This window comes from Oryctolagus cuniculus, chromosome 6 (genome assembly GCF_051225735.1).
Source record: "Oryctolagus cuniculus isolate XC-2025 breed Fujian yellow rabbit chromosome 6, ASM5122573v1, whole genome shotgun sequence".
Taxonomy (NCBI): domain Eukaryota; kingdom Metazoa; phylum Chordata; class Mammalia; order Lagomorpha; family Leporidae; genus Oryctolagus; species Oryctolagus cuniculus.
In genome coordinates this window covers 167,687,747-167,820,214 of record NC_142872.1, presented here as the reverse complement: position 1 = coordinate 167,820,214, position 132,468 = coordinate 167,687,747, and the positions used below count along the sequence as shown (strand labels likewise).

At 64.5% G+C, this 132,468-nt stretch overlaps 8 protein-coding genes, 2 long non-coding RNA genes and 1 pseudogene across 34 annotated transcripts in view; 4 read left to right on the top strand and 7 right to left on the bottom strand.

Moving 5' to 3' along the window:
* Nucleotides 1-2,606, bottom strand: part of RHPN1 (rhophilin Rho GTPase binding protein 1) — a 7,537-nt gene extending 4,931 nt beyond the window's left edge. For 5 of the 14 annotated variants that reach the window (XR_016236049.1, XR_016236050.1, XR_016236051.1 and 2 more), the window contains exon 1: nucleotides 2,417-2,606. Coding sequence is in view for 8 of the 14 variants with exons in the window: in XM_051841834.3 (XP_051697794.1) it covers nucleotides 2,417-2,497 (81 nt within the window). In the remaining 6 variants the exon portion in view is untranslated. The remainder of the gene's footprint in view (nucleotides 1-2,416) is intronic. The other 9 variants (XM_089335814.1, XM_089335816.1, XM_089335813.1 and 6 more) reach the window with 5 other exon arrangements.
* A 9,057-nt stretch (nucleotides 2,607-11,663) lies between these two features.
* On the bottom strand, nucleotides 11,664-34,709 carry LOC127489887 (uncharacterized). Its single transcript, XM_089336228.1, has 12 exons — nucleotides 34,428-34,709; nucleotides 34,240-34,281; nucleotides 34,040-34,144; nucleotides 31,846-31,921; nucleotides 30,243-30,290; nucleotides 27,359-28,168; nucleotides 24,462-24,557; nucleotides 23,254-24,007; nucleotides 17,293-17,846; nucleotides 17,035-17,197; nucleotides 16,026-16,132; nucleotides 11,664-13,977 (listed from the first exon to the last, which is right to left on the bottom strand). The coding sequence occupies exons 1-12, from the start codon at nucleotides 34,707-34,709 to the stop codon at nucleotides 12,986-12,988; spliced, it is 4,029 nt and encodes a 1,342-aa protein (XP_089192354.1). The 3' UTR covers nucleotides 11,664-12,985.
* On the bottom strand, nucleotides 28,983-36,191 carry LOC127489888 (zinc finger protein 41 homolog). 3 transcript variants are annotated; one of them, XM_051841840.3, is made up of 4 exons: nucleotides 36,061-36,191; nucleotides 34,240-35,411; nucleotides 31,846-31,921; nucleotides 28,983-30,290 (listed from the first exon to the last, which is right to left on the bottom strand). In XM_051841840.3, the coding sequence occupies exon 2, from the start codon at nucleotides 35,339-35,341 to the stop codon at nucleotides 34,748-34,750; it is 594 nt and encodes a 197-aa protein (XP_051697800.1). In that variant the 5' UTR covers nucleotides 35,342-35,411; nucleotides 36,061-36,191; the 3' UTR covers nucleotides 28,983-30,290; nucleotides 31,846-31,921; nucleotides 34,240-34,747. The 3 variants fall into 3 exon arrangements, with proteins under 3 accessions (XP_051697800.1, XP_051697799.1, XP_089191938.1); XM_051841839.3 differs by having other exon boundaries at nucleotides 35,835-36,140; XM_089335812.1 differs by lacking the exon at nucleotides 28,983-30,290 and adding an exon at nucleotides 30,486-30,710.
* A 9,284-nt stretch (nucleotides 36,192-45,475) lies between these two features.
* GPIHBP1 (glycosylphosphatidylinositol anchored high density lipoprotein binding protein 1) lies at nucleotides 45,476-47,075 on the bottom strand. 3 transcript variants are annotated; one of them, XM_051841827.2, is made up of 4 exons: nucleotides 46,838-47,075; nucleotides 46,381-46,500; nucleotides 45,923-46,039; nucleotides 45,476-45,845 (listed from the first exon to the last, which is right to left on the bottom strand). In XM_051841827.2, exons 1-4 carry the CDS (start codon nucleotides 46,887-46,889, stop codon nucleotides 45,583-45,585), a joined length of 552 nt encoding a protein of 183 aa, XP_051697787.1. In that variant the 5' UTR covers nucleotides 46,890-47,075; the 3' UTR covers nucleotides 45,476-45,582. The 3 variants fall into 3 exon arrangements, with proteins under 3 accessions (XP_051697787.1, XP_069932011.1, XP_089191937.1); XM_070075910.1 differs by having other exon boundaries at nucleotides 45,923-46,112; nucleotides 46,838-47,034; XM_089335811.1 differs by lacking the exon at nucleotides 45,923-46,039 and having other exon boundaries at nucleotides 46,838-47,059.
* An 18,168-nt stretch (nucleotides 47,076-65,243) lies between these two features.
* Nucleotides 65,244-68,934, top strand: LY6H (lymphocyte antigen 6 family member H). Of its 4 annotated transcripts, none has more exons than XM_051831034.3 (4): nucleotides 65,244-65,578; nucleotides 66,003-66,130; nucleotides 66,634-66,753; nucleotides 68,416-68,934. In XM_051831034.3, exons 2-4 carry the CDS (start codon nucleotides 66,064-66,066, stop codon nucleotides 68,649-68,651), a joined length of 423 nt encoding a protein of 140 aa, XP_051686994.2. In that variant the 5' UTR covers nucleotides 65,244-65,578; nucleotides 66,003-66,063; the 3' UTR covers nucleotides 68,652-68,934. The 4 variants fall into 4 exon arrangements, with proteins under 4 accessions (XP_051686994.2, XP_051686993.2, XP_089191936.1 ...); XM_051831033.3 differs by having other exon boundaries at nucleotides 65,394-65,528; XM_089335810.1 differs by lacking the exon at nucleotides 68,416-68,934 and adding an exon at nucleotides 68,152-68,249 and having other exon boundaries at nucleotides 65,394-65,528.
* A 14,956-nt stretch (nucleotides 68,935-83,890) lies between these two features.
* LOC127486799 (CYFIP-related Rac1 interactor B pseudogene) lies at nucleotides 83,891-84,758 on the top strand (annotated as a pseudogene).
* A 1,576-nt stretch (nucleotides 84,759-86,334) lies between these two features.
* On the top strand, nucleotides 86,335-92,039 carry LOC149126368 (uncharacterized). Its single transcript, XR_016234970.1, has 3 exons — nucleotides 86,335-86,921; nucleotides 89,257-89,412; nucleotides 91,727-92,039. It is a non-coding gene; the product is annotated as an uncharacterized LOC149126368 (long non-coding RNA).
* Nucleotides 92,040-92,440: 401 nt separating this feature from the next.
* Nucleotides 92,441-96,408, bottom strand: LY6L (lymphocyte antigen 6 family member L). Its single transcript, XM_051831026.3, has 5 exons — nucleotides 96,131-96,408; nucleotides 95,941-96,044; nucleotides 95,737-95,853; nucleotides 94,189-94,718; nucleotides 92,441-93,894 (listed from the first exon to the last, which is right to left on the bottom strand). Exons 2-4 carry the CDS (start codon nucleotides 96,026-96,028, stop codon nucleotides 94,351-94,353), a joined length of 573 nt encoding a protein of 190 aa, XP_051686986.1. The 5' UTR covers nucleotides 96,029-96,044; nucleotides 96,131-96,408; the 3' UTR covers nucleotides 92,441-93,894; nucleotides 94,189-94,350.
* A 15,284-nt stretch (nucleotides 96,409-111,692) lies between these two features.
* LOC103347227 (endogenous retrovirus group K member 6 Gag polyprotein) lies at nucleotides 111,693-114,798 on the bottom strand. Of its 3 annotated transcripts, none has more exons than XM_070075908.2 (2): nucleotides 113,128-114,798; nucleotides 111,693-112,345 (listed from the first exon to the last, which is right to left on the bottom strand). In XM_070075908.2, exons 1-2 carry the CDS (start codon nucleotides 114,543-114,545, stop codon nucleotides 111,838-111,840), a joined length of 1,926 nt encoding a protein of 641 aa, XP_069932009.1. In that variant the 5' UTR covers nucleotides 114,546-114,798; the 3' UTR covers nucleotides 111,693-111,837. The 3 variants fall into 3 exon arrangements, with proteins under 3 accessions (XP_069932009.1, XP_008251932.2, XP_051686983.1); XM_008253710.5 differs by having other exon boundaries at nucleotides 111,693-112,136; XM_051831023.3 differs by having other exon boundaries at nucleotides 111,693-112,136; nucleotides 113,607-114,798.
* Nucleotides 114,799-124,446: 9,648 nt separating this feature from the next.
* Nucleotides 124,447-127,315, bottom strand: LOC127486794 (uncharacterized). 3 transcript variants are annotated; one of them, XR_007913388.3, is made up of 4 exons: nucleotides 127,183-127,315; nucleotides 126,605-126,786; nucleotides 126,076-126,191; nucleotides 124,447-125,289 (listed from the first exon to the last, which is right to left on the bottom strand). It is a non-coding gene; the product is annotated as an uncharacterized LOC127486794 (long non-coding RNA). The 3 variants fall into 3 exon arrangements; XR_016236620.1 differs by having other exon boundaries at nucleotides 125,156-125,289; nucleotides 126,605-126,702; nucleotides 127,183-127,296; XR_016236619.1 differs by lacking the exon at nucleotides 126,076-126,191 and having other exon boundaries at nucleotides 126,605-126,702; nucleotides 127,183-127,296.
* Nucleotides 127,316-127,351: 36 nt separating this feature from the next.
* On the top strand, nucleotides 127,352-131,925 carry LY6S (lymphocyte antigen 6 family member S). Its single transcript, XM_051831022.3, has 4 exons — nucleotides 127,352-127,467; nucleotides 127,684-127,750; nucleotides 130,674-130,790; nucleotides 131,368-131,925. Exons 2-4 carry the CDS (start codon nucleotides 127,699-127,701, stop codon nucleotides 131,577-131,579), a joined length of 381 nt encoding a protein of 126 aa, XP_051686982.1. The 5' UTR covers nucleotides 127,352-127,467; nucleotides 127,684-127,698; the 3' UTR covers nucleotides 131,580-131,925.
* Nucleotides 131,926-132,468: the final 543 nt, after the last annotated feature.

The window sequence follows — 132,468 nt, the reverse complement described above, 5'->3', positions numbered from 1 at the left end:
CCAGGCACCTGGCCAGGTCTGGCTCTAGGGCAGTGCCCTCAGGGCCTGCAGGCGGCAGGTGCACAGCCCTGAGCTGGCCGTGAGCCCGGGCCAGCCCTGAAGGCACTCGGGCCCCTCCTGCGCTTCCTCCCAGCACTGCTGGGCGCCCGAGGTGGCGGAGCCTCACCTGAGCCAGCCAGGGTCTCCCCAGCCAGGTCACCAGCCAGCCCACGGCTGGCCTTGTACGGGGAGACGTGGGCTCACGGCTGGTTCAGGCCAGTTCAGACCCCCGGGCTCGGCCCCTCCCTGCAGGACCTCCCAGGGGCCCCACGGAAGCTCCTGTGCCGCCACCACCTCGGACCATGGCCCGAGCCGACCTCCAGGGCCAGCTCAAGAGGCGTGTCAGTCAGGGAAGGCTTCCCGGAGGAGGGCGCTGGGCTGGGCTGTGAAGGGCAGGGGCCTCCAGTCACCCTCTGGTCCCAGAGCAGACCTACCCGGGCAGACAGCGTGGACAAGGCCATGCCCAGCGCCCGCCCGCGCAGAAGGGGGCAGCCTGTCCTCGGGCGGGGCCGCCCCGGGGAGAGGGGCCGTCACAGCCAAGGCTATTGGCCCCAGCCCAGCGGTCCTGCTGCAGTTCCTGTGGGTTCCAGGGGCTCGGGCCACCAGCCCCGCCGAGACGGGCGCTGGGCATGGCCCCGGCCACAGGGCTGCCCTCCTGGGCGCGGCGGCCACTGTCCCTCCCCTCCCTGCAGGCACCAACCGGCCTGAGTGGCCCCTGCAGGAGCGGGGGCCCCTGACACCACAGTGCCCGTCCCTGCCCTGCACTGGGAGAGGACAGATGGACCATGGTCCCCGGGTGTCCCCACAGGGGTGTGTGTGTGTGGACAACACGGACACAAACACGCCACACCCCTGCTGCTCGGCCCAGGCCCAGCCCCAGCGCAGGGACCGCCGGGCAGCCGGCAGGAAAGTGTGGGCGGAGGTCAGGCAGCACCAGCCCCAGCCCCCACCCCAGCCCGGTCGGCTCTGGCCAGAGCCCTGCCCCCGCAGGCCCCGGCCCTGAGGCCCGCCCAAGGCAGAGGGAGCCTGGGGCGGTGGAAACCCTCTCTCTGCCACCACGCGGGAGGGGACAGGGCATGGGTGTGGCCACGGGGGTCCCGGGGGTGCAGTGGCTGTGGGATCCCCCACAGGGCGGGTGTCTCGGGTTCCTGAGTTCCTCCAGGCAGGTCCCACTCTCGCAGCCTGGCCTAGCTGGGCCACGTCTGGAGTTTCTCAGTTTAAACATTTATTTATTTATTTGAAAGTGTGGAGAGAGAGAGAGAGAGGTCCTCCGTCCACCGGCTTACTCCCTAAATGCCCCCACAGCAGGGGCTGGGCCAGGCTGGAGCGAGGTGCCTGGGAGTCCACAGCCGGGTCTCCCACGTGGGTGCAGGAGCCAGGCACTGGGCCGTCTGCTGCTGCCCAGGGGCATCAGCAGGGGCGAGGCCAGGAGCAGAGCCGCGTAACCCGCTGTGCCCCAGTGCCTGTCCCCGACCCAAGAATCTGTGTGCCCAGGGAGCGCTGGCGTGCAGTCAGGCGGAGGAACCTTGGACTGACCTGCTGGTGACTGCAGACCCCCCGGGGGCCACAGCCCATCGCCCCGGTCTGCGGGGACTGCCTGGGCTGAGCCACCTCACCCAGGGCCCCCGGCCGGCCTGCCCGCCCGGTCATCCCAGGGTGTGGTCAGGACGCAGCGGCCAGCGAAGCCACTGCAGACGGCTCCTGCCCCGTGTCCAGGCTGGCAACCAGCACGGGGCACGGCCAGCGCTCCCCCTGCCGGCCACCCGCAGCCGTGGCGGCCGCCGAGCGGAGACGCACCTGTGGCGCACAGGGACTGGGCCCTCGGGGGCTCTGGTCAGCACCGCCTGGCCACTTGCGTGCCTGCAGCCCAAGCCCCGGCTGACGCCCTCCCAGAAGACCGGAGCCCCAGACAAGGAAGCTGACCGGAGCCAGCCCAGGGGCCCGGCACAGCCCGACGTCCTGGGACTGCGCGCGACCGAGAGCCCCCGGGCCGGGGCGGCGTCTCCCGGGGCCGCGCGGCAAGCAAGCAGCGGACGCTGTCCCAGGCGGCCTCAACAGGTCTCCGCCCCAGCACACACACCGGCGTCCGGGCTACGGGCTTGGGAGGGTCGGCGAGGAGGCGCGGGGACCAACAGCCCAGCTGCGGTGACCCCACGGGACACCCAGCTCCGGGGGGGGGGGGGGCAGGGCGCGGCTCAACGCCCGGGGAGCGGGTCGGGCCGGGTCACAGGCCTGAGCCCACACCTGCCCGAGGGCTGTGGCTCCCAACAGGGAGGCCGCCGGGCCTCAGCTTCCCGCAGCGCCAAGGCCAGGACCGAGAGACCTACCCGGGGGGGAAAGGGTGGGTCCGGGACCCCCACCCAGTCCCCAAGCCCACCTGGCCGCCGCTGCCGGCCGCCTGCAGCCGGCCGATGTCTTCGCCGGCGCCAGGGCCTTCCGGCTTCTCCTCCAGGATCATCGCCGCTCCCGGGAGCCGGTCCCGCTTTCGGAGACCCGCACCCGGCCGCAGCCACACGCGCCGCGGACAGAGCTCTCCCCGGGAGCGGGCGGCTCCGGCGTGCGAAACTTGCCTTTGCCCAATCGGTGGCGGCCGCCGCTTGACGGACGGCAATACCGACCAACCAGAGAACAAAAGAGGCGGGCTCCCGGAGGCCAGCCCCCATCCCGCTCGGCCCGCGGAGTCCCGGGGAACTCGGTTACCCTGGCAACCGCGGACAATGCGCAGGCGCCGCGGGACAGGGAAACCCCGCGTCGCGGTGGGCGCGGAGGTCGGGTCCCGGCCGCTGGCGCCTGTGCGGGACGTCTCGCCGTTGCCCCGGCAACGGGACCCTCTAGGGGACGGTGAGCGGTGGGGACTTAAAACGGTTTTGTCGGCGGACAATGCCTGCTTTCTTTAGGGCGCGCCGCGCGCAGTGAGGCTTCCAGAACCTTCCATAGCCGCCCCTGCGCGCCCGGGCCTCTGATCGCTGGGGCCTGCGGGTCCCGCTCGGGTCCTGCGGGGGCGCTCGGGGGCGCGGTGCGGGCGGCCAGACCCGGCCGAGCGGGCAGGCCCCGACCATGGCCCGCCCGCGTCCGAGCCCCGCGGGCTCGCAGGCCTCCCGCACGGCTCTCTCCTCACGCCCCCTGGCCAGGGCGCATCCTTCCCCGGTGGCCTTGGGGGCCCCTTGCACCCTCCGCCTGACTCGCACCGGCCGCGAGGGACCCTCGGCCAGCGCCCCATGCCGCCTGTGGTCCAGGCGCCGCCGCCTTTGTGCGGGGCTTCCACGCGGGTCGTCTCGGCCCTCTGTGCCCGCGCGGAGACCCCAGCGCTCTCAGCAGCCCTCAGGGTCGCCCGTGTGCCCAGGAGGCCTGGGCAGTGCCTGGGAGATGTGACGGGGGTGACCAGGTTGGGCCGGGGGGCGCGCTGGCAGCTGGCCGCTGGCCCCTGGGCCGGCAGGACCCCCGGGTTTCAAGCATCTGCGGATTCCTTTGGATGAGCCCCGCCACCATGGCTGACCCTAGGCTGACCCCTGGACGCGGGGACACGACCGGGCCAGAGTGTGTGGCCCGAGGGGCGCTCCTGGGCGGCTGGGGCAGCCTGTAGGGGGGGACCGTGTGGCCCAGCAGGTGGACAGGGCGACCTGCGGTCTGAGCGCGCTGGGAGGAGACTCCAACGGCGGGTAGGAGGCGCGGGCCGCGCGCCTGAAAAGTGCTGGCCGATCGGGCCGCGCCAGCCCCCTGCCCCTGCACTGACCTGGGCCCTGGGGGCTTCAGGTAGCCAGGTCTGTCCCTCGGCCACCAGGGCTGCTGCCCGGGACGCGCGCATTCCAGATCCCGCTTTGGGTGCAGCTTCCTGCTGGGAGGTGCGTGGGCGGCAGCCGAGCGTGGCCGGCGGTGTTGCACCCACGTGGGAGAGCCGGCTGGTGGCGCCCAGCCCCTGGCTGTTGTGGGCATCTGGGGCGTGAAGGTCAGTTGGGAGATTCTCTGTCGCTCTGCCTTCCACATAATAAATAAATCCGTAAGAGGAAGAAGGCAAGCAACACCCCCGGGGCAGGAGGGGCAGCTGCGGGGTGGGCAGTCCTGTGAACCCCGCTAGGCTGCCGCTGGGGGGCTGGGGCTGCTGCTGGGCCGTGCACGGGACCCCGCGATGCCAGTGCACTCGCCGCTGGCTTCTTAGCAAACCACCACCCACAAGTCCCAGTGAAACTGCTCGGGATCCGGAGCCCTCTCCCAGTAGGGGCTGAGTTAACAGGCACTTAAGTCGCCTAAAAGGGAAGTGGAGAGAGGAGCTGAGCGAGGGCTTCAGTGGGAAGCCTGTGCCTGTGCCTGTGCCTGTGCCTGTGCCGTGGGGCACCACAGGAGGTTTAGCCCCGGGGTTCCGAAGCTTCTGGGCTGGGGGAGCCACTCCCCTCAATGCGGCGTCCCACAGCGGCGCTGGTCCCTGTCTCGGCCGCTCCACTTCTGATCCAGCTCCCTGCTCGTGGCCTGGGAAGGCAGTGGAGGATGGCCCAAGTCCTTGGAACCCTGCACCCAGGAGCCTGGCCCAGCCCCCAGCTGTTGCGGCCATTTGGGGAGTGAACCAGCAGATGGAAGACCTCTCTCTCTCTTCCTCTGCTTCTCCCTCTCTGTAGCTCACCTCTCAAATACATAAATAAATACATTAAAAAAGTAGGGGCCAGCGTTGTGCTGTGGCCGGTAAAGCCGCCACCTGCAACACCACACCCCATATGAGAGCTGCCCGGGGCCCAGCCGCTCCACTTGCGATCCAGCTCCCTACGAAAGCTCGATGGAGGCAGCGGAAGACGCCACACACGGGAGACTTGGGCGGAGTTCTGGGCTCCTGGCTTCGGATCAGCTCAGCCCTGGCCTTGCTGCCATTTGGGGAGTGAACCGTGGAAGACCTCTGTCTCTACCTCTGCCTTTCAAACGAGTAAATAAATAAAGGATTGCACCGCGTGTGACAGACGAGGAGTTAGTGCCCTGAATGGAAGGGCGTCTAGAATGGATTTTGAAGCGAAGCTAAGTAGGAAAAACGGGCACCGGCGGCCAGCAGCCCAGGCCCAGCCAGGAGAGCAGACGCCACCAGCACTTCCGAGGCCGGAATGTGGGGGCCCCGAGCTGGCCGGGCGGCAAAACGCGGGGTCCACACTGCACCACCGCTGCTGCCAGAGGCCCGGGCTTGCCCCTCCTCCCTCCCCCAAGTGCCCCGGGGCCAGGCCTCCAGCCTCCCTGTGGAGGAACTGCTGGCTACCCGGCCCTGGTGGAGACGGTAGCCCAGGGCAACAGCCACTTGTACTGGAAAGGAGCAGCCCACAAAACCGAAAATGCAGGTGGCCGACAGACACGCAGGAGCATGCGTGAACACACGTGAACGCGCACGTAAACTGCACACACATGGACACTGCGTGCAGACACACTGGTGTACACGCGTGTACACACAGGCACGCGTGCACGCACACCCGCACACGTGTGCACCCACGCAGTGCATGCACGTGTGTGCACTCTCCCGCACTGCCAGGCCCCCAGGAAGCCTTGCTAAGTCAGCAGCCGGCCTGACATTGGGAGGCCGCCTCCTGGAGGCCAGGCCCCTGCTACTATTCATTTATTTACTGAGAGGCAGGCAGACGGCCCGTGGGCGGCTCACTCCCTAAGTGGCCGCGATGTCAGGGCTGGGCCAGGAGCTGGGACTCCACCCCCACCCCCACCCCCCACCCCGTCTCCCGGGTGGCGGCCGTGATTGAAGCTGGAGCCAGGGTTCCCGCCCAGGGAGCCCCCGTGGGATGCCCGCTCCACCGGCCCCACCGTTAAGTACTTTTTAAAAAATTTGTGGTTGCCTTGAGGAAGAGAGAGGGAGCGAATGAGGCCGCCCCGTCTCTGGGCCGGGCGCGGAATTCGATCCAGGTATCCCAGCAGGGAGCAGGAACGCGTTCCCAGGTCCCGGTCGGGGGCGGGGGTCGCGGGGGTCTCGGCCTGCACACAGGAGCCTCGGGAAGCCGGCGGCAGGGAAATGGCAGGGCACAGGGCGAGGCACCCCCGCGCTCGCGCTCCGGCCTCCGGGACCCGCCTGGGTCTCTGTGCGGGACAGGGCCCCCGCAGCCTGCGCAGGCTCTCGGACGGCACTGCGCAAGCGCGGGTCTGGGGGCGCGGCCGCCTCCCAGCTGGGCGCAGCCGGGCCCCCAGTCGAGCCCCCAGCCCCAGAGGAATCGCCCGGCGCCGCGCCTCGCCCGCGCCGCTCCCCCACCTGCGGCACGGGATGGCCCAGGAGGGCCAGTGCCGAGCCCAGCACAGCCAGGACGGGTCGCTTTCCCGGCCTCCCTTCCCGGGGGCGCCGGGAACTCGGGCGTGGGCTGTCGGGGTCGAGCTGCGGTCAGAGCGCGGCCCGGAGTCGCCCCGTTGGCTTGCAGGTGCACTTCCGTAGTGGGAGGGGCCTGCAGGCAGAGCCCTCACCTGGCGCTGCCGGGGTGCCTGCGTGCAGGTGGAGCCCGCCCACCGCGAGCTGACGGGCCAGCTGCCCTCCTGCGCGCGTCCTCGAGGGTGTGTGGGGCGGCACCCAGGGACCCGGGGCCGGAGTCAGCGGAGGCGATGCTTGTCACACGGCCCACAGGTGACAACCATCCAGCCCCTTCAGCAAAGCGCGCACGTGGCTGCCCCCCTCCCAGCCACACGCGGTCCCAGAGGAGGGACAGGCGTGGGTATTATCGGAGGAAAAGTTGAGAAACACTGGGGTGGGTGTTTGGCCTGGAGGTGCAACTGCCCGGGTCCCACCTGGGCCCACCTGGGCTTCATTCCTGGCCCAGCTTCTGCTAACGCAGTCCCTGGAGGCAGTTAGTGGCTCAGGTGACTGGGTTCCTGTCACCCCCGTGGGAGGCCTGGACAAGGCTAGAAAGGGCTACTGAGGACACAGCTCCCAGCGGCACCACTGGAACCGTCCTGAGGAGGGGTGGGCGTGTGGCCCGGCGGGTGCCAGCAGAGGGCCTGGCCTGTGGGTGGTCCCGTGGGACTGCCTGCGCTGTCCGTGAGGGAGGTGGGCGGGACCCCACAGCCTGGCTGCTGGCCGGCGCAGGAGCCCCAGGCCCAGTTCCCCCTTCCCCTTTCCTGTTGGAAGCCTTGTGGCTGTGCCTTCGTGACCAATAAACAGAGAGGCGATAAGCAACTCCCACATTCCAGACGGGCCTGCGTGGCCTGCGTGAAGCCGACTGGTAGGGGTCTTTCGGCACGCGGCCCCTTCTGCTCTGCAGAACTGCTGTTCCTACCCCAGCTTTGTTCTCCACTATAAACATCTGTGCCTGACTGCTAATAAGCAGACACGCTCATCAGCCCGGTCTCCAGTGTCTCCAGTCGAGACGCCGGCTCTTCCAGCCGACGGCTGAGGGCCTCACACAAAGACCCCCCTGGCCTCGAACCCCCAACCCCGCTGCCGATGCTTCCTGCTGCATCCTGGGAGGCAGCAGGCGAGGGCGCTCGTGCTTGGCCCCTCCCACAGGCGACACCCAAAGGGAGTTGCAGGCTCCTGGCTTCAGTCTGGCCACTGCTGGCCATTGTGGGCACTCGGGGAGTGAACCAGCGATCGGAGCCCTGTGTGTCTGTCGCTCTGGTTTTCAAGTAGGTGGAAGTAAACAAACATCTGGAGGAAGCCACGGGGAGACAGAGAAAGTTCAAGGCCCCTTGGCAAGGCAAGACTGGACCTTCCAGGACCCTCGGGGAAGAGGAGGGGCAGCTCGCTGGGACGGGCGGTGGGTGGGGCAGAGCGAGCTTGCAGCTGGCCGGGCGGCCTGGCGCGGGCGTCTCTCTGGTCCCTGGGTCCATCCCGAGAGCAGCGCCGTGGCAAGGAGGCTGGGGCTGGCGCGTGGGCAGCCAGCAGTGGCTGGGCGCCGTCACTGCGGGAAGCTCGCTCCGGGGCACAGCCTCCGCCGAGCCTGGGGGAGCTGCCAGGCTGGGATTCCCGCTGGGCTGGGGGAGGAGCAGGAGCAGGAGGAAGCCGAGCAGGTGGGGTGGTCCGCAGCGGGCAGGCGGGCGGCGGGGTTTGGGGCTGTTGGTGCAGCTCAGGGGCCGAGATCCCCCTGGACACGTTTGCTGCCCCGTCCCTGGGGCCAGCGTGTGAGATGGCTGCCGTGGTGGCCAGATGGCCAGCTGGGAGCAGCGGGCTCGGGAATCCCCGGGAGTTGGTGACTGCCTGTGGCCAGTGTGCAGAGGTCGGCAGGACCAGGTCGGTGGGGACTTTGCAGGCATGGTCTGGGCGGGGGCGGGGTCGGGGGGGGGGCTGAGAACAAGGCTGCTTGGCCCCTATGAGCTGGAGGAGCGGCCACAGGAGGGGACCCGCATCTGCATCCTGGAGGCTGGTGCGGGCCCCGGTGTGGGGGTGTGGGAGCTTGGCACACCGAGAGGAAAGGGCCAGGCAGGGAGGGAGGTGCCGAGGGGCGGCCAGCGTGGGAACAGCCGGGGACAGGCACGGCGACCCGGCGGGTGGCAGGCAGGCTGACTGGGGCCCTGCCAGCAGCACCACGCCGCCGCGGCCTGAGCCAGGTGCTTCCCTCCTGTGTCCCCACGTGCCTCTGCCTCTTTCTCTGCCCCCTACCAGCTCTCCGTGGCCCGCTGGTCTTCCGCCTAGCCCTACCTAGGAAAGTGGCGTGGGAACTGTCCTGTCCCCATGCAGGCGACCTCACTGGCCCCGCCCGTTCCTAGAGAGCCTGAGATGTCAGCACACACATGCAGACTGTGGGCCCCGTGGGGACTTCAGGGACACAGGGCCTTCGCTGTGGCTGAGCATGGTGTGGGAGTCTCCTGTCGCTGTTTCGCACGTGGACTCAACTGGCCCTGCTCTGAGTCGAGTCACCTCCCTCAGAACCACGCAGCGAGGCCACGAGGGCTGCGGGTTCTCGGTGCGGGCAGAGGCTGCCCTTTGCTGGTTTGTGAATCACGGTGGCGAGTGGGACAGGGACGCAGGCGTCAGGCTGGGGAGGAGGTGGGGACGCCCCGTGACCGATTCTGCCTTGTAGTACAGCAACCTAGTTTTTAAAAAGATGGATTTATTCATTTGAAAAGAGGGCAGCAGATAGATACGTGATCAAAAGACGACAGAGACGGATGTCCACCTCCAGGTTCACGCCCCAAACGCCCACAGCATTTCCTGGCCGGGGCCAGGAGCTGGAGCTCCACCACGAGCGGGGGCCTTGGCCCACCACCTGCGGCCTCGGCAGGGCTGAGCGCAGGCGGCAGGTGTGTGGGGGGGAACCAGGCCTGATGGCCGCGCCGGCACCTGCCCCCACCTCAGGTTTTGACGAAAGGCAGAGGGGATGCTGGGCTGTTCAGGAAGGGGCCCAGCCAGAAACCAGGGAGCCCAGGGCGGCCGGTCAGTGTCTGCACTTCCTGCCCGTGGTTCATTTTTAAAGTTTTCAATACCTGTGTTCTCTCTGGAAACACACAGACCATTTTATGAGTATTTTGTTCATATAAAGAGCCTTCCTTTCACTTTTTTAGATGTATTTGTTCAAAAGGCAGAGTGACGAAGACCTCCCACCCATCGATTCACTCCCCCAAACGCTTCCAACAGCCAGAGCTGCGCCAGCTCCACCGGGTCTCCCCGACGGGCGCCTTAGCGAGGAGCAGGCTGGGAAGTGCAGCTGGCGCTGGGGCGCGACGCGGGCTCCCTGCTCCGGCCCGGGGCCTGCTGTCCGGTTTGCACACAGAGGCTGCGGCCACCCACCGGGCGGCTCCAGTGCGTCAGCAGTGCGGCGGCGGCCGGGCCCGGCTGCGGACACCCCAGGCGTCCCGTCCTTCCCGGCGGCCTTGTTAGTGCAGCAGCAGTCCTGTCGGCCATGGCGTGGACCTGCTCTCGTGTAACTCACCTGTGACCCGCGGCACGGCAGATCCTCCAGGACGCCGCCGCCTGCCTCTCGGAGGACCCGCAGGCACGGCTGGCCCGGCGGTGGCCTCTACACGCCGGAGCCTCGTCTTGGTCCTGGTCCTGCGCTCACCGGAGCGGAAGTGAACCGCAGGTGTTGAGAGCAGGTCGGTTCCGAGAGCTGCGGTGGGACAAGAGGAAGCCCGGCTCCGGGAGTTCAGGCGGGAGCTGCCCATGTGCCACGGCCCTCGCGTGTGCTCTTGTCCTCAGTAAAGCATCTGGTCAGTAGTAACTCCTTGGCACCGACACAGCCGCCAGAGGCCGTTTCGGGGACACACGGCCGCTTTCCCTCCAGGTCACGGCGCACCCAGCCCCCGCCATGCCCAACAAAACCTGCCGGATGCAGCAGCTGTTCAACTCTGCCTGTGAAAAACGTGCTGCTGTCGACGCGAGGCTGGGCGGCGGGATCTGAGCGTCGGATGATCGGGAAGCTGTCGACGCTAGAATCAGCCCGTTTGAGCTGTGTGGTTTTCAGAAGTTCCACTCAGGGACCAAGCTTGGCCTTGGAGCAGGGAGGACGCTTAACAATAATTAGTATGCGAGAGGGACAGAAAACTCCCAACGGCTGGCTCACACCCAGACACCAGCAGCAGCCGGGGTGGGGGCCCGGGCCTGGAGCCAAGAGCCCGGCGGCCGCGTCACCATGGCGGCTTTCCAGGTCTGCACCGGCAGGAAGCTGGAGTCGGCGGCGGGGACCCAGGCGTGGGAGCCACGTGCAGCCCTGGTCACCAGCTCCCTGTAACCTGTCCCGCCGTGGCCAGCCGCGAGCTGCGTGTCGGCGTCCAGGTGGCAGTGGGTCCAGGGCCAGAACTCTGACCTCGGGAGCAGCCCCCGCCGCAGCCCATGGCTCTGCCTGTTCTTGACACTGCGCGTGCAGGGAGACACACGGCGCCGGCCCCGGCTGCCCAGCGTCCCACTGCGCGTGCCCCCGGCCCTGCCATCCCGTAGCTGTGTCCCTGCTTATGGCTGAAAATACTTTTTTTTAAAAATTATTTATTTGAAGTAATTAGAAAGGGAGAGACAGGCGGAGAAACTTCCATTCTGGTTCACTCCCCAAATGGCTGCCATGGCCAGGACTGGGCCAGGCCAAAGCCAGAGGCCAGGAGCTTCACCCAGGTCTCCCATGCAGGTGCAGGGGCCCAAGGACTTGGGCCATCCTCCGCTGCTTTCCCAGGTGTATCAGGAGGGAGCTGGATCAGAAGTGGAGCAGCCAGTGCCCACGCGGGATGCCGGCGGTGCAGATGGCATTTTAACCAGCTACGCCACAGTTCTGGCACTCAAAATACCAGCCAGCATTGTGGTGCAGTGGGTTAGGCTACGACTTCCGATGCTGACATCCCACGTGAGGGCTGGCTCCCTGCTGATGGCCGGGGAAGGCAGCAGATGATGGACTCAGTGCTTGGGCCCCTGCACCCACACGGGATGGAGCTGCTGGCTCCTGGCTGGCCCAGCCCTGGCCATTGTGGTCATCTGAGTTGTGACCTAGTGGATGGAAGATACCTTTCTCTGTCCTCCCTGAAACTGCCTTTCAAACAAATAAATAGTTAGCCTTTTGCTAAGATCAAGTGTAGGATCTGTCCTCATCAGTTTAACAGTTAAAAACCACCCCCCTGCCTGAGTAGACCACTGTTCTCAGCCACTAACCCCATGGAGGTTTGGGGGCCTGGGCTGCTGGCACCGTCGGCGTCTGTGGGTTGTGCTGCCGCGGCTGCTTATATACAAGTGTTTGAGTGCCTGCTCCCGATTTCTTTAAGATTTATGTTTATTTATTTGAAAGAGTTACAGAGAGAGGTAGAGCTGGCCGGCGGGGGAGTCTTCCATCTGCTGGGTCACTCCCCACCAGACCGCAACGGCCAGAGCTGGGCTGACCCGAAGCCAGGAGCCAGGTCTCCCATGTGGGTGCAGGGGCCCGAGGACTTGGGCCATCTTCCACTGCTTTCCCAGGCCACAGCAGAGAGCTGGCTTGGAAGAGGAGCAGCCGGGACTCGGACCGGCGCCCATGTGGGATGCTGGTGCCGCAGGCGGAGGCTTAACCCACTACACCAGTGCCGGCCCCGGGGTCTGGTTTTCAGTTTCTGCAGACGTAAGCTGAGGCTCTGGTGGGGGCTGCAGGAGCTTCCCCAGTCTGGGGAGAGCTGTGTCGGGGGGGGGCTTTCCGCTCGGTTAGTGGTCTTTGCTTTCCCTCGGTCTTCCCAGCGTTCCCTTGGCTACACTGAGGGCTGGGTGTTCCATCTGTTGCTGCTGGTGGGAATAAATTTCATTGATGTGTTCCCTTTCTGGTCTGCTCACTGCCCGGTACAGGAAAACAGCTGACACCTGTATTCCGGACCGGTGCCCTCCGACCACTGAGTGCACCCGCAGCTCTGGGCGCCGGGGGACCCGCTGGGCGCGCCCTGCAGACCAGGGCAGCAGCAAACCTGCCGTCACGCCTCTCCTTCCCGCTCCCGTGGTGCCGCCTGCTGGCGGGAGCCTCCCGCGCCTGGCCGGGCAGCCCCTGCTCCGCTCCCTGGCCTTGGGGAACTGGCTGGGACCCTCTCAGGTGTGGTGCAGGACGGCAGTGCCGCCGTCCTGAAGATTCACGCTGGGCCGGCGCCGCGGCGTAGCAGGCCAGGCCGACGCCGGGGGCGCCAGCGCCCCACAGGAGAGCCACGTGTGTCCCGGCTGCTCTTCCAATCCCGCTCTCTGCTGCTGCCTGGGAAAGCGGAACGCGGCCCGCGTCCGTGAGACTGGAGGAAGCTCCTGGCTCCTGACAGGCCCAGCTCCGGCCGTCGTGGCCGTCTGGGGAGTGAACCAGCAGATGGAGACCTTTCGCGGTCCCTCTCTCTCTGCCTCTCAAATAATCTTTAGGGAAAAAAAAAAAAAAAAAAAAAAAAGAAAAACAACTTCGTGCCTGCCAGCTCGGGGACAGGTGTGCTCAGGTCCTTCCCTGGGAAGCCTGCGGCTGCCGCCGACCCCCAGCAGGGCCACAGCCACGCTCAAGGTTCCACAGCGGCAGAAGGCCAACCACGCGGCTTCCTGCCCCCCCCCCCCCGTGCGCGCGGAGGCGGCGCGTGCGGCCCACGCGGCTCACTCTGGGCCGTGGACGCGCCGGTGCTGGATGAGGTGGAAGCTCAGGCGGAAGGCCCTCCCGCAGTCCGTGCAGCGGAAGGGCTTCTCGCCCGTGTGCAGCCTCTGGTGCCGGAAGAAGCCCGAGAGCGCCCGGAAGGCGCGGCCGCAGTGCCCGCACTCGTGGGGCTTCTCCCCGGTGTGGATCCTGCGGTGCTCGCTGAGGAAGGAGCTGCGGCTGAAGGCGCGGCCGCAGTCGCCGCACTCGTAGGGCCGCTCCCCGGTGTGCACGCGCTGGTGCTGCAGGAGGTTGGAGCTCTGGCTGAAGGCCTTGCCGCACTCCGGGCACGCGTACGGGTTCTCCCCGTGGTGCACGCGCTGGTGCCGCACCACGTTGGAGCTGTGCACGAAGGCCTTCCCGCACTCCCGACACGCGTACAGCCGCTCCCCAGTGTGGCTCCGCTGGTGCTTGGCGGCGTCCGAGCGCTGCCCGAAGGCCTTGCCGCACTCGGCACACGCGTACGGCTTCTCCCCGGTGTGCGTCCGCTGGTGGCGGATGAGGTTGAAGCTCTGGCTGAAGGCCTTGCCGCACTCCGTGCACACGTACGGCTTCTCGCCGCTGTGCACGCGCTGGTGCCGGACCACGTGCGAGCTGTGCACGAAGGCCTTGCCGCAGTCGCCGCACTCGTAGGGCTTCTCCCCGGCGTGGGCGCGCTGGTGCCTCGCCACGGCCGAGCAGCATGCGAAGCTGCGCCCACAGGCGCCGCACGCGAACGGCCGCCCTCCGGGCCCCGCCGCAGGGCCCGCGCTCAAGGGGACGTCGGAGCCGGCCGCACCACCTCCGCGGCCAGTCTGCCCCGCCGCGTTCTCACCGCCCACGGGCACCTGCGGGGCCCCTCCGGGCCTCCCTCCAGCTTCCGCATCTTCACAAAGGCCGGGGGTCTCCAGCGTGGGCGTCTCCTCTACGCTCGCAGCTGCCTGCCGGGCAGCCGGGCTGCCACGTGGGGCCTGTGCTGGAAGACACACGTGCACCGCGTCAGGAGCGGAAACGCCACGTCCCGATCGCAGGCGCAGGCAGGGGAGGGTGAGGTTGGCATCGGTGGCGAGGGCGGGGCGGCAGGCACTGCACCGGCCTGCCTCGCGGGCTCCCGGCAGGGACAGGCTGGGGACAGCCGGCCGCACTCCTTCCCTGTGAGGACCGGCCCGGGGACACAGGTTCCGGGCAAGCCCTCCTTCCGCCATCTGCCTGGAGAGCCACGGAGATGGGGAGGAGCGCGCGTGGGGCCGCGGCCTCGCCCCAGCTTCCTCCTCAGCCCGTGGGGCCCTGGGACAGCTCGCTCCACCCGCAGCCCCCAGGCTCAGAATTCACCCTGAGCGCTGGGCCGCCGCCCGGGGCTGGGGGCCGGGCAGCGGGCCAAGCGCATGTGCGGGTCCTCGTGGGCTCGGGGCAGATCCTGGCCACTGAGGAGCTTTGGGGAGGCGGCGGCACGGGGGGCTCAATGTAGCCCCCGAGCGCGTGGCGGCAAGGCTGCGGCAGGGGCCCGGGGCGGCGCTCGGATGGAGGCCCCTGCCTGTCTGCAGAGCTGCGAGGTCAGAACTCCCCCACAGGTCTGGTTACGGGGCAGGTGTCCACCAGGACCGCAGCGGCCTTCAGGTCCGCGCCCCCCCCCCCCCAGGCCCTGCATCCTGCAGCCCCTGCACGGGCTCAGGAGACCCCCACGGGCCCGAACCATAAAACACGCAGGCCAGGTGCTGGGGACCACCCTACAGTGCCAGGGCAGTGCCCTCCGCGAGTGCTCGCCCGGCCCGGATCCCACGTACCAGGGTGGACAGAAGTCCCGAAAGCAGAACCTGTGGCTGTGTGACTTCTAACCAAGAACCCGGCTGCTGCTGGGACAGAGGCCGCCATCGCACACAGAGGCCAGGAGACCCGAGGGCTGCTGCCGGGACAGAGGCCGCCATCGCACACAGAGGCCGCGAGACCCGAGGGCTGCTGCCGGGACAGAGGCCGCCATCGCACACAGAGGCCGCGAGACCCGAGGGCTGCTGCCGGGACAGAGGCCGCCATCGCACACAGAGGCCGCGAGGCCCGAGGGCTGCTGCCGGGACAGAGGCCGCCATCGCACACAGAGGCCGCCATCGCACACAGAGGCCAGGAGACCCGAGGGCTGCTGCCGGGACAGAGGCCGCCATCGCACACAGAGGCCAGGAGACCCGAGGGCTGCTGCCGGGACAGAGGCCGCCATCGCACACAGAGGCCGCCATCGCACACAGAGGCCAGGAGACCCGAGGGCTACTGCCGGGACAGAAGCCGCCATCGCACACAGGCCGCGAGACCTGAGGATCACCTCGGGCTGCCCTGCCTCCTGCGGCAGGACGACCCGCCTGCGTCAGCGCGGGCGTGGTGCCCCGCGTTCCTCTCCACGTGAGGTGCTGCCACCTGCCTGCCCCCCACGCCGAGCGCCAGCGCCTGCTGCGGTGATGTGTGGCCCGGACGCAGGCCGCATGTGCACACGACGCAGACCCCACAAGGGAGGGACAGGCACAGCCTAGGCCCCCAGAGTGGCTCTGCGATTGCGCCCCTGGGCCGCTCCCTCCTCACCGTCCCCCAGTGGGTGCTGGGAATTCGGGGAGACACAGGCGAGTCGGGGTGGGGTACAGGGGCGCCTTTTCTACTCGGCCCCCGCGGCTGACCGGCAGTCACCAGTAAGATCGGGAGAAACTTCAGACCGCATTTCTGGGCTAAGGGAGGACTCGCTGTGCAGTGATTCAGTCACAGACCGGCCCGTGGCTGTGACAGCCGGCAAACGTGGTCTTAACCTCCAGAAGGGAGGGCGCCCGAGAGGCCGGGGGGCCGGAGGGCGCCCGTCGCTCGTCAAACCCTCCTGGACAAACCGAGCCAGGTGCAGGCGCCCTGGGCGTCTCCAGCGGGCTGGGAGGGGCCGGGGAGAGTGAGGCCAGGGCCCACAGTGCAGCGAGTGCGTGAGCCGAGGCCTGGGCCGGGGCAGCCGAGCAGCGCAGCAGGCGGGGCCCCCTGCCCGGTGCCCCTCGCGCCCCTCACCTGCAGGCGCCTCCATCAGCTCTCCCTCTCCGTGGCGCCCGGGATCCAGGCCTGGCCGCCCTGCTCCTCCATCCTCCTCGCAGACCAGCGGCCGGGAACGGACGCCGCTAGGGGAAGAGATGGGAACACGGGACCCTGAGGGCAGGAGGGCCCTGCACGGGAGGGCCGAGGGAGCCGGGCCCTGCAGTGACTCCTCCTCAGCTCCGCGAGCAAGCTCCAGGCCCAGAACAGAAACAAGTACTTGCTACCAGATCCCAGAGCCGAAGCTGGTAAGGCCTCTACACGCCAGACAGCGCGAGAAACTGGCACACGCGAGAAAAACAAGTGGGCGACGGGTTTTTAAACCCCCCCTCATTTTCAGTGCAGGGTGTCCCCACCCCGCATCACAGCGCCTGCCCGAGATCCCACCCCTGCCCCCCAGGACATAGGTGAGGGCTCAAGTACCCGGGCCCCGTCACCCACCAGGGACCCAGATGGAGCACGTGGGCCCCGTCACCCACCAGGGACCCGGATGGAGCACGTGGGCCCCGTCACCCACCAGGGACCCGGATGGAGCACGTGGGCCCCGTCACCCACCAGGGACCCGGACGGAGCACGTGGGACCCCGTCACCCACCGGGAGACCCGGACGGAGCACGTGGGCCCCGTCACCCACCGGGGACCCGGACGGAGCACGTGGGCCCCGTCACCCACCGGGGACCCGGACAGAGCACGTGAGCCCTGCCACCCATCGGGAGACCCGGACGGAGCACCCGGGGCCCCGTCACTGGGAGACCCGGTGGGGTTCTGGGCCCCTGCCACCCACCGGGAGACCCGGGGCCTCGTCACCCACTGGAGACCCGGATGGGGTCTGGGCTTCTGGCTTCAGCCTGAGCCAACCCCGGCTGTTGTGGCATTGAGGGGTCTCTCTCTCTCTCTCTCTCTTTCCGATTTTCAGATAAATGAAAATGGTTTTTAGAAAATGCGATTTTTTTTCTCAGAAAGTCGATTTCTGAAAACGAGCAGCTTACGAGCAAGGCTGCGAGGGCACCGGCGCTGCGCTCGGCGGGCTCGAGTCCTGGCGCGGACGCCCGGCCCCAGCAGCCGACGCGGAGCAGACCCCGCGCGGCCGCGCCCACCCGCCCCGCACGCCCGGCCCCCGCCTCCGCCTCGCGCAGGAGACACCGCCCGGCCCTCACCTGCCGCTCGGCCGCGCCGGAAGCGCCGTCGACGTCGCCTAGCGGCTCGGGCACTTCCGGCGGCGCTCTGGGCCTCGGGAGGACCGCGACTCTGCTGCCGGTTTCCCCCTCGAGTCCGGCGTCCAGTGTGGCCCCGCGGCCCCTGCGGAGGGACGGGAGGGAGGGACGAGCGCGTGCGGGCGCGGGGCGGGCTGGGCTGGGTGTCCGCCGCCGCCTGCGGGGGCCGACGTGCGGGCTGGGTGTCCCGCGGCAGCTTGCGGGGGCCGAGGTGCGGGCGGGGCGTCCGCAGCCGCTTGCGGGGGCCGAGGTGCGGGCGGGGCGTCCGCAGCCTCCCGCGGGCCGAGGTGCGGGCGGGGCGTCCCGCAGCAGCTTGCGGGGGCCGAGGTGCGGGCGGGGTGTCCGCCGCCGCCTGCGGGGCCGAGGTGCGGGGGGGGGCGTCCCGCAGCAGCTTGCGGGGGCCGAGGTGCGGGCGGGGCGTCCCGCGGCAGCTTGCGGGGGCCGAGGTGCGGGCGGGGCGTCCCGCAGCAGCTTGCGGGGGCCGAGGTGCGGGCGGGGCGTCCGCAGCCGCTTGCGGGGGCCGAGGTGCGGGCGGGGCGTCCGCAGCCTCCCGCGGGCCGAGGTGCGGGCGGGGCGTCCCGCAGCAGCTTGCGGGGTGCCGAGGTGCGGGCGGGGCGTCCGCAGCCTCCCGCGGGCCGAGGTGCGGGCGGGGCGTGCCCTGGGCTGCTCCCTGCACGCCTGCGGGCCATTTCTGCCGTAAACCTTTTCCTGCTGCCTCCGGCGCGGGGCCGGCAGCCGGGGTGGGGTGGGGGGGATGTGTGGCCTTCCAGCTGCAGATCACGGGCTGGGGAGTTGCAACACTGGAGTCTGTTCATTTCTGACACCCGCCCGGCCCTCCCTCCTGCCGCGTTCATGGCCCGCTGAGCAGCCACGTGGCCGGTGGTTGGTGTTGGGGGGCCCCAGTCCCTGCAGGACTGCGTGGAGCCCCGGGGGATGTTCCGACGTTGGGGCTGGCCCCTTCCCTGGCTGGTGGCTGGGACAGGTGCCCGGGGCAGCTTTGGGCAGCTTTGGGCTCTGCCCAGCATCAGGACAGAGGATTGCAGCAGGTGGTGTCAGTGAGATCCAACAGGGGTTCAGCTGTGCAGACACAGGGAGCAAGGAGATGGCCCACCCGCTGGTTCACTCCCCAGATGCCGGGCCAAACCAGGAGGAGCAGCTGCCTGCGGGCCTCCCTTGTGGGTGGCGGGGGCACTGGCAGGAAGCAAGGAACCAGGACTGGGGTCAGGGACTCTCATCGGGGCTGCGGGTGTCCCAAGCAGTGACTTCAGCCGGTGTGCAATGGCACCTCAGTGCTGTGACGAGTGACCTGCAGGTCCCCTGCCTGGGTGCGGGTACCCAGGGGCGAGTTCCAGCGTCCTCGGGTTCTGTCAGCGTGGTGGGTGGTCCCGTCCAGCCTGCTTTAGGGCGAGATGGGGGGAGGCAGCCTGTCTGCTGTGGAGCCCGGCCTCAGACCCGAGCTGAGACGTGGGCTCCCCTGTCCAGCCTGGGGCTCTCCCAGCGGCTGCCGGGCCTCCAGGTGTGCCCAGCAGCTGCACACCTCCCTCTCACGGCCTCCCGGGAGGGGGGGTCTGCTCCCTGGGCATAAGGGAACGGGGTGGCGAGGGCCTGGAAGCACACCCGAGCCCCAGAGGCCGGCCAGGAACCTGGAGCTCCCCACTTCCCACCCCTTCCTGTACAGTGACCGCTCACCATGCCTGGAAAAACCCAGAGTCCGAGAACCAGTGGCCACAGCAGGGCGATGCTGAGACTGGAGAGAGAGGCCGGCCAGGGCTACAAGCCTGGAGCACCCGAGACTCACAGGGGTCCTGGGAAGCCACAAGACAAGCGCCCTGGGGCATGGGGGTGGTGGCCCGGCAGGTAACGGCCACATGGCAGAGCTGCTGGTTGGGGTCCACCTCTGCTCCTGACCCAGCTTCCTGCTAATGCGCACCCTGGGAGGCAGCCGGAGGCGGCTCAGCGGGTGGGCCCCTGCCACCCACACGGGAGACCCAGATGGAGCCCTGTCGCTCCCCGTCTTCGTGGAGGAACGACACAGGACCCTGCGTTGTTCTTTCGTCTGCTCGGCCCTTCCCGGGTTTGCTGCTGGTTCTTCCTGGGTTGGCTACCGTCCCTCCACCTCCGTGGAGGGGCGGGCCCCCTGCCACTTTCCCCACTTCCGCGGGGGAGCGGCACACCGACGGCCGGCTCTCTCGGGGGCTGCTCAGATGTTCCTCAGGTGTTCCTGGTGCATGTTGTCTCTCTCCTCCTTTATAGTCCTCTTCACCAATCCGAACTCTGCTACCCACACGCCGAGTACGCTGCTCTCCTCCAATCAGGAGCAGGTCCTGCTGTTTATTGGTTGAACTGGAGGCAGCTGTGTAGAAGCTGTTTCCTCCTCTCCCAGCGCCATATTGTGGGAGAGCAGATGCATAGAATAAGTCTTAATTTCAGTAACTTAGTCTAGTCCGAGTTGCTCCCAGTTGCTACCCACAGATCCCCCTTTCTTTTTATTTTTTGGCGTTGATACGCGCCTGTCTTCGGTGCCCCGTGGCACACACTCTGCTCTGCTCGCTAGAGTTGCCCACAGGTGCTTACAAGCCCTAGCAATCAGGCAAACCGAATCCAAGCCTTCTCATTGCCGTCTTGTGGGGAGACTTATTGGTGTTGATAACGTGCCTGTCTTCGGTGACCTGCAGCCGCCCACAGGTGCTTATCGTCTTACTAATCAGGCAGACCGAATCCAAGCTCTCTCATTGCTGTGGTGTGGGGAGGCCTTATTTTTCTCTATTTCTCTATCTCCGGGCATTCCTATTTCTCCTATTTTACTTCTATCTGCCAACATTCCTATTTCTCTCATTTTACTTCTAAACTTCTATTTCTCTTATCCCCGCGGCTTCCCGGCGCCCGCCCCGAGGCTGCTTCTCGGTGCGCAGCTCGGCTTCGCGCGCTCCGCGGTCTCCACGCCCTTCGCACCCGCACCACGGCCTTCGCGCCCACACCACGGCCTTCGTGCCAGCCCCGCATTCCCTATCTATTCACGCCCTGTGCTCTCTCTGCACGTGGCGACTTCCGCGAATCACACAGCCTAGCTCACGTTTCCGCCACCGGTATCCAGTCTAAGTTCCCCGGGCTAACCTGGCGAATTCAACCTAGCTCACGTCTGCGCCTTTCGGTTTGGCTTCCCGTCTTTTGCTCCCTGGGCTAATCTGACGGATTCCAACCTGGCGGCCCACGTCTCTGCCTCTGGTTCCAGATTTTCGCCTTTTGTTCCCCGGGCTGACTTGAAGAATCCCAAGATAGCATATGTCTCCACTTCAGCCTGCCCTCGCGGCTTCATCCTCCCTAACATATTTTTCTCTACCCGGTATGTTTCCTAACTTTTCTTCCAACAACATTCCCCTCTCATTTCTCCTGGCTTCTCCCCACAGTCCGTATCCGAGTCTAAGTTTCTTTTAGGTTTCACTTTCACTTTCAACCTGCAGTCCGTTTCTGAGTCTAAGTTTCTTCTTGCTTTCACTTTCAATCCTAGCTTTCAATCCTAACTTCTTTCCCACAGTCTGTATCCGAGTCTATGCCTAGGCTTTCAATAGCTTCTTCCGGCACCTTTTCCGTCCGGCTTTTCCCTAGGCTCTTTGCTAGTCTCTCTCTCCGGTATTTTCCCACTTCTTCCCGTTTCTTCCCTCCTAGGTTTCCTATCCGAGTCACGGCACCATTATGTCGCTCCCCCTCTTCGTGGAGGAACGACACAGGACCCTGCGCTGTTCTTTCGTCTGCTCGGCCCTCCCCGGGTTTGCTGCTGGTTCTTCCCGGGTTGGCTACTATCCCTTCCACCTCCGTGGAAGGGCGGTTCCCCCTGGCCGCTTTCCCCACTTCCGCAGGGGAGCGGCACACCGCCGGCCGGCTCTCTCGGGGGCTGCACAGGTGTTCTTCAGGTGTTCCTGGTGCATGTTGTCTCTCTCCTCCTATATAGTCCTCTTCACCAATCCCAACTCTGCTACCCACACGCCGAGTACGCTGCTCTCCTCCAATCAGGAGCAGGTCCTGCAGTTTATTGGTTGAACTGGAGGCAGCTGTGTAGAAGCTGTTTCCTCCTCTCCCAGCGCCATATTGTGGGAGAGCAGATGCATAGAATAAGTCTTAATTCCAGTAACTTAGTCTAGTCCGAGTTGCTCCCAGTTGCTCCCCACAGAGCCCCGCTTTTGCAGGCATTTGGAGAGCGAACCTATGGTCAAGAGATTTCTCTCTCTATGACCCTCGGGGAAGCCCCAGGAAGCGGATTGTAGGCAGAGGGAGCCTCAATGCACCTGCACTTTGACAAGAGATAGTTTCTTGTTTGTTTTTTATTTGTGAGGTAGAGCTACAGAGAGGGAGAGGCAGAGAGAAAGGTCTTCAATACCCGAATGGCCGCAGTGGCCCGAGCCAGGAGCCTTTTCCAGGTTTCCCACGTGGGCGCAGGACCGGAAGATACAGTTTAACACTGGTAAGAGCCAAGCATGAGGGGCGCTCCCGCTGCCCGTGGGTGGCCTCGGGCACTCTGTGTACCCTGCAGGGCTCGGGGGGCCCTGCACAGCAGAACCGTGGCCACGTCCACCTGGCTCCGCCCCTACCCCAGGATACCCCTGCCTGGCGTGGTGCAGAGGGAGGCGCCCTCCTGGTCAGGACCTGTGAGGATCTCTGCGGGCAGGCGTGGGCACGGCCGGCTGAGCCCACATCCTGACCACACTGCTGGTTCAGGGGCCGGCATCCCATATGGGCTCCTGGGATGCACCTGGGGGCCAGCAGCAGACGGCCCCAGTGCCTGGGCCCCTGCATGCCTGGGGGGTCCTGGGTGGAGTTCCCACCCCCAGATGTTACAGGGATCACAGGATCTCTCTCCCTCTCTGCTTTGCAAGTAAAAATAAACCTCAGTCTCTGAGCCTGGCTTCCACGCATCCGACAGCCATGGCTGTTCCGGGCCAGGTTGCCCCTGGCGCTCCTGGGTGGGGGGCACAGGGTCATGGCCCATGGCCAGCGTGACCGGCAGGCAGCACAAACCAGACACAGGTCAGGAAGGAGCCACAGAGCGAGTGCCCTGTGAAGCACCCGGGCTGAGGGTCTGAAGGCCCCCGCATTAGGCCATTTTGCCCCAACCTTGAACCAGGCCAGCTGCCAGGCCCCGCCCCCAAGGCGTCCAGGGGCCTCTTCAAGGTTGGTCTAGGACGTTGGGGCCACCCACAGCTGGGGTGGGGCTCGAGGCGGGGGGGGGACAGTTCCCACAGAGGCATGGTGTCTGTGTGGCTGCACCGCGCGGTGGTTACTAAGGCAGGGCAGGCAGCCATCTGACCTCGTCCTCAGGCAGAGCCTGACCCCACAGCCACAGCCCTAGCCCCGCGGCTATGTCCAGCGCGCAGCCTGGCCTCCAGTCCCCACCGGAGCAAGGCCTGCTGGGGTCTCAGGGCTGCAGGTCAGGGCTGGGGCTGTGAGGCCAGAGATCCCAGCTTCTGTCACCACCCATGTGCGAGTCAGGGGACATCCCTGGGGTCATGTGCGCCCTAGGCACAGGCGACACTGGACATGGCGGGGCACCCAGACACAGGCAGGGTGGTGGCCTGCACGTCCAGCCGGACCAGTAACCTGGCTGCCCTGGGGCCAGGCGCAGGGCTGTGGGTGTCACTGGGGAGCCTCTGGAGGGGTGGGGTCCCCGGAGCAGGACAGGGCGCTGTTACTCGCAGCCAGCTGAGCTCCTGTCTGGCGCAGGGGCTGGGAGCCACCCGGGCACCCCTTCTTCCGAAGCCCACCAGGTGTGCGGGCAAGGGGTGGGGCGCGACCCGACCGGAGGAACCGGCTGTCTGAAAAGGAGCCCCATGACCAGGGCGGAGGGCAGGCGGCACGCGGCGCCTGTGCGGGCCCCTGGCCGCCCGCCCGTCCTGGGGCCGGGGCGGCAGGCTGCGGGGGACCCGCGGGAGCCCTCCGGCCTTGCGCGGGCACAGCCGGCTCCCCTCAGGAGGACTTACTGGGGCTCGGGGCGCCGCCTACTCGCGGGAGTGGACGCGCTGGTGCTGGATGAGCTGCGAGCTCTGGCCGAAGGCCTTCCCGCAGGCGCCGCAGGCGAACGGCTTCTCGCCGGTGTGGGCCCGCAGGTGGCGGAAGAAGTGCGAGCGGCCGCGGAAGGCCTTGCCGCACTGCGCGCACTCGTACGGCTTCTCGCCGGTGTGCACGCGCTGGTGCTCGATGAGCACCGAGCTCCAGATGAAGGCCTTGCCGCACTCGGGGCAGGCGTACGGCTTCTCGCCCGTGTGCAGCCGCTGGTGGCGCACCAGGTTGGAGCTCTGGCTGAAGGCCTGGCCGCAGTCGCCGCACTTGTAGGGCTTCTCGCCGTTGTGCGTGCGCAGGTGCTGCGTGAAGTGCGAGCTGTGGCTGAAGGCGCGGCCGCACTGGCCGCACTCGTACGGCTTCTCGCCGGTGTGCACGCGGCGGTGCTGGATGAAGCCGGACCAGCCGCGGAACGCCTTGCCGCACTCGGGGCAGGCGTACGGCTTCTCGCCCGTGTGGATGCGCTCGTGCTTCTGCAGCAGCGACCTGTACCGGAAGCTCTTGCCGCAGGCCTCGCAGCGGTGCGGCTTCGCCCCGCCCTCCGCGCGCGGCCCCAGCGGCCTGCGCCACGCGCCCGCGCACCTGGGGCCGCGGGGGAGGCTCTGCAGGAGGCTCCGCAGCGCCCCTCCCCCCCGGCCAGCCGCGTCCTGGGCAGTGTGGGCGCGCGGAGAGGGCGGGGCCTGCTCGGGCTCCGGGGCTGAAAGGAGAAAGGGCAGAGGCTGACCGTGCGACCACCCTGGCCCCCGCGGGGTGGGGCGAAGCCGCCTGGGGTCTGCAGAGGGCGGGGGTGCACAGGGCTGGACGCCGAGGGAGGCGCAGTGGCCAAGGGCAGCGGTGAGCAGAGGGAGCCCCGGGCAGACATGGGAGCAGAGGGACACGCGGCCAGGCTCCAGAGGACGCCCAGGGCCGCCCCGGCCCTGGTGGCAGCCTAAGCCCCGCCTCCCACCCCGGGGTGGTACTTCCTGAGGGTCCCTAATGACCCCTGGTTGCTGGTCTTGGGGTGCAGTGCTGCCCTGGGCGAGATCCCAGCCCATGGCAGGTGGGGGTGGGGGGCCGGGGTTGCTGCTCTGTTGCGTCCAGCTGGTGGCCACGAGGCCGGGGGGGGGGGGTCCACAGGAGGGGTCTGGGCTGCGTGGGCGGGGCACGCTCACCTGGCCAGGTGTCGCTGCCGATTCTGACTGGCTCTGCACCGCAGGGGTCCAGGTCGGCCGGCTGGGAGGGCCCCTCAGGGCTGCGGTGGGGGGAGCCTGGGGGGACAGGGGTCTGTGACTCACCCCCACCGGCTGGAGGGACCTCCCTCCTCTGAACCAGCCCAGCTGCACCCCAACAGCCTAGTGTCCCCCAGAAGGGCAGGGCAGTGACTCGGCGCCGTTGCTCACGGCTTCCCTGGCCGGGGACTGACCCCTCCCCATGGTGGGCCCTCCCTTGGCCTGAGATGAGCCTGGCCTGCTCTCACACCAGTGCCCGCCGGCTGGGCAAGTCCCAGCACAGCACCCAGGACAGGAAGCGGTCACCCTGGTGTGGCAATCACTGACGGGCGGGTCTGTGCCCCGGCTCAGCCATCACCCCAAGGGCACACGATGTGGCCGCTCCCCCAGGACATACACGCCCCTCAGCATGGGGGCTCCCCTTGCTGTTAGCTCAGCCGCCCTGACCCAACTGAGGGCGGCTCCTGGCACCCAGGCCGGGCAGCGCAGATGGAGCTGGGGTGGGGTGGGGCAGCCCCGGCCACACGCTGGGCGCGGATTCTCAGACCCCAGCTCAGAGCTGCTCCGTGGCCTGTTTCAAGAACCACACAGGGGCCAGCGCTGTGGCGTAGCGGGTAAAGCCGCCGCCTGCAGTGCCGGCATCCCATGTGGGCACTGGTCCAAGTCCCGGCTGCTCCACTTCCTACCCAGCTCTCTGCTGTGGCCTGGGAAAGCAGTAGAAGATGGCCCGAGTCCTTGGGCCCCTGTATCCGGGTGGGAGACCCAGAAGAAGCTCCTGGCTCCCGGCTCCAGATCAGCACAGCTCCGGCCGTTGTGGCCGATTGGGGAGTGACCCGTCGGATGGAAGACCTCTCTCTCTCTGCCTCTCCTCTCTCTGTGTAACTCTTTCAAATAAATAAATAAATCTTAGGAAAAAAAAACCCACACAGCCCTGTGTGGGGGGTGGAGGGGCACTCTGTGGTCCCTCTGCTCATCAGCCACGTCTGTGCCCCCCATGGGGGCCCCGAGCCTAGGAAGGGACCCCAGCCCCACTCCCAAGAGCCCTGAGGGCTGGGGCGGTCAGGAGACGGGGCGGCCATGACACTTCTCCCCGCTGTGTTGCCTTGGCCGGGGCGCACCTGGGCCCTCGGGGGGGCCTCTCCCGGGGTGGGGGCAGGCACAGGAGCCCCAGCAGCTGGAGGCCCGGCCACAGCGGCCCAGCTGAACCCCGACTCCAGCTCTGGAGGGGCAAGACAGCGATGCCGCCAACACAGCCAGGAGCAGAGCCTCCCCAAACCTCGGCCACGGCCGCGACGCCGGCGGGGCGCCAGGGTCTTCTCTCAAGCCCACGAAGGCCCCACCTTGGCTGGCACACAGCACAGAGCTCGCTGTCTCTGGGAGCCTGCGGGCCCAGCAGGTGGCTCTGCCCCCAGGCGTCCCACAGCCTGCCAGTGTGGCCGCCGCGCTGGGGTCGTCATTGCTAAGGGATCTGTGGCCCCCCAGCCACTCCTGATGCGCAGGCAGCTGAGACCTGCCTGGCCTGCCCACGTGTGGCCTCTGGGAGGTCGCCCACAGCACCTGGCAATCCTCAGGGTCACCCCAGTGCCACGATGCCCTCCTCCCGTAACGGGACCAGCATCTGCCTGTGGTCCTGCTCACGAGGGGGGTGGGGACGGAGCCTGAGGAGCCCCAGACCTCTGAGAGCCAGGGATGGGTGGAGCGAGGTCCGGTCCCTCAGGCCAGCCTGGCGTGAACTCTGGGCCACCAGGGCCCGTACCCGAGAGCCTGGGTTCATTCCAGGCTCCACGCCCGACTGCAGCCTCCCGCTAACGCAGAGCCTGGGTACAGCAGGTGGCGGCTCAGGTGCCTGGGGGCCCAGGAATGAGTTCCAGCCTCCCGGCTCCAGCTGGCTCAGCCCGGCTGTCGCAGGGAGTGGGGAGTGACCCGGCGGGCGGATCTCTTGGCTTCTTTCAAACAAGTTAAAAAGAACTATGGGCGCTACTGCCCTAGCTCTAGGACAGAACCTCGGAGGTGCGCCGTTTCGGGGCCACTTTTTCTCCCACTGGCCCCCGGGGAGCCCGGCAGCACCCCTCGGCGCTCTGCCCCAGGCCCCAGCCCTCCTGGCCCGGGGTGCGAAGCCCCAGCACCCGGGAAGCTGCGCGCGTCTGAGTACCATGTCGCAGGGCTGCGCGGTGCCGGGTGCCGGGTGTCCCTGGTGACGAGAGACTGGCGACAGGGGATGGGACAGGAGGGGGCTCCTCGGTGTGTCCCAGGGATGCCATCCTGCCTGACTCGCGGAAGCTGCACACGGGGACCTGGGAAACGAACGTCGAGGTGGACGAGGGCGTCGCCGGCGCCGCCCCAGCTCCCAGGCGCGGGCAGGTGTGCCAGGGTCTCCGCAGGGGACGAGCGCGCTTCCAGCCCACGGAGAACACCGCCCGCCCCCACCGCCCGGGCCGCGACAAGAGCTCGGCCAGGCGGTCCTGGAGGCGGCGCCGGGCCTCTCCCTCGGGGCAGCGGGCGCACGCGTTACCCCCGGCACAGCTCGCGAGCGCGCGTCCACGAGGGGCCCACGCACCCCTGCCCTGGCCGGGGGGCGGCGGCGAGCGCACGCCCCTCCCCTCAGGCTCGGCCGCAGAGTCCCGCGGCTTCGCGCGCCGGGGTGCGGGGCCGCGGGCAGTGATTGCGGGGCTCAGTCCCCCACCTGCCAAGTGGGGACCTCCGCGGCTCCCGCGAGGAAGGCGTCCCGGGGACGGACACTCGAGGCCCAGGAGCCCACCCTCGCCCCAGGCTCAGCCCGCGGCCAAGCACGGCGGCACTGGACGGCCCCAGGCTCCCGGCCGCCGCCCGCGCCCACTCACCTTCGGAGCGGGAGGCGGCCACCGCGCCGGCCGGAAGTGCAGCTGCCCCGCCCCGGCGCGCGCTTCCGGGACGCTCTGGGCTCGGAAGACCGCGCGCCTCGCTGGCCGCGCACGCGCACCTGCCGCGGATGCTCGGTGCCTGCCGGCCGCGGGGCGACCCCGCGCTGCGCTCTCCGCGGTCCGTTAATGTGGAGAGATGCCGGGTGGCCGGATCAGCCGCTGTCAGGGGAAGGTGCCCGTCCAACCCGCACCGAGCGCCGCGCGCGCGGCTCTGCAGAGGTCTGCGGGTCCGCGCCCGTGGTGGTCGTGCGTTGGACCGCAGAGCCCCTCGGTCAGCCCGCAGTTCGCCGGGACACTGCGGGAGGGCTGTGCCTGCTTCCTTGCCGGACTTCCCCAGCCCGTTCTTCCGAGTAGGCGGGACCCAGGGGACGTCCGTGCCCCCGCCCCGCGGAGGGGGCGTCCGGGAGGAAGAGACCCGAGACCCGGGCCGGTCAGGGAGGGTGGCGCTGGCCGCTCGCAGCTGGAGGAAAGGCGCCGCAGAGGCGCACGCGGAGAGCCCGGCCCTGCGCTGGACTCCTGGGCCGCCTGGGGCCCTGCCGGGTTTGTGTCGGCGCACGGGGGAGCGGGTGCAGGTGCACGCTCCTGCCTGGGCGGCCCCGCTGGGAACAGAGGCTAGGCCCTGGTCAGGCCCCCTCCCTGCGCCTGGTCCTGGGACGCCAGCAGCGGGGCCCTCAGTGGGCGGAGTCCGCATGTGCGGGAGCACGCAGCCGGGGCTCCCGGGCTGGCCAGGGGTCTCAGATGTGTGCGTGCCTGCGGGTGACAATGCCGCCGTGGCGACAGGAGCAGGGCTCCAGTGCCCGCCCCTCCCCGCGCGTGCGACCCGCAAAGCTGCGGGGAAGGAGTGCTGTCCTGCAGGGGCGGGGCGATCGTGCCCGCCCAGGGCCGGGGGCTCCCGACCACACGCGTGGGCCCTGGTTTCGCAGGAGGGAAGCCGGACGCGGGACCCCTACCCCGCACGACGGCACTCTGCCGGCTTGGATCCGCTTGTTCGGGTTTTGCTTTTTAAGAAACGATCGGAGCCCTGCGCTGTGGCGTAGCGGGTGAAGCCTCCACCAGCGACACGGGCTCGAGTCCCTGCTGCTTCGCCGAGCTGACCCCCGGGGGATGTGGGGGAGCTGACCCCGGGGAGATGTGGGGGAGCTGACCCCCGGGGGATGTGGGGCGGGGTCTGTCGCTGGTGGCCTAGCAGCTCCTTCTGAAACTCGGCTTGCAGATATATCTGCCGGCCCCAACCTGGTGCGCAAGGGGCCATTGGGCCTCCCACTCTCAAAGGGACTGGTGCCCCGGCCCCCGCTGAGCGGGCGGCTTGCCTGCTCCCACAGGCGGCGACCGAAGGGCCACACTGGCAGGAATCGTCCCTTGTTGGGAGCGACTGCCCTGCAGGAAGGCTGAGTGGGCAAGGCCAGGACAGATGACGGCTCAGAGGGGGCCTCTGGGGGTCCTGGGTGCCTGGGCCAGGGAAGGGGTCCCTCTTGTTGACACAGAGCTGCTTGGTGAATACCTGCTCACGGTGCCTACAGCTCCCAGGACCCCACCGCCAGCACGGGGCTGGAACACACGCAGGTCACACACAGACGTTTACTGCACGAGCGGAGACGCGGCCCCAGCGCAGGGCTGGAACACCACGCAGATACAAGCACTGAAGGCTCCCAGCTGTGGGCGGCCGGAGGCGTTTCAGGGACAGAGAAGAGCAGGGGGACGGGATCAGACTAGGGACATTAGCCACGGCACCCAGACCACGGCCACGACACTGGCTGCTGCCAGTTGACCCCAGGGTGGGCCCCCAGGGTGCTGGGCCACTCCAGGAAGCGGTGAGCACTGGGCACAGGAGCGCCAGCCACACACCCAGGCCAGGAGCAGGTGCTACAGGCGGCCCCACGCCCGGCTCCCGCAGCCCAGGGCTCTGTCGCTCGGGGCGGGAGGGCATCTTCAATGCTGAGGCTGAGTGAGCGTTCCCCTGGACCTCGCCTGGGGGTGGCCACTGGGGTCAAGGTGAGGGTCACGTGCTCCTCCTTGGTTTGCTGGGAGGCACCCAGGAGACAGCAGCCGGGGGTGGGGCACGAGACTCACTCCCCCACCCCCGCAGCGGCCTCCCTCGGGAACCAAGGCCACGGCGCCGGCATAGTCCCATCTGCCTCTGCCCACCTCACTGTACAAAGGGGCGACCACATCTTGGAGTCCACGTGGGAAAGACATGCGGCCACGATGGGATAAAGTGCAGGTGCACCCGGCGTCCCCAACCTCTCCAGGAAGCAGTGGGTCCCCCAAGTCCCAGCTGCTGTGTGCACCGGGCCCAGCCACTGTGGAGCAGGGGCTGAGCCCCCAGAAGTCAGGTTCCTGGGAGGCGGAGCTCAGGAAATGCTGGGCCCAGGGTCCCGTGCCCTCAGGTCCCCGGGCTGGGGATGCTGGGCCCAGGGTCCCGTGCCCTCAGGTCCCCGGGCTGGGGATGCTGGGCCCAGGGTCCCGTGCCCTCAGGTCGCTGGGCTGGGGATGCTGGGCCCAGGGTCCCGTGCCCTCAGGTCCCCGGGCTGGGGATGCTGGGCCCAGGGTCCCGTGCCGTCAGGCCCCCCCGGCTGAGGTTGTGCAGTGCCAGACCAGCGGTGGGGGCGCGGCCCAGGTGGAGTCCAGGCTGTTGCTGCGAGGGTTTCCTGCAGCGAGAACCCGGCGCCGGCTGAAGGCTCCGACGTTTCTCCCGGACCCTGTGAGCTGGAGTTGGCTCCCTGCGGCCGCTGTCGCTTCCTGGGGCGCAGCAGGGGTGGCCGCTGCGCCTCCGGACCCCAGGGCCCCGTCTGGGACGGAGCTGCAGGCGCCGCGGGGGTCTCACCAGCTGGGGGGTCCTCAGGATCTGCTGACAGCCTGAAGACAGCAGGACCTGAGGGAGGCAGGGCGGGAGCTCTGGCACACAGGGGAACCACGCAGCCGCGTCCTGCGCGCTCTGCCCACACATGTGAGGCCCAGCACGAGCCCCGCGCTTCTATGGCGCCTGTGTGTAGCCTGCCCAGCACCCCGCTTGGCTGCGCTAGGTCTGAGCTTTATCTTTATAGAGATTTTATGTATTTGAGAGGCAAAGTTATGGCCAGAAAGGGAGATGGAGAGGGGTAGGAGAGGTCTTCTATCCACTGGTTCACTCCCCAGATGGCCACGATGGCTGGAGCTGGGCTGACCTGAAGCCAGGAGCTTCCTCCGGGTCTCCCACGCAGGTGCAGGGGCCCAAGGACTTGGGCCATCTTCTACTGTTTTCCCAGGCCACAGCAGAGAGCTGGATCGGAAGTGGAGCAGCCAGGACTCGAACCTGCACCCATATGGGATGTCAGCGCTGCAGGCGGCGGCTTAGCTCATTAGCCACCACACTGGCCCCTGCATTGACTCTAACTTTGGGGGACAGTTTATGTCTTTATTAAGTTTTAGGGCTTTCTACCAATGAAATACCTATGTCTCATTTATGTAATTGAAATTCCGAGGCCTGGGGCCGAGCCTTCACCTCCGCTCCTCCCATGGGCCTGGGAGCGGCAGATGGAGTTCCAGGCTCCTTGCTCAGCCCCGTGCCTCCTGGTCCCTGAACCTAAGGCAGCTCACACGGGGCCCGCCTCACTCTGAATGGCCACCTGCCTCCTGCTCACTGTCCGTCCTCTCACCGGCATCAGCCGCAATAACCCGGAAGATGGTTTACCCAATCCCTCCTGTTCACCGCGCTCTTCCTGTGGCCCTGATGCCGGTGCGCGGAGTCACCCGCAGGGGCAGGGCGAGCAGGGTATCGCCGGCTGTAACAATCTGTCACTCTAAGGGGCCGGAGCTCAGGTCTCGACGCTGGGCTCAGGGCACCAGACCGGCTGCGGGCTGGCCGGGCAGTTTGTCCACCTTCTGTTGCCGCTGAGGTGGCGTCCTGGCCGTCAGGCTGTTGGCCACTGCACGCCCGTGAATGGCCACGTGATCCTGAGGGCACCGACTCACAGCAGGAGCTCAGACACCAGCGTGGAGGGCCTGGATTCGCGTTCTGACTCCACTTCTGAGCCAGCGTCCTGCTGTGCACCGGGAGGCAGCAGGACTGGGGTCCCTGCCACCGTGTGGCTGGTGGCTCGGGCCTGGCCCAGCCCTGGCCACTGTGGGCATATGGGGAGTGAACCAGTGGATGGAGGATTTCTCTCCGCCTGTCTGTTCTTGTCTCTGCCTTTCAAATAAAACAAGAGCTAGCATCTGTGGGACCCTGGGTGTGAGCCTGCTGGGTCACCCACTCCTCGCAGCCCTGTGGAGGCCCTGCTGGCACCCCGTCCACACCAGGGACACTGAGGCACAGTGCCAAGGGGGCCAAGCGGGTGACCTGTGACAAGAGCTCCCTTTGCACTCCCCACGCCTTCCCCGGCCACCAAGGACGGCAGATGACAGCGCTGCCCGCCCTCCTGGCAGCTGGCGAGGACCGGGCCACTTACCTGCCGCCAGCCACGCTGCGGCGTCCAGGCCGGGGCTCGGTCCCCCTTCTGCAGCCGGGAGCCTGTCCCGTGAGCCCTGCGTGGAAGAGAGGTTCATGGGGCTTCTGCGGCAGCCCACACAGGAGACAGCTGCGAGCTGTGCTAGGTTACGGCTCAGGCAGCGCTGGTCCACTGGGCAGGCGCCGAGACACTCCCACGCTGGCATTAGGCTGTCCCAGCAGGCCATGCGCTGGGCTGGCTCGGCACGTTGTAACCATCAGCAGTTCTGTGACGGTGAGCACCGGGCAGGCTCTGACACAATGACCTTCTCCACCCCACCCCACCCCCAGCCTAGGTCTGCCCCCACCGCACATCCCAGCACCTCCCACCTGCAAAGTTCTCAACCAAGCGGGAACCCAGGGAAGGAACGAACCCGAGCGTCCCGGCGGGCGGCACAAACGCCTGGCTTTCTGCTTCCTCCTGCTTCCGAGTCCATCCCTCGGTGGGCAGGTGGTCTCGGGTGGGCTTATTTCCCACCCACGGGGGCCCCGGGTGGAGCTCCTGGCTTTGACCTGGCCCAGTCCTGGCTGTTGCCGCCATTTGGGAAGTGACCCAGCAGATGGAAGATCGGGATCTCTTTCTGCCTTTCGCGTAACTGTTTAAAACCGTAACAGCAGTAGCAGCAACAACAGTGCTAAGACTAAAAGAACGTTCACCCCGCCCTGAGAGTGTCCGGCAGCCTGCAGCCCGGCCAGCCTGGCCAAGCACACACCCGTGTGACCTCAGTAATGAGGGCGGGGCAGGGTGGGACAGGCACGAGCTGACCCACGGCCACCTGTGGACAGTCCTGCTGCAGGCCGGCCAGAAGCCCCAGCGTTCGTCCTGGGCTCACTCCCCGTGGGCGGGGCGTCACACTGGCAGATGCCTGTGGCTGAACGACCCCCACCAACACCCCAAGCTCCGTTTCGGGCCTGGGAGGCCCCCTGCCTGCCCAGTGCTCTGCCCGAGCAGGAGCAGCGTGGTCTGGGTTCACCTGTGGCACCAGGCGCCTCCAGGTGCGGCCTGGTACTGACCATAGCCCCGGGAGCCCGTAGCAGCACAGGGCGCAGGCGTGAGCGCCATGGGGACCCCAGGCCCACCAGATGTGGGAGGGGGCAGCTCTCTTAGAGGCCACAGAGGCTGCGGGCTTCAAGGCTCCTGTCTCACAGGATTGGGAGTTGGCTGCCCCCTAAGCCCGGGGGCCTCCAGTGTGCCAGGTGGAACACCCAACATTCCCGACAAAGACCAGCAGGACCCCAGCAAGCTGACCACAGCCAGGCCAGGCAGGCTCTCTGTGCTGGGCGGGGACACCCCGAGCTGACCACAGCCAGGCCAGGCAGGCTCTCTAGAGCGCTGGGCAGGGACACCCCGAGCTGACCACAGCCAGGCCAGGCAGGCTCTCTGTGGGGGTGGGGACACCCCGAGCTGACCACCTGGCCACGGCAGGTGACAAGCTGGGCTCTGGGGAGGCTGAACTCCCTGGAGGCTGTCATTTGCTTCTGGGACCCAGGCAAGTTTTACTGTCTAGTTGGAGGTTACTGTGTGTCCTGGGGGGAGGGAAGCAGCAGTCGCGTTCCCGATTCACCTGCACTCCCCTCTGGAAAATGGGCACAAGAGGGGCCAGGAGCCTCCCTCCAAGACTGCCGCTGGCCATGGCCGGGCTCCTGGGCTGGGGGGCCATGTGAGCTTTGCTGTGGGCCCCGGGACAGGCGGGGGCCCTGTGGGGACGGCTGTGCTGGGTGTTGTCCCCGCGGGGGAGGTGCTGCAGGGTCACAGTGTCTAGAGGCTGCGACACTCAGGATCTGTGAACCCAGTATCGCACCGCACAGGAAGCCGGCTCCTCTCGCCAGCCGGGGCGCCTCCCCGCCCCCCGGCACCGCTGCTTGATGGCCAGGCCCACCTCGGCACTTCACCCAAGCCTAAGGCCACTGTTGGCCTTTTGGGTACCAACAGTAGCCCGCAGGGGCAGCGGTTCCCTTCCCGGCTGCTTCACCTCAGGCCCTGCACCCACGTGGGAGACCTGGATAAGGTGGCTCCTGCGTCCGGCCTGGCCCAGCCCTGGGCATGGCCGCCATCTGGGAAGTACCAGCGGATGAAGCCCTCGCTCCGTCTCCTGGAGCCTGCGCTGTAACTCTTTAAACAAATCTCTAACAAAGTGAAGTCAAAGCCACCCTACCTCCAGGTGGGTGACGTCACCTTGCTTCCCTGCTACACGCCACAGCCCGCAGTCACGGGACCCCATCCAGACCACCTCGGTGGGCGGGGCCGTGGTGAGGTGCACCTGGGATTGGGCGCATGGAGGGCTGTTATGGGACCCCAATCAGACCACCTCGGTGGTGAGGTGCACCTGGGTTTGGGCACATGGAGGGCGCTCACCTGCGTGGAGGGCTGCTCTAGGGGCAGGTGCCCACTGCCCGTCTGCAGGGCAGGGGGAGGCAGGTGGAAGCTGCTAGCCGAGCCTGGGACCCCCGCACGTGGCCGGGCCACAGATCTCCCAGCAGCAGTGTCAAGGCCTTGAGGAGCCCGTGTTCCAAGTGGTCCACCCAGGAAGCCAGGCCGCCCACCTGGGATGATGGCCAGGTCTGGCACACAGCTGAGCCCGGGGACTGGCGCACGGGCCAGAGGACTGAGCTCAGGATGGTCACTAAGGCCAGCTGAACGGGGCCCCCGAAGCTGGCCCAAGAGCGGGTCCCCAGCGCCAGCCAGGCCACACGGGGTGGACACTGGAACATGCAGAGCTGAGCGTCCGGGGGCCGGGCCTTCAAAGGGAGGTGGAAGGGCTGGGTGTTCCTGGGCACCCCACGCGGTCCCGGGCGGCAGCAGCTGGGCCGAGCCTCCGGCGACATGGCACGGCGCGGAGGGCGCCCCCTGGCGGTGAGCCGGCTCAGTGCTTCTTGCGGAGGTGCGGGTGGCGTTTGCGGTGGCGGATGAGGCAGGAGCTGTAGGCGAAGGTCCGGCCGCACTCCTCGCACGCGTAGGGCCGCTCCCCGGTGTGCGTCTTCTGGTGTTTCAGGAGGTTGGAGCCGCAGTTGAAGGCGCGGCCGCACTGGCCGCACGGGAACGGCTTCTCGCCGGTGTGCACGCGCTGGTGCTTGGTGACGTCCGAGCTGTGCCGGAAGCGCTTGCCGCACTGGCCGCACGGGAACGGCTTCTCGCCGGTGTGCACGCGCTGGTGGCGCGCGTGGTCCGTCTTGTGCTTGAAGACGCGCCCGCACTCGCCGCACTCGTAGGGCTTCTTCCTCTGGAAAGGCACGAACACGGGGACGCCCTGAAAGTCATCCTGGAAGGACGCGTCGAAGGCGGCGAACAGCAGCTCCTCGTCCTCGGGGCTCAGGGGCGGCTGCGCGCGGCGCCTACGGCCCGCGGGCGCCCTGCTGGGCTGCGGCTCCGCCGCCGCGGGGGCCTTCTCCCCGATCTGGCCGGCGCCCGCCTCCTCCGGGGCCGGGGGCTTCCCTCTGCGGCCCGCAGGCCCGTCCATGGCGCCCTGGTCCCACGGCCTCTCCCGCTCAGCTCCGGACGCGTGGCTCCGGCTCCGCACCGAGCACCGTCTGCGGGGAGAAGCAGGAGCGGGAGGTTTGCGGCAGACTCCCGCGAGCCCCCGGCCCAGCCCCTCCAGCCCTGGGTGCCCCCGCCCCCGCAGCAAGGGCCCTGCGGCCTCCCCCCCAGTCCTGGGCGCCCCACTCCCGCCAGGCCCAGCCCTCGCCCTGGGCGAAGTTTCTGGATGCTTCCTCCTGCACCGTGCTCTGTGACAGCCTGGCTAAAACACCGGGGGTTGTCACCGGGGACGGGCTGCTGCAGACCCCGGCCCCCTCCCGTCTCCGTGCGCGATCGCACCCCGCGGCATCCCAACCGCCCCGCAGACTCAGTCCTGCTGGGCATCGCCGCCTCCTCCCCGCCCCCAGCCCCGGGAGCTGCGGGCGGGCGGAGCGAACCCCGCGCGCGGGGCGGCCTCACGACCCGCGGCCACTCACGCTGTCCCGACGGCCGCCTCCCCCGCACACGGCGCCTCGGGACACGACTCCCCACATCCTCCGCGCGCGGAGAAGCGAGCCCGCCGGGACCGAGCCGCCCCGGGCCGGCGGGGGTGCGCGTCAGCACCAGGCCCGCCTCACGAGCCCGGTCTCCCGGCCACGCCGCACGCCGCAGCCCGCGGGGCACGGTCCATCGCGCCGCGCGCCGCCTCGCCCTCCGCCGCACCTGTAGGAGGACGGCGCGGGACGGGGATGCGCGCTCTCCCCGCCCCGGCCCCGCAGCCCGCGGGAACGGCCCGCCCCTTCCGGCGCCGCTCTAGCAGCCAAGCCCACCCTCTCGGTGGTGGTGCCTCGGGAGAGCTCAGTCCGGATACGCTCCGCCCACCGGCCCGATCCTCCTCGCCACGCCCCTTCCGGCGACACTCTAGCAGCGGCCTCGGCTGTGTCGGTGGTGGCGAGGCTTCGCTGGCGCCTGTTGGCGAGGCTGCGGCCGCTGCGTGGGCGGCCTGCGTGGAGGGCGCTCCCCGCCACTCTTTGTCCTGAGCCCGCCCGGGGGACTGTGCCGGACGCCCTGAAAATGTAGTCGAAGCGTTCAGCCCCTTGCCACGAGTGTCCTCGGGGGCACCGCGTGACCGCGAGGGGGCTCGAGACCGAACGTCTCGCGCGTGGGCCGCGGCTCCCTGGACCTGGGGGCTGAGGGAGCCTCTCCGGCGTCTACCCGGGCCTCCCAACACCGCCGGTGCCGAGACGGCCCCGGCAGGGTGGGGTGGTCCCAGGCTGACAGCCGACTGGGGCCGCTGGGCCGGGGTGTGCCCCCCACTCGCGGACACCCGGCCCTTCGTGCACCCCAGGGACTGTGTGAGAGAAGGGGCCCAGGCCCTTGCCACGCGTCTCGAGAGGGAATTCTCGGTGCTGGCGTCTATAAATTGCATTCAGGCGCTAGGAAAGCTGCACACACACGTGAGCGGCGGAGGGGAAGTGGACAGAGAGGGCCTCTTGCTCCCCCAGGGCCCAGGTGAAGTTTGATTGACAAGTGATTGACAAGTGCACGTCGGGGCGTGGCTTCCAGGTACCTGCAGCTCCGATGTACCTGCTAGCTCCCTGCCTGATCCGCTGTGGCTCCCGCAGAGCCTTGGAGCGTGAGGGTGGCCGCCACCTGCAGGGGTCACCGCTGCCTCCCCGTGCCTGGGCCTGGCCCCTGCAGGCGGCGGGAGGCGTGGCTGTCTCTGGGCGTGGCCCTGCAGGCAGCGGGAGGCGTGGCTCTCTCTGGGCCTGGCCCCTGCAGGCGGCGGGAGGCGTGGCTGTCTCTGGGCGTGGCCCTGCAGGCGGCGGGAGGCGTGGCTGTCTCTGGGCGTGGCCCTGCAGGCGGCGGGAGGCGTGGCTCTCTCTGGGCGTGGCCCTGCAGGCAGCGGGAGGCGTGGCTATCTCGGGGCGTGGCCCTGCAGGCAGCGGGAGGCGTGGCTGTCTCTGGGCGTGGCCCCTGCAGGCGGCGGGAGGCGTGGCTGTCTCTGGGCGTGGCCCTGCAGGCGGCGGGAGGCGTGGCTCTCTCTGGGCGTGGCCCCTGCAGGCAGCCGCAGGTGCGGCTGTCTCTGCTGGCTTGGACGTGGCGCCCACAGGTGGGAGACAGCAGGCGGGTTTCCCGCTCTGGGCGACAGCAGTCCATGCGTGCGACCCCATACAGCGCGATGCTTGACGCCTCACACCGCGTTCCTCCTCCCTGGGGTCCTCCCTCGGTGCCCCCCGCCCCAGCTCTGAGATTCCCGGACAGCCTGGGAAGCCATGTGGAGAACATTCCAGGCTCCCGGCCAGGGGCTTCCCTCTGGCATGGACTGCAGCCGACTGTGAGGCTGCTGGCACCTGCTGCCCCTACTCCCCATAAGCGTCCAGTGAGCTTGCCATAGGTGACAGCCAGGGAGGTCCACCCGGTGTCCCCGGCGTGTCCTCTGCCCAAGCTGCACCAGGGGCGCACTTCACAGAGGCTGGACAGCTCACAGGGGAGGAGGGGACGTCAGGCACACTGGCAGTCTGGCACCTGTCGGTGTAGCCTCCTGTGGGAGCCCCGCGATGTGCACGTACCGCTGGGACCCTGGCCCCCTTGGCCGGTCCCCCACTGAAGGACACCTGGCCCCCACTTGGGGCTGTACCAGGAGAGCTGCTGTGAACGATGCTGTGGGGGTGTGTGGTGTCCAGGTCTGGGGGTGTGTAGTCCAGGTCTGGGGGGTGTAGTCCAGGTCTGGGTGTGTGTGTAGTGTCCAGGTCTGGGTGTGTGTAGTCCAGGTCTGGGTGTGTAGTGTCCAGGTCTGGGGGTGTGTAGTCCAGGTCTGGGTGTGTGTAGTGTCCAGGTCTGGGGGTGTGTAGTGTCCAGGTCTGGGGGTTTTTAGTGTCCAGGTCTGGGGGTGTGTAGTGTCCAGGTCTGGGGTGTGTGTAGTTCCAGGTCTGGGGTGTGTAGTCCACGTCTGGGGGGTGTGTAGTCCACGTCTGGGGTGTTTTGTAGTCTCCAGGTCTATGGGGGTGGGGCCAGGGGCGGGGGTGGGGCCAGGGGCGGGGCCGGGGGAGGCCCGTCCGCACTGGCTCTCAGTACGGGCAGGCAGTTTTTCTTAACCTACGTTACAAATCTTTTTTATTTGATAGGCAGAAACAGAGGCCGTCCATCTGCTGCTTTGCTCCCCAAATGCCCACAGCAGCCAGGACCAGATCAAGCTGAAGCCACGAGACTTGAACTCCATCAGGTCTCCCCCATGGCTGGCAGAGACCGATGTGCTTGGGCGGCTTGAGCAGGGAGCTGGGTGGGTAGAGGAGCAGGAATGGCTCCCGGCACTGCCGACTGCGATGCAGGCATCCGTCCCAAGCCTCGGCCACTTCACCAAATGCCCCCCCCCCGTCGGTGTTTCTGGCTGCAGCCCTCATGTAGGCGTGCGGTGCCGTGTCCCTGCACCATCGGGCCCCTGCACACGCAGCCTCCTGGCGAGGCGTCTCTGGCGCCGTTGCTCCCTGGGGGAGGGGCCGGCTGGGAACGCCTCTGTCCCCTGGGTCTTCTCCCAGTCTGTGCTTTGTCCCCTCACTGGTCACCAGCCAGGCGTTCCTGAGCAGCTCTCTTCCCCGGGACGGCCCCCTCGGCCCCTTCGTGGCATTTCCTGGCTGGGCTTTCCCACCCCGGTGCTCTGACGCCATCTTCCATGACATGGAGCCGCTGGTGCCTGTTCCAGAAAGTTCCCGAGCCCGGGCATGGCCGTCCCCTGCCTCGAGTGCCGCTGCCCTGTCCCCAGGTCTGAGGGCTTCTGCAAAGCCTGGGGGTGCAGGAGGGCCCCACCCAGTGGCCGAGTCCACATCCTCAGGGATTTCCTGCTGGGCTGCCGGCCCCCCAGGTCCAGAACACGGAGCAGGAAGCCACAGACACCTGCTTCCCTCGGGAGAGGCGGAAATCCCCAGGAAACCAGCTGGCCGGTCAGCCCCTGGCCTTTGTGGCCTTCCCTGGGGGACACGTGGAAGAGCAGGTGGTCCCGAGGCTGGAGGGGCGCAGCCCTCGGGTCTGGGTTGGGGGAGGGTGCCCCCCTGGAGCTGTCCAGGGTCCCAAGGAAGGTCGCAGACTAGGCAGGGTCTCTCCCCAAACCGGTCCAGGCCCAGCCCCGCCTCCAGCTGTCAGGCCACTGAGGGCCCTGGGCGAGGTGGGGACACAGTGTCCTCCCCGGGCTTGCTCCCAGCGCCAGGGCAGTGCGGACGTGGGCTGACTGTGCTGGCTTGGGAGGGGGTCACTTGGAGCTGGCTGGGTGGGAGGGACAGGGAAAGGAGCAGGTCAGGGCCAACCTAGGCCAAGCGAAACACCCGGGCGAGGTCCAAGCCGGGCCCAGGGGGTAAGGTCGCGGCCAGGTGGCCAGTGTCCACACTGCTCGGCTGGTAGGCCTCACTGCTGTCCGTCCTGGTGGACGAGGGGGGCTGTGTGCCGAGATCGTGGCGCAGGCCTGCCGGGCTCTCAGCCCTGGGTCGCACGGGTCCCTGGGTCTCACGGGTCCTGGGTCACATGGCCCTGGGTCGCACGGGCCCTAGGTCGCTCGGGTCCCTGGGTCACATGGCCCTGGGTCGCACGGGCCCCGGGTCGCACGGGTCCCTGGGTCACATGGCCCTGGGTCGCACGGGTCCCTGGGTCGCACGGGTCCCTGGGTCACATGGCCCTGGGTCGCACGGGTCCCTGGGTCACATGGCCCTGGGTCGCACGGGCCCTGGGTCGCTCGGGTCCCTGGGTCACATGCCCTGGGTCGCACGGGTCCCTGGGTCACATGGCCCTGGGTCGCACGGGCCCTGGGTCGCTCGGGTCCCTGGGTCACATGGCCCTGGGTCGCACGGGTCCCTGGGTCACATGGCCCTCAGTCGCACGGGCCCTGGGTTGCACGGGTCCCTGGGTCGCACGGGCCCCGGGTTGCACGGGTCCCTGGGTCACATGGCCCTGGGTCGCACGGGCCCTAGGTCGCTCGGGTGCCTGGGTCACATGGCCCTGGGTCGCACGGGTCCCTGGGTCACATGGCCCTGGGTCGCACGGGCCCTGGGTCGCACGGGCCCCGGGTTGCACGGGTCCCTGGGTCACATGGCCCTGGGTCGCACGGGCCCCGGGTTGCACGGGTCCCTGGGTCACATGGCCCTGGGTCGCACGGGTCCCTGGGTCACATGGCCCTGGGTCGCACGGGCCCTGGGTCGCACGGGCCCCGGGTTGCACGGGTCCCTGGGTCACATGGCCCTGGGTCGCACGGGCCCCGGGTTGCACGGGTCCCTGGGTCACATGGCCCCGGGTTGCACGGGCCCTGGGTCGCACGGGCCCCGGGTTGCACGGGTCCCTGGGTTGCACGGGTCCCTGGGTCGCACGGGCCCCGGGTTGCACGGGTCCCTGGGTCGCACGGGCCCCGGGTTGCACGGGTCCCTGGGTCACATGGCCCTGGGTCGCACGGGCCCCGGGTTGCACGGGTCCCTGGGTCACATGGCCCTGGGTCGCACGGGCCCTAGGTCGCTCGGGTGCCTGGGTCACATGGCCCCGGGTTGCACGGGTCCCTGGGTCACATGGCCCCGGGTTGCACGGGTCCCTGGGTCACATGGCCCTGGGTTGCACGGGTCCCTGGGTCCCACGGGCCCCGGGTTGCACGGGTCCCTGGGTCACATGGCCCTGGGTCGCACGGGTCCCTGGGTCACATGGCCCCGGGTTGCACGGGTCCCTGGGTCACATGGCCCTGGGTCGCACGGGCCCTAGGTCGCTCGGGTGCCTGGGTCACATGGCCCTGGGTCGCACGGGCCCCGGGTCGCACGGGTCCCTGGGTCACATGGCCCTGGGTCGCGCGGGCCCCCTCAGCTGCGGGACCAGCAGGCTCTGGAGGTTCTGGATGCCAGGCTCTGGGGCAGTGCTCGCCAGGTGTCCGGCGAAGGCTGCACCTGGATCGGCGCCAAGCAGCCGCCCCGAGGCCAGTCCGCAGCCTGGGGCCTCCCCACCCCTGCTGACCCCTGAAGCCCCTCCTGGTCCTGTTGCGCCCAGCGCACCGGGCATCTCTGCAGCCCCGCTCTGCCTGTTCCCTAGGGGCGGGGCCGCAGTGTCGGCTGGATGCGTGTGCAACACGTGCGGGGCAGTGCCCCCACTCCTGCCTGTGCCACCCTTAGCCCCAGTACCCCGCCTCCTAGCAGGCTGGGTTGGCCTGCGTGGACGGCTGCTAGGAGTACAGGGCTCCTAAGGGTCCCCGGCAGATGCCCGGAGCAGCTCCGTCCCCGGCCCCGCGGGCGCCGCCCAGATGGCCGCAGGGTCTCTCCCTGCCTCTGCCCTTTACACGAATGTCTTCATCTCGACTCGGTTCTACCTCACGACCCTGACCCCTCCGGAGCCCTCGCGTGGCCAACGTGCTCGGCGCCTTTCAGAGCGAGACGCACCACGCAGCCAGGGCCGGGACCCTCGCCACCCGCCGCACGGGGGTCTGGAAGGCCTAGGGCCGACCCTCCGGCCGCGCCACCACGACACGTGACGTGTGCGCAGGCGTGTCTCCACAGGCCCGCGGGTAAGCCGAGCCCGCACCGCCGCAGCCCCCAGACTCAGCTATGCAGGGCCCCGCCCCCGCCCCCGCCCCGCGCGGCCGCTCTGGGGAGCTCTAGGCTCTCGGGAGGACTGGCTCTCGGTGGTTCGCGGCGGGGCGGGGCCGGCGGGCGGGGCTTTTGCGGCTGCGGGCTCCGCCCCTGGAGCAGGTGCCCGGCGGGGCCTGGGGCTTGGGGCTGAGGGCGCCCCTCGGGCCAGAGCTCTGCCGCGACGCGGAGCAGGGCTGGGCTCCGCAGACTGGCGGGCCGCGCGGCGACCGGTCCCGAAGTTGCTTGCGGGTCTGACCCCACCTCTGCGTCCCTTGCCCCTGCCCCGTGTCCCCTGGGGAACAGGTGTCGTCCGAGCTGGCCAGGTCCCCGCTAAGCAAGGCTTCTGGAGCTCCTAGCCACTTCGTGGAAAAGGCCTGGACAGGGCAGTGGGGGTCTCCACTGCCCTCGCGCCAGGGCCGAGGCCGCTCCGGGGGACGCTGCTGCCCGTGACCAAGGGCGACGCCAGCGTTGTGGCCACCGGGTCCCAAGCACGCCCCCTTCCTGCTGGGCCCAGGCCCAGGTGTCCAGGGACTGGTGCAGGGTGGCCCAGCGCTGGGACCTCCTCTGGAACCCACGGATGCGCCTCCCAGGGCATGGGGACTTTGTGGCTGACCTAGGAGGTTTCCTGGGTGACCTGAGGGGACGAGGGAGCGTTGACGGCCTGCAGTGGACAAGGGGAGGGGCCGCAGCGATGGCCATGGCCAGTGCAGACGGACGTGGGGCAGAGGGAACGGCCTGCAGTGGACGAGGGGAGGGGCCGCAGGGTGGCCATGGCCAGTGCAGACGGACGTGGGGCAGAGGGAGAGCTAACGGCCTGCAGTGGATGAGGGGAGGGGCCGCAGGGTGGCCATGGCCAGTGCAGACAGACGTGGACTCCTTCCTGCTCAGCTCTGCGTCAGCCTGGGTGCGGCCCCCCGCCCAGGGCTCCTTGCTTGCTTCCTGGGGCTGACGGCAGCACTGGGCTGTCTTGACTGGGAGCCTGTGCCGGCCCCTGTCACACCCGCCTGGCCCACGCTGTGGGAGTCCAGCCCGGGCCTGGCCGGCACCCGGCCCCAGTCCCACCTCTGCCGTGCGGCCCCGAGCTCTGGCATCCTGGACCCGCAGCCCTGGGCTTGTGATCCCCTGGGCAGGCCGTGGCCCCGCTGTGAGACCCTGAGCTGCCGCCTGTCCTTGGCCAAGAGGGCCATGGTGGTGCCCACCCTGGGCAGCTCAGCGGCGTCCCTCCTCCTGCCCGGAGCTCTGGGGGCAGCTGGGGGCGCTGCTCCGAGGGCCTGGGGAGGGGTCAGCTGTGCTTCTGGCCTCCCTGGGAGAGGGTTCCGGGGACGCTGGGAGAAGAGGCTGTCACCAGGCCCCTGCTCCCTCCCTGGGTGCCCCAGCAAGGTCAGGGGTGTGTGCGGGGCAGGGCAGGGGCCTGTCCCTGAGACCTGCACAGGGCTGCCAGGCAGCGGCCGGTGGGCGGCCGTAGTGCCCCGTGTGCCCGGGCGGTGTGGTTGGTGAGGCTCCTGCTGGCCTGAGGGGCTCGTGTGGGCACAGGTGGCGCGAGGAGGGGTCCTGGGACATAGCAGCTCACATTCACGGGGCACACAGGGCGTGCTCACCACAGCCCTGCACGGAGGGACCGGGCCAACAAAGAGCTTCCAGAGGTCGGGAGCTCAGGCAGCCTGACCCTGAGCTGTGTGTGCGTGTGTACATGCGTGTGCGTGTCTGTGTGTGTGCAAGTGCATTATAGTGCACACGTGTGTATGCATGTATATGTGTGCATGTGTCTGTGTGCATGGCAGTGTGAGTGCATACTGTGTGCATCTATGCCTACACGTGTGTGTGTGTGTGAGTGTGAGTATCACAGACTGAACACTCAGCCTGGCAGTGTGTGTGCATCTATGCATGCGTGTGTGTGTGTGTGTGTGTGAGTATCACAGACTGAACACTCAGCCTGGCAGTGTGTGTGCATCTATGCATGCGTGTGTGTGTGTGTGTGAGTGTGAGTATCACAGACTGAACACTCAGCCTGGCAGTGTGTGTGCATCTATGCCTGCACGTGTGTGTGTGTGTGTGTGAGTATCACAGACTGAACACTCAGCCTGGCAGTGTGTGTGCATCTATGCATGCGTGTGTGTGTGTGAGTGTGAGTATCACAGACTGAACACTCAGCCTGGCAGTGTGTGTGCATCTATGCATGCGTGTGTGTGTGTGAGTGTGAGTATCACAGACTGAACACTCAGCCTGGCAGTGTGTGTGCATCTATGCATGCGTGTGTGTGTGTGTGTATGTGTGAGTATCACAGACTGAACACTCAGCCTGGCAGTGTGTGTGCATCTATGCATGCGTGTGTGTGTGTGTGAGTGTGAGTATCACAGACTGAACACTCAGCCTGGCAGTGTGTGTGCATCTATGCCTGCACGTGTGTGTGTGTGTGTGTGAGTATCACAGACTGAACACTCAGCCTGGCAGTGTGTGTGCATCTATGCATGCGTGTGTGTGTGTGAGTGTGAGTATCACAGACTGAACACTCAGCCTGGCAGTGTGTGTGCATCTATGCATGCGTGTGTGTGTGTGAGTGTGAGTATCACAGACTGAACACTCAGCCTGGCAGTGTGTGTGCATCTATGCATGCGTGTGTGTGTGTGTGTGTGTGAGTATCACAGACTGAACACTCAGCCTGGCAGTGTGTGTGCATCTATGCATGCGTGTGTGTGTGTGAGTGTGAGTATCACAGACTGAACACTCAGCCTGGCAGTGTGTGTGCATCTATGCATGCGTGTGTGTGTGTGTGTGTGTGAGTATCACAGACTGAACACTCAGCCTGGCAGTGTGTGTGCATCTATGCATGCGTGTGTGTGTGTGAGTGTGAGTATCACAGACTGAACACTCAGCCTGGCAGTGTATTTCCCTCCCCTGCAGGGCCACCCTGCGGCAGGCAATGCGGGGCCCCTTCCTCCCAGGCTGCCCTGCCATTCTCAGCATGCTGCCTCCTGGCACAAGGTGGCTGCTGGGCCCCAGCCATTGTTTCAGCCAGCAGGAAGGAGAAAGACCATGCCGCCTCCACAGAGGGGTCTGCCTCCAGCCCCCTCCCCAAGCTGGGCAGTGAGGCTCTTAGTAGTAAGGAAGGGAGACAGTGCACAGCGCAGGCGCCTCACTGCCCGCTGGACGGGCATCAGCAGGAAAGGCCTGTGGGACACCCAGCTGTGAGCCTTGCTCCCCACTGCTCGGCCGGGGAAACGGAGGCCCAGGCCCACCAGAGGAGACATCAGGGGCCGGGCTCCCTCCTGCCCAGGCCTCTCCTCCCTGGAGCCCCTGGGGAAGAGCAGGGGGTAACCTGGCTGCCGGCCTGGGGGAGGGTCCCCGGACCAGGACGGGGCTGCTGAGCCCCACCTCAGCTGATGCCCGGTCCCCCTCCCTTGCGGACCCCAGCCCCCTGCTGGCTGCCCCTGCAGCCTCCCAGACCACACAGCTGTGGTGGGCATCTCTCTGCCTGGGGAGCCCCTGGGGGCCGCAGCAGCGGGGAGTGGCTGACCGGCCAGGCTGGGCGGGGAGCGGAGGAAGCAGGCGCGGGCCGAGGAGCCAGTACTGTTTATTCCCACGGGGCAGCGGGGTCCGAGGGGCGGGTGGGGGCCAGGCTGGCCGCGCCGGCGGTGGGGGCCAGCACCCAGGTCCCTGTTGCTCAAAGGCTGGCGAGGAGGCTGAGCAGCAGGGCTGCGCCCACGTTTGCCAGGCTGCTCAGGGGCCCGCCGGCCCCCGCCCCCTGCGGGTGGCCGGGGCTGCTGCCGCCCGGCGGCTCCTGGGGGTGGGGGCTGTGCCAGGGCGGGACGTTGCACAGGGTGGACTGGCAGCAGGTCTTGGTCATCTGCATCCCCTCCACCGTCTTGGTGATGGGCTGGCAGGTGTCCGCGCACCACGTCGAGTAGGTGGTCAGCAGGCCCGACTCTGGGGAGGGAGGGGGAGGGGTGCTGAGGCCCGGCCCGGCTCCCCAGGGGCCTCGTGGGGGCGGGGCCGCGGCTCACCGGTGTTGCTGTGGGCGATGAGGGTGGTGCAGGAGGCCTGGCTGTGGGCGCAGCTCTGGGTGTGGCTGCAGCGCTCCTCCCTCTGCAGGGCCTGGCAGGTGTAGCACTGTAGCCGCCCTGCAGGACGGGGCTCGGGCTGAGGCCCCTGCCCGCTGAGGGGCAGTGCAGGGCCCGGGAGAAGGAGCCGGGGCTGTGCGGATCGCGGAGGGTGAACGCCCCCACGAAGAGCCCTCAGCTCCTCCCCGCCCAGGGCTGCCCTGCGGCTCTGCCCGCCTCGCCCTGCCCACCCTCTCCAGGGCCAGGAGCTCTTTCCAAATGGAACCCAGGCCTCCCCAGCCCCCGCTCCGGGCCCCCAGCCCCTTCCCCCTGAGTGAGAGGAGTGGGGTGTGCCAGGCGCCCCTCAGTCGCCGGTCACATCAGCCCCGCTGGCCAGTGCTGGGCGGGGGGGGGGACGGTACCTGTGTCCCTGCTGCCGGCGTTGGCCTGGGCCTCTTCTTCCTCTTCCTCGTCATCGTCGCTGTAGCCGTCCAGGCCCACGTCGTCGTCCTCGCCCTCGTCCTCCTGCGCCCGCGCTCTCCCTGGCCGTGCAGGGGCGCCTGTGAACCCCGGCTACCCAGGCGCAGAGGACACCGCTCGGGGCCGCGCCCCTCTGCCCCCGGGCGCCCCCCCGCCCCGGCAGGGCCTGCTCTGTCCCTGCGCAGCCGGCTTGCTGGCCTGCACGGTGGCCACCAGCCCCAGCAGGTGCTGCGGTGGGCCCTCACTTCAGCCTTGCTGTGTTACAGGGCAGGAAGCTGAGGCCGGGAGAGCCGACGGACCCCCCCGCCCCGCGCCACGACCCCCACCCATGCTGGAGAGGCTGAGCCTGAGGCTGGGGGCCGGGGGGCCCCTCTTCCTCCCCGGGCTCTGCCCCCACACCTGGCTGCCTGCACAGCAACAGGGCCAGGAGCACAGCCCCGAGCGCCTTCATCCCGTCCGAGCGAGCCGGGTCCTCGCACAGGGCTCTGGGCTTGCGCTGAGTGGGACGAAGGGCACTGCTGGGGCTTCCCACGGCCCCCACCCCTGCAGCGGCAAACAATGGTCCCGACTTGGCCCCCAGCTACAGGCGCCAGCCCGGGGACGCCGCTTCCCTCCAGTACCTCTGGGGCCGCGGGGGGAAGGAAGTGGTTGTGGTCAGCACTGGGCGTCCTGTCCACCTGGGCAGCCCCCCCCGTGCGCCTCTCACCCACTCCCTCCAGTCCCTCTGGTCTGCACTGCAGGAGCTGCTCCCAGGAAGACCCCAGGAACTCAGCGGGGGGCAGGGGCTACACCTGCGGTGCCACCTCTACACGGCCCTGGCCAGGGCCAGCTGACCCTGTGGGGGTAGGGAGGGGACGCTCCTCCTTAGCTCCGGGGGGGGGGCACTGCCCAGTCCCGGCCAGAGCCCGAGATTCGCCCAGGGGGAGAGATGGCCTCACTGATCCCAGCTGGGCCACAACGCTGGGGGCCAAACACTCGCAGGTAAATGAGAGCCCAGCCCCCCAGCTCTGTGCACCCTATCTCCTTCCAGGCCTGGCACGCATTGTCCTTCCTGGAGTCCCATCTGGCCAGGCCGAGGGTGGTGGCCCCTGGGTGGGGACGAGGCCTCACAAGGCTGGGGGAGCCGGGTCCCCAACACAGTGCAGACACCTGGCCCCCCATGCATCTCCCAGGCGGACACGGACGCTGGTCCTGAGTGTCCCCCAGGGGCCACATCAGGGCCTGGGTTTGCCCAGCCTTTGCCCTGGGCCCAGCCTCCTCCCCAGCCCAGGCTGCCCCCCACCCCCAGCCATGCCGAGCCCAGTGCCCTTGTCAGCAGTGTGGTCACCCCCGCCCCCTGCCCGCAGCCCCCGGGCTTTGGGGTCCTGGCCGTAACTGGCTCCCGTGCCTGGCTCCCTCCTGTGCCCAGTGTTAGCACCCGGCTCCCTCCCGTGCCCGGCTCCCGTGGAAGTCCCATTGCTCTTCCTGGCAGCAACAGCCTCGGGCTCAGAGCTGGGTGCTGGCCGGGCACCGGGGACACCCGCGGGCACTCGCACTCCCTCCTGCTGGGCAGGGGCTGAGAGTGGAGGTGGGTGCAGGGGCAGGGGCAGTGCTGGCATGGAGCCGATGGGGCCTCGTCTGGGCTGCGAGCCCCCTGCTCTGTCCCCTCCCGCAGGAGGGCTGGAAGGGACGGGGGCGGAGTCAGCTGTGAGACTGGAGAGGGGACGCTTGGACCCCCAGGAGAGCAGGCCACGGGGGTGGGGGTGGGGGGCCATGGCTCCCTTCCCGCGCTCCCCGCCCTCTGCAGCCGGCCCTCTGCTGACTCAGGGGCTTTGAGCCGGCTCTGGCAGGCTGCCGGGCTGGCTTCTTAGAGCAGCGTCAGACCCCCTCCCGGGAGCGGGGGGGGGGGGCAGGAAGGGGCAGGTCCATGAGGGGCCAGGCAGGTCCAAGCCCCCTTTGTCCCTGAGCACAGAAGGAGGCAGGCGTGGGCGGGGTGGGGGCGCAGGCTCTGGCTGCCCTCCCCACGGAGCCCAGGCCCCTGGGGGGGACGCACCCACACTCATGGGGGCATTCGCCCCCTCCCAGCCCCCGAATCCGCTGGGCCTAGACCCCTGCCCCACCCTGACTGCACCGCCCAGAGCCCACTTCTGAGAAAGCTCCTTTTCTGGGACCCCAGAGCCGTCCGCTGGCTGGCACCAGCTCCAGATGGCACCTCGCTCCCCGCCCCCGCCCAAGCCTGTCGGCCCCCTTGGGGAGCAGACGCCCGGGGCCCTGATGTGGCGGCGCAGCTGGCTGAGGCGTCGCTCGTCGCTCCTGACTGCAGATCCGGCCCCAGCTGCTCTGCTGCCCGCCCCCCTTCCCGCTAACGCCCCGGGAGGTGGCTGCTGCGGGCATTTGGGGTGTGAACCAGCCGATGGACAATTTCTGTCCCCCTCTCTCTGCTGCTCCGCCCTTCAAATAAACAAATCCAGAGAATCCTCAAAGAAAATGCAGCAAACAGCACTGCAGGCATGGGGGGGGGGCGGGGGACCGTACGGCGGAAAGCCCTTCTGAGGCTGGAGGCCGGGGTCAAGTTGCCGGTGATTTCGGTGTCCGGGCTGCTCTCCGGCTCTGTGTCGGCTCCTCAGAGCTCCTGGGGGCCTCCCCCTGGGGGCTCCTCACTCACTCAGGACCTGGTCAGCACTATCTCTGGATCTCAGGCCTCTCAGACCAGGGCAGGGCAGGGCAGGTGCTCATGGGGCCAGGAGAGGGCTGGGGGTCTGGGGGCACAGGGCAGGTGCTCATGGAAACCTGGAGGGAGGGGGCTGGGGGTCTGGGGGCACAGGGCAGGTGCTCATGGGGGCCAGGAGGGAGGGGGCTGGGGGTCTGGGGGCACAGGGCAGGTGCTCATGGGGGCCAGGAGGGGGCTGGGGGTCTGGGGGCATAGGGCAGGTGCTCATGGTGCCAGGAAGGAGGGGGCTGGGGGTCTGGGGGCACAGGGCAGGTGCTCATGGGGGCCAGGAGGGAGGGGTCTGGGGGTCTGGGGGCACAGGGCAGGTGCTCATGGTGCCAGGAGGGAGGGGGCTGGGGTCCTGGAGGCACAGGGCAGGTGCTCATGGGGGCCTGGAGGGAGGGGCTGGGGTCCTGGAGGCACAGGGCAGGTGCTCATGGGGGCCAGGAGGGGGCTGGGGGGCTGGGGGCATAGGGCAGGTGCTCATGGGGGCCAGGAGGGGGCTGGGGGTCTGGGGGCACAGGGCAGGTGCTCATGGGGGCCTGGAGGGAGGGGCTGGGGGTCTGGGGGCACAGGGCAGGTTCTCATGGGGCCAGGAGGGAGGGGGCTGGGGGTCTGGGGGCACAGGGCAGGTGCTCATGGGGGCCAGGAGGGAGGGGCTGGGGGTCTGGGGGCACAGGGCAGGTGCTCATGGGGCCAGGAGGGAGGGGGCTGGGGGTCTGGGGGCACAGGGCAGGTGCTCATGGGGGCCAGGAAGGAGGAGGCTGGGGGGCTGGGGACACAGGGCAGGTGCTCATGGGGGCCAGGAGGGAGGGGTCTGGGGGTCTGGGGACACAGGGCAGGTGCTCATGGGGGCCAGGAAGGAGGAGGCTGGGGGGCTGGGGACACAGCGCAGGTGCTCATGGGGGCCAGGAGGGAGGGGCTGGGGGTCTGGGGGCACAGGGCAGGTGCTCATGGGGGCCTGGAGGGAGGGGGCTGGGGGGCTGGGGGCATAGGGCAGGTGCTCATGGGGGCCAGGAGGGGGCTGGGGGTCTGGGGGCATAGGGCAGGTGCTCATGGGGGCCAGGAGGGAGGGGGCTGGGGGGCTGGGGGCACAGGGCAGGTGCTCATGGGGGCCTGGAGGGAGGGGGCTGGGGGGCTGGGGGCATAGGGCAGGTGCTCATGGTGCCAGGAAGGAGGGGGCTGGGGGTCTGGGGGCACAGGGCAGGTGCTCATGGGGGCCAGGAGGGAGGGGTCTGGGGGTCTGGGGGTATAGGGCAGGTGCTCATGGTGCCAGGAGGGAGGGGGCTGGGGTCCTGGGGGCATAGGGCAGGTGCTCATGGGGGCTAGGAGGAGGCTGGGCATCTGGGGGCACAGGGCAGGTGCTCATGGAGCCAGGAGGGAGGGGGCTGGGGTCTGGGGACACAGGGCAGGTGCTCATGGAGCCAGGAGGGTCTGGGGTCTGGGGGCACAGGGCAGGTGCTCATGGGGGCTAGGAGGAGGCTGGGCGTCTGGGGACACAGGGCAGGTGTTCATGGGAGACAGGAGGGGGCTGGGGGTCTGGGAGTGTGGGGGAGGGGTTGGGGATGCTTCGGCTGAGGGACTGTCTCTGTCCATTCCTCATAGCTGCCCCGGCTGACAGCCTGGGAGTTCTGAGGGCTTGTTCCGGAAGGGCCGAACAAGGTCCTGGGCCTTGTATGTGGGCACGAGTCCCACTCATGAGGGGGACCCCCTCACTCATCACACGAAGCCCCGTCCTAGGACCACCACCTTGCAGGTTAGGTTTCAGACCACAACAGGGAGAGACAGGTGGAAGCTGACCCCCAGAGAGGAGACCACGCCCGACCTGGCCGCCCGCGGGAGCCGGGGGTGTCTGGGAGGGCTCCCCAGGGCCAGACCTGGCCCCACCCCGACAGTCTCTCGGCAGGACCCTGCAGAGCCCACCTGGGTCCCCGCACCTGCCCCCTGATCGCCCCAACTCCATTCCCTTCAGCAGCTGGGGTGGCCTCAGCAAACGCATGGGTCTCCTGCCCACTGCCCTCTCCAGACCCCTCACACTTCCCCCTGTTCTCAAGGTGCCCCCCGTCACTCTCCACCTGCTCATGTCTGTCTACTCCAGGATGCTCTTGCTGCCCCCTGTCTCCGGCACCTGGCCAGGGCGGTCACCTTGGTCACCACACAGCCAGACGGTCACCCCTTCACTCCATCTCGATCCCGCCCTTGCCTGCTTGGTCACCGCCTTTCCCTACACCTGGCTGCCCATGGTGGGACCCCATCTGCCTGGGCACCCGGCCCACGCCCAGAGGGTTTGCTGTGTTTTGTCAACAAGGGAAGCACACGGTGGCAGCTGAGTGACTGGGTCACCGTGGCTAACGGGCGTGCAGCCCGGGTCCCCCTAGCACAACTGTGCTGGAGACACAAGCGGGGGCCGGCCCTAGCAGAAGCCACAGGGCGTCCACCAGGGACGCAGAACAGTAAGGCCCCCAGCAGGGCAGGGACATGGGCCGCCACACTCTGGACCACTTGAGGGGGCAGCGTGGGTCCTGGCAGTGAGGGGCAGCGTGGGTCCTGGCACTGAGGGGCAGCGTGGGTCCTGGCACTGAGGGGCAGCGTGGGTCCTGGCACTGAGGGGCAGCATGTGTCCTGGCAGTGAGGGGCAGCGTGGGTCCTGGCACTGAGGGGCAGCGTGGGTCCTGGCACTGAGGGGCAGCGTGGGTCCTGGCAGTGAAGGGCAGCGTGGGTCCTGGCAGTGGGGGGTAGCATGGGTCCTGGCAGTGAGGGGCAGCGTGGGTCCTGGCAGTGGGGGCAGCGTGGGTCCTGGCACTGAGGGGCAGCATGTGTCCTGGCAGTGAAGGGCAGCGTGGGTCCTGGCACTGAGGGGCAGCGTGGGTCCTGGCAGTGAAGGGCAGCGTGGGTCCTGGCACTGAGGGGGCAGCGTGGGTCCTGGCAGTGGGGGGTAGCATGGGTCCTGGCAGTGAGGGGCAGCGTGGGTCCTGGCAGTGAGGGGCAGCGTGGGTCCTGGCACTGAGGGGCAGCGTGGGTCCTGGCAGTGAGGGGCAGCGTGGGTCCTGGCAGTGGGGGCAGTGTGGGTCCTGGCAGTGAAGGGCAGCGTGGGTCCTGGCAGTGAGGGGCAGCGTGGGTCCTGGCAGTGAGGGGCAGCGTGGGTCCTGGCAGTGAGGGGCAGCGTGGGTCCTGGCAGTGAGGGGCAGTGTGGGTCCTGGCACTGAGGGGCAGCATGTGTCCTGGCAGTGAGGGGCAGCGTGGGTCCTGGCAGTGAGGGGCAGCGTGGGTCCTGGCAGTGAGGGGCAGCGTGGGTCCTGGCAGTGAGGGGCAGCGTGGGTCCTGGCAGTGAGGGGCAGCGTGGGTCCTGGCACTGAGGGGCAGCGTGGGTCCTGGCAGTGAGGGGCAGCGTGGGTCCTGGCAGTGAGGGGCAGTGTGGGTCCTGGCAGTGAGGGGCAGCGTGGGTCCTGGCACTGAGGGGCAGCGTGGGTCCTGGCAGTGAGGGGCAGCGTGGGTCCTGGCAGTGAGGGGGCAGCATGTGTCCTGGCACTGAGGGGCAGCGTGGGTCCTGGCACTGAGGGGCAGCGTGGGTCCTGGCAGTGAAGGGCAGCGTGGGTCCTGGCAGTGGGGGGTAGCATGGGTCCTGGCACTGAGGGGGCAGTGTGGGTCCTGGCAGTGAGGGGCAGCGTGGGTCCTGGCACTGAGGGGCAGCGTGGGTCCTGGCATGAGGGGCAGTGTGTGTCCTGGCACTGAGGGGCAGTGTGGGTCCTGGCACTTGAGCCCTCCCCCCGGGCCCCAGCCCCCCTTCCTCCACCTGCACAGCTTAGCGCCGCTCCCCCCCACCCCACCCCCGTCCCTACTTTGTTCACTGCCAGGCGGCCTGACCCCTGTGCTTGTGGGCCAGCGAGCTCCCTGCCCCACTCTCTGTTCCGTATCTGAGGGTCTCTTCTGGGCCAGGGCTTCAGCTGGGCTCAGGGAGGAGGGTGGGACGAGCCCGGCTTTGCTGAAGACCCTGGTCAAAGACCACCTCCCGAGGGTGGGTCACCAGCCACCCCCCCCCCCCGCCTGTCCCCAGGGCCCGGCACAGCAGGTGTGCCTGTCAGCATACAGCTGGGCCTCCTGCAAGAGGCCCTGGGCGCTCCACGCGGCGGGACCAGGGAGCGGGAGAGCCCTGGCTCAGGGCTGTCCTCAGCTCTGTGCACACACGTGGGTGCTGAACACTCGAAGTCCTGCGTATGCACTCAGACCCATCCTACCTGGGGCCAGGGCCACAGCAACCCGCGGTTCCCGAGCTCCCTGGTCCTGACCACGCGGCCAGCAAAGCCCCCGGGAGGCGCGGACATCGGAGCAACGCGTAGCTCCTCTGGACGCTCCCTGCACCCCGAGGCTCCTGTGCCCGCGGCTGGGCGGGTCCGGCCCCCTCGCGAAGCCGGGCCGGCAGAATTCAAGTCCTTGGCAGAGCGCACGCGGGAAGACCCGCGTGGGAAGCGAGGAGGGAGGCGCCCGCACCAGACGCCCAGCATCCACTGTCGGCGCAGGGACCCAGGTGCGGATGGCGGGGTGCGGGGCGGGGGGAAGCGGCCCGGACCCGCAGGACCACGGCGCGGCCGCTGCGGAGCCGTCTCCAAGGCAACGCGCCGGGGCTGCAGGGAGACCCCTGGGTGCTGCTGGGCGTGAGCACACTCGAGCGCTCCCTGGTGGGCAGCAGAGAGGCGGAGCGGGGCTCTGCGCCTGGTTCTCTGGGGAAGGGGTGGCGCCGGTGTGGAAGCGGGCTGAGGCTTGGGGCCCACGAGCCAGGGAGAGCGGAGGCGGGGCTAAGCCTGTGGGGGAAGGGAGGTCTCCCCGCCTCCTCCCGGGGACTCCCGCTGCACCGCCTTCCCCGCGGCTCCTGGAAAACAGGGAGACACGGGCTGTGCGGCCTGGGCTGGGGGCCACCTGGCAGCCTCACCTGGAGGGTCCGATTTGGAGGTAGCTGGGGCAGTGGGACCACAGGAGAGGCCGGCCCGCTGCGGCCAGGCAGACGGCCTTGGGGGTGATGAGAGACCCCAGGGCTGGGTGCTGGCTGCACACACTCACTGTGGGGCGCTGAGATTCTGCGGAGTCCACCCCCACTGTGGGCATTCACACCCCCTCTGTGGGCATCCACACCCCCTCTGTGGGCGTCCACCCCCTCTGTGGACATTCACACCCCCTTTGTGGGCGTCCACACCCTCTGTGGGCATCCACACCCTCTCTGTGGGCGTCCACCCACTCTGTGGGCATCCACACCCCCTCTGTGGGCGTCCACCCCCTCTGTGGGCATCCACATCTCCTCTGTGGGTGTCCACATCCTCTGTGGACATCCACCCCCTCTGTGGGAGTCCACCCCCTCTGTGGGCGTCCCCACCCCCTCTGTGGGTGTCCACCCCCTCTGTGGGAGTCCACCCCCTCTGTGGGTGTCCACACCCCCTCTGTGGATGTCCACCCCCTCTGTGGGCGTCCACACCACCTCTGTGGGAGTCCACCCCCTCTGTTGGCATCCACCCCCTCTGCAGGTGTCCACGCCCCCTCTGTGGGCATCCACACCCCCTCTGTGGGCATCCACCCCCTCTGTGGGCGTCCACACCCCCTCTGTGGACATCCACACCCCCTCTGTGGGCGTCCACACCCCCTCTGTGGGCGTCCACCCCCTCTGTGGGAGTCCACCCCTCTGTGGGCATCCACCCCCTCTGTGGGCATCCACACCCCCTCTGTGAGTGTCCACACCCCCTCTGTGGGCGTCCACACCCCCGCTGTGGGAGTCCACCCCCTCTGTGGGCATCTACCCCCTCTGCGGGTGTCCACACCCCCTCTGTGGGCATCCACACCCCCTCTGTGGGCATCCACCCCCTCTGTGGGGTCCACGCCCCCTCTGTGGGCATCCACACCCCCTCTGTGGGCGTCCACACCCCCTCTGTGGGCGTCCACCCCCTCTGTGGGGTCCACACCCCCTCTGTGGGGTCCACACCCCCTCTGTGGGCGTCCACACCCCCTCTGTGGGGTCCACACCCCCTCTGTGGGCATCCACCCTGCTGTGGGCATCCACACCCCCTCTGTGGGGTCCACACCCCCTCTGCGGGTATCCACACACCCTCTGTGGGGTCCACACCCCCTCTGTGGGGTTCACACCCCCTCTGTGGGCGTCCACACCCCCTCTGTGGGGTCCACACCCCCTCTGTGGGCATCCACCCTGCTGTGGGCATCCACACCCCCTCTGTGGGGTCCACACCCCCTCTGCGGGTATCCACACACCCTCTGTGGGGTCCACACCCCCTCTGTGGGCGTCCACACCCTCTGTGGTTGTCCACCCCCTCTGCGGGTATCCACACCCCCTCTGTGGAGTCCACACCCCCTCTGTGGGCGTCCACCCCCTCTGTGGAGTCCACACCCCCTCTGTGGGCGTCCACACCCCCGCTGTGGGGTCCACATCCCCTCTGCGGGGTCCACCCCCTCTGCGGGCGTCCACCCTGCTGTGGACGGGACACCCGTGCTGCCCGGGCGCAGGGTGAACAGGAGGCCTCGAGCCCGCTGGGCTTGTGTCCCCTTGCGAGGGGAGGGGCAGGCAGTGGGGGTCGGTGGCCTGGCAGAGGTGGCCTGGCAGAGGTGGCCGCAGGAGCATGGAGGGCCTGGGCTCCGGATTGGAGCGGGTGGGCGGGAGCTGTGCGGAAGGGGCTCCTGAACCCGGGAAGACAGGGCAGGCAGAGAGCGCGGGACTGAAAGGCTCTGAGCCCAGCCGGCGGCAGAGGACGGAAGCCGAGGCCCTGCCCTTGACACAGGCCCCGGCCGCTGGCCGCGATGCCGGAGCAGGGCCGACCGGAAGGCCCGTGTGGCTGAACCCCAGCAGACGGGAGCCGTGGGCACGGACGTGCTGGCCTGGAGAAAGCTGCGCTCGGACGCTGGCCCGAGAGAAGCTGGAAACCGGCCGTGAGCCCGTCACGGGGGCCGGGAGATGCTAGGGGAATCAGGACAGCTGCGCGATTCCAGAAGTGAACCGCGGGCTGCGCCGCAGACGCTGGTGAGGGTGCCCGCACCCTGTCCCGGGCCTGGTGAGGGGGCCCGCACCCCTGTCTGGGGCCTGGCGAGGGCGCCCGCACCCCTGTCTGGGGCCTGGTGAGGGTGCCCGCACCCTTGTCCGGGGCCTGGTGAGGGCACTCGCACCCCTGTCCCGGGCCTGGTGAGGGTGCCCGCACCCTGTGCTGGGCCTGGTGAGGGCACTCGCACCCCTGTCCCGGGCCTGGTGAGGGTGCCCGCACCCTTGTCCGGGGCCTGGTGAGGGCGCCCGCACCCCTGTGCTGGGCCTGGCGAGGGTGCCCACACCCCTGTGCCGGGCCTGGTGAGGGTGCCCGCACCCCTGTCTGGGGCCTGGTGAGGGCGCCCGCACCCTTGTCTAGGGCCTGGTGAGGGCGCCTGCACCCCTGTGCTGGGCCTGGCGAGGGTGCCCACACCCCTGTGCCGGGCCTGGTGAGGGCGCCCGCACCCCTGCCCCAGGCCTGGTGCCAGTCGCAGTTCCGCTTCAGCTCCAGCGTCCTGCTGACGCTCACCCCGGAGGCAGCGGACGAAGCGTCCAGCAGTGGGACCAGGTGGCCCAAGGCCCACGCGGAGCCCCCAGCCCTGGCTGCAGCTGGCTCGGCCCTGGCCATCTGGGGAGTGGCCCCGGGGGAAGGGACGCTGTCTCCCTCTCTGCCGCTCACATGAAATCATGTTCTAAAAAAGAAAAACCCAAGCAGAGGAGGAACCTTCAAGGGCGGGGGGTCGGAAGAGGCCGCGGGGGCTCGGGGGCAGCATCCGGGGTCCCTCCCAGGTCTCTGCGCTGGCGCTGGTCCCAGCGGCTTCGCCCCAGACTCAGCCCCTGTGGGGCCTCACAGGGCTGCCAGGAATTTGTCTGCTTCTTTGTGGGGGGCTGCTTCTCAGAGACCCTGAAGACCCCGCCCAAGGCTGCTCACAGCCCATTGGGCTCCTGGTGGCATGAGCCCACTGAGCCGTAAGCTGAGGCCGGGAAGGCACCAGGACCTCTCACACACTCCTCCCCTCCAGGCCAGCCCCCCTTGAGGACAGCCAGACCCCCGTGAGGACGGCCAGGTCCCAGTGAGCGTGGCCAGGCCCCCGTGAGTGTGGCCAGGCCCCTGTGAGTGTGGCCAGGCCCCCCCGAGGATGGCCAGGCCCCTGTGAGGACGGCCAGGCCCCCGTGAGGACGGCCAGGCCCCCTGAGGACATGGGTCACCCGGCGTGGGTTGCACAGAGCCAGCACTGCACGTGGCCACTTCTTGAGCCTGTGGAGGGGGCAAAGCTAACCTCAGCTCGCTCCTGGGACCCAGGCTTACGTCCCCAAGGTTCAAGGGCACAGCTCTGGGCACTGTCCCCTGGGAGTGTCCAGCACTGCCCTCGGCTCCCCGAGGCACCGAGGATGGAGCCAGGAGCAGCGGCTGGCGGCGGGGTGCTCGGGAAACAGACCCACCCTCGGGAGAGGGCTTTCCAAGCATCCACCCCCACCCCCACCCCACCCCGTGAACCTCGAAGCCCGCGTCTCACCTGTGTCCCCCCACCAGGCAGCCAGCGAGGAATCTGCTGCTCCAGGCTAGGGACGTCCATGTGCAAAGCAGCAGTTGGTCTTGGGGCGCAGCTACCCCAGTGGGTGCCCGGGGCCAATCTCCCTCCCCATGTGGTGTCTGTATCCTAGCGCTACCCTGGCTGCCGCTGCAGGTGCCCAGGTGCCCCCGATGTCGACCTGCTCTCCTCCTCCCTCTCCCCCTCCTTCCTCTCCCTACAAAATGGCCCCCTGCGGTGGAGGGAGCCTGGCACCTGCCTCTGAAGAAGCGGAACCCGGAACCGGCAGCTCTGCCTTCTGACCGACAGAAGCGGGGGCTCGGGGCCACGCCAAGGCTCGGGGCGCGAGCGGCGCAGCCGGGGTGCAGTGTGGCCCCACACGCCGAGGACCAGCTGTGCAGGGCCTGGGACCAGCAATGCAGGGACTGCTGCATGACGTGGGAACAGGCAAACACTTTTTTTTTAATTTCAAGATTTTAGTTATTTATTTGAGAGGCAGAGTTACAGAGAGGGAGAGACAGAGACAGAGACAGAGAGAGGTCTTCCAACCGCTGGTTTATTCCCCAGATGGCCACAACAGCCAGGACAGGGACAGGCCAAAGCCAGGAGCCAGGAGCTTCCTCCGGTCTTCTAGGCAGGTGCAGGGGCCCGAGGACTTGCGCCGTCTTCCGCTGCTTTCCCAGGCCATAGCAGAGAGCTGGATCAGAAGTGGAGAAGCCGGGTCTCAAACCGGCACCCATATGGGATGCACTTCAGGCCAAGGAATTAACCCGCTGTGCCACAGCGCCAGCCCCAGTAAATAAGTCTTTTTAAGAAGTGAGTTTGGGGTCTGGCGCTGTGGCATAGTGGGTAAAGCCACCACCGCCAGTACCAGAATCCCATAGGGCAATGGTTCTAGTCCTGGCTGCTCCACTTCCAATCCAGCTCTCTGCTACGGCCTGGGAAAGCAGTAGAAGATGGTCCAAGTCCTTGGGCCCCTGCACCTGCATGGGAGACCTGGAAGAAGCTCCTGGCTCCTGGCTTCGGATTGGCCCAGCTCTGGCCATTGTGGCTAACTGGGGAGTGAACCATTGGATGGAAGACCTCTCTCTCTCTCTCTCTGCCTCTGTGTAACTCTGACTTTCAAATAAATAAATAAATATTTAAAAAGCCTTATTTATTTATTTGAAAAGGAGAGTGAGGCAGAGAGAGAGAGAGAAGTCCACTTGCTGATTTGCTCCCTGATGGCCGCAGGGCCAGAGCTGGGCTGGTCGGAAGCCAGGACCTGGAGCTTCCTCTGGGTCTCCCATCTGGGTTTGGAGGACCAAGCACTCGAGGCATCCTCACCACTCTCCCAGGTGCATTAGCAGAGAGCTGGATCGGAACTGGAGCCCGTGTGGGACGCCAGCGTTTCCGATGGTGGCTTTCCCTGTCACGCCATAATGCTGGCCCCCAAACTCACGTCTTATAAAGATTTATTAATCTATTTAGTTGCAAAGTGGAGAGAGAGAGAGAGAGAGAGAGAGAGACGGAGAGCTCTCCCACCTGCTGGTTCACTCCCGAAAGGCTGCTATAGCCAGGGCTGGGCTGGGCCAAAGCCAGGGGCTGGGAGAAGCATGCTGGTCTCCCACGCGGGTGCAGGGCCCAGCACTTGGCCATCACCGGCTGCTTTCCCAGGTGCGTTAGCAGGGAGCGGGATCCGAAGTGCAGCAGCTGGGACAGGAACCAGTGCCCATGTAGCATGCGGGCATCGCAGGCAGTGGCTTAACCTGTGACGCCACAATGCCGTTCCCTACATTTTTGTTTTTATTTTGTGTATTCCAAAGTCAGAGAGACAGAGATCTCTCATCTGCAGGTTCACTCCCCAAATGCCTGCAACAGCCAGGGCTGGGCCAGGCCGAAGCTGAGAGCTGAGGACCCACTGGGCTCTCCCGTGAGGCCGGCAGGGACCCAGCCACAGGAGCCACCTCCGGAGCTGGAGTGAGAAGTGCAGCCGGGACGGGAACTCAGGCCTGCTCTCAGACCCAGCCCTGCAGTGTGGGACGGGGGTGTCTCAAGCCGTGTGTCCCCGCCGAGCCACCACCTGCCCCCGGTGGCGCTCCCGAGGCTTGGTGGGATGAGCCTGGAGAGGGAGGCGCCCGAGACCCTGTCCCTGGTCTGGCGGTGGCGCGGTGGTGAGGCAGCTGGTTCTGTGGGGTTCCCTGAGCCCCAAGCTTGGAGAGGAGGCACCACGGGGCACTTGTCAGAGCGTCCCCCGGGGGAGTGAAGCCCCTGTCCCTGGGAACAGGTGTGGGGCCAGGTTAGGCTGGGGGGATTGCTCCCGCAGAGGCTGCCCCCCGACCTGGACATTCAAGAACGTTTCCCTCTGCTAGTCATGACCATGATTATTCTCGTTTGCAAAAATCCTGATAGGGTGAAACTGACCCACGTGACTGGGGAGGCGGGCCGTGTAGCCTGGAACCAGCAAGGAATCTGTCGCCCTGGCAACCACTCACCACTCACAGACTCACTGGGGAGGGGAGGGAGACGGGGAGGGGGAGAGCCAGGTCCCCACCGAGGGCTGCCCAGGGCTGGCCAGGCCCCAGCTACCTGTGCTGTCTTCCACTCTGTAGCAAATCGCCCCAAGACCTGGGGTTTTGAAACAGTGCGATGTGTTCCCTCCTGGTATCTGTGCCGAGGCTGTGGTCTGGGGCAAAGGCGGAGACAGGCAGGCTGGCCTGGGAGCCCTGGGTGCTGAGCTGAGCTCCACAAGCCAGGACAGGGGCGGTGCGCGTGAAGGGCTCTGGGACAGGTGGAGCCGTGGGGAGGACTGGGCCCCTGAGATCTGACCTCCGCGGCGTGCCCAGGGCCACCAGAGGGCCAGCTGCGTGCAGGTGTCGGGGCTGCCCATCACATGAGCAAGACGGCAGGGGAGGAGCCTGGGTGCCCTGGCGGTGCTGGGAGGCACCACCTGCTCCCACAAGGCCAAGTGGCAGGTGGGGCAGTCTGAGGGCCCTGGGTCTGCTTTGGGCCTTGAGCCTCAACACAGAGGGCTGGGGGAGGTGGCAGGTGCGCATGGTACAGGTAGGGTTGGTCCCTATCCACACAGAGGGGGCACAGCTCTGTGCAGTCACACAGCAGCCTGGGGCACGCTGAGAGGAGGCAGAGTCAGAGGGCAAAGGTGGGGTGGAGGCGGGGCCTCAGGAGACGGACTGGGGGGGAGGGGAGGCCTGGAACCCCTCCCTGCTGGGGCCCCAGCCACCTGGCCACCTCATGTGGGTGACCGACAGCGCCCCAGACAGGCAGGCCGGCGGGCGGCCCTCCCAGACCCTCGGGTCCTCTGCTGCTGGGGGCTGGACCCCTTCCCCGTCCCCACTTCTTCCTCGCGCGCCCCCTGTGCCAGCAAGGCCCCGTCTTCCTCTCCAGAGCTCTCCTGCCAGACCTCACATCTCACAGAGAACTTCACGTCCCTCGGCTGCGGCTCCTCCCAGCCTGAGGGTCCCAGCCAGGGCCTGGGAGGCGCCCCAGGGCCCGCCACTCCCCCCATCTCCACCTCTCACTGGTGGGAACCTGCCGTCCGCTCCTCGGCCAGATCCTGGATCCTCGGACACGTCAGCCCACGGGGTCCGGATCGCACGCCCACCCCTGGTGTTCTCTGGTCACAGACCTCAAAGCCATCCTCTGCCGCACCCTTGGCCAGCCACCCATGGGAGGTGAGGGGAAGGCCGGGGATGGGAGACAGGGTTCCAGAGTGACGGCGTCTGTGCCTCGTGGCTTCCGCCATGCCAGGAACCTGTGCTCCCTGCTCTCCTGGGCAGGCACCCAGCACAGCGCTCGGACCCCGGCTGGGGTTGGGGGTTCCGGTGCCCAGGCTAAGCTGCACCTGGGGACAGCGGCCTGCCCTGTGGCAGTGCGTGTGTGAACCCTGGCTCCATGCCTTCCCAGCCAATGCGCCTGGGGAGCAGCAGAAGGCGGCCCACGTGCCGGAGCCCCTGCGCCCACGTGGGGCCCCAGATGGAGCTCCCGGCTCCTGGGTTTGGTCTGGCCCAGCCCTGGCTGTGCAGCCATCTTGCGGAGTGAACCAGATGGAAGGTCTCACACACACACACACCCGCTGCCCCAGCCGCCTTTCGAATGCATACACAGATAAACAGATAACTAAACAAAAACTTAAACATCTTCAAAGCAAGAGATGCTGGCTGGCTCGAAGTCCTCCCACGTCAGCGTGCCTGGGCTCAAGTTCCAGCTTCCTGGGCAGTGCAGGTGATGGCTCAAGCAGGCGGGGCCTGGCACCCACATGGGAGACCAGGGCTGGGCTCCAGGCTCCTGGCTGCAGCCCGGCCCCGCCCTGGCTGCTGTGGCCATGTGGAGAGTGAGCCAGCGGAGAGTCCTCGGTCTCTGTCTCTGTTTGCCTGCCTTTCAAATAAGACAAATAAATAAAACTTTAAAATCTGCTCTTAGCAACTTTGAAATAGGCATTACATTATTATTAGTGGTGCTTGCCAAGGGTTAGGGTCAGGGTTAGAGCCCTGAGTCCTGGGGCCCCCTCCCCCTCCCCCAGCCTCTCCTGTCACTGCCCTGGGCCCTGGGGCCCCCTCCCCCTCCCCCAGCCTCTCCTGTCACTGCCCTGGGCCCTGGGGCCCCCTCCCCCTCCCCAGCCTCTCCTGTGGCTGCCCTGGGCCCTGCTTAGGCCCCACAAAACCCCCAGGGGCCTGGCTGAACTTGGGGCTGCATCCTGCCCCTGGCCGGGCAGTATCTTGTCATCTGCCTACCACCTTTCCTTTACCTGCTCACCCACTGATGGGCACCCGGTGGTGGCGTGCCTGTGCCCACGCTCATGTGTGTGCACACGGTGGTGGTATGTCTGTGCCCATGCTCACGCGTGTGCACACGGCACTCGGTCACACGCGCTAACTCTGCCCTTGGTTTCCAGAACGGCTCCACTAGTGGACACGGCCACTGGCAGTGCCCGGGGTCTCTGCCCTGTACCCCAGCAGCACCCGTTGTCTCATCTTCCTAGTGGCAGCCCCTGGAACAGGTGCACGGAGACCCGTGGCTGCATCACGGCTGCACCGTCCCCGTGGCTGCACCGTGGCCGCACTGTCCCCGTGGCTGTGATGTGGCCTTGTTCCTCACGACCTGTTGACCCTTTGGACGTGTTCTGAGAAAGGTCTTTGCAGGTCTTTTGCCTACTTATTCATGAGAGGGGGAGGGCAGGGGAAGGCAGGGGAGGGAGGGAGGGGGGAGAGAGAGAGAGAGAGAGAGAGAGAGAGAGGCACACTTCAGATCCCCCATCCTGTGGTTCACCCAGGTCTCCGTCCCTGTGCCATCACTGCCGGGATCCACACTGGCCGGAAGCTGGAGTCAGGGGCCACAGCCAGCCATGAAGCCCGGGTGTCCCCGGTGGGACAGGGGCGTCTCAGCTGCCAGCTAAGTGCCCGCCCTGTGGTTTTAAAGTAGGCTCTTGGGTTTCCTGCCCCCGAGTTGTTTTCTAAGCGTTACCTGGACGGCTTGCTTTGCACTCACGTTTGGAGAAGAGCGTGTAAGCCTCGCAGCTGACTTCTCCAAGCCCCTCGAAGGCGCCGGCGCCGCGTCCTCTCGGGGTCCCGGGGAGGCCGCGCGCTCTCCGCAAGCCACCCTCTCTGCTTTTGGAAGTTCTCCCGGGTGTCCCACCTCTGCCCCTCCAGCTGCCCCTCGGTGACTTCCGCCGACTTCCTGTCCGCTAACGGAGCCTCTGTTCAGCTGCTAAGCCGAGTCTGCGCGCACAGCGGCGTTCCCAAGGTGGAGTTCACGGTACCGAAGGCGCACAGTGCTGTTTAGGTTATTCACGAAGCGTGCAGCCACACCTGTCTACTTTTAGAACATTTTCCTTGTGTAAATGGTCACCAATCACGGAAGACACAGTGTGCACAGTGTGCTGATTCCGGAGGCTGACGGCTCAGAGCGCTCCGTCTGCTGGGTCTCTAACTTAGGCCAGGGCTGGGTCAGGCTTAGCCGGAGGCCCTCTGCGGGCGGCAGGGACCCACGCACCTGCTGCCTGCCAGGAAGCTGGAGTCGGAGGCAGAACCAGGACTTGAACCCCGCACTTGGTCATGGGGTGGGGGTCCCAGCGCTAGCCCAGACGCCAGTGCCAACACGCGTGACCTCTCATCCTTGGCCCAACTTCCCGTCTGCCTTTCTCCAGCGTCGGGAACTCACACACACACACGCGTGTGCAGGTGCGGCGGCTTCTTTCACTGGGCTCGGTTCTTTCCGGGTTTCTTTGACCTCCTCACTCGAGGCCCTGTGTAACTAAGGATACGTCTGTATTTGATGCCTCCAATTTCAAAATGTTAAAGATTTAAATCCAGCGGTGTCCGTCTTATCCCGAGGCTTGTTTTCTGGGTGTTTTGCCACTTTTTATTTCGCACTCTCACTGGAGTCGCCTGGCTCACTCTGCTGGGTGCTCCGGCTGCTGCTGGCCTGGGCCCCCTCCCCACAGCCGGGTAGGGTCTGCCAGAGCTCCCCCAGTCCTCCACTGCAGCTCCCTGAGGCGAGGAGGGGGCTCAGCAACCTGCGGGGGGGGGGCGCGGGGGTCTGGGAGCCGACTCCCCCCAGCCCCAGCCCCTACCAAGGCCTCCAGGCACAGACCTCCGCCCCCTGGCCTGGGTCACTGCTACAGTCACGGTCACGCAGTACTCCTCTCCCAGGGTTCCTTGCAGGCCCCACCAGGGCGGTGCTCCGTGGCCTCTGCCTGCTCCCAGGCCCTGCACAGACTCTGCCAGGCGGGACGCCCGCACCCAGCCCCCAGCCCCACATGGCGCAGCGCTGGCCGGCACCTGCAGGCTTTGGCTCCACTGTCTCACTGCCTTGGTCGCTGGTGGACTAAGATCCTTCTCCCACAGCCTCCACAACTTTGGGAACTGTGCAGGAGCCGCGCCAGCGCCTCCTCCGCCCGCCCCCCAGGCCAGGCCTCCCGCACTCTGCAGTCCACTCCGGCCTTGGCAGTGACCGCTCCCGGGCAGTGAGGGCACAGGGCCTCCAGCACTGCTATGCCACCCCAGCACTGAGTGTCCCTGGTCACAGCCCGGGTCTCCGTGTCCCCAGTCTGTGTCCCCTGGTCCGTGTGTGTCCCTCTGGTCACTGTGTCGTCCCCCCCCCCCCCCGTCTCTGTGTCCCTGGTCTCTGTGTGTCCCCTGGGCTGGGAGCTCACCCCCCACCTCCCCGCACCACGTTTGCGGAGCGCCCGGGGCAGCAGGGCCCTCGCAGCTCAGGGAGGACCTGGTCTCAGGCCGGGCTCAGGAGGGCACGTGTCTTCTGTCTCCTGAGACCCGGGACAGCCGCGACACCGACGGGCGGGCGCGGGGACCGAGGGCGCCGCCCGGCTCGGGGTCCCGCCCTCTCGGGGGCGCGTCCCGGGCCGGCGCTGCAGGGGTGGCGGTCACAGTGGGCGCCGAGCAGAGCCTGAGCTGGAGACGAGGCTGGGGCGCGCGAGCCGGGTCTGCGGCTCCCCCGCCTCCCTCCGAGCCTTTGTGCAATTCGCCTCCTCGCGCAGTGAACGCTCTTCCAAGCGGCTCCAACGGGGCGGGGGGGGGGGGGGGGGCGGGTCTCGGCCAAAGCGAGGCGGGGGGACGCTGCCCGTGCCCGGGTGGGGGAGGAGGCGGTGGGGAAGGGCGCGGCGGGCCCGGGGCGGTGACCTGCGGCTGGGCCGCGAGCCCCGAGCGCCCCCGCCCAGGCGCTTCCCGCCGCCCACGCCCCCGCGCGGCCCCCGCCCCGGCGCCGCCCCGCCCCCCGCGCGGGGTCCGCGTCTGCGGCTGCGCCCCCGAAAGACTGCGCGCGGGTTCCGGTCCGCAGGGAGACCGAAGGGCACCGCTCCCCGCGCCGCGCCGCCGCCCGAGCCCGGAGTGCGGACACCCCAGGGATGTGAGTGCGCCCCCCGACCCCGCGCTCCGCACTCCACGCCCTGACCCGCGGTGAGCGCCCTGGCGCGCGCGCGGCGGGCCGCGGGAGGGGGCTTGGCGCTGGGTTCCCGGCCCCCCAGCCCAGGGGTGGGAGTGGGGACCTGGTGCCGCCCCTCCCCCATCGGCAGGTGCGGTCCGCGCCGCCCTCGTCCTGCCCCTCGGGTCCGGACGCACCTCCCACTCCCGATGCCCCCACAGGTGCCCGGTGCGCGCTGGGGGCCTCGGAGCTGCCACCGCCCGGCAGCTCGGGCGCCTTCTCCGCGGCGGCGGTGCGCGATGGTGGATGCCGGGGCGGGGGAGGGGCCGGGCGCGGGGCTTTGCGCGCCCCGGGCCGCCCCCAGCCTCGGATTCCGCCGGCGGGGTGCGTTCTGAGGCCGGAGAAGGGGGAGGGTCCTTGGGTTGGGCTGGTCTCCTGACCGAGGCGTTTCCCTGCCAGGCCTGCGCCCCAGAGGACCCCTGCCCGCAGCCCCCGCGCCTCCCCTAGGCCTGTCCGGAGCATGTTGCCTGCAGCCATGAGGGGCCTCGGCCTGGCGCTGCTGGCCGCGCTGCTGTGCTCGGCGCCCGGTGAGTCGGGCCGCGGGGCCAGGCAGGTGTCCGGCGCTCCGGGAGCGCGGGAGTTGGGCGCCGGGCTGCCATCTTCCGACGGTTCCGCACGCCTCGCGGACCACTGCGACCCCTTCGGACCCCGGCCGGCCCTCGCTCGCTCCGCCCCAGCTGTGCGGTTCTCCCCCAGCGCCTTTCAGAGCCAAGTCCTTCCTGGCGTGGAACCCTTCAGCCCCGGGGGTGTGCGAGGCCGGGTGGGAGCGTGCAGGAGGCAGGGCAGGTGGGAGACTCGTGTGGCCAGCTGCCTTTGCGTCCAGGGAGGGGTCGTCCTCCTCCCTGCCCTGTAGGGTAGGGAGTGTACCTGGGTCTCCCAGAAGGGGTGATCCTGCGCTACTGGCTCCTGACTCCGGAAGCCTGAGCCCCCTGGGGGAGGGGCAAGGCTGTCCTGGAGCATCTGCCACAGGTGGGGAGGGGCGGGGGTAGGGGCTGGCCGGCCTGGTCATCCTTCACCCATGCCTGCCCAGCTCAGGGCCTGTGGTGCCAGGACTGCACCCTGACCACCAACTCCAGCCATTGCACCCCGAAGCAGTGCCAGCCGTCGGACACCGTGTGCGCCAGCGTCCGCATCACGGACCCCAGCAGCAGTAAGTGGGGCCCTGGGTGGGGGGCTGGGACAGGGCACTGCCCGGCTTGTCCCTCCTTGGCTTGTCCCTTGCTTGGCCTGGCTGCTTGGTGGCCTGCCCTGTGCAGTTGAGAGAGCGTGGGTGGATGGAGAGCCTTGGCTCTGATTTTCGGGGGTCCTGGGCTGGATGGGGTCTTGAGCTGACCTGGAGGTCCTGAGCTGGCTGGGTTCCTGGGTGGGGGTTCTGGGCTTGCCAGGGGTCCTGGACTGGCTGGCAGTCCTAGGCGAGGGTCTTGAACTGGCCAGGGTTCCTGCGCACGTGTCCTGGGCTGGCATGGGTTCCTGGGTGGGGATTCTGAGCAGGCTTAGGGGTCCTGGGGGGCGGGGTCCTGGACTGACAGGGGTCCCACACTGGCAGGGGTTCTTGGGTAGGTGTCCTGGACAGGGGTCCTTGACTGGCTACACTTCTCGTGTGTGTGTCCTGGGCTGGCAGGGAGGGGGTCCTAGGTGGGGGTCCTGGACTGGCCTGGGTTTGTGGACTGGCTGGGGTTCATGGGCTGGTTGGGGTCCTGGGCTGGCAGGGGGTCTTGTGTGTGTGTCCTGGGCTGGCAGGGGGTCCTAGGTAGGGGTCCTGAGCTGGCCGGGGTCCTGGTCGGGGGTCCTGGGTTGGCCGGGGTCCGGAGCTGGGAGCCCTGGCTCAGTTGGAGGCCTCGAGTGAAGCTCCAGGTGCGGGCACCCTCCCCCAGGCAGGAAGGACCACTCCGTGAACAAGGTGTCCTGGGCTGGCAGGGGGTCCTAGGTGGGGGTCCTGAGCTGGCCGGGGTCCTAGGTGGAGGTCCTGGACTGGCAGGGGGTCCTAGGTGGGGGTCCTGAGCTGGCCGGGGTCCTGGTCAGGGGTCCTGGGCTCACCTGGGGCCTTAGTGGAGCTCCAGGTGTGGGCGCCCTCCCCCAGGCAGGAAGGACCACTCCGTGAACAAGGTGTCCTGGGCTGGCTGGGGTCCTGTGTGTGTGTCCTGGGCTGGCCAGGGTCCGGAGCTGGGGGTCCTGGGCTCACCTGGGGCCTCGAGTGGAGCTCCAGGTGCGGGCGCCCTCCCCCAGGCAGGAAGGACCACTCCGTTAACAGGGTGTCCTGGGCTGGCAGGGGGTCCTATGTGTATGTTCTGGGCTGGCCGGGGTCTGTGTGTATGTTCTGGGCTGGCCGGGGTCCTGTGTGTGTGTCCTGGGCTGGCCGGGGTCCTGTGTGTGTGTCCTGGGCTGGCCGGGGTCCTGTGTGTATGTCCTGGGCTGGCTGGGGTCCTGTGTGTGTCCTGGGCTGGCCGGGGTCCTGTGTGTGTGTCCTGGGCTGGCCGGGGTCCGGAGCTGGGGGCCCTGGCTCACCCGGGGCCTCGAGTGGAGCTGTAGCTGTGGGCGCCCTCCCCAGGCAGGCAGGACCACTCCGTGAACAAGGTGTCCTGGGCTGGCCGGGGTCCTGTGTGTGTGTCCTGGGCTGGCAGGGGGTCCTAGGTGGGGGTCCTGAGCTGGCCGGGGTCCTGTGTGTGTGTCCTGGGCTGGCTGGAGTCCTGTGTGTGTGTCCTGGGCTGGCAGGGGTCCTGGTCGGGGGTCCTGGGCTGGCCGGGGTCCTGGTCGAGGGCTCTGGCTCACCCGGGGCCTTGAGTGGAGCTGCAGCTGCGGGCGCCCTCCCCAGGCAGGCAGGACCACTCCGTGAACAAGATGTGCGCCTCCTCCTGCAGCTTCGTGAAGCGGCACTTTTTCTCAGACTACCTGATGGGCTTCATTAACTCTGGGATCTTGAAGGTCGACGTGGAGTGCTGTGAGAAGGACTTGTGCAACGCGGCCGGCGGGGCACGGCGCAGCCCCTGGGCCCTGGCCGGGGGGCTCCTCCTCAGCCTGGGGCCTGCCCTGCTCTGGGCTGGGCCCTGAGGCCCCGACGTTCCGGGCGTTCCGGGTGTCGGAGCCCATCTCCCACCTCTGTGGTCGCGGCTCTGGCCCGCCCAGGACGTGAGCCTTCTTTGTCCGTCCACAGCTGCACGTCCCAGGCAGCGGGCATCACAGTACACCCTGCGCCCCGGCAGGAGGCCCCGGGGTGAGGGCAGGGGGCTGGGACTCCTGGGTCCCTGCGGGGAGGGGAGGCCGGGCAGGCAGAGCCAAGCAGCCTGCTCCCAGGGCCTCTGCTGTGGAGAATAAAGTTTCTTCTGAGTCCTGAGACCGCGGTCTGAGCCTGCGTGGGGGTGGGCAGGGCCCTGATGGGATTGGGGGAGGGGAGGGGAGGGCCGGCAGCTGCCTGCACTTGAGGCCACGGGGTGTGGGTGCTGGGTGGGCGTGCCTGCAGCTGCCCTTTGGGTGCTGCGGAGGCTTGGGAGCCTCTGTAAGAGCAGCATGAAAGGCACACGAGACGGTCCCTGGGGGCACACACCTGTGTCACAGAGCACCCACATGCTCACCTGTGCCACAGAGCACCCACACGCTCACCTGTGTCACAGAGCACCCGCACGCTCACCTGTGTCACAGAGCACCTGCACACTCACCCGTGTCACAGAGCACCTGCACACTCACCTGTGTCACAGAGCTGCACCCGCACACTCACCTGTGTCACAGAGCACCCGCACACTCACCTGTGTCACAGAGCTGCACTCGCACACTCACCTGTGCCACAGAGCACCTGCACACTCACCTGTGTCACAGAGCACCTGCACACTCACCTGTGTCACAGAGCACCACACACTCACCTGTGTCACAGAGCACCCGCACACTCACCTGTGTCACAGAGCTGCACTCGCACACTCACCTGTGCCACAGAGCACCTGCACACTCACCTGTGTCACAGAGCACCCGCACACTCACCTGTGTCACAGAGCACCTGCACACTCACCTGTGCCCACAGAGCTCCTGCACGCTCACCTGTGTCACAGAGCACCCGCACACTCACCTGTGTCACAGAGCACCTGCACACTCACCTGTGCCCACAGAGCTCCTGCACACTCACCTGTGTCACAGAGCACCCGCACACTCACCTGTGTCACAGAGCACCCGCACACTCACCTGTGTCACAGAGCACCCACACGCTCACCTGTGCCACAGAGCTGCACTCGCACGCTCACCTGTGTCACAGAGCTGCACACTCACCTGTGTCACAGAGTACCTGCACACTCACCTGTGTCACAGAGCACCCGCACACTCACCTGTGTCACAGAGCACCTGCACACTCACCTGTGTCACAGAGCACCCGCACGCTCACCTGCTTCACAGAGCACCCGCACGCTCACCTGTGTCACAGAGCACCCGCACGCTCACCTGTGCCCACAGAGCACCCACACACTCACCTGTGTCACAGAGCACCCACACGCTCACCTGTGCCACAGAGCTGCACTCGCACACTCACCTGTGTCACAGAGCTGCACACTCACCTGTGTCACAGAGCACCTGCACGCTCACCTGTGTCACAGAGCACCTGCACGCTCACCTGTGTCACAGAGCACCTGCACACTCACCTGTGGCCACAGAGCACCCGCACGCTCACCTGTGTCACAGAGCACCCGCACGCTCACCTGCTTCACAGAGCACCCGCACGCTCACCTGTGCCACAGAGCTGCACTCGCACACTCACCTGTGTCACAGAGCTGCACACTCACCTGTGTCACAGAGCACCTGCACGCTCACCTGTGTCACAGAGCACCTGCACGCTCACCTGTGTCACAGAGCACCTGCACACTCACCTGTGGCCACAGAGCACCCGCACGCTCACCTGTGCCCACAGAGCACCCGCACGCTCACCTGTGCCCACAGAGCACCCGCACGCTCACCTGTGTCACAGAGCACCTGCACGCTCACCTGTGTCACAGAGCACCTGCACGCTCACCTGTGTCACAGAGCACCCGCACACTCACCTGTGCCACAGAGCTGCACTCGCACGCTCACCTGTGTCACAGAGCACCCGCACGCTCACCTGTGCCCACAGAGCTCCTGCACGCTCACCTGTGTCACAGAGCACCCGCACACTCACCTGTCACAGAGCACCTGCACACTCACCTGTCACAGAGCACCCGCACGCTCACCTGTGTCACAGAGCATCTGCACGCTCACCTGTCACAGAGCACCTGCACGCTCACCTGTGTCACAGAGCACCCGCACACTCACCTGTGTCACAGAGCACCCGCACACTCACCTGTGCCCACAGAGCACCCGCACACTCACCAGTGTCACAGAGCACCCGCACACTCACCTGTGCCACAGAGCACCCGCACACTCACCTGTGTCACAGAGCACCTGCACACTCACCTGTGTCACAGAGCACCTGCACGCTCACCTGTGTCACAGAGCACCCGCACACTCACCTGTGTCACAGAGCACCTGCACGCTCACCTGTGTCACAGAGCACCCGCACGCTCACCTGTTTCACAGAGCACCCGCACGCTCACCTGTGTCACAGAGCACCCGCACGCTCACCTGTGTCACAGAGCACCCATACACTCACCTGTGTCACAGAGCACCTGCACACTCACCTGTCACAGAGCACCCGCACGCTCACCTGTGTCATAGAGCACCCGCACACTCACCTGTGCCCACAGAGCACCCGCACACTCACCTGTGTCACAGAGCACCAGCACACTCACCTGTGTCACAGAGCTGCACCCGCACACTCACCTGTCACAGAGCACTTGCACGCTCACCTGTGTCACAGAGCACCCGCACACTCACCTGTGTCACAGAGCACCACACACTCACCTGTGTCACAGAGCACCCGCACACTCACCTGTGCCCACAGAGCACCCGCACACTCACCTGTGTCACAGAGCTGCACCCGCACACTCACCTGTGTCACAGAGCACCCGCACACTCACCTGTGTCACAGAGCACCTGCACACTCACCTGTGTCACAGAGCACCTGCACGCTCACCTGTGTCACAGAGCACCCGCACACTCACCTGTGTCACAGAGCACCTGCACGCTCACCTGTGTCACAGAGCACCCGCACGCTCACCTGTTTCACAGAGCACCCGCACGCTCACCTGTGTCACAGAGCACCCGCACGCTCACCTGTGTCACAGAGCACCCATACACTCACCTGTGTCACAGAGCACCTGCACACTCACCTGTCACAGAGCACCCGCACGCTCACCTGTGTCATAGAGCACCCGCACACTCACCTGTGCCCACAGAGCACCCGCACACTCACCTGTGTCACAGAGCACCTGCACACTCACCTGTGTCACAGAGCTGCACCCGCACACTCACCTGTCACAGAGCACCTGCACGCTCACCTGTGTCACAGAGCACCCGCACACTCACCTGTGTCACAGAGCTGCACCCGCACACTCACCTGTGTCACAGAGCACCCGCACACTCACCTGTGTCACAGAGCACCCATACACTCACCTGTGCCACAGAGCTGCACTCGCACGCTCACCTGTGTCACAGAGCTGCACACTCACCTGTGTCACAGAGTACCTGCACACTCACCTGTGTCACAGAGCACCTGCACACTCACCTGTGTCACAGAGCACCCGCACACTCACCTGTGTCACAGAGCTGCACCCGCACACTCACCTGTCACAGAGCATCTGCACGCTCACCTGTGTCACAGAGCACCTGCACGCTCACCTGTGTCACAGAGCACCTGCACACTCACCTGTGCCCACAGAGCACCCGCACACTCACCTGTGTCACAGAGCTGCACCCGCACACTCACCTGTGTCACAGAGTACCTGCACACTCACCTGTGTCACAGAGCTGCACCCGCACGCTCACCTGTGTCACAGAGTACCTGCACACTCACCTGTGTCACAGAGCACCCGCACACTCACCTGTGCCACAGAGCTGCACCCGCACACTCACCTGTGTCACAGAGCACCTGCACACTCACCTGTGCCCACAGAGCACCTGCACACTCACCTGTGTCACAGAGCACCCGCACGCTCACCTGTGTCACAGAGCACCCGCACACTCACCTGTGCCACAGAGCACCCGCAAACTCACCTGTGTCACAGAGCACCTGCACACTCACCTGTGTCACAGAGCACCTGCACGCTCACCTGTGTCACAGAGCACCCGCACGCTCACCTGTGTCACAGAGCACCTGCACGCTCACCTGTGTCACAGAGCACCCGCACGCTCACCTGTTTCACAGAGCACCCGCACGCTCACCTGTGTCACAGAGCACCCGCACGCTCACCTGTGTCACAGAGCACCCATACACTCACCTGTGTCACAGAGCACCTGCACACTCACCTGTCACAGAGCACCCGCACGCTCACCTGTGTCATAGAGCACCCGCACACTCACCTGTGCCCACAGAGCACCCGCACACTCACCTGTGTCACAGAGCACCAGCACACTCACCTGTGTCACAGAGCTGCACCCGCACACTCACCTGTCACAGAGCACTTGCACGCTCACCTGTGTCACAGAGCACCCGCACACTCACCTGTGTCACAGAGCACCACACACTCACCTGTGTCACAGAGCACCCGCACACTCACCTGTGCCCACAGAGCACCCGCACACTCACCTGTGTCACAGAGCTGCACCCGCACACTCACCTGTGTCACAGAGCACCCGCACACTCACCTGTGTCACAGAGCACCTGCACACTCACCTGTGTCACAGAGCACCTGCACGCTCACCTGTGTCACAGAGCACCCGCACGCTCACCTGTCACAGAGCACCTGCACGCTCACCTGTGTCACAGAGCACCCGCACGCTCACCTGTTTCACAGAGCACCCGCACGCTCACCTGTGTCACAGAGCACCCGCACGCTCACCTGTGTCACAGAGCACCCATACACTCACCTGTGTCACAGAGCACCTGCACACTCACCTGTCACAGAGCACCCGCACGCTCACCTGTGTCATAGAGCACCCGCACACTCACCTGTGCCCACAGAGCACCCGCACACTCACCTGTGTCACAGAGCACCTGAACACTCACCTGTGTCACAGAGCTGCACCCGCACACTCACCTGTCACAGAACACCTGCACGCTCACCTGTGTCACAGAGCACCCGCACACTCACCTGTGTCACAGAGCTGCACCCGCACACTCACCTGTGTCACAGAGCACCCGCACACTCACCTGTGTCACAGAGCACCCATACACTCACCTGTGCCACAGAGCTGCACTCGCACGCTCACCTGTGTCACAGAGCTGCACACTCACCTGTGTCACAGAGCACCTGCACACTCACCTGTGTCACAGAGCACCCGCACACTCACCTGTGTCACAGAGCTGCACCCGCACACTCACCTGTCACAGAGCATCTGCACGCTCACCTGTGTCACAGAGCACCTGCACGCTCACCTGTGTCACAGAGCACCTGCACACTCACCTGTGTCACAGAGCTGCACCCGCACGCTCACCTGTGTCACAGAGTACCTGCACACTCACCTGTGTCACAGAGCACCCGCACACTCACCTGTGCCACAGAGCTGCACCCGCACACTCACCTGTGTCACAGAGCACCTGCACACTCACCTGTGCCCACAGAGCACCTGCACACTCACCTGTGTCACAGAGCACCCGCACGCTCACCTGTGTCACAGAGCACCCGCACACTCACCTGTACCTGCACACTCACCTGTACCCGCACACTCACCTGTGCCCACAGAGCAGCACGCCCCACTGGTTTTGCACACAGGAGCCACAGCTGTCTCATCCTGTCACAGTCACCTGGGAGCCCCCGTTGGGCACACGGGGACAGATGTCCCTACTCCACAGTTGCTTCTGGCTTCCAGCCGGTGGCTGCGCTGCGACCTGTTGGCTAAGAGCCGCGTCAGCCCACGCAGAGCCTCGTGGCCGACTTTGCCTCTCGCCGACACCTGGGGCTGTCACACACTGAGGATGAGGGGCCGGTCCCCCAGTGTGGGTGGGCAGAAGGAGACTACTGGTGGGGGGGCTGCCTGAGGGTCCTTCCTGCTCCTGCGGAGGGTCTGTGTTTTCAGCTGTGAGTTCACAGCGCCCACCAGGGCTCTGGTGGCTCTGGGGCCCATGAGTCCCCATGTCTGGCACCATGGGGCCCTTGGCTCCGTGGCTGGGCAGCCCGGGCCACTCCTCGAGGCTGTGCCAGGCAGCAGGGAGGAACTGGGGCTGGGAAGTGAGCTCATGGAAGCGTGGGGTGGGTGCCGGCTCCCTGCTGGAGGACACAGCCAAGGCGCGTGTCCATCATGGACCCTCTGCTGTCCCTCTGCCACTGGCTGGGCGGCCCTGCACTGTGTCCCCTGCACTGAAGCCCAGCGTGTGTGCTGGGGCCCTGGGGGCTGTGGCTCCTCCCCAACGACAGAAGGAGAGGCTGGCAAAGACCCCAAGCAACCGAGGGAAGCCCCTGGAAGGTCCTGGGAGGTGAGCCACACTCTCCTCCCTCGCTGGGGCTGAACCTCCTGGGGGGGCAAGTTCTGGAAACCACAGAAAGGAGTGAGAGTGCCCTAGCTCTTTGGAGGATAGCGCAAGATCAGAGGGGTGCCCCAAGGGCCTGCCCTGCCCCTGCCCCTGCCCCTGCCGGTGTAGCGGCTGTGGGAGGCTCGCTGGGCGCTGGCTGATGCTACGTCCGTGTGCTCAGTGTTCCTTGGGTTCCAGCCCCACCCCCCCGTGCTTACACCTGCCCGGGGCCGGGGGAGCCGTGTGGGTAATGCTGATTTCCAGGGGTGGGGGCCGAGCCACTGGAAATCTGCCTAGGGAGGAGGTGGACGCCCGTGGGCCCGTGCTGGCCAGCGGCTGGCCCTTCTGTGCCCTTCCTTGCACAGCACCGTCTCCCTCTGCTGCTGTGCACAGCCCAGGGCCCGGCGGGGCTGGCGCCTTCCCCGTCCCCACCCTGCCTCTTGTTGGGGCGTCCTCCCCGGGGCTGCTGTGTGCGCCACACCTGTCCCGTGGTTCTCTGCTGGTTCCCGCCCTCACCTCCCAGGATTCCTCCCTCTCCTGAGGCAGCAGCCACCCCCTCTCCTGCCTCAGTCACTGAGCCAGGTCACCTGGGGCAACAGGCAGGGGCTCATCCCAAAGTCCATTTTCTGGCCAGCGCCGCGGCTCACTAGGCTAATCCTCCGCCTTGCGGCGCCGGCACACCGGGTTCTAGTCCTGGTCGGGGCGCCGGATTCTGTCCCGGTTGCCCCTCTTCCAGGCCAGCCCTCTGCTGTGGCCCAGGAGTGCAGTGGAGGATGGCCCAGGTGCTTGGGCCCTGCACCCCATGGGAGACCAGGAGAAGCACCTGGCTCCTGCCATCGGATCAGCGCGGTGCGCCGGCCGCGGCGGCCATTGGAGGGTGAACCAACGGCAAAGGAAGACCTTTCTCTCTGTCTCTCTCTCTCACTGTCCACTTTGCCTGTCAAAAAAAAGTCCATTTTTTGAAATAACCCGGCTTCTCCTATGGACTAAGAGCCCCTCCCGCAGGACAGCCCGCACCCCGCACCTGCCAGCACGGCCCTCGGTCACTGGCTGCCTCTCGGCCAGTCCAACTTCTGCTGTGGCAATGCCCCTGGTGACCCCTCTGTTCCGAAAATTCCCTGCTTCCCGTGGTCTAGGTTGACCTTTTGGGAGCTGTGTGCCCAGGTGCACACTGGGATTCCATGCACCGGCAGTGGGGGGGCTGGGGTGTCCGTCCGTCTGCACCCGGGGTTGTGTGTCTCCCTCGCTGCAGCCACTGCTCAGCAGTTCTGGGTGTCCGTGGCGGGGAAGTGGGACCTCACGGCTCCCCTCTGGGTGCACCTGGGGGGGGGGCTGGGGTCGTGGCCTTCCCAGCTCATTTCTGCAGGTGGACGAGGGCAATGGTTCCCAGGACTGAGCGCCAGGAAGCCCTCGGGGCTCCGGCCTGTGCGCCACTAACCCCCCTCTGCGGGCTCCTCGCTGGCCCTGGCTCCACACCAGGCTGAGGAGGGGCACCTCCCCCACAGCAAGGGAGACGTCCTGGGCTGGGAGGGGGGAGAGGGCAAGAGGAGCCCACCAGGGCAGAGGCTGCCCTAGGTCCCAGAGAGGGCGGCCAGCGTCTGGGGACAGTGACAGCCAAGGGGACAGCGACCTCAAGCGGCCAGGAGAGAGAGGACTGGGGAGGCAGCCTTGGGCACCAGGGCCATCAGGGGCCTTGGGGACGGACGTCATTGGCTTCTCCCGGTCACACAGCCCTGGGAGTGAGTGCCCATTTCCTCTGCCCTGGGGAACGGGTGGGAGGCAGGGGCGTGCGGGTCGGGTCCTCATCGGGCCCAGCGGGTGACCACGCGCTCTGCTCGGGTGTAGGCCCAGGAGCTGGCGCTGCGGGGTTTAGGCGGTGAGTGTGTGTACACATTTGTACACGTGTATGTGCATGTGTGTGAGGGTGTGCGTGCAGGTGTGTATACACGTGTGCGTCTGTGCCTGTGTGAGTTCACATGCACGTGTGTGCACGCATGTGTGTATGCACGTGTGTGTCTGTGTGCCATGTGAGTGCATGTGCACATGTGTGTATACATGTGTGCATCTGTGTGCCTGTGTGAGTTCACGTGCACATGTGTGCACGCATGTGTGTATACACGTGTGCATCTGTGTTGTGTGAGTGCATGTGCGTGCATGCGTGTGTACACGTGTGCATCTGTGTGCCATGTGAGTGCATGTGCACATGTGTGTATACACGTGTGCATCTGTGTGCCGTGTGAGTGCATTGCACGTGTGTGCATACATGTGTGCATCTGTGTGCCCGTGTGACTGCATGTGCGTGAGGGTGTGCGTGCAGGTGTGTATACACGTGTGTGTCTGTGCCTGTGTGAGTTCACGTGCACATGTGTGCACGCCTGTGTGTATACACGTGTGCATCTGTGTGCCGTGTGAGTGCACATGTGTATACATGTGTGCATCTGTGTGCCTGTGTGAGTTCACATGCACGTGTGTGCACACCTGTGTGTATACACGTGTGCATCCATATGCCTTGTGAGTGCATGTGCACGTGTGTGTATACATGTGTGCATCTGTTTGCTGTGTGACTGCATGTGTGTGAGGGTGTACAACGTGTGCATCTGTGTGCCGTGTGAGTGCGTGTGTGCATGCATGTGTATACACGTGTGCATCTGTGTGCCGTGTAGTGTGTGTGCATGCATGTGTGTATACACGTGTGTGCTCGTGTGAGTGTGTGTGCACGTGTGTGCATGCATGTATACACGTGTGCATCTGTGTGCCATGTGAGTGCATGTGTGTGTACACGTGTGCACCTGCGCCGTGTGCGTGAATGTGAATCCTGGGCTCTGCAGGCAGCTGGAGGCCCAGCATGATGCTGTCCCCGGCAGCGCATCCCCCCGGTCCACTGGCAGGGGCCCAGCACGGTGGCCCGGCCCTACCGCTTGCCCCTGGGGCTAGAGGCTGCAGGGCGGGGCTCCTGATGGCCACGGTGGCAGAGTGGACTCCCGGCAGCCCGCACACACGCACTCGGGTGGCAGCGTGGTGCCGGAGCCGCTTGTGTTAGGAACTCGCTTTCCTGGAAGCGTGGTCACAGGCTCTCAGCTGCCCAGGCACAGGACCAGCACCCTGAGATGTGGGTGCTCTGTCTCCGCCCCCACAGCTCAGTGTCTGCTGCCGCGGCCTCCGCAGGGGCTCCCGGGCGTGGAGCCCGGGCCTCCTCCGGTGCTGCCCCGAGTTGATGCGTGTGTTGGGCTTGGGCCCAGCTTTGTTCACCTTAGAGGCGCAGTTTGTTCAAGGTTCCGTGAGACTCCGCCCAGAAGCAGCCCTCTGTCATCTGGTGACACGGCCACACGTTTCCCCCGTGAAGGACCAGGGGGCGTCGTGAGCCCGTTGCTGCCCCCCCCCCCCCCCGCCCCGTGGCGAACCCTGGTGATGCGTTCTCCTTGGAAACCACAGCCAGATCCCAGTGGCCGCACTGTGAAGTCTGATCACGTTCCCACCGAGCTCGGTCTGCGCTGGCCTCTGACAGCCTTGTCCGGGGAGCTCAGGATCTCGGTGTGGGCCCCAGCGGGGGCACTGCTGGGGGAGCTCAGATTACTCCATAACCCTACCCTACCCTACCCCTAACCCTGCAGGGGGCGGGGCACTGCCTAGGGAGCTCAGATTACTCCATGACCCTAACACTAACCTTAACCCTAACCCTATCCCCAACCCTACCCCTAACTCTAACCTTAACACTAACCCTAATCCTGCGCGGGGAGGGGGTACTGGCCGGGGAGCTCGGGTCACGGCGTGGGTTCTGTGTGGGACATTTCCCCGGGAGGCAGCGGCTTGGACCGTGTGTGCTGTGTGCTGCCCAGTGGGTGGGGTCCCCCCGTGTGGGACCTGGGCCAGGGCTGCACCGTCTCTGAGCCGGCCCTTCGGGTTGGAGGGGAGCCGCTGGCCACTTCTGCTGCAGGCAGGTGGGCAGAAGCGGGGGTGGGGCACCTTCCCCCCAGTTCCCAGCCCAGGGTCTGTAGCTGGTTCTGCTGCCCCTGCCCCAGCGCCCCCCCCCCCCAGACTGCGGGTGGAACCCCCCTCTGGACCTGAGTTCTGAGCTACGGAGGACTCCTGCCTTTCCTGACTCCAGCCGGGTGAACAGAGTCCCCGGCTCCCTGCCCCTGCACCTGCAGGAAGGACACGAGGGTGGCACCCGTGGGCCTCGGGCCCTTGTCCCGGCTCCTGCACGGGGAGCCCTCCCTGCCGCAGGCAGAGCCCAGGCCCTGCGCCCCGAGGTCCTGATGAAGAGCCAGGCAGTGGCTCCAGCAGCACACCCGTGGTGGGCAGAGCTGGCCCTCAGGAGCCGGGACGGCTACGCCCACAGTCACATGTGTGTGCGTTCCTGTCACTGCTTTCCCTGAGCTAAGCGCTGGGTTCTGGGGACAGGGCAGAGTGTAGGAGACAGGAGGGGCTGCCTGTGTGTGCACGTGCACGTTCAAGTGTGAGAGTGTGCCAGTGCTGGCCCACGTGCCCTCATGGTCTTTCCAGCCGGCGCGGCCCCCTGCCCTGCGCGCTGTCTCCTGTTTCCGCGCGGCTGTGGTGCGGTCCTGGGCAGCCCGGGCTCCTGTCACCCAGGGCGCTGAGTCACGTGGGCTTTGGCCGGCCACGTCCATCAGCGGCCGCTGCCAGGGGTGGGGTCTGGAGGCCCCCTCTGCGCACGCGTCCTCCCTGCTGCTGGCGACGCTGCTCCTGCGTGGGCGGCTCGGCCGGAGCGCGCGTCCCCTTCGCGCCGGGCGCGCTCTGCTCTCTGGGGCTCCCCTGGGTGTGCTTCCGGGGCGCTTGTTTGTGCCAGGTGGAAGTTCCCCTCCCTCGAGTCTTTCGTGGACACTGTGGCCTGGGGATTTGCGTCATAGAAACTCTCGCCTCCCGCGCTCGCGGCCTTCTCAGCCTTTCGGCCCGGGCAGGGAGGCAGCGCGTGGGCTCTCCCAGGGCCAGCCCCTGAAGGGAGTCAGGGGCTGTGGGTGAGGGTGCGGGGTGCGTGAACGCGCGCGCGCGTGTGTGTGCACGCATGTGCAGGCGCAGGGCCGGGCAGCAGGGAGCTGTCTCCCACATCAGGAATCCTTGCTCCACTGTGGGCAGGAACGCGAGGGGCCTCCACCCCACGCCCAGGGCTGCAGGCCTGTCCCACGGGGGGCTCCCTCCTCCCTAGACGGCAGCAGGAGACGCAAAAGCCTGCTCAGCCTGAGCCAGGAGGAGGCGTGGCCCCCCGGGGTCACTCGAGGCAGCACCAGGGGTCCCCAGCCAGCCAGCGGAGGGGAGGGGTCGGGGTCAGGTCACCCTTGGCAAAGGCCGGCCGTGAGCCTTATGCTGCGACCCAGCCTGCTGGGGACAGAGGCCCGAGACACATAGGCCACTCGCCTTCCCGAGGGCCTCAGCCCAGCCCAGAGGGGTGCGTGGGCAGGTGCTGAGGGCACAGGTGAGGACGGGGCGCGTGCGAGGCCAGGGTTGGGCCGGCTGGACTGAGCCGGGCACCGTGGGACATGGGGGCTACGTGCTGGAAGACGGGGAGCTGAGAGCGAGGCCCCGGGCGGGGGGGCCCAAGTCAGCTGCCATGGCCTTCCTGGGAGGCGGGGCTGGGCCGGGCTGGGGTGCTGCCCTCAGAGCTGCGTGCTGGGGTGGGGCTCACACCTCGGGCTCCCCGAGCCCCCGCACTGGGGGTAAGGCAGGCTGGTCTGGTGGGGCTCTGGCCTGTGGCCGGAAGTGGTTCTGTGCGCACAGAGCATGATGGGTGAGGGTGGGTCAGGACACTGTGTCTAGGAGAGGCGGGTGTGCCTGGGGAGGAGCAGCCCCCCGCCCCCCGCCAAGCCCCCATCAGCATCTCTGGTCCCCACTGTCTGCAAACGCTGGGCTGAGGGGTCCCGCTGCAACCCTTCCTGGGCACTGGGCCCTGCCCCTGCCCCGAGGAGCCACAGCTGGGTGGTGTGGACTCCTGGGGCAGTGCCGGGCGGTGTGGTTTGTGGCCTTGGCCTGGGCAGGATTGGAGGGGAACCTGTCCACGAGTGTATGTGTGCATGTGTGTGTGGTGCACCTGTCCATCGCAAGGAGCAGGCTGGGGGGCAAAGCCTCATCAGGAACGGAGTCATTCCCCCAGACTGCCCTGGGGCTCCCGTGGGACACAGTCATTCCCCCAGACTGCCCTGGGGCTCCCGTGGGACACAGTCATTCCCCCAGACTGCCCTGGGGCTCCCGTGGGACACAGTCATTCCCCCAGACTGCCCTGGGGCTCCCCTGGGACACAGTCATTCCCCCAGACTGCCCTGGGGCTCCCGTGGGACAGTCATTCCCCCAGACTGCCCTGGGGCTCCCGTGGGACACAGTCGTTCCCCCAGACTGCCCTGGGGCTCCCGTGGGACACAGTCATTCCCCCAGACTGCCCTGGGGCTCCCGTGGGACAGTCATTCCCCCAGACTGCCCTGGGGCTCCCGTGGGACACAGTCGTTCCCCCAGACTGCCCTGGGGCTCCCGTGGGACACAGTCATTCCCCCAGACTGCCCTGGGGCTCCCCTGGGACACAGTCATTCCCCCAGACTGCCCTGGGGCTCCCCTGGGACACAGTCATTCCCCCAGACTGCCCTGGGGCTCCCATGGGAGTCATCCCCCCAGACCCTGGGGCTCCCGTGGTCGCCATGGTTACCATGGCTTCCCACCCCCTGCTTTCTTAGCAGTCTCCTGTTCCTTCCGTTTCTACTGCAAGGCGGGTGCTCAGCCAGGCCAGCCTCGGTGCCACCTCCCCTGCGGCTGAGGGCTCCGGGGAGGGCCAGGACGCACGCCATCCCCTTCCTCAGCCAAGCAGATCTGCCCTGCCCTGGGCAGCCCTCAGCTCTGCCTGTGTGTGTGTGTGTGTGTGTGTGGACACATGCCACGCCCAGCTCTGCCTGGGCAACCCAGCGCTCAGCTCTCTGTGTGTGCACCCATGTGTGTGCATGCGTGTGTGTATCAGTATGTGTGCACACACACATGTGTATGAGTGTGTGTGTGCATGCGTGCATACTCCACGCCCAGTTCTGCCTGGGCAACCCAGCCCTCAGCTCTCTGTGTGTGCACCCATGTGTGTGCGTGTGTATGAGCGTGCACATGTATGTGTGTATGAGTGTGTGTGCGTGTGTATGATTGTATGTGTGTGTGCATGCCTGCACACTCCACGCCCAGCTCTGCCCGGGCAACCCAGCCCTCAGCTCTCTGTGTGTGCACACGTGTGTGTGTGCGTGTGCATATCAGTATGTGTGCACATGTATGTGTGTATGAGTGTGTGTGCACATGCATGTGTGTATGATTGTATGTGTGTGTGCATGCCTGCACACTCCACACCCAGCTCTGCCTGGGCAACCCAGCCCTCAGCTCTCTGTGCACACGTGTGTGTGCATGTGTATGAGTGTGCACATGCGTGTACTGGGCGCAGCTCTGCCTGCAGGTTCCCCTTACCCCTTGGAGAGGCGGGCAGGTGGCCTTGTCACCTACCTCAGGTTTCATCTGTGGTTGTGATGGCCTCCTTGCCACAAGGCGCTGCTGCCCACATGTCCTAGTCCATCCATTTCTGGCTGACCAGAGCTGCTCCTAAGAGCCTCAGAGCCCAGTCCCAAACTTGTGTTCACCCCAGATGGCCGGGAGCCCCATTAGGGAGGGACTCGGGCCTGAGACCCCGGGTGCACGGCTTGGGTCAACACAGCACCTGCGTTCCCACCCCAGCTCGAGTTGGAGGTGGAAGATGCTGTCACTGCCCCATTTAAATGGAGCGATTGGCTTGTGTGGGTTCCTGGCTTATTCAAGGCTCACCCTCGCAAGGACCAAGCGTAGCAGCCAGGAAAGATCACTGTGGCATCACGGCTCGTGCCGGATAGCTAGGGGTGGAGGGGGTGTGGTATAGCTGTGGAGGTGTGGTACAGCTGTGGAGGGTGTGGTACAGCTGTGGAGGGTGTGGTACAGCTGTGGAGGGTGTGGTACAGCTGTGGAGGGTGTGGTACAGCTGTGGTGGAGGGTGTGGTACAGCTGTGGAGGGTGTGGTACAGCTGTGGAGGTGTGGTATAGCTGTGGGGTGTGGTATAGCTGTGGAGGGTGTGATATAGCTGTGGAGGGTGTGGTACAGCTGTGGGGTGTGGTATAGCTGTGGTGGAGGTGTGGTACAGCTGTGGAGGGTGTGGTATAGCTGTGGTGGAGGGTGTGGTACAGTTGTGGTGGAGGTGTGGTATAGCTGTGGAGGGTGTGGTATAGCTGTGGAGGGTGTGGTATAGCTGTGGAGGTGTGGTGTAGCTGTGGGGTGTGGTATAGCTGTGGTGGAGGGTGTGGTACAGCTGTGGTGGAGGGTGTGGTACAGCTGTGGAGGGTGTGGTACAGCTGTGGTGGAGGTGTGGTACAGCTGTGGAGGTGTGGTGTAGCTGTGGGGTGTGGTATAGCTGTGGAGGGGTGTGGTATGTCTGTGGAGGGGTGTGGTATAGCTGTGGAGGGGTGTGGTATAGCTGTGGAGGGGTGTGGTACAGCTGTGGAGGGTGTGGTATAGCTGTGGAGGGTGTGGTACAGCTGTGGTGGAGGTGTGGTATAGCTGTGGAGGGTGTGGTGCAGCTGTGGAGGGTGTGGTACAGCAGTGGAGGGGTGTGGCCCTGGTGGGAGTACAGCTCGCCCAGGGAAATGGGATCTGCTCACACCTGGAGCCACAGAGCCTTAGGCGGTCATCTCAGGTCCTTGGCAGCCCGTGCTCTCCACGTGAAGACAACACCGGATCCCTACCTCACACCATCCACAGAAGCCAGCTCCAGGGTCAGGGCCCTAAGGGTCAGGAGCAATGGCTGAAACATGTTTAAGAGGAGATAAGATGCGCAGGGCTGGTCAGGTCCGGGGCGCCCTCCCTTGCTGGGATCCTCCCTCCCTCTCCTCGCCGGTACCCTGTACATCCGGGTCTCTTGCCCTCCCCGCTGCTGCCTGGCTCATCGGGGCTCCAGCACAGGGCAGGTGCGGAGGGGCTCCCCTAGCTCGAGGAGGGCGGAGGAGCGGGGCTGGGAGCCTGGAGGAGCGAGCCGGGGACAGAGGGCGACAGAATCCAGCACTGGCTGGAGATGTCCAGCCTACGGAGTCTGAGAAGGGCATGTGGGATCAGGTGAATGTAGTCTTAAAGACACGGAGGAGCTGGCGTGGAATGCGTGAGTAAATCCCGCGTCCAGCAGAAGTTGCAAGAGAAGGCGTGGGGAGCCGTCGTTCGCTAGGAGGCAAACCGAAGAAACTGCACGCATTTCTCAGAGGTTAGAAGCAGCATCACAGGTCTCTGGGGAGCCCCGACGAGCCCCCGTGCTCTCCCACCCGGCATGTAGAGCGAGAGCTGGCTCAGGCTAGATGGTTGCAGGAATGCTTCACTTTACACTCCGGTTTGATGAACCGAAGGTGGCGAACCCTGCCGTGCAGAGCGCTCTCAGCCAGCACAGACGAGCGCTGCGGCGGATGGGGCGCGCCACGTTCCAGCGGAAGTAAATCACGAATCAGCAAATCCGATGTCTTTGCTTGATGCTGAGGCAACGCCAATGCTGAAAACCGCAGGAAACGTTTACCCACAGGACACCGCGGGTTGTCTAAGCAGCGAGGCTCGCGTCACGCTCGAAGCCCCGGCGTCCAGAAGCAGGTTACAAGTGAAGGAACTGCGCTGCTGGGCCGGGCGTTAGCATCCTGCCCGCCGTGCGCACCGCGGGAGCTTTGCCAAAGCCTCTGCGCTGACACGAACGGTGGTGTCGCAGCTCAGAGGCCCAGGTCTTCTAAATGTCTCAGGTCCACAACAGCACACCTGAGTGACGAGGCGGCCTCCCAGCCGGTTAAATCCGTGCTGCGTGCCAGCTCGGGAACCGGCGCCTGCGGGGGACAGACAGTGCCGGACTGGCGGAGATGCCGGTTCCCGAGTGACCGCGATGACCCCCTCCTTTGTTCTTGCTTTAGTCCTCTCCTCTGTCCCTCTCCCCTCTCTCTCTCTCTCTCTCTCTTTTTTTTTTTTTTTTTGACAGGCAGAGTGGACAGTGAGAGAGACAGAGAGAAAGGTCTTCCTTTGCCGTTGGTTCATCCTCCAATGGCCACCGCGTCCGGCGCGCTGTGGCCGGCACACCGAGCTGATCCGATGGCAGGATCCAGGTACTTATCCTGGTCTCCCATGGGGTGCAGGGTCCAAGCACTTGGGCCATCCTCCACTGCACTCCCTGGCCACAGCAGAGAGCTGTCCTGGAAGAGGGGCAACCGGGACAGAATCCGGCGCCCCGACCGGGACTAGAACCCGGTGTGCCGGTGCCGCAAGGCGGAGGATTAGCCTAGTGAGCTGCGGCGCCGGCCCCTCTCCCCTCTTTTTAGTCCTGTTCTTGTTCTTAAGACTTCTTTTCTGTGCCCAGATCTGTGAGGTTACACTCTGAAGGGATAGTGTCCTTCCAACAAGGCCAGCTGAGGCAGCTAATTATGCATTGCACTGGGGTCTCTACTGAGAAAAATTCTGTGACTTGACTACATATTTTTAATGTGGATTTTTTGAAAGCTAATATTTAATATTGCTTCTCCTGCATGGCAAAACTGCCGATGCTGCTATTTGAAAGCCCTCAACAACTTTGTTTCCTACTGCCGCGTTTTTCATGGGCAGCCAAAGTGAAAATGTTTAAATTAATTGTGTTGTGCAAATGGTACCCAACACAAACGTTTTTAAATTAGTAAGACTTTTGTTTAAAGTTTTAAGTTTGCATTTTGACCTTTTCTGTAAGGATGTATGTTGTGTGTTTAAGCTTTATTAACTAACGTGATCTGTGCATAGGATATCACGTATGCACGTGCATGTTTAAAGAATGGCTATTGATGATAAAATAAAAATCGGCTTTCATTTTACTAAAAGAGAAGAGAAAAGTGAGCTTCCGTGTGAACTGGAGACGGGAGCACGTCCTAGGTGAGACAAGCAAAACAAATCGGAACAAAGTGACAGAGTTGACAACACGGAATTAAAAACGCTCACTCGTCAAAACACTTCTCCAAGAACACAAAGGATGAACTGGGACTGGGAAAAGATCTCCCAGTGACAGAAGTGACAGAAGTGACGGGGGCTGCCGAGGGAGCTGACTGACAGCCCCACCTCCGGAGGCCTGGCAGCGGGTCGTGGACGGCTGACGCACAGGCGGTGCCATATCAGGTGTTCCCATTAGGCAACGCGAGGTGCGGGTGTCGGAGGCCACGTGCTCCACCCCAGGGTCTCTGAGCCTGGCCAGGGTGCAGACGGGAACCCAGGGATCAGCGGGCTGTGTCCTGGAAGGCTCAGCATCTCCGCCTCCCGGGTCGGCCTGCCACCCAGGAGGAGGCCCTGCACGTGGGCACCAGGAGACACGCGTGTGAAGTGCACAGCTGCACCGCTCAGGGAGCGAACGCCGAGCGGGGGTGGGTTAGTGAGCGGTGGACTGTGGACGGGCCTGGCGCTGAATGAGCAGCAGGGCCTGGGGCCCAGTGGAGGGATTCTGGCATCGCGAAACTGGGAGTGACGTGGGAGAAGCCAGTCCCCCGGGAGCACGCAGAGCTGCCGCACACGCACTCGTTTCACACACGCGTGTCAGGCTCCAGAGAAGGCTCTGACGTCTCCTCCCCTGGGACCTGCATCTGTTCTCTCCGCCGGCGCTCTCCACCTTCCATCACTCCTACCTGACCGTCAGCCGCCCACTGCGCAGCCGTCTACCTGGAGCACGCGGGTGGCTCTTACAGGACTGAGAAGGGGGAATGGAGGCCTTGCAGCCCGGCGGCCAGAGGCTGTCACAGAGCACGGGGGCCGAGCACAGCTCCACGTCATGCAGCGGGGCGCCAAGGACACCCCAAGCACAGTGAGCCCCGTCCTGCGTCCTGCCCGGCCGGTGCCCAGCGCCCAGCCTGCGCGGGAGGGAGGGAGGGCCTTGCGCGCGTTGCCTTGGGGACCGATTGCTCTGCTCGGCTGGAGATGCCGTCTCCAGGGGAGACGCAGCCCCAGCCGCGAAGGCCAAGGCCGCGGCCTTTCACACAGCGGCGAGTGTTGCTAAAAGGAGATTTTGAAAGGAGATGGGCCCTTCCCTTGGGGGAGGGGAGCAGCCCCTAGGGAGCAGAGGGTTCCAGGCCCAGGTAAAGTGGCCAGGCCTCAGCGTCTGAGGGTCCTAAGGGCAGAATAATGTGTTGTCTGGGTGCAGGAGTCACGGTGCGGTCCGGCCACGCTCCTATGGAGGCTTGGGGTGGACCCTGCCTCGTGGATCCCCAGGGCTGCAGGGCTCCCCAGACCACACCTGTCTGTTCTCTGCACTGTGTTGGTGTGGACGACGTCCCCAGCCCGATGTGGCTCGGGGGAGCCTGGTGGAGGGGCAGGCCCAGGCTGGCGACAGTGTTGCTAGCCGGCGGGCAGGACTAAGTCCACCGCAGGTGCTGGCGCTAGGGCTGAACCGTGGACCCACCCATGGCTCAGGACTCGCTACTTGGGTGTCGTCAGGGCCTCAGAGACGGCAGCTGCAGCAGCTGATGGTGGGCGGCGTCGGTACAGCCAGGGGGAGCACCGGGGAGAGCCTGCCTGGGATGCCCCAGGCTCGGGCTCTGTGCTGGGGTACAGCCCCATTGTCTGAACTCCTGTGTCTGCCTTGGCCATGGAGGACGGGTGTGGGGTCTCTGCCTTCCTACAAGGATCCCAAAGACGGTCACAGCTTCTGGTGTGGGCCTTGTTACCGGCCCGGCCCCGGGGTGCAGACAGATCGGGTCAGGCCCCCCAAGGGTGGGGGTGGGCCCCATGGGCCCCACCCTGGCTGCAGCTCGTGCCGGTGAGAGTGTGGGGACCCCCGTGCCCCTCCCTCCCAGCCCTGCCCGCAGCCCCACTCCCCTCCCTCCCGGCCCCGCCCGGCTGGTCAGCTCCAGGTTTTCCACATTTTCCGAAGGCCGAGCACATTTCCTCTTCCGTCCGCTCAGTTTCAACCCAGGGCTTCAAACCCCTTCTCAGCCTGGTTTCCCTGCGTTCATTCACGGCATCCAGACATGAACGCTGTCAGCTGCCCAGCGCGGGCGGACACCTAGACAGGGCAGGACCGGAGCGGCCATCGCTGGTGGCCCGGCGGCCACCGCAGCCTGTGGGGAGCGCGCGGCCCCGCTCGCCCGCCACGCAGGTGCCCATCCATGTAAGGTTCGCCCCGCATTCCGGTACTCCCGTGGAGGTGCGTGGGACTGGGCTTGGACACGAGGCATGGCGCCCGCCCCCAGCCTGAGAGCCACCCCGAGCCGGGGCCCTGCATGCTGGCCGTGGGAGCGCCGAGGGGCGCAGGGTTGGAGCCGGTGAGGGCACTCAGGCCGCCGAGCCCTGTCCCTGTCCCCGGCCCAGAGTCCAGCCCTTCCGCGGGAGCGCGCGGTGGCCCCCAGCGTTCCTGCGCTACCGGGAGCTGCAGGGCCGCGGAGACGGCTTCCGGGACTGTGGTGGCCGCTGTGGTGGCTGACCCCGCCGGTCAGTTAGCCGAGTGGGCTGCCGGCCCCGCCTTCGCACTGCTGTCCCTGACCTGGGGGACAGGTGCCTGTGTGCGGACGGGCGCAGCGGTTCCCTGTGCCACCCCTGCTCCCTGCGCCCCCAGTGTCACGAAGGCAGGAGCGGAGCAGAGAGGAGACAGAATTTGTTCAGAGAAAAGAAATCCGCGGAGGCCGGCCAGCTGCCCTCCTGCTGGCAAACCAAACAGGTGGAGAGGCCTGGAGCCCCGCAGGAGGGGCGGGGCGGGGCGGGGGTGGGGGCAGGGGTGGGGGCAGTCGGTGGAGCTGAGCGTCTCCATACGGGTTCTTCAGGTTTCACTCTGGCTTCCCAACCCCGGGAAGAATGCAGGGGTGGGGTGGGGACCAACACAGGGTGTGAGACGGAACTGGACTCTTGAAAAAATGGCTGAGGCTTCTATCCTTGTTCCATCTCCCAGGAGGCCCCCCGGGGTGGGGAACAGGTCGTCAACCCCGTGACCACAAGCGCCGCTGTCTAGTGGTGGGGACGCACCTGCCACCTCCCGGTGCTGAGAAGCCACAGCCGCCCTGGCCCCAGGCTTCTGCCGCCTCCAGCCTGGACCCTGCACAGCCCCAATGGGATTCTTGTGCCCCAGCAGCTGGCCCGGATCTGGGGGTGTCCCCACAACGTCCCACCAGGGGGCGCTGACTTCCCATTCTTGCTTTCTCTTTCCCCAGAGAGCCTCAGCCGCCATCCTGAAGACAACACTGTGCCAGCTGTCAAAGCCGCGGTGCCAGCCCCCAGGCCCCAGGTCCCCTCTTCGCGGTGCCGGCCCCCAGGCCCCAGGTCCCCTCCTCGCGGTGCCGGCCCCCAGGCCCCTTCCTCATCAAGAGGTGCATAAATGTGTGTATGAGGGTGTGAGCGCCTGCTGTATGTGCGTGCACACACATGAGGGTGTGAGTGCCTGCTGTATGTATGCGCACACACATGTGAGGGTGTGAGTGCCTGCTGTATGTGTGTGCACATACATGTGAGGGTGTGAGTGCCTGCTGTATGTGTGTGCACACACATGTGAGGGTGTCTGTGTCTGCTGTGTGTGCACACACATGTGAGGGTGTCTGTGCCTGCTGTATGTGCACACACATGTGAGGGTGTCTGTGCCTGCTGTATGTGTGTGCACACACATGTGAGGGTGTCTGTGTCCGCTGTGTGTATGTGCACACACATGTGAGGGTGTGAGTGCCTGCTGTATGTGCACACACACATGAGGGTGTCTGTGCCTGCTGTATGTGCACACACACGTGAGGGTGTGAGTGCCTGCTGTGTGTGCACACACATATTGTGTGAGTAGGGTGCCTGCTGTGTGTGTACACACGTGTACACAGCGCGTGGACATGTGTGAGAGTGAGGCCGTGTGTGTACAGCCGCACGGTTTCTAGATAGGAGTCGTGGTCAGAAAGCTCTTCGGTCGGCCACACACCGAAAGGCTGCACTCGGCCCATCCCGAGCTCGGGACCAGCCCAGGTCACCAGCGAGGCTCCCGCCAGGCCCGCCCCTGCGGCCACAGTGGGCAGACAGCGCAGGGCGAGGCGGGGAGACAGCCTCCCCCAGACTGGGTGCAGTGTCGGGGGCAGGGCCCCAGTGGAGTCCCCACAGCCCGGTTGCCAGCACTGTCCCCTCTGCGCCCCCACTGCAGGTCCTCGTTGTCCCTTTATGATGCCACCGTCCCCTGCTAAAGACCAACTCCTTCAGCCGGGGAGTGGCGCGAGGGAGAAGCCAGAGAGCCGGCCATAGAGGCTCAGAAGCTCTGTGTCCTCGTCCCACGCTGGCCGACCCCCCGACAGCATCAGGTGGCCAGCGGGCCGGGTCCCAGGGAGGAGGGGTTCCGCGGTGAGGGAGTGGGGGAGCTTGGCCCGTGCAGAGTGCCCGCCCCAGGCTGGCAGAACAGAGGTGGCAGGGTAGGGCCGGCTCAGCAAGACTGGGTGCCCCCTGCCCTCACGCGGGTGTTCTGGTGCGGGTGCGGTGACCGCTTCCTGCCACTTTGCCTCGGCCGCTCTGGGACCTTGCAGGTGGAGGCCCCTCCCTCTGCATTATCAGGGTGGTGGCATCTGGCCCGGCAGCTCCCCTGGCACTGGGGTGGGGCCCGGACCCCCTGCCCGGCTGGGAGGTGGGCTGTAGGAGCTGGGCAGCCTCTAGGGCTCTCCCCCGCCTGACTGAGCTGACTTCTGGGTTTTCCTTCAGCCCCGCTCACACCTTCTACCACGCTCCCCAGAGCCGCGTCTCCAGGGCGCTGGGGAACCTCAGCCCCGCTCCACTGCAGAGTCAGGATGCTGGCACGGAGGCCACAGGGCTTCCCCGGCAGGGCCACAGGAGCAAGGTCAGAGTGAACTCCGGCGGCCGAGCCCCAGATGTGTCTCGGAGTTAGAGTCACGTCGGGAACTCAAACAGGTGTGTGGGGGTGGGGGTGGGGCAGAAGAAAGGGCAGATGGGGAGGGAGTGAGCAGTGAGCAGCGTGGGCGTGGGCGTGGCGAAGCCGGCCCATTCCTGCGCGGGAGGCGCCCACCCCTCCCCTCTGGGTTTCCTGGTGGTGAAGGTGAAAAATGAACCAATTCCCAAAGAAGCAAGGACCAGCCCAGGGGTGACGGAGCAGCGGACGCAGGACGCCCGGGCTGTGTGCCCACGGGGTCAGCAACGCCGGAACAGAGGTTGAGATAAATACTGAGTGGCACCAGAGAGAGAGAAAGAGAGACTAAAAAATACTTAGTTATACATCTAGCAAATGCTTGAAAGTTTCCATATTCTTGTAATGTCTGTTCCTCCCAACTCGGCTTTTAGATCCAACACAGTCCCAGTCAGAACTGCAGTGAGCTGTGTAGACGTGAGTCAGTGCACAGTCGGCTGACCACAGTCCCAGGGCGGCGACTGACCGGGGCCTCACCGTGCCCGAGGCTCGGCATGAGCCACGTGGTCCCTGCTGGCCGCCTGCTTCCTTCTCAGGGTCTGGGGTTTTGACACCTGCCAGGCAGAGTGGCAGCGACCTGCAGCAGCCGGATGGGACCCGCACACCCCCAGGACTCGCAGCTGGGGGGCTCGGGGTGTCCTTTGAGAGCCCACTGCAGATGGCTGTGGCCGCTAGCACTGGCTCCCTCCGCACCTCGCCCCGTGTGCCTCTTCCTGACGCCCATTTTGCTTTGCATTCTTTTGCAGGAAGAAACCGCAGTCCCTGGGGCTGGCACTGTGGTGTGGCGGGAAAAGCCATGACACTGGCGTCCCACATGGGCACCGGTTCGAGTCCTGGCTGCTCCACTTCTGATTCAGCTCTCTGCTATCGCTTGGGAAGGCACTGGAAGATGGCACAAGTGCTTGGGCCCCTGCACCCGTGTGGGAGACCCCGAGGAAGCTCCTGGCTTCACATCAGCGCAGCTCTGGATGTTGTGGCCAACTGGGGAGTGAACCAGTGACAGAAGGTCTCTGTCGCTCTGTCACTCTGCCTTTCAAATAAATAATAAATCTTAAAACTAATGCACAGCCCCGAGGACAGCTCTGGCTGGACCCAAGAGTGCCTGCGTGCAGTCACTGGCCTGGGCTGGTCCTGGGAGCCTGACCCACCCCGCAGTGCTGAGCAAGGCTGCCTGGAGGAATAATTCCGGGCCTGCTACGAGGCCCGTGATCAGGGAATAGCAGCGAAGCAAGAGCGCGCCCAGGTGCAGACGCACAGCGGCTGGCTCTGAGCTTTGGCTAACAGGGCTGCGTAGCGGAATCCGCGTGCAAGGGGAGGGAACCTGAACACACCTCCATATCCGCCGAAAGCGACTGCAGAGGGCCAGGGGCCCAGATTAAAGTGCAAAACCGCGACGGTCCTGGAGGAGGCCCGGCGGACCTGGGCTCCTGTGTGGCCTGGTTCGACGCCGAGGCTTTCGAGATGTGGACAACGTCACCATGAAGAAGGACTTTATTCCGCACTTCTGGGCTGCGAACGAGATGGCACGGGACTGGGAGAACGGCCCCAGACACCCATCCAGGCAGGGGCTCCCGCGGCCCGGGAATCAGAAAGCAGCTGGCTCACGCTCCACCCCACCTCCTGTTACGGGGCCTCCCGTGGGTGGGGCTGGGGCTGCGCCAGGCATACAGAAAACAGCTGATTTGGCTCATAGCTTTGGGGGTTCAGGAGCACGGCCCCCACGTCTCCTAGGGCCTGGGGAGGGCCCGCTCAGCGTGTCGCATGGCGGGAGCCGTCATGACAGGGAGCAGTCACAGCAGTGAGGAAGGAGTCCAGGGAGCGGGAAGGGGCTGGTCTCGCTGTCCCCCCATGAACATCTCTCGTGGGAACTAACAGGTCCCCAGAGAACCCCCTCGCCTCGCTCTAGGCACCCCCCAGGACAGGCTCTGCCACCTCCCAACCCCGCCACCCAGAGACCCCTGGGGAGCAAACCCATGGAAACCAGCCTGGGGGTGCACAGACAGATGCACCCGACATGGAGGGACCCTGCACGTGCACCACTGGGTGGGACCCCGAGTCCACCCCGGGCATGCAGAGAGGCAAAGCTGTGGACGCAGTGGTGGGGGAGGGGAAGGGGACACAGAAGACGCCTGCAGGACGCAGGAGCCCTGCGCTCCCGGCCCTGCCCAGCGCGTGAGCGGGCGGTGACCGGCTGGAAAGGTGGGTACAGGAAACTCTGGGTCCCGGCAGCTGAAAGAGCTGGACTTGGCCGGTTACCCTGTGCTCCTCCACCTCCCCTGCTTGCCCCAGTGTCTGCGGGCCAGGTGACCAAGAGAGACTGTCCCAGGCAGCAGGGGGCAGGCTCCAGCCCTTTGGCACCGCTCCCCGGAGAGGCAGGCGGTCACTGCCCACGACTCCCTCACTCGCTTCGTCTCTGCTTCACTGGTCTCTCGGAGCCCATGTGGCCAGCACCGTCTCTGATTTCCAGCGGGGACTTTGTGGGCACAGGGGGGGGGTGTCCTGGAATCCTGGTCCCTGCTCAGAGAGGAACGGGGTCCCCACTCCAATGGGCACAGGGGCTGACACAGAGGCGGTGGGGCCCCTAGAAGGCACCCGGCCCACCCCCAGCTGCTCCTTCCCTCACCAGCCCCTGTGCCCTTGGTGCTGGCCTTGCTGGCTGCCCCAGGCCAGCAGGGACCCCACCCTGGGGAGAGGGAAGCAGTGGACGGTGGCCACCCTGCCTGACCACACGGGGGAGGACGGGGTTGAATTCACAAAATTCCCAACTCTAGGTGGAAGGGAGGGGTCCGGCTCAGCTGCTGGTGGCTGTGGTGATGGCGTGGAGGTCTTGGGCTCTCCAGGGGTCTCCTGGGAACAGGGGTGCCAAGGCCAGGGTCATCCTGGATCTCCCAAGGGGCTGCTGGGTCCAGCTTGGCTGAGGAAGGAACAATGACAGCTGCAGAGCGGGGGCAGGGGTGCACGGGGGCAGGTGCTTGGGCACAGACCGTGGACAGGTAGGGCAGCTGGGCCGTCCCGAGCGGCCAGGTGTGGGGGCAGCAGGACCTCACGGTCAGCCTCCCGCGGACATGGTGCCTGCTGCACCCTCCCCACATGGTCAGCCCCCCCCCCCCCCGGCTGTGGCCCAATCCCCCAGACACGTCCTGGAGGCCCCAGCCCTGCAGTCCCCTTCCCTCCCAGGACCCCGCCCAGAGCCTCTGACGGTGCTCACCTAGTGTGTCCCGGGCCAGGAGGCCGGCCCCTGTGTTCAGTGTGGCTATGGCCCTGCTGGCTGGCTCTGTCCATAGCTGGCAGCTCCAGTGGCAGAGGCCTGTGCTGAGAGCTGGGGGGCCCAGGGCTGTGGGGCAGGGTGGTGGGGCAACAAGGGGTTCGTCTATGGGGGGAGGGAGGGCGGTGGTCCCAGTGCGCTTGGAGGGGGACCCTGGTGCGACTCTTTCTGTGACCCTTCAGGCAAAGCTGAGGGGTGAGAGGCGTGGGGCAGGACAGTGGCTGGAGGAAGGGGCACTGGGTGGGCCAGCAGGGCCACGAGCAGGAGGCTGAGGCCCACACGGAGCAGGAGCACCCCCGGCTGGGCCCCGAGCCCCTGCCCTGCGGCGGGAGCCCTGTTGCAGAGGTTCTTGGAGCAGCAGTGCCTGGAGATCCTGCCCTGCACCTGCGGGCCCAGCGACCACACAAACACCCGGCTGCTGCTGGGGCACCGGGGAGCACAGCGCTTGCTGAGGGTGACGCTCACCCTGGACTCTGCGGAGGGGAGACAGCAGGTGGCACCAGTGCCCAGGGAGGACCAAGGCCCCAGGGAGGAGGGATCCAGGCTGCAGGGGTGGGGAGAGCGTGAGGGCACTGTCCAGGCGGGCAGCCGAGCCTGGCGCTGCAAGGGGAGCCCGTGGCCACCTTCTCCTGCCCCTTCCTGGGCAAGGCACTGCTGCCCACCGTCATGTCCATCCCCCGCATGGCAAACGGGCTCGGGGACTGCTGACCCTTGGGGCAGCCCTGCAGCTGGGCATGGCCTGGGCTCCGTTGGCCACGGAGGTGCAGTGAGGCAGGAAGTGGTGGAGGGGACGCCCAGCTCTGGGCTTGGCCTCTCCGACTGTCCCCTTCTGCTTGTGGCCCAGCTGTGCTCCTGACCACCGAGACTGCCCAGGACAGAGGCTGTGCCTGTCCCACCTGCTGCTGTAATGTGTTTTTATACTGTGTGGTAGCCTGTTACATTGTATCACCCAGTGCAACAGGCTGCAATGTGGGATTACGGGGCCTTCTCTTGCTGTGCATGGAGTGGACCCCTGCCCTGTGCAGCTGCCTCCCCGCCCCACCCCACCCCTGCACAGAAGGCCCTGAACTGGGCTGGAGCCAAGGCTAAAAGAAAAAGACACCCTCCGCTGAGGGGGCAAGGCTGTCACTGCAGGACACAGGGCCTCCCTCCGAGCCGCCAGATGGCCCGCCTGCCCCTCCCACCGAGCTCCTGGAACACCTGGACACCCACGCTGCTCAGGTTCCTCCCGGGGCAACTGGCGCCTGCTGCAGCGGGCGTGGACATAGGCCGGTGGCAGGCAGCTCTGCCAGCGCCACCCACCTGGGTCCCAGGAGCTAGGGTTTGCGAGGCGATATCTCTGTTAGCCCCTGGTGGCCGTGGAGTGCCTGGCCTTGGTGACTGCCCACCACGGTTTCCCGGATGCTTCCAGGAGGCCTGGCCACAGTGCAGAGGCCACGCCTACTCAGGGTTGCAGACACCCGGCAGCCCGAGCAGGCTCCTGGGACTCACCCGCCTGGAAGAACACCTCATGGGATACGCACACACGGTCAGCAGCGGCGCAGGGCGTGGGCAAGCAGTGGCCTGGGACGGATACCTTGAAACACTGGAAGCAGCTCAGGTTCTGGGCTGTGCGCAGAGGTGCGGTGGTGAGGGCCAGCCCCGCTGCCTGCCACCCCCGCCGCCGTCCCCCTTACCTGGGAGATCCTCATTTACCTGGCGTCGTCGCGCGGTTCACTGTCACATGGTCCATCGCCCCAGCCAGCAACAGGGACGCCCACAGGACCACGACGAGTCCCTCCATGGCGCTCAGGCCCTGCCTGGGAGTGGGGGGTGGTGGCTTCACCTGGCCCCGCGGCTCTGTCTGCTGCCCAGACTCGGCCTCGCCCCTCCGCCCCCCACCTACCTTGTCTCCAACCCCTTGTCCTGGGCCCCTCAGGCCAGCCGGCTCCCAGCCCACACCGGTCCTGCACCTGTGTCTCGGGGAGGAGTCGTGGAGGCCCCCGGGGCAGCTCTGGCTCAGGGACAGGCAGGCGCCTGGAGTCCTGAGACCAGGTCTTCCCACCTGCGGCTGCCCTCGGGGCAGCCCAGTCCTGAGCACACCCAGCTCCACACAGTCTGGAAAGGCAGAGGGGGAGTCAGGGGGCTTCAAGGGGGAGGAGCTAGGGGAGGGGGATCAAGAGGGGTCATGGTGATGCAGGCTGGCCTAGAACAGAACCGATTAGGTCTGTGAGCTGGAGACCATGCCCTTCACCACCCCTCTGTGTGTCTCAGTCCCTATCTGCCCACCGGACCACGTAACCACGCCCCTTTGCAAAGCGCATAAAAGGCAAAGAGCGCCCCAAAGTCGCTCTCTGCCTCTGCTCCACTGCCGGTGATCAGCTGTTGATGGTGGCTTTTGGCCTGCTTGCTGCTGGGTGTGGACCCCAACCTAACTCCCAGACTCTCCCTGCTCTCTTAGTTTAGGCGCACGGCCTCACTCTCCTAGGCACTTCTCCCACTGAATAAAAAGCCCAGAGCTCACCATGCTGCCTCGTTATTTGTGCCAGTGTTCAGAATTCTTCTCTGACTCTGAGGCAAGAGCCCACACAGGCCCAGTAACACCGGGAATTTATTAATAAGCACATGGTACAACGCTTAGCACTTTGCCGGAGCCCGGCTCTAGCAGGTCCAGGGGTTCCCGAAGGTGTGGGCGGCGCCCCGCAGGAAGAAGCAAGAGACACAGCAAGGCTGACGGTGCGGCTCTGGCCCTGCGGCACCTACTTCATTGTAGCACAAGTCACACAATGGTCCCTGCTTCTCACAGTAACACGCCTGCTGTCCATCTTCTCACAGCCATTGGCCTGTGTTTTATGCTGCCCCTGGACTCCATGTCAGCATCTAGTTCCAATTTCTTTGATTTCCAAGGGCATGCTCAGAGCATGGGCTACAACCACAGACAGGCGCGGGACAACAGGCTGCCCACACACGCCAAGGTCTGCAGTGCTGTCCAGCTATGCGGAAACTGGCTACAGCAGCTAGATAGTACCTTCCTAATCTAATCCTACTGGAACCCGGATGTGCAAAGCAGGCCCTGCTAAAAATGGGTCCCCTCTTTGCAGTTCTGTCTGTGACCCTGTAATTCCTTTACTGCACTGATTTAAGGCTCACTTAGCTCTCTGCCACAGTTTCGACATCCTGACCATTGTTGTATAAAACTTTGATAGCATTCATCTTTATTCTGGTGGGACGTATACACCAGGGAGCCTGTTGCCTTTTAATTCTTTCCCACAAACAGCTCAACCTTGGGTAAAGCATCACCCCTTCTCCTATACTAGCATTTGGTTTGAACTTCTACAAAGCTGTGGACATTTTGGGGATAAGGAGACTAAGCGTTCTTCCCTACACTCGGGAATACAGCAATCATTAGCAGGACCACCAGGAAGCTCCGGCTTTTGTATGCAGAGTGTAGTTTCCAGCAAACCTAAAGCCACCAAGTCGTTCTCACGCTCGCTGAGACAGACCTTCTGCTGTGACCTTGTCAGCCAGCCAAAGTGGCCTTGGCCTCGCCAGCACCTCATATTCTGGTAACATGACACCCCAGATGGAACCTCTAAGGGCTATGGCCCTTAGATAACAGTGCGGCTGAATGGGATTGGGCTGAGAAGCGCAGGGCAGGCAGGAGCCCCGTGGGGAGGGGACAGGCTGGGGGAGGGAGCCTGGAGCAACTCCCCTGCCTGGGAACAAGCGTGGACCCTCACCTGCAGGTGACTTCCCCGCAGCTAAGTGAGCTCTGGCTGGGCCCTGGAAATATCGCTGGAGGGAAGGCCGTGGGAGACATGGGGTTCCTGTCTTCACGCAAGAAAGGATTCAGGCGTGAGACCGAGAGCGGGGTGATAAGGATTTATTGGGGACAGGGCATCCGTCAGAACCGAAGGGATAGAGAGAGAGCGCCTTGTCACTGGGACTGGGGAGAGCGAGGTTGGTGGTTGATGGAGAGAACACACCCGGGCAGGCCAGGCGGGGGCTCAGCAGGGAGCAGAGGGCTGAGTCTGCTTGCACTCCCTGGGTTTTTAAGGGAGTCTGTTTACCACCCCCACCACCTCCCCTCTCCTCCAGGACAAAGGATGGGGTCCCTCAGCTGAAAATTAGCAAATTCCCCCCCAGATTTGCTGGCCTGGGCAGAGTTGGGGGGCTCCCCTAGGGCGTCTGAGAAGGTTTCAGGGCCCCAGGTTACCAGGTCAGGCAGCCCCTTTGGTCCTGAGGAGAGCATTCTCCTGGGAGCTGTCCCTGGGGGGAGGGCTGGGAGCACCTGGGAGGTCATCAGGGTCTGGGCAGGACTCTAAAGTGGGAGACGCGGGGCTTCTGGGGCTTCCCAGTAGGTGCTGGTCCTCAGGCCCTTCTCACATGCACAGAGGCTCAGTTTCTGACTTCCTGCCTAACATATCCCCTCAAGAAAAAATACCCATAATTCTTTTATGGGGATAAATGGGCAGAGTTCCGTCTACTGTAGCTACTTTGGAAGCCGACAAATGGGCGTAGAGATGGATATGGGTATTTCTCTCGCTGTCTGTCCCATGGTGCTTGAGAGTGGCCTCAGGAAGCATTGTCCTGCGTGGTCCAGAGGACGGGTCACCTTGTCTTAGGTAGGCTGGAGCCGTGTCTGAGAAGCACCTGGAGCCGGATGGCTTGTCTTCTGTTAGAGACAGAGCAAGGATGTTAAGGCTCAGTAGTGTGCAGAGAGCAGAAAGAATGTGGCCGCAGTGTCGCCGAGGAGAGGCGATGACCAGGGCTTCCATGACCAGATGTGATGCTAGGCCGGATATTTTAGCCACGGCTGACCTGGCCCTGGAGTTGTCTGTCCTTGTCCGGGAAAGCATGGACAGGGTTTCGTACCCCTTTAGTTTGACCCTGGTTCGGGCACTTTCTGGGGCAGCAGGTGGCGGGGGTAGGGCCTGCCTGCTTGAAGGACTGAATCAGCAGTCCCTCCTTGAGAGCCCCGGTCAAGGCAGCTTTGTAATGGATGAAAGCTGTGCTTTCTTCTTCCCAAAGGAGGGCGCTCTGCTGTGGCTCCCTGTCCAGGGCTTGGAGTAGGAACTGTGCTGATTCCCTGTATCTAGGAACCTGTTACCTGTTAGGGAAACGCTGGGGCTGCCTGGAGTTTGCAGAGGTGGGAATTTGCTGCATGGCCCCTATCCTCTCTGGGGCAGGTTCTCCCCCAGGGGTGAGGATAAGGGTTGACTAGTTCACACTCTGATGGACTAGCTATGCTTTGCTTTCCTCTGGACACCTAGGAGCTAGTTTTGCTAGGAAGTCAAGCCAATGTACAAGACTAGAGTCTCAGGCTGGGAAAGGAGACAGACTAACAAGTCATTCACATTTAACCATCTGCATTATGGACTACTGTGCACCCCCTCGAGAGATAGGCCCCGTAAGTCCTCAGTGAGGGCCTGTCCGAGTAGGTGCAGGACTATCTGAGTTAGCTGAAAGCCCTGCTTTTAGGAACTGGCAGGAGGGCTCTCTAAGCTGAATGCTACTGGATGGACTTTAAGGCCTGGCTGGGTGAGTGAGGCCCAGACCTATCTGGTCCCCGAAGATTTCCCCTGCACAGGGCTCGCCTGGCGCTTGGGCCGTCTTAGACAAGGACTCACCTTTAGAGGGTAGAATATTCCTCGCGCCCTTGCCGCAGCGGCCGTTTGTTGGAAAACTGCAATAGGCTGAGCTGTCTGCTTTTGGATGTCTTCGTAGTCACCTTCTCCGGAAAGCAATGCAGCGTCCCCCCCACCCGGATCTCCTCCCTGGACTTACCTTTGCAGTAAAAACTCCGCTCCAGAGAGGCAGGCCCTGGCTACTGTCTTCCAATCAGCAGGCACTGGAGTAGCTTGAGCCAGACCGTCTGGCAGGCTCCGTGTGTAAGGGGCAGTGGACCATTCGCATCACAGGCAGATTTTAGATCTTTCAATTTTAAAAGGCGCTGGATGGTGGCGGCGCACGGCCTGCCCATTCTCTGTTTATATTTCCACAGGGAAAACGCCGAAAAGGTTCCGGCTCCCTCTTGACCTGCTCGGCTGCTTCCCTGAGAGTTTGAGCGACTCTTTTACCGGGATAAATAAGCCCCATTATGTTGTTCCGGCAAACATCCCCCTTTCTATTAAAGGAATTATCTTTATTCTCATTATTTTTTATAAAAAATTCAAAGGGAGGGTGGAGGGAGCAAGCCTGGCCACAGATACAGCAGATGGCAGGATCGGTTATCCGCGCCATCACTGCTTCTGGCCTCCTCAATTTTCTCATGTAGGAAGCGGAGAGCTCCTTTGAGCAAAGTCTTGTCTCTTTGTTGGGTCAAAATGTCCTTCACTAGCGACCACAAGGAGCAGGTTAACGCGGGCAGTGAATCAGGTCCACGTTTTTGTGAGCAAGAATTAAGCTCTTCGCCAAGTTCCTCCCAGTGCGCCTCATCTCCAAGTCCTCCTCGGCAGACCACGGCCTTGCGATCCTGTGGCCTCTGGAAACTGCTCCATTGCCGTCTTTTAAACCCTGTGCTCGCGTCTGTACTGATGCCTTAACCTCCTTCACTACCGGCGGTTTTCCTAATGCTTGTCCCATAGCGCCTGCCTAAAAGAACTTCACAATTTGGTGTCGGGTGCTCACCACAAATCCCACAGACCTAGAGTCTGTACAGACCTAGAGCACACACCTAGAGCACAGACCTAGAGCACAGACCTAGAGTACAGACCTAGAATATAGACCTAGAGCACAGACCTAGAGTACAGACCTAGACACAGACCTAGAGTACAGACCTGGAGTCTGTATAGACCTAGAGTATAGACCTAGAGCACAGACCTAGAGCACAGACCTAGAGTAGAGACCTAGAGCACAGACCTAGAGCACAGACCTAGAGCACAGACCTAGAGTACAGACCTAGAGCACAGACCTAGAGCACACACCTAGAGCACAGACCTAGAGCACAGACCTAGAGCACAGACCTAGAGTACACACCTAGAGCACAGACCTAGAGTACAGACCTAGAGTACAGACCTAGAGCACCTACCTAGAGTGCAGACCTAGAGCACAGACCTAGAGCACAGACCTAGAGTACAGACCTAGAGCACAGACCTAGAGTACACACCTAGAGCACAGACCTAGAGCACAGACCTAGAGCACAGACCTAGAGCACAGACCTAGAGTACAGACCTAGAGCACAGACCTAGAGTACACACCTAGAGTACAGACCTAGAGCACAGACCTAGAGCACAGACCTAGAGTAGAGACCTAGAGTACAGACCTAGAGTACAGACCTAGAGTACAGACCTAGAGCACAGACCTAGAGTAGAGACCTAGAGCACAGACCTAGAGTACACACCTAGAGCACAGACCTAGAGTACAGACCTAGAGTACAGACCTAGAGCACAGACCTAGAGCACAGACCTAGAGTAGAGACCTAGAGCACAGACCTAGAGTACACACCTAGAGCACAGACCTAGAGTACAGACCTAGAGTACAGACCTAGAGCACAGACCTAGAGTACAGACCTAGAGTACAGACCTAGAGCACAGACCTAGAGCACAGACCTAGAGCACAGACCTAGAGTACAGACCTAGAGCACAGACCTAGAGTACACACCTAGAGTACAGACCTAGAGCACAGACCTAGAGCACAGACCTAGAGCACAGACCTAGAGTAGAGACCTAGAGTACAGACCTAGAGTACAGACCTAGAGTACAGACCTAGAGCACAGACCTAGAGTAGAGACCTAGAGCACAGACCTAGAGTACACACCTAGAGCACAGACCTAGAGTACAGACCTAGAGTACAGACCTAGAGCACAGACCTAGAGCACAGACCTAGAGTAGAGACCTAGAGTACAGACCTAGAGCACAGACCTAGAGCACAGACCTAGAGCACAGACCTAGAGTACACACCTAGAGCACAGACCTAGAGCACAGACCTAGAGCACAGACCTAGAGTAGAGACCTAGAGCACAGACCTAGAGCACACACCTAGAGTACAGACCTAGAGCACAGACCTAGAGCACAGACCTAGAGCACCTACCTAGAGTGCAGACCTAGAGTACAGACCTAGAGCACAGACCTAGAGCACAGACCTAGAGCACAGACCTAGAGCACCTACCTAGAGTGCAGACCTAGAGTACAGACCTAGAGCACAGACCTAGAGCACAGACCTAGAGCACAGACCTAGAGTACAGACCTAGAGCACCTACCTAGAGCACAGACCTAGAGCACAGACCTAGAGCACAGACCTAGAGTACAGACCTAGAATATAGACCTAGAGCACAGACCTAGAGTACAGACCTAGACACAGACCTAGAGTACAGACCTGGAGTCTGTATAGACCTAGAGTATAGACCTAGAGCACAGACCTAGAGCACAGACCTAGAGTAGAGACCTAGAGCACAGACCTAGAGCACAGACCTAGAGCACAGACCTAGAGTACAGACCTAGAGCACAGACCTAGAGCACACACCTAGAGCACAGACCTAGAGCACAGACCTAGAGCACAGACCTAGAGTACACACCTAGAGCACAGACCTAGAGTACAGACCTAGAGTACAGACCTAGAGCACCTACCTAGAGTGCAGACCTAGAGCACAGACCTAGAGCACAGACCTAGAGTACAGACCTAGAGCACAGACCTAGAGTACACACCTAGAGCACAGACCTAGAGCACAGACCTAGAGCACAGACCTAGAGCACAGACCTAGAGTACAGACCTAGAGCACAGACCTAGAGTACACACCTAGAGTACAGACCTAGAGCACAGACCTAGAGCACAGACCTAGAGTAGAGACCTAGAGTACAGACCTAGAGTACAGACCTAGAGTACAGACCTAGAGCACAGACCTAGAGTAGAGACCTAGAGCACAGACCTAGAGTACACACCTAGAGCACAGACCTAGAGTACAGACCTAGAGTACAGACCTAGAGCACAGACCTAGAGCACAGACCTAGAGTAGAGACCTAGAGCACAGACCTAGAGTACACACCTAGAGCACAGACCTAGAGTACAGACCTAGAGTACAGACCTAGAGCACAGACCTAGAGTACAGACCTAGAGTACAGACCTAGAGCACAGACCTAGAGCACAGACCTAGAGCACAGACCTAGAGTACAGACCTAGAGCACAGACCTAGAGTACACACCTAGAGTACAGACCTAGAGCACAGACCTAGAGCACAGACCTAGAGCACAGACCTAGAGTAGAGACCTAGAGTACAGACCTAGAGTACAGACCTAGAGTACAGACCTAGAGCACAGACCTAGAGTAGAGACCTAGAGCACAGACCTAGAGTACACACCTAGAGCACAGACCTAGAGTACAGACCTAGAGTACAGACCTAGAGCACAGACCTAGAGCACAGACCTAGAGTAGAGACCTAGAGTACAGACCTAGAGCACAGACCTAGAGCACAGACCTAGAGCACAGACCTAGAGTACACACCTAGAGCACAGACCTAGAGCACAGACCTAGAGCACAGACCTAGAGTAGAGACCTAGAGCACAGACCTAGAGCACACACCTAGAGTACAGACCTAGAGCACAGACCTAGAGCACAGACCTAGAGCACCTACCTAGAGTGCAGACCTAGAGTACAGACCTAGAGCACAGACCTAGAGCACAGACCTAGAGCACAGACCTAGAGCACCTACCTAGAGTGCAGACCTAGAGTACAGACCTAGAGCACAGACCTAGAGCACAGACCTAGAGCACAGACCTAGAGTACAGACCTAGAGCACCTACCTAGAGCACAGACCTAGAGCACAGACCTAGAGCACAGACCTAGAGTACAGACCTAGAGCATAGACCTAGAGTCTGTATAGACCTAGAGCACAGACCTAGAGCACACACCTAGAGCACAGACCTAGAGCACACACCTAGAGCACAGACCTAGAGTACAGACCTAGAGTAGAGACCTAGAGTACAGACCTAGAGCACAGACCTAGAGCACAGACCTAGAGCACAGACCTAGAGTACAGACCTAGAGCACAGACCTAGAGCACACACCTAGAGCACAGACCTAGAGCACAGACCTAGAGCACAGACCTAGAGTACACACCTAGAGCACAGACCTAGAGTACAGACCTAGAGTACAGACCTAGAGCACCTACCTAGAGTGCAGACCTAGAGCACAGACCTAGAGCACAGACCTAGAGTACAGACCTAGAGCACAGACCTAGAGTACACACCTAGAGCACAGACCTAGAGCACAGACCTAGAGTACAGACCTAGAGCACCTACCTAGAGTGCAGACCTAGAGCACAGACCTAGAGCACAGACCTAGAGTACAGACCTAGAGCACAGACCTAGAGCACAGACCTAGAGTACAGACCTAGAGCACAGACCTAGAGTACACACCTAGAGCACAGACCTAGAGCACAGACCTAGAGCACAGACCTAGAGCACAGACCTAGAGTAGAGACCTAGAGCACAGACCTAGAGCACAGACCTAGAGTAGAGACCTAGAGCACAGACCTAGAGTACACACCTAGAGCACAGACCTAGAGTACAGACCTAGAGTACAGACCTAGAGCACAGACCTAGAGCACAGACCTAGAGTAGAGACCTAGAGTACAGACCTAGAGCACAGACCTAGAGCACAGACCTAGAGCACAGACCTAGAGTAGAGACCTAGAGCACAGACCTAGAGCACAGACCTAGAGCACAGACCTAGAGTAGAGACCTAGAGCACAGACCTAGAGCACACACCTAGAGTACAGACCTAGAGCACAGACCTAGAGCACAGACCTAGAGCACCTACCTAGAGTGCAGACCTAGAGTACAGACCTAGAGCACAGACCTAGAGCACAGACCTAGAGCACAGACCTAGAGCACCTACCTAGAGTGCAGACCTAGAGTACAGACCTAGAGCACAGACCTAGAGCACAGACCTAGAGCACAGACCTAGAGTACAGACCTAGAGCACCTACCTAGAGCACAGACCTAGAGCACAGACCTAGAGCACAGACCTAGAGTACAGACCTAGAGCATAGACCTAGAGTCTGTATAGACCTAGAGCACAGACCTAGAGCACACACCTAGAGCACACACCTAGAGCACAGACCTAGAGTACAGACCTAGAGTAGAGACCTAGAGTACAGACCTAGAGAGTAGAGACCTAGAGCACAGACCTAGAGCACAGACCTAGAGTACAGACCTAGAGTATAGACCTAGAGCACAGATCTAGAGCACAGACCTAGAGTACAGACCTAGAGTACAGACCTAGAGTACAGACCTAGAGCACAGACCTAGAGTACACACCTAGAGCACAGACCTAGAGCACAGACCTAGAGTACACACCTAGAGCACAGACCTAGAGCACAGACCTAGAGCAGAGACCTAGAGTAGAGACCTAGAGCACAGACCTAGAGCACAGACCTAGAGCACAGACCTAGAGTAGAGACCTAGAGCACAGACCTAGAGTCGCGCCTTCGTGACTCTCAGGTTCCTCCCTGCTTCTCTAATTTCCAGGTCCCTGTTCGGGCGCCACTTGTGCCGACCCGCTGCACAAAGCACCGGGTTTCCTGAAACAGAGAGCGGGAATGGGGACAAGGCCGCAAAGGATGGAGCCGAGACAGATCCTGATCGAGGCTCGTTTATTCTAAAATTCCAGCAGTGTTTACACGACCGGCTGTAGTGTAAAGAAGCACAGAGGATAACCTACGTCAGCCGCTTATCAGGTTACAGACAATTCTGGACAGAGCGTTCCTGCTTAATTGATTGAAAAAGACTTTTAACTACCCAGTCACCCATCATCGATTACGAGAGTACAACAAAGGCAAGTGGAAGATAAATGAAGGTTTGAGCAGGACTGATCATCTACATCTGTTTCCTGTAAAAGCGTAACAGTAACATACGGCCTCCTCCTGCGCTCTCCCTGTGCCTCGTTAACCTTTTACCCGGCCGCCGCAGAGTCTGCGTCTGTTCGTTCAGTATTTACCAAAGGGTGATTGCTCCCAGCTGCCCACAGAAGGGGCGCTCTGCCCCTTCACCGCGTACACCGAAGAATCAATCCAGCTGTCACATTAGTTCATAGTTTGACCTCTTTTTCTGGCTATGCTGTTTGGGGCCCTGTGCTGTGGCCAGGCATTAGTACAGAAAAGTCAGTCATCCCTTACACAAGGTCTGGGGATCAAACCCGACACACAGTGGAGAGTCCTGCAGAACAGGAGCAACCTCCCTTCTGAAGAGAAAAGAGGAGTGAGGCAGCGAGTCGGGTCTCCAGCCTGACTTCCCGGGCTTTCAGATTTAACTGGTGTTGGACCAGTGCTTACTGCATAGCCTGACTCAGAGGAGAAGTTGTGGCAGACGTCTCTGCCATCCTTTGGCTTCCGGTATTTACCGTGTAGCCAGTGGGTTATGGGCCTGGGTTTCCGGGTTTAACTAGTCTTACTGTGGAACCCATAAGTTTAGGTTTTGGGCTTCCGGGTTTTCCCCGTGTAGCCTGTGGACATTAGAGCTTTCTTGGGCTCCTGGAACCCAGTGCTCTAGCATCTGCCGCATAACCATCTCTTGTCGTGTCTAAGTCTCTTCTGGAACACTTTCTCCCTTTTGGCTAGACCTCCCGTTTGATCCACATTTGAACCAGCAATACATTTGAACTAGCAATGCCTGGTTGTTCAGTGTTAGCTGGACGGAGACTTGTCAGTCCCTCTTTAAAGGATCTGGCTTCTGAGCCAGAGACTGCAGCAGCTAGAAAGAAACACGTTTATAGCTGAAGTTTAGCATCATTTCACATCTTGGCGCCACTTTTAATCTAAACAGCCTGATTGGTTATTATCTCTGCAAGATGAGGGATACATCTTTTGAATCTTCAGGGGCCCTCAGAGATGTCAAAAGTCCAGAGAATTTAGAACTTTGATTTTCAGAAAGTCTGCTAAAGGTGCCAAGAGAACTTAGAGTATCGGGGCAAAATAGAATTCCTTAACATCCTGAAATGATAGCCATCCATTTAGCCAGGGCGATTAAAACACTTTTAGACCAGATTTATTCATAATGATATTTAACATAACTTAAACATTTAACAGTCAACGCTTTTCATCAATCAGAACTTAACAGAGACAGCAGAGTACACAGAGTACTTCGGCAGTACACAAATTCTATGTCTCTTGTTGAATAAACCAGAAATAAAAAACCTTGAACATAAGAGTTAGCACACGGAACACCGCGAAACTTGGAACAATTAAACAGAGTCAAAAAGAGCTTTCAGGACCTAGAAATGGCACAAAGTAGCCAATTAAACAGACACTCCTAAAAGGAGACGTTGCAGTTTTACAAAAGCAGATTTTAACATTTAAGGGCCGGCCTGCGGCTCACTAGGCTAATCCTCTGCCTGGGGCATCGGCACCCTGAGTTCTAGTCCCTGTCGGGGCGCTGGATTCTGTCCCGGTTGCCCCTCTTCCAGGCCAGCTCTCTGCTGTGGCCCGGGAGTGCAGTGGAGGATGGCCCAAGTGCTTGGGCCCTGCACCCCATGGGAGACCAGGAGAAGCACCTGGCTCCTGCCTTCGGATCAGCGCGGTGCGCCCGCCATAGCGGCCATTTGGGGGGGGTGAACCAATGGAAAAAGGAAGACCTTTCTCTCTGTCTTACTGTCTAACTCTGCCTGTCCAAAAAAAAAACAAAAAACAAACAAACAAACAAAAAAAAAACGATTTACATTCGAGACCATTTCCAGATATTTACTAACTTATTATTTTTCTCAAACTGTGAGACCTGAGCCTGGATCAAGGTGTAACTATTTTAATCAGGCCTCCATCTTGGAACTTGGGCCTGACCAGGCCCTGAACTCTGAGCCAGAAGCTCCTAAAAGTAAATAAATGGACTCCCCTTGCAGTAAACTCTCCTAGCAACAGCCGAGTAACAGGTAACAGAGAAATACCTGGAGTTCCTGGTGTCTCAGGGCAGATGAGGTGACTGATAGCTACCTGAGACCCTGCAGTTGGGCACGAACACCCCAGCAGCTGGGACCCTATGCTTCGGCCAATCAGTTCAAAAGGCATCAACCCCAAAGCCATCCAACCACCTTTAGTAGGTCCGTTCCCGCCACTGGATGCACTAATCAGTTCTAGGAGACGTCCTTTGAATTTCCCGCGGGATGAGATGATTTGCTGAATGGTACCATGATGTATGGAGTGTCTCTGAAACCCTATACAAACCCTGTTCACTGAAGGGTCGGGGCTCTCGATTCAGCCCCGCTGCGTCGGTGTTGATTGAGAGACCAGGCCCGGACCTGCAGTAAAACTCTCGTGCCTTCACAGCGGTATCGGCTCCTCGGCGGTCTTTGGGGACAACTGAACTGGGCGTAACAAAACTTTTATGACTTGCTCACGCCTTCTGAAACTTGAACCCATGGTCTTGAATTGTCATGCGTGAACAACCCATGAGAATAACAAGCCCGAGCAGTCTCCCTTACAGCATTTAAGACGTGAAAGCTACACGTAATGCATTTTCCCAAGTTTTACTTAGCGATGATTCCTAGATGGCTTTAGACACTGAGATGATAATGAACACCACAGCATTCTCTGAATTATTTTGAAGGTCAAAATCACGTTTCCAAGCTCTTAAGTAACTGATAACGATAACACCTCCTGGACAGCAAAACGGACACTAGCATGTTTACACGCTCTGAGAGATCTTCATCTTTTAAAGAAACAAGCGTAAAGCATATCGAAGACACGTAACACTGAGCGAGGGAACACGCAAACCGAAGGGCATTTGGATTAACCGGATTTTGAACCACACCGTGCTGGCTTACTGTAGTGAGCATAAAGGCTTGTACACACAGAGTTTACTCCCACGTGTACTCCAGCTGGAGAGCAGTAACATGACTACGGCCTAGGTCTGCCGTTGTTTATATCATTTTAATGTACTTCGCATAATCTGAATCGACTCAAACAGCTGTATTCTAACAAATTCTGAGTCTCATCCTTTGAGAGTTCCAGGGATCCGACTGGAAGCCTCAAAGTCGGAAGACTCGGTGTAGCACTTACACTGTCGGAGAGTCAAACCGTTTAGCCAAAATAGCACGTTTAACCTGAGCATGTTTACCAAGGCTCTGGCTAGATCTGATCAGAGTTAAGGGACTCTCTCCAACATTAAAAGCAGACAAATAACGTACACAACTTTGCATTGCAGTTCTCCCGATCCAGACTCAGTACTGGCAACAAACACGAAACCTTCAGGACACGCCAGCTCTCCCCAGCTAAGTCAGCGACAGCAGCACAGAGGAGCTGGGCATCAGCACACGGGCCCAAACACATCTCAGAACCAAGAGGCGGAGGATCAGAGACTGCCGAGGGCTGCAGCAAGTCTCCATCAACTGCAGAGAACACCCATCCGTCGGGTTGGAAAGCGTGAGTGGACTGAGGCTTCCCTCACGTGGGCGGGGAAACCCGCAAGGCCAGCAGTAGCTGGGGCATTTCCCCTCCGCCTCCTGAGAGGCGGGGCACTGGACTGGAACTGGAGAGGAGGAAGGCAGCCCTGGAGAGTGCTCACCTCGCCAAGCCCGCGTGGGTGCGGCAGGCCACGATGGCTGGGAGAGAGCACAGGGATGTAGTGGTGCCCATTACGGGGAAGACCGGCTCGCCTGGCCTAGCAGGGCTGGCCGTGGGGTTGGGTGTGCGCGCTGCTGCAGTGCTCAGAACCTCCTATCGCTCACGATCACCCGGTTTCTCCAGTCGTTGGAGTTTACCTGGAGGGCCGATATTAGCCTCGACCGACTAAGCCCCGCTCGCATAGCAGTAGGCAGCGTGGCCAGGCGTCCCTCCAAGAGAGGTGAGGTCCTCGGGTCGCAGTCCGGCCGCCGGGAAGCCAGAGCGAGCTCGGGGGTCCCCAGGCTCTCAGCCAACTGCCTTTCCTAGTTCCCCTCCTGTTCCTTAAATCCCTCTGGAGTTCTGGCCGTGGCGACACTGTGGCCGGGGGACGCCACGTTCTCGGAGAGCTGTGGGGCGCAGGACGATCAACGGTCATTCCCACAGATCCGGTCCCGCTTGAGGGAAGGAGTACTGAGCTGGATGGCGCTTCCTTTCAATCCCTTCCTGACCCCTTCGTGAATTCCCTCGTGGGTCTCTTCGTGGGTCCTTCGTGTGTGGATCCCCTTGTGCGTGGTGTCCGTTTGTGGTCACCAGAAATGTTACAGAGGGAAGGCTGTGGAAGCCCTGGAGTTCTTGTCTTCATGAGGAAAGAATTCAGGCGTGAGACAGAGAGCGGGGTGATAAGGTTTTATTGGGCACAGGGCATCCGTCAGAACGGAAGGGATAGAGAGAGAGCGCCTTGTCACTGGGACTCTGGGACTGGGGAGAGCGAGGTTGGTGGTTGATGGAGAGAACACACCCGGGCAGGCCAGGCGGGGGCTCAGCAGGGAGCAGAGGGCTGAGTCTGCTTGCACTCCCTGGGTTTTTAAGGGAGTCTGTTTACCACCCCCACCACCTCCCCTCTCCTCCAGGACAAAGGATGGGGTTCCTCAGCTGAAAATTAGCAAATTCCCCCCCAGATTTGCTGGCTTGGGCAGAGTGGGGGGGCTCCCCTAGGGCGTCTGAGAAGGTTTTATTGCCCCCCTTGTTATCAGGTCAGGCAGCCCCTTTGGTCCTGAGGAGAGCATTCTCCTGGGAGCTGTCCCTGGGGGGAGGGCTGGGAGCACCTGGGAGGTCATCAGGGTCTGGGCAGGACTCTGAAGTGGGAGACGCGGGGCTTCTGGGGCTTCCCAGTAGGTGCTGGTCCTCAGGCCCTTCTCACACGCACAGAGGCTGTTTCTGACTTCCTGCCTAACACCCAGACGCCCCTGCCAACAGCCCTGCCCCCTGCCGCTAACAGCCCTGCCCTGCCTCGGCCAGCTCTGCCCTGTCCACACTGCTGGACACTGCGCTCTGAGCCCCTCCATCAGCCTGTGCTTGCCCCACTCCTCCTAAGCTCTCTCCGCAGCTCAGCAGCAGGGCCCTGAGGCCAGCCTCAGCCTCAGCCCAAACCCCTCCCAGCTCACACCGTGACCTCACATCTAGCCAAGCTCTGCCTCTGGGCAGCTCAGCTGGAGCTCAGACCCCCACGCTTGGTGGGGCCGTGAGGAAGGGGCTCTCTGTGTACCCTGCGGGCGCCTGGGAGCAAGCCCCTCCCGGCTCTATTCTGGAAGACCTGGTCTGGCTGTGGCCTCGTGCTCCCTCCCCCTTCCGGACAGATGTCCTGTTGAACTGGCCGACGGGGCGGACAAGCTCCTGGGTGGACGTCCACCTCTGCCTCTCTGGAGGGATCCTCCGAGGCTGGTGTGAGGGTTTCTCTGGAAAGACAACCTGGACCAAAGGTTGCCACGGGGCCAGGACCGAGCCGGAACCGCTCTCCGGATCTTTCCAAGATGCCCGGGCTCGGTCCAGCGGCCCACCGTGGCGTGTGCGGACAGCCATGGCTTGGGGGTGGGGGTGGCTCCCCTTTTTTCTATTTGTTGCTTTTGTAAAGGGGAGCAGAACAGAGAAACAGGACACAAACTCATAGCCAAAACAGATTTATTCAGAAAGAGAAGTAAATTCACAGCTGGACACAGAATGGACAGGTGGCAGAGAGCTGGTGCTGAGTGGGCTGCGGCCCGGGGTCAGGAGGGGCGGGGGGCAGCGCGCAGAGGGGAGCTGCTGCTTCAGGCTTTTCCTGGGCTTTCGCAGCTGGGCAAGAGTGCGGGCTGGGGTGGGGAGCAGGACAGGGTGCAGGCTGAGCTGCTCTCTTGGAGGAAGGCAGGGGTTGGGGTAAATTCTGATTCCACTGCTGGCGGGCACGGGGCTGGAATGGCCGGTCCCGACCGAGTGCAGGTGGGGAGTGGGGTGGGTGCTGCCTGCTCCAGGGGGGCGCTGACGCGGGGCGGGGCCCACGCTGTGGATCCCATTGGCTGGAGAAGAGCGGCCTTGTGTTCCTGCGCGATGGCTCGGGTACAGCAGTCACCTGTTCTCATGAGCACACAGGAACGGAGGCACCGTGAGCGTGAGTGGGAAGGCAGGCGTGCGCCTGGCTGCGCAGAGAACGCTCCCGCTGTGTTCCGGGCCTGTGGCTGGCCTGGGCCCCCATTCCCGGGGCGCTGGCCCTGGGCTGCAGTGCCAGCTCCCTGTGCACGGCCATCGGGAACCCCGGCTTCCAGCCCGGAGGAAGTGGATCTAACAAGCAGATGAGATACACAGGGTCCAAACCACAGGACAGCGCCGCATCGGAGTGCCAGGGAAGGTGTGGCCACTGCAGGAGGGATGGGCTTGAGGCACTGAGGCCTGGCCAGGTGTGAGTGCACACCTGTCTCTCACCACGGGGCACTGGAAGAGCCGGGAGGGAGGGAGGGAGGTGTGCACCTCCTCAGGGGGGCACCTGCTGACTTGTTACCTGGCTGGCCAGGGAGGTTGGCACGAACAGGCAGCAGCTAAAATCAAACTGCAGCTCTGCCTGCAGCGTTGCTGACCCTAGGCCGCCCCTCCCCACGGCGGGGGTGGCTTTGGGAGCTTTTCCAGCTTCGCGCCAGCAGGGTCTGCGGCTCTGACCTGGCGTCCCCTGTCCTTCCCCACTGCTTGTCGGTTAGCGAGGACGCCTCGTGCCCACGGACAGGCGCTCTGTCTCCCCTCACGGGACGGGAGTGGGCTCACCGACGTTGGCCCTGGTACCAAGGAGGCCTGGAGAGGCTGTGCCCGCGTGTTGGGGCCACTCCCTGGCTACCTGTTGTGCCCGCTGGACACCGCAGCTGCCAAAGCCTCTGCCTCCCCTAAGTTTCTACTTGGTAAGAAGTCGGGCTCGCCGATCCCCTGAAGAATTTGGTATTTGATACACCTGACTTGAGCGACCACCCTTTTGATTTCTGCTGTACAGTCGGCCTCACAGCCCCCTCAAGGACCAGCGGCTTCGTCCACAGGGGGTCCCCGGGCCCAGGAGGAAGGCCTTCCTGCGTGGTACTCACCCCGAGGCCGGCACTCCCCGCGGTGGCTCCCGCGTGGGTGGGCTCTGCGGCCCCTGCACCTGCCGCTCCGGAAGGGGCCGTCCGTCTTTGTGAAGCCGTGACCTACACTGACTTGCCCAGTGGTTTCCTTTTTCACAGCGAGGGCACAGTGCAGGGCCTGCCCCACCCTGTCTCGGGGACTTCCGAGCCGCGGCAGGCGCGGGCCGGCGGGGCCCGGGCGCTGTCTTGGACGGCTGTCTACACTGGGCTTGCAGGTGGCCGCTCTTCCCACACTGGAAGCAAACTCGCAGAGCCCCTGCGAGCGCAGCCGCGAACACCTGCGCCTGGTGCGTGGTGGTGCCGACGTCCTGGCAGGCGCGGATCATCTCGGGCAGCGTCCGGGTGTCTGGCAGGGACCCCAGAGCCCGTCTGCAGTCCCCGTTGGCGTTCTCGTACGCCAGGTGCCCCAGCAGGAACTCCTCAACAGAGGGGTTACCCACCTGTCTCCGTAACCGCCGCGCCAGCCGGTCCACAAAGTCCGAGAACGGCTCCTTGGGGCCTTGAAGGCATTTTGCATAGCTGCCCGGTAACTCTGCCCGTGCCTGGGCCGGCAAGGCCGACCAGGCGCGGCGCGCACACTCTCCAATCTGCTGGTAGGCCTGGGCCGGCATGCTGGCCTGAGCAGCGAGGCCCAGATACGGGCCCGACCCCGTGAGCATGTCCAAGGAGATGTTCACGCCTAGCCTCTTGTTCCGGCTCGCTTGGCCCTGAGCCTGATCCGAGTATTCGCTCTTCCAAATGGCAAAGTCCCAAAAGTTGAGACAGGCCCGCGCCAGCTGAAACCAGTCGTTAGGAGGGAGCGGGAACCGAGACACAGCCTCCACCAGGGTGATGGTGAAGGGGGCGCGGAGGCCGTTCTCAGCCACGCTCTCCCGCAGCGCCTTGATCATCCTGAAATCAACAGCGGTCCCGGGCGCTGGCCACGCCGCGTCGAGGAAGGCCAGCATGTCCTCCACGTCCATGTCCTGCGCGCCTTCCCGCAGCGCCCTCTGCAGAGGCGTCTCCACGGGCGCGGCGGGCGCGGCGGGCGCGGCGGGCGCAGAGGGCGCAGAGGGCGCGGCGGGCGCACCGGGCACCGCCTGCTCTTCGTCTGGGCCGGCCGGGTCCCCCCACAGCGGCTCCAGGGCTAACGTCACCTGTGTCCACACGGCCAGGGCGTTCTTGTGTACGCGGCCCCGCGTCTCTTTTAGCGTCTCCCCGACCCTCTCCCACTCCCGGAGATCTAGACGTGAGTGCTCCGCGAACCACGGGTTGTACTTGGGGACCGCGGCCAGGAAGCCCTGGAGATCTTTTTCTGCCACGCTGACTCCTCGCGCCTTCAAGAGCTGCCGTAGAACTCCGGAGCACTGGTGGCTGTCCACGCTCACGCCCTGCCCCATGGCTACTCACGCAGCCCGCGGCGGCGGCTCCCTGCGCCCCTCCTCAAGCTGCCTGCTGGGCGGGAGGCGGACAACGCAGGGGCTGGGGGGGCCTCCGGGGAGGGGGAGGAGCGTCTCTCTGCCTTGCCCCTGGCCTTTAGTCTCCGTAAGAAGAAAACCCGGTCTCTGTACGAAAACCCCCGCTCCGCCGGGTTTTCTTGCTGGCCCCAGAGGTGGTTTCCGTTCACAGCATTGTCTAGGGCAGAGCTAACCAGACCTCCGGTCACATGACCGCAGCCCGCCTCCCGCCTCCCGAGGGAGCAGGGTAAACATCCTGCTGGTAAACAAGTCCTGAGCTCCTCGTGAGAACCCACCCCCCATCTGCTGGGGGGGTGCCCGCCTGCCTCAACCACCCAGGAGCCTCCCACAGGGTCTGCTGCCCCACCCCCACTCCTTGCAGGCTCAGCCCCTCCCCTCGTGGGGGTGGCGGCGCTGGCCTTGAGCAAGGGTGCAGCTGGTTGAGGTCATTTCTGCTCTGACCGACCCAGGCCAGCAGCAGGCCCAGGCTCCATGGTCTGCTCCCTGGTGCAGGTCGGCTGTGCCCTTTGACCCCAGCTGTCCAGGCACAGCCTCCCTAACCCCTGCCCCGCTGCCTTGCCCCAGAGGAAGCCAGGGTTCTGGAGGGCTCACTTGTTACTCTACAGGCGACAGAAGACAGACGTCAGTGACAGCTTGGACCTGCAAGTTCACTACAGAAAATCGGAAAAACCAGGAGGGGGGCTCTGAGCTGAGGCCCTCAGGCCCCGCCCCTAGCTGGCCACGGGGCTGAGTGTGCTACAGAGAGCTGGGCGGTGGGAGAGCAGCGCTAGGCTCCTTACAGCATCTATAAGCACAGCTACAGAGCTGCTGGCCTCGGGACACGCTTGGGGGGGCTCGGACACTCTTAGGGGACGCTGGAACCGAGGGGGCGCCTGCCCGGACGCGTGGGCGCTGTGGGGAGCGGAGAGGCTGGCGCCCGTGGGGAACTGGGCCGGGGTCACAGGGAACAGGTCAGGACATTTGCCTGCTCTGGGCTCCATCGCTCCCTTGTCTGGGGTGGAGGCCTCACTTCCTCTCCCCTGGGTCAGGAAATCCCAGCCCACCCACAGGCGCAGCCCAGAGCCCACCCCTCGGACACAGAAGGGCATGCTGGCCTCTCACTGTCCGCAGAGGACCGTCCCGGGCCCCATGGACCTCCAAGCCCTGCTGGCCGGAAGCTGCTGTACTCCCTGCCTCGCGTCTTTGTTCTTTGAAAGGCAGAGTTAGGGTGTGTGTGGGGGGGGCACACTCATGCGTTTAGAGTCCTTGATTGCTGGCGGCTGAGTAGGCTTGTGCCCCACAGAACACTGGACCCCGAAGCCCAACACAGCATGTGGGGAGGCCTAGAGGAAGCTTCCCGAGCCTGCCTGGACTTTGAAAACCTGACTTTAAGTTTCAAATCCCTGGTGGCAAACACCCCAGCCCCAGGGCGCTTCTGCCTACGGATCATTAAGGTGGTGCAATAGGAGTGGCTAAGGCCCTTTCGCATCGCATCAGCCCACCCCTTGCCCGCATCCGCTCTGTACCTCAGCTATGTGTACACCTCCCTTTTACAATACAGTGAGACCCTGCCTCGACTGGGCTCCACACCACGCCTGATTGTCCCCCGGGTTTGGGAAGGCTGAGTGGCGGGTGGCGCACTTGCCCTCCTTGGTCAAGGCAAGCTGCGGGCAGCCTGCCTAATTCTCCGGCGGTGACGGTGACTGGGAAGAGTCACCGCAACAGCAGGGTTTTTAAAGGCAAAAACCACACCATTGGGAGGGGACTACGTGGTTACTGGGGTCAAACTGACCTAAATCCTATGCAAAACTAACAGCAAATATAATCTAGGCAATGTCAGTTACAATCTTAACAGTTTCAATTGTGGTCTTGACATTGCTGCAGGTCTTGCTTGACTCACATGTAGGACACAGACAAAGCTCCTTTCATCATCACCCCGGTGCAGCCTATCGGCTCCCAAGCTTGAGCGCTCGTGCCGGGGGTTCTGTGCTTTGCCAGGTGTGGCGTAGCAGACTGCTAGTGTCCCAGTGTCTTAGAGCATGGCTCCAGCCGGTGTCTCACGCGGTGGGGGAGGGCGTGCGCCCCAGAGTGGAGCCTCAGGTGCTGCAAAATGGAGCCCCTACTGTCAAGGAGTTACTTCTGCTGAAATGAAAAATTATATATATATATATCTATATCTGGAACTAGCGGATGCTGAGTATCCATTGCTTCTTGCTTCTGTACTGCGCTGCCTGCTCAATGACTTGATGCGGGATGCCCGGGTGAGAAAAGGAGGGGAGGTAGTTGAACCTCCACGCCAGGCTTCACAAACTCCAGTGTTAGGTAGGAAAGTTAGATATGAGCTTACGTGTGTGTGGCAGGCCATATGTCCAGCATATGCGTCTACATCTCAGTCATCCGGATAATGCTTCAGGGGCAGCCCAGTGTTCACATCCTGCCCTGCCCCCTTCCACCTGATAACCTGCCAGGTGGGGGGGGGGTCCCCGCCCCTTCTCCCTAACAAATCTTCCACAATCTCCCAGGTGCAGCCCAGCATCTGCATTCTAGGGGTCCTGCTCACCCTTCCTCCAGTCTGATAACATTTGCATCCATAGAGTCCTTTGTTTCAGGAGGAAATGTACCTTCAAGGGAAAACTCAGAGAGAAGTTTTTCTATTTGCATCCAAAAAGCCCTTTGTTCCAAGAGGAGCAGAGGTGGGGAAGCAAGACCCATCTCCTTAAAAACCCCCAGCCTTGACCGGACGGCGCGCTCAGCCCTCTGCCTCTCCGCTGAGCTACCCGCCCGCCTGCCTGCCCAAGTGTACTCTCTCCACTCAACCAGGTAACCTTCCCCCCCACCACCTGTCTGGAGAGGTGCCCATCCATCCTTCCCTAATAAACCTTGCTATTTTACCTCCCACTACTGTCTCCCGCCTGAATTCTTTCTTGCGTGAAGACAAGAACCCTGCCATTTCTCCGGTAATACAGTCACTGTTTCACTCCTCAAATGGCTGCTAACAGCCAGGACTGGGCCAGGCCGAAGCCAGAGCCAGGGGCTTCTTTGGGTCTCCCACGTGGGTGCAGAGCCCAGGCGCTTGGGCCATCTTCCACTGCTTTCCCAGGCTACAGCAGAGAGCTGGATGGGAAGTGGAGCAGCCGGGACTTGAACTGGTGTCCATATGGATGCCGGCACTTTAGCCCAGAGCGATAACCCACTGCACCACAGCGCAGGTCCCCACAAAGAGTATCTTTAGCGAGAACAGACTGCCCTCCTTGCTCCAAATTTACCATGAGAATAGCAAGGGAGCCCTTCCGGGGCTCACAGGGTTACCTGGCCCACCCCTCACAGGCCGGGCAGGACGGAGAATCTACATCAGACCCTTTCATGCTCTGGCCTGGCCTGGTAGCTGATTGCCAATCTCATTGTCAAGTTATTTTTTCCTTTACTGGAAAAGCCGAGTGCTTCAGGGCTTTTTGCTTTTTCTTCTCTTGGAAGCCCCTCCCCCTGCATGCTGGGGGTCTTTGACTCTAATAAATCTATGCAAATCTCTCTGCTGTCCACTGGGAAATTCTTCCACGTGCGACAAAGAGCCAGGGTAAGAGTAATTACGCGTTTACACTGGGACCTGCAGCGCCACAGGTGGCGGCTCCGCCTGCTACGCCCAGCCCCGCCCACACTGGCCAGCCCCGCCCACACGGGCTTTGCTGCAGGACCTCTGGCACTGCTGAGCTGCAGAGGAGCCTGGTGCTCCTGCTGAGCGTGGAGGACCCCTCAGCCCCTAACCACCGCCCCTGGGCACACCTGGGGGCCTGCAGGCTGGGTCAGGTCAGCCGCGCAGTGCTCAGCATCTCGGTTGCTCGGGTTCCGGGGTGCCCTGGGTAGTGCATGGACTTGCCAACTCGGCTTCCTGCACACTTTGGGTCCTGGCCCTGCCTGGGAAGAGGCCCTGCCCCTTCCCTCCTGTGTTGAGGACCTCTGCTGCTGCTGCTGACCAGGGTCCCAGGAGGGATGGGACTGCAGCCCAGAGGGGGCACTCATGGAGGGGCTGCTCCTGGGTCCCCGGTCCCCACGGCTTGAGCACTGAGGCTGGCGGGTGAACGGAGCTGGGGTCTGGCTTAGCTTCGATGTGGGGGCAGCTGCAGCCCTCGGCCCTGTCCCCCTCTCTCCCCATCATCCGTCAGAGCCTTCCTCGCCAAGGAGGCTTGGAACGCTGTGCCCCAGCACCCCTCTGTCCCGGCACCCCCTCTGTCCCACCACCCCTCTGTCCCACCACCCCCTCTGTCCCGGCACCCACTCTGTCCCGGCACCCACTCTGTCCCGGCACCCCTCTGTCCCGGCACCCCCTCTGTCCCGGCATCCCCTCTGTCCCGGCACCCCTCTGTCCCGGCACCCCCTCTGTCCCAGCATCCCCTCTGTCCCACCACCTCTCTGTCCCGGCACCCCTCTGTCCCGGCACCCCCTCTGTCCCGGCACCCCCTCTGTCCCGGCATCCCCTCTGTCCCCGGCACCCCTCTGTCCCGGCATCCCCTCTGTCCCGGCATGCCCTCTGTCCCGGCACCCCTCTGTCCCGGCATCCCCTCTGTCCCGGCATCCCCTCTGCCCTCAGCGTTCGGGCCCCACCAACAATGTCCGCTCAGCCACCAGCGAGGAGAACCAAAGTGGGGCAGGAATGCCGTCACACAGTGAACGGCAGAAGCCGCCAGAAACGCTTAACACGAAGATGCCAGCCCCAGTGGCACCACCGCGGGGGCCACACACAGGTCTCCCCCAGAGTGCCGGGGCCCCGGGCCGCGTGGGCACCCTGGGGTTCCAGCGCCGCCAGGAGAGCCTCTGCTCATTTGTGCGTTTTACGAACGGCCTCTGCTGTCCAGGACAGCCCTGTGCTTGCAGAAGGCCCAGACCCTGCAGACATCCCCTGCCCCGCCCCTCCACGGGCCTGTGTCCTGGTGTCAGGCGGGGCTGAAGGGACAGGCAGCGGGGACACAGCTGCTGACACACGTCCCTCATGGGCCGTCAGTCCCTCTTGCCAGCAGCCCGGGACCCAGCCCGCCCCTGAGGACCACGTGTGTCCAGCATCAGTCCTGGAGGGCAGGAGTAAGTTAGGGGGTGGGGGTGGGGGTGGGGAGGAAGCAGGTGAGTGGCACAAGCGGACAGTGGCGACGGGCGGGACCCCACGGTGTGGGAGGGGGGCCAGGTCTGAAGAGACACAATGAAGGGGAAGGGACGTCACACACGTGTCTGCCCCAGTGTGTCCCCAGGGGCCGCTGGGACACAGGCACACGTGGGGGGCGTGCGAGGACCCAGAGAGAGGGGCCGGCACCGAGGGCACACTGGGAGGCCCCGGGGCTGCGGCTGTGGGAGCCGCCCTGCCCCCGCTGCAGTCCCTGTCCCTTCGTCCCCAGGAGGGGCCCTGTCCTGCGTGGCAGGGCTGAGCGTCCAGGGTTCCAGCCTGGACAGCCAGACACAGCCCTGGGCCCCGCCTCCCCGGTGGCCAGAACCAGCTGCCCCGTGGGGGTGCCCACTCCTCTCTGAAGCAGGAGGGGCTCGGGGGTGGGCAGTGACTCGGTGCCCACCCAGAGGACGCTGGTGCCGGGTGGGCGTTTGGCTTGCGACGCCCACCTCCCGTGGGGGCAGTTCCTGAGTTATGAAAGGGGGGCGGCAGCAGCGGGGGACCCGGTCTTTGGGACGTGGACCAGCGGATGATGACCTCTCTTGCCCTCTGCCTTGCAAATAAACAAAAACAAAACTTCCAGCAAACCGGAGGCGGCGTGCTGCTTCCCTGGAGAGGCGGGGCTGGGAGCCAGCTCCGCACGGCTTGGCGGAGAGGAGGCCCTGGGAGTGCCCAGCCGAAGTACCCGCCGTCCGAGGAGGCCCCTCGACGTGCGTCATCTCAGCAGCCCAGCTGGCCCAGCGCAGCACGCCCGGCCTGGGCGCCCGACCACCGGCCCCGGCTCCGCCTCTCGGCGGCCGGAGCGGGACGGCTCCGGTGTGGGGCGGCGGGGACCGCAGCCGTCCGAGGGCCGCCTCCTCGCGGGTCCGCGGCGGGGAACCGAGGGAAGCAGGAGCCACACGGGAGTCACGCAGGCTTCCCGCAGCGGTGTGGGCGGCCAGACGCGGGGCCCAGAGCGGGCTCGGACCGGCGCCGGCCGCCCGCACAGGGAGCGAAGCGGGCTGGTCCGCGTCTTCTTCCGCGGTCCCGTGCGGTGGCCCGCGTGGCCCGAATTCCCAAGGCATCCAGCTGTGACTGTCCTCTGCAGTGGTTCCTGCGCCATCTGCTGGAGACTCCTGGTCGGCGACCGGCGTCCGCCACAGCTGTGCCCCTCTGGTGGGGGGAGCCTGGCCCCAGCAAGACCGAAGTGTTTATTTGAAAGGCAGAGTTTCGCAGAGAGGAAGACAGACAGATCATCCATCGCTGCTTCATTCCCCAAATGGATGCAACGGCTGGGACTGGGCCAGGCCAAAGCCGGGAGCCTGCAGTTCAATGGGGTCTCCCACGTGGGTGCGGGGGCCCAAGCACCTGGGCCATCCCTAGGCTGCCTCCCTAGGCCATCAGCAGGGAGCTGCACCGGAAGTGCGGCAGCCAGGACTTGAACCAGCGCCGTGTGGGATGCCGGCGTCGCAGGCAGCGGCCCAGCCCGCCACAGCGGGGCCCTGGAGGCTTTCTTTTGAGCTGTGTGGCGTGGCCGTCTGCTGGCCACAGCTCCATCAGCCTGTTGACCACAGGAGCACAGCACACAGGTACCACGGAAGCTCAGCACATGGCATACAGGTACCACGGAAGCTTGGTGCACGGCACACGGGTACCACGGGAGCTTGGTGCATGGCACACGGGTACCACGGAAACTCAGCACACGGGATACAGGTACCACAGGAGCTCAGCACATGGCATACGGGTACCACGGAAACTCAGTACACAGCACACGGGTACCACGGGAGCTCAGCACATGGCATACGGGTACCACGGGAGCTTGGTGCACGGCACACAGGTGCCACGGAAGCTCAGCACACGGGACACAGGTACCACGGAAACTCAGTACACAGCACACAGGTACCACGGGAGCTCAGCACATGGCACACGGGTACCACAGGAGCTCAGTACACAGTACACGGGTACCACGGGAGCTCAGCACATAGCATACAGGTACCACGGGAGCTTGGTGCATGGCACACAGGTACCACGAAAACTAAGCACACAGCACACAGGTACCACGGGAGCTCAGTACACAGCACACGGGTACCACGGGAACTCAGCACATGGCACACGGGTACCACAGGAGCTCAGTACACAGTACACGGGTACCACGGGAGCTCAGCACACAGTACACAGGCACCACGGGAGCTCAGCACACACGGGTACCACGGGAGCTCAGTACACAGTACACAGGTACCACAGGAGCTCAGCACACAGTACACGGGTACCACGGGAGCTCAGTACACAGTACACGGGTACCACGGGAGCTCAGTACACAGTACACGGGTACCACGGGAGCTCAGCACACAGTACACGGGTACCACGGGAGCTCAGTACACAGTACACAGGTACCACGGGAGCTCAGTACACAGTACACGGGTACCACGGGAGCTCAGCACACAGCACACGGGTACCACGGGAGCTCAGCACACAGTACACGGGTACCACGGGAGCTCAGCACACAGTACACGGGTACCACGGGAGCTCAGTACACAGTACACAGGTACCACGGGAGCTCAGTACACAGTACACGGGTACCACGGGAGCTCAGCACACAGTACACGGGTACCACGGGAGCTCAGCACACAGCACACGGGTACCACGGGAGCTCAGTACACAGTACACGGGTACCACGGGAGCTCAGGGCACAGCACACAGGTACCACGGAAACTCAGTACACAGTACACAGGTACCACGGGAGCTCAGCACACAGTACACAGGTACCACGGGAGCTCAGTACACAGTACACAGGTACCACGGGAGCTCGGTACACGGCACACACGGGTACCACGGGAGGTCAGCACACAGTACACAGGTACCACGGGAGCTCAGTACACAGCACACAGGTACCACGGGAGCTCAGCACACGGCACACGGGTACCACGGGAGGTCAGCACACACAGGTACCACGGGAGCTCGGCACACACGGGTACCACGGGAGCTCGGTACAGAGCGGTTGCACATCTGTCCCTTTCTTTCACGTCTGTGCGCCACGTGCTTGGGAAGCTCCTGTGAGCAAATCTCCAGCTGGCTTGCTCTCCTCTTCCCTTGTCCACACCAAGCGCCCAGCGCCTGTGTCCACTCCAAGGCACCCTTTGTGGTCCTGCTGGTTAAGCGATCGCTCTGACACCAGCACCCCGTAGCAGCGTGCTGGTTCGAGTCAGGCTGATTTGCTTCCGATCCATTCCCTGCTGAGGGCCTGGGAAAGCAGGAAGATGCCCAAGTGCCTGGGCCCCTGTGCTCGTGTGGGAGACCTGGAGGAAGCTCCTGGCTCCTGGCTTCAGCCTGGCTCCAACCGACTGTTGCAGTTATTTAGGGAGTGAACCAGCAGACGGGCGATCTCTCTCTCTCTCTCTCTCTCTCTCTCTCTCTCTCTCATCTCTCTTTGACGTCTATCTGTCACTCTCCCTTCCAAATAAATAAGTTTTCAAGGCGGCCTTCATTTCCACCCTGGGTCCCGGCACCTTCTCGCTGCAGAGCCCTGGCGCCTGCTCCCTCCATGGTCATCACGGCTGCTCTGAATCCCGGGCCTGGAACGTCCAGCTTCCCCCTGCTGTGGGTCCTGCTTCAGAATCTGGTTTTGCTCGCTTCTCGCTTGTAGCCGGTGCCATGGGCTGGCCCCGGCTGGGCTGGGTCGGAGTGCTTGTGTGCACGTGAGAAAGCACTCAAGGATGCAGCAGAGAAGCGAGATCCGTGCAGAGCAAAGCCAGCGGGGAGTGTGCCGCCATCGCGGGGCCCAGGGCTGCTCCAGCACCTGCAGGCATGGGGCGGTGTCCGGGCAGGGCTTTGCTGAGCGCTCAAGGGCTGGGGTGCCGCCCCTCTCCTCGCTCTCCTTCGGAAGCCTCGAAGCCTCGGAAGATTGGCGCAGGTGTGGGATGGGCAATGTTATTATTGAAACGGTAACTTTGTTATAGCGACCTGAAGAGTGCCAGGGGAGGGGAGGGGACGCAGCTGCGGCGACGCTGGCTCTTCGCGGGCGACGTGGCTGAGGCTTCAGTTCCCACCCCGGAAGGGGATGGAGGCAAGGGTGCAGGGAAGGGGTGTGGCCTGCCTCAGCCTGGTGTGACGCCTCAGCTCCTCCCTGCAGTGCCAGCCGGCAGCCGCTGTATCTCTTTGGTCTGCACCACGGGCCACCATTTGGTCTCCCGCCTGCCACGGGATGCAGCCACACCACGTGGCGACACCACCGGCTCCCTGACGAGTGTGGCGCCTGCCCCTCCACGAATCACTGCAAGCCCTGGCTCTGGGGGAGGCACGCCTGCCCTCTTTCACGCGCACAACATTGAGCTCATTCCCCCACCGGCCCTGAGCTGCGCGTGTGGCGCCCAGGCTGCCCTGGTTCACTCCCAGGCGGCTCCCAGGCCACCCGCCCTCCCTGCTGTGTGCTGGCCGCAGGGACAGTGGACAAAGGGAAGGCATCTCCGAGGACTGCCAGTCCCAGGTCCCCAAAAACCGTCCCACAGGCGGGCACCGTGTTGTCTAGGTCACTGCTACCTGGACATCAGGATGGGAGAGGGGTGTGGCAGCCCCCAGAGGCTGGGTTGTGGTCTCCCGGCCCCGGCCCCGGCCCCGGCCCCCTGGCCAGCTGGCTGACCTTGCCCGTCAGCGTCCTGGGTGCCCGGCACTGTCCCAGCTGGCCTGGGGCACAGGGATGCCCTCCTGTCTTCAGGATTCCCTTTGTAAAAGATTTATTTTTTATTTACTTGAAAGGCAGAGAGAGAGAGAGAGAGAGAGAGAGAATCTTCCATCTGCTGGTTCACTCCCCAGATGACTGCAATGGCCAGGGCTGGGCCAGGCTGAAACCAGGAGTCAGGAGCTTCTTCCGGGTCTCCTACACAGGTGCAGGGGCCCAAGCACTTGGTCCATCCTCCACTGCTCTCCCAGGCCATTAGCAGGGAGCTGGATGGGAGGTGGAGCAGCCGGGACTCGAACCGGTGCCCATATGGGAGGCTGGCGTTGCAGGCGGTGGTTTTGCCTGCCATGCCAGCGCCGACCCTTCAGTCTTCCTTTAGTTAGGGTCCATGATTTCCGCTGTGGTCCCCGTGCTGGGAGCCTGGAGGCAGTGCCGTGGGGGGAGGTGGTAGCCCCTGGAAGAGGCGGGGCTGAGGGCAGGGGCCCTGAGCCGGGGTGGTTCCCTTGAGAGCGGGTGTTATGGGACAGTGGGCCTGGCCCCTGCCCTGACCTGTGACCCCCCTCGCAGGTGCTCTCGCCACCGGGAAGCCCGAGGCAGAGGCCAGGACCCCTCCTCTGTATTAAGCGCCAGCTGCGGGCGTCTGTTTTGCCAACGGGCGCAGACAGCCGGCCAGCTCTTGGAACACGGTGGGGACGCTTTCCAGTGAGCCCCGTGTCCACGTTTCCTCGAGGACGCTTCCGCGCGCGGCGTGTTCTGCGCGGAAATCCCCACGCGTTGCCGTCCTTGTCTCCCCGGCCGCGGTCGCCGCGCGCCCTCTGCCGGCGGCGCGGGCTCTGCGCCCTCCTGGCTGAGCCGGCTCTGCTCCTGCAAACTTCGGCCACCTCCTGGTGTAGCCAAATTTTTAATTTTTAATAACTTTTTGGGCTCTTTGTAATAACAGCTTAAAACACACATTGTGCAGCTATACAGAAATGTCTCCTTTACTGGCTTCAGGCCGACCTAACCCTGGCTGTTGTGGCCATTAGAATGAACCAGCAAATGAATATTCTCTCCCTCTCCTCCTCCCCTTCCCTCCCTCCCCTTCCCTCCCTCCCCCTCCCTCTCTCTCCCTCCCTCTCCTTCTCCCTCTATCCCCTCCCCCTTCCTCTCTCCCCCTCCCTCCCCCTCCCTCCCTCTCCCTCTCCCTTTCTCCCCCTCCCTGTCTTCCTCTCCCTCTCTCCCTCTCCCCCCTTTCTCCCCCTCCCTCTTCCTCTCTCCCTCTCTCTTTCCCCCATCTCTCCATCTTCTCCTCCACTCCCCTCCTCCTCTCTCCTTCCCTCTTGCTCTCCCCTCCCCCACTCTTCTCCTGCCCCATAACTCTCCCTTTTAAATAAATAGGTAAATAGATAAATAAATAATCCTTTAAAAATGTTCTGTTCCTCTTGGGAATAAGGTAAGTGGCTCTGTCTTTAATGTTCCCCTTTACTTTCCAGTTGATACAGGATAGCTGTATACAATTCAATACAGGGATGCAGGGATATGTTATGGAACTCCTGGGGCAGGGTCATTAGCATGGCCCTCTCCTCCAAGGCCCATGGGCTCTCTGTGGGGCACCATCACTCCCCTCTCCTCGCCCAGCTGGCGACGGCCACCCTGCCCAGCAGGGCAGCCCAAGCATCAGAGGAAGGTACCTCTTTCTTTGATGGCACTTCGTTCTGCTGGGGTCTCACTCACAGTGTCTTGGCTTTCCATGGCTCAAATGCTCTCATGGGTTTTCAGCCAGACCAGGAAGCCTTAACGGCTGATTCTGAGGTCAGAGTGTTAAAGTGATTGTCATTCTATGAGTCGGCTGTGTGGCCTGCTCCCAGTGTTGGACATTCCCTCCTTCTTAATTCTATCTATTGTTATTAGCAGACCCTTAATCTTATCCATATGATCTCTATAACACTTAAGCTGCTATTTTTACCACTTCAGTTTAAGAGGATTTGGGGTTCCATGGCAAGTTTTTAAACTGTGCCCTTAGAAGGAAGTCTATAGGAATACATGCAGAACTACACAGCTTTGCAGTTACAGACTTCCTACATTCCACAGTCAGAACTGGCATCATGGTGACTTCCCACCGTGCCCGCCTCCCACCCACACTCCCACCCCACCCCTGCCCTTTCTTATTCTGACTTTTATTTTTTACTAAGGTCAATTTTCAATTAACTTTATACATACACTGTTAACTCAGCTGAAGACTGGATAACGAGACGATGGGATATGTACACCACAAAATCCGGTCATGGGCAACAACATGGAGGAAACTGGAAAACCTTCTGAGAGAAACAAGCCGGTCCTGACGGGACAAACGCCACGTCTCCCCCTGACCTGCGGTCACGCACAGAGCTCCAAAAGGCAACCTGCAGAAGTGAGATTGACACCCACAGAAGCAACGACTATCTATCCAAGGCCAGCTGCCTTGGGACGCCTCTCTGCACCCCCTGCTTGGGCTCCGCGTGGGTCCCGGGCGGGCAGCAGGCTCGCTCTCGGTCCACCGGCCCGTTGGAATCGTCTTGGTGGGGAACCTGCCCCGGGCAGCACGAGGCCGACAGGCGGGGCCTCGCTCCTGGGCCTGCTCAGCTTGTGGCCCCGGCCGCCCCTTCCTGTTCACCTCTGCCCACCCCTCTGTGTCCCCTGGGTGCTCGACTCCCCCGCCCCACATTGTTTGCACTGTGATTTCTTCCGTCTGGTTACTACAGGGCTCACACACACAGTCTTTGAGTTACAACAGACCGTCACGAGCGGCTCCCACTTACCCTTGGTTATGTAAGAATATTCTAGACTTCTCCTCTCCAGGCCCCTTAGTTCACGTGTGAGTTTCCCAATGTCCCAAGTGCAGATGTGACGCTAGGGGCAGGGAACACGGCCAGCCCCTGTGTAGAGGGAAATGAGTTCACTTCTGGGAAATGAGAACTTAGCAGCCAGGGCTGTGTGGGTGCCAACGAGGGGTCAGGGGTGGGGCTGTCTTCCCATGCTCACACTTGCTTCCTGTAGGTATTTCTTCTGGGCCACTCACCCTGTAATCCGGCTGGAGAGAGGAGGTGAGGGCGGGCGGCTGGGGGAAGGGTGCCCAGGGAGGGGCGCAGGACCAGGGAGGGGGTGGGCAGGAGGATTCAGTGGGGAAGGGCCCGAGGGGTGGCAGTGGAGCAGGGAGCTAGACGCCTAGGTTCTTGTGTCTGGGACCCACGGAGCCCCCAGAAGGGAGGGGTGGCTGGGGGCTGCTGCGGGCCTCAGGGCTGTGTGCCCCCACCCCCCAGAAGGAGCAGTCCGCCATGAAGCCGTCTGCTGTGGTCCTGCTGCTGGCCTTGCTGTGCGCACAGAGAGGTGAGGGGTCTGCCTGAAGGAGAGGCTTCTGGGAAATCGCACCTCCTGGGGTCGCTGGTGCTGCCGCCCCATGGAGGGCTCGGCCGGGGCTGCCTCCTGGGCTCGGGGTGCACGTGGTGCTCATCTGTGCCGGCTGTGCCGCTGTGTCTGCTGCCGCTGCGTCCTGAGCCACGAGGGCAGGAAGGAGGCGCCTGGGCTGCGGCGATTGTAAGGTCAGCTGTGCCGGCCTCTCCGGCCAGCCAGGCTTTGCTGGGCTGTGCGCAGTGGGCGCAGGAGCTTCCGGAACTGTCACCTGCCCTGCAGCCGTGAGCCCTTTCCAGTGGCCCTGGCTTCGCCGCCTCCCCCTGCATTTCTGCGACCCTCCAGACACTCTGCCCACCCTCCTCTCCCCTCCGGACGGTCTGCCCACCCCTCCTCTCCTTTCTGGACACTGCCCACCCTCCTCTCCTCTCTGGTCAGTCTGCCCACTCCCCCTTCTCTCTGGACGGTCTGCCCACCCCCTCCTCTGTGGACACTCTGCCCACCCCCCTCCTCTCTGGATGATCTGCCCACCCCTCCGCTGCCCTCCAGATGGTCTGCCCACCCTCCTCTCCTCTCTGGTCAGTCTGCCCACCCCCCTTCTCTCTGGACACTCTGCCCACCCTCCTCCTTGGGCCTTCCTCGTCTTTGGGTCTCCCCGGGCCGCCTGGCTCAGCCCCCATGGTGTCTGTGCACAGCATAGCTGCCTCGGCCTCACACCCTCCCTTGCCCTGAGGACACCAACGCTCGACTGCCCGTCCACGGAGCCCCTTCCCGCAGTGGCACCTGAAGCCCACCAGCTCCAGCTCTCTCTGGGCATGCACTGAGACAGAATGGCTGCCCTGCTACCACCAGAGGCCACAGGAGTCGAGACAAAGCCCCACAGCGGGCTGCACTACGGAGGCCGGGCATGGCGGGAGGCTCACATCGTCTATTCTAGAGGGTCGCCCCTCACAGAGGCCCTCCCTAGCCCCCACACTCATTCACTCACTCACTCATCTGTCACCCATCCATCCACCCATCATCTACCCATCTACCCATCCATCCATCCACCCATCCATCATCCATCCACCCATCCATCCACTCATCATCCATCCATCCACCCATCCATCCACCCACCCACCCATCCATCCACCCATCATCTATCCATCCACCCATCCATCCACCCACCCATCCATCCATCCGCCCATCCACCCATCCATCCACCCATCCATCCATCCACCCACCCACCCGTCCATCCACCCACCCACCCATCCATCCATCCACCCACCCATCCATCATCCATCCATCCACCCGTCCATCCATCCACCCATCATCTATCCATCCACCCATCCATCCACTCATCATCTATCCATCCACCCATCCATCCACCCACCCATCCATCCATCCGCCCATCCACCCATCCATCCACCCATCCATCCATCCACCCATCCATCCACCCACCCGTCCATCCATCCATCCACCCATCCATCCACCCATCCATCCGCCCATCCACCCATCCACCCACCCATCCATCCATCCGCCCATCCACCCATCCATCCATCCACCCATCCATCCATCCGCCCACCCATCCATCCATCCACCCATCCATCCATCCGCCCATCCACCCATCCATCCACCCATCCATCCATCCACCCACCCACCCGTCCATCCACCCACCCATCCATCCATCCACCCACCCATCCATCATCCATCCATCCACCCGTCCATCCATTCACCCATCATCCATCTGTTACTGGAGAAATTGCAGGGTTCTTGTCTTCGCGCAAGAAAGAATTCAGGCGTGAGACAGAGTAGTGGGAGGTAAAATAGCAAGGTTTATTAGGCAAGGGACATCCGTAAGGACAGATGGGCACCTCTCCAGACAGAGCCTGAGAGACTGGGGCGGGGGGTGGGGAGTGAGGTTACATGGTTGAGTGGAGAGAGTACACCTGGCCAGACCAGGCGGGCGGCTCAGCAGAGAGGCAGAGGGCTGAGTGCGCAGTCCGGTTGAGGCCCAACAGGGGTTTTTAAGGAGATGGGTCTCTGTCTTCACACATCTCCTGAAACAAAGAATTTTATGGCTGTAAATATTAAGAAGCTCCTATCTGAGTTTTCCCCTTGAAGGTATCAGACAGGAGGAAGCCTAGCTGGCTCTGTCCTGGGTTCAGAGGAAGGGTGAGCAAGACCCCCCTGGAGAATGGGGATCCGGAGCAGAGTGTCTGAGATGCAGATACTGGGCTGCATCTGGGAGACTGTGGAAGATTGTCGGGCAGAAGGGGCGGGGACCCCCACCTGGCAGGTCACCAGGTAGGAGGGGCAGGGCAGGATGGGAACTGGGCTGTCCCTGAAACGTTATCGGGATGACTTTGAGATGCAGATGCAGATGCTGGATGTAGAAGTCTTCTCCGGAGGTCTTTGTCACACACACATAAGCTCATAACTGACTTCCTGCCTAACACATCCACCCATCATCCATCCACCCACCCATTCACCCACCCACCCATCCACCCATCATCCACCCAGCCACCCGTCCATCCATCACGCAGCCATCCACCCATCCATCCATGTTCCACCCATCCATCCACTTACCCATCCATCCACACATTCCTCATCAATGCATTCAACAGATGCATCGTGGTACCCACTGCCCAGGTGGCGACTGGGCAAGTACTCAGTTACCTCTCTGTGGCCCTTGGGTAGTGAGCAGGTGCTCTGGGGCTGGACTGGAACGTGGGGGCAGTGTCCAGCTCTTGCTACAGGGTGGCCCTGGGTGCTGGGCCCCTGCTGTCTCTCCTGGGGCCCGTGGAGGGGATGCTGGGAGGCATGGTGGGGGCCCCGCACCCGTGGGCATGCTGGGCTCACGCACATGCTGCGTGTGGCACCCAGGCGCCTGGTGGCCTGACCGGACCTTGACCTCTCTCAGCTCGTGGTCTGCGCTGCTACCAGTGCCTGGGGACCTCTGTCTCGAGCTCCTGTGGCCCGGCCTTGTGCCTCTATCCTGATGGGGTCTGCGTCACCCAGGAAGTGGTCACCACTGTGGGTGAGTCCGCGGGCAGGCCCAGGGCCGGGAGGAAGCCGTGCGCCTAGCGAGTCCCAGGGAGGGGGCTGGAGTGCGGCAGGTGGGGCGGGGCAGGGGGCTGCAGCTTCCAGAGCAGACCGCTGGGTGCCCCGCGTGGCCTTCGTGGCCACTGAGCGCCTTCCTGGTGCCCACTTCCCGGCAGCCCCCGTGGCTCCCGTCCCAGAGCCCCAGGGTCTTCCCTGCTCGATGACGGAGGGGACCGGCTGTGCGCGACGACCACGTTACTGCCTCTGGCGGCTGGAACTGCCAGCTAAAGGAATGACCCCGGCGTGGTGCAGTCAGCAGTTGGGCCACGGAGGGGGCCTGGGGACACGAGCAGCAGATGCGTCCCCAAGGCTGTGTCCAGCTGTCCTCCGGGCTCGCTGGCCAGCTGGGGCTGCGTGGCGAGACCTCAGCCCGAGGGCCTGACCGCCCTTCCTGCTGTGTCGCCGGTTTCCTGGGCGCCCTCAGCGTCCCCAGCCAGGCTCTTCCTCGACCGTCCAGGCCCTGCCCTGGGGCTCCCAGCTCCCTTGTGCCCACCTCCAACCCCTGTTTGCAGGGCTTCAGACCGTGAGAGAGGAGAACAAGTTCTGCCTTCCCCAATGCCCAAGGAACACCAGCGTCCCCGTGCAGATCCTGGACTTCACCTCCCGGCTGACCTGCTGCAAGGGGGACCTGTGCAACGCAGCGCCCCGGGCCGCGGACAGCGCCTGGACCCTGCCCTGGGGGCTTCTGTGCAGCCTGGGGTCTGTCCTCTGGGTCCTGTTCTGATGGCCCTGCCCGTCCCCTTCCTTCTCCCGGCCCTCTGCCCTTAGCCTGCAGCCACGAGAGGATGGGCTCTGAGCCGGGGGAGGGGGCGCTCAGTACAGGGCCTGGGGAGGGGCTTGGCTGCGGAGTCTCTGCTAGGCCCCCTCCCCCCACTTTCTCACCCAGGGGATCCTCCTTCCCTCCCACAGGATCCTAGTGAGACCGCAGGGCGGGGTGGAAGCCAGGCTCTGTCCACCAGCCCACAGTGGGCCAGAACCCCCTCCTCCCCTGCAGTGGGCCACCTCTGTCTACACCTGGCACCCCTCCCCCCCAGCTCCTCCCCCAAGGCCAATAAACCGGGCTTCCTGCAGTGCTGGGCGCTCAGTTTCGTCTTTGTGTTCTGAGGTCCGCCCCCTGGGGAAGGAGAGCGCTGGTGCTGGGCAGGCAGGCGCCCTGGGTGGCAGGTGCGCCGCCATGCCCAGCCCCAGCGGAGCTGCTGTCCTGGCACTGCGCGCCGCCTGCCCCGAGCTGGGCGCCTGAAGCCAGGAAGCCAGCCTCCTTCCGCCTCGCTCCGGCCCAGGATTTACTCAGCTGACAGCCACACATCTCTCAGCGTGGGGGCCAGCAACGCCCTGGAGTCTCCCAGTCCGCAGCCTGAGGTGCGGGCCGCCCGTCTGGGTCTCCATCCGCCCCTCTGTGTCTCCTCCGCCTGCGTGCCGAAGGGGTCCGCGCACGCATCAGCGCGCCAGCGGGGCCGGGAAAGTGGGAAATCCAAGGGCAGAGGCCCGCTCACCGTGGAGCTTGTCTCGGTCCTGGGCTGGGCAGCCGGACCCGGGTGGACACACACGACTGTGCAAGGCACACAGGAGCAGGCGTCACCGCAGTGCCTGTGTGTGTGGGGGTGTCTCAGCAG

What these genes read in the sequence shown, in the direction of transcription:
- GPIHBP1 (XM_051841827.2), bottom strand. Translation starts at nt 46,889, where the DNA reads ATGAAGGCGCTCGGGGCTGTGCTCCTGGCCCTGTTGCTGTGCAGGCAG. An exon ending in CGCCGGCAGCAGGGACACAG is followed by an intron (nt 46,040 to 46,380) that starts GTACCGTCCCCC and finishes CCCGTCCTGCAG; the next exon opens with GGCGGCTACAGTGCTACACC. An exon ending in CATCGCCCACAGCAACACCG is followed by an intron (nt 45,846 to 45,922) that starts GTGAGCCGCGGC and finishes CTCCCTCCCCAG; the next exon opens with AGTCGGGCCTGCTGACCACC.
- LY6S (XM_051831022.3), top strand. Translation starts at nt 127,699, where the DNA reads ATGAAGCCGTCTGCTGTGGTCCTGCTGCTGGCCTTGCTGTGCGCACAG. An exon ending in CTTGCTGTGCGCACAGAGAG is followed by an intron (nt 127,751 to 130,673) that starts GTGAGGGGTCTG and finishes GACCTCTCTCAG; the next exon opens with CTCGTGGTCTGCGCTGCTAC. An exon ending in GGAAGTGGTCACCACTGTGG is followed by an intron (nt 130,791 to 131,367) that starts GTGAGTCCGCGG and finishes CCCTGTTTGCAG; the next exon opens with GGCTTCAGACCGTGAGAGAG.
- LY6L (XM_051831026.3), bottom strand. Translation starts at nt 96,028, where the DNA reads ATGGAGGGACTCGTCGTGGTCCTGTGGGCGTCCCTGTTGCTGGCTGGG. An exon ending in GAACCGCGCGACGACGCCAG is followed by an intron (nt 95,854 to 95,940) that starts GTAAATGAGGAT and finishes CTCTGCGCACAG; the next exon opens with CCCAGAACCTGAGCTGCTTC. An exon ending in TGAGGTGTTCTTCCAGGCGG is followed by an intron (nt 94,719 to 95,736) that starts GTGAGTCCCAGG and finishes TCCCCTCCGCAG; the next exon opens with AGTCCAGGGTGAGCGTCACC.
- LOC127489888 (XM_051841840.3), bottom strand. Translation starts at nt 35,341, where the DNA reads ATGGACGGGCCTGCGGGCCGCAGAGGGAAGCCCCCGGCCCCGGAGGAG.
- LOC127489887 (XM_089336228.1), bottom strand. Translation starts at nt 34,709, where the DNA reads ATGTCGCCGGAGGCTCGGCCCAGCTGCTGCCGCCCGGGACCGCGTGGG. An exon ending in GTGCCCTCGCAGCCTTGCTC is followed by an intron (nt 16,133 to 17,034) that starts GTAAGCTGCTCG and finishes CTCTTCCCCTAG; the next exon opens with CGGCGTCCGTTCCCGGCCGC. An exon ending in GCTGATGGAGGCGCCTGCAG is followed by an intron (nt 13,978 to 16,025) that starts GTGAGGGGCGCG and finishes TGTGTCTTCCAG; the next exon opens with CACAGGCCCCACGTGGCAGC.
- LOC103347227 (XM_070075908.2), bottom strand. Translation starts at nt 114,545, where the DNA reads ATGGGGCAGGGCGTGAGCGTGGACAGCCACCAGTGCTCCGGAGTTCTA. An exon ending in CGGGGAGTGCCGGCCTCGGG is followed by an intron (nt 112,346 to 113,127) that starts GTGAGTACCACG and finishes TCTGCTTGTTAG; the next exon opens with ATCCACTTCCTCCGGGCTGG.
- LY6H (XM_051831033.3), top strand. An exon ending in GCTGCTGTGCTCGGCGCCCG is followed by an intron (nt 66,131 to 66,633) that starts GTGAGTCGGGCC and finishes ATGCCTGCCCAG; the next exon opens with CTCAGGGCCTGTGGTGCCAG. An exon ending in CATCACGGACCCCAGCAGCA is followed by an intron (nt 66,754 to 68,415) that starts GTAAGTGGGGCC and finishes CGCCCTCCCCAG; the next exon opens with GCAGGCAGGACCACTCCGTG.